This window comes from Eucalyptus grandis, chromosome 2 (assembly GCF_016545825.1).
Source record: "Eucalyptus grandis isolate ANBG69807.140 chromosome 2, ASM1654582v1, whole genome shotgun sequence".
Classification (NCBI taxonomy): domain Eukaryota; kingdom Viridiplantae; phylum Streptophyta; class Magnoliopsida; order Myrtales; family Myrtaceae; genus Eucalyptus; species Eucalyptus grandis.
The window spans coordinates 6,676,308-6,817,621 of record NC_052613.1 but is presented as its reverse complement, the minus strand read 5'-3'; the positions used below and the strand labels follow the sequence as shown (position 1 = coordinate 6,817,621).

Sequence of the window (141,314 nt, the reverse complement as noted above, 5' to 3'; positions counted from 1 at the left end):
AATATAAAAATATTTTAAAAAATAAAAGAAATAAAAAGAAAAAGAACACAAATTTACCAAACGTATTTCTGGTCATTTTTTATTCTCGGAACAAGTTTACCAAATGCTGCTTCTATTCAAAAATTATTCCCTGGAGCAGAAATAATTTTTTTCTATTTCTGTTTCTTAAAACAATTTTTAAATAGAAACGTTATCAAACGCGCCCTTAGAAAATTACAAAGAAAAACTCATGCAAAAATTCATTGATTTTCTAAGACTTGATCATAAGTAAGTATTACAAAAAAGAAACTTCAATACCGCTGCTCTAAGAATGGAAGCACTCTCAACAAGGAAACCCGAATGATCGAATTCAGTAACATGATGGAATCATCTTAATGATGTTAGTTCAACAGTTTTTTCTATCTGTTTTTCCTCCGTAGATACTACGAAATAATATATTTTCGATATTTTCGATATATTACGTAAGATGGCCAGTAATGACTAGAAGCCTCGCAAGCAATGTTGACGGCAATTGAGCGGAATGATTACTTTGAAATTTTGTGTGAAGATTTAGCATTATATTGGCAAAATTAAAAATGTTATGACATATGTACGCAGAGTCTAACCATTTTGAGCGATTATCACCGCCGCACTATAGGCAAAGTCAAGTCTGCTCGGCCAATCCCACCTAACTTGTGGATGATGGCCGTTGACTTGACCAAGAACTTCTAGAGAAGAGAAAGATGAAGACTATAAAATGAGTTGCATAAAATGATAAAAGAACAATTTTGAGCAATTCAGCAGAAAATAAGTTACATGATTTTACCCTAAGTTATGAAAGAAAAATCTCCCTTCACACAAAAAGAAAAAAAAAAAAGATGAGATAAATTACCAAGATTTTATGCTATTAATTTTTAGGACATGTTGTTTCGTCAAGAATGTTGAATAAATGAGCTATCATTTGGGTTTTTTGAAGGATAAATATGATCATTTCAATCGATTTGATGGAGCTATTGAGACAACATTAATATTATAATTAATTTGAACCATCGCAAAATCAATTAACTATCGGTATTTAAAACGATGTCAAAAATATAATTTTAAGCTTGTGCAATGCGGATTTCTTACTACTATTAAAATCTTTTTAAGAAAACTCATTCAGTTTGTTTAAGGCAGATTTGATCTTGAGCAGGGCATTCTTGTCTAGTCTACCCTTCTAACAATCTTATTGGCTATTAAATGAACTTACGGTCTTACGTGGGTCATGAGAAATTATGATATGAGCATACACACACTCACACTAAATTAAATCTCGACCATTAAAAATAAAGGACCGCATGAAAATGAAGGTTCAGATTTGATTTTGTGTGTGTGTATATATATTAATTTCATGAAATATTTGCTCATAGCTACTATTAAATGAACTTACGATTTTACGTGGATCATGAAAAATTATGATATGAGCATTTATATATATATATATATATATATATATATATAATAAGTTCATGAAATATTTGCTCATGGCCTGTGGTTTATATGGTTTTTCGCCAGAAAAGATATGAACAAACCATATGAACATTTTGTATAAGCATTTCTCTAGATTTTCAACTAGGGTCGTCTCTCTGGCTAAAGGAGATAGACAAAAGGCAGAGCCCGCAAAACACAATCGTGTTCTCTCCGGTGATTTTCCTCCCTTTTACAGTGATTCATCGGCAAAAACCAACCTTTCAAATGATTACTACTTTACATAGTAGTTTCGAGAGTTTATTGATGTGGCTCAGGCCATCTTATTAGTAGCGTACAATTCATTATCTGTTGGTGTGATCACTATGCTTATTTAAAATTATTGCCAAAAGATAGTTCTATAATTTTATTGATTTTTCTCAACCAAATCTAGCGTAAATAGAGCAGACAAATTAGTCGGGGGGGTGGAGCAAGATAGAAGGAGGGGGTGACGTCACCCGCTGCTGAGATCTCTCGTTGAGGAAATCAATTGCCACCGCCCCTTTTGATTTTCTTTCTCGTTTTCACCCTTTTTCTTTTATTATTAAATGAATTAATTATATCAAAAAGGGAAATGTTATTGGTTTGGGTCTTTGTCAATCATAAAGAAATTAGCAACATAACGTGGCGAGTGGGCAAATCGGAAATGATATGATGAGGAGTTGAACAAATAAATCAGCGGTTGGAAAATAGAAAGTATGAGAATCCTATCATCACATATAGATATAATGATGGGATAGATGTAGATATATTATACGTAGATATAGATGTATCTATTGAGAACTACTAGCTTAACGTACTGGATGCATTTGCTAAATTAGTGATTGCACATTTTATTAATCAAGAATCACCGGTTTATCGATGTATCAGTTTGGATGGTTTCAAAAATTTGGATTTAGGAACCGACCTATTTTTATTGAGTTAAAATTCAAAATCTAATATTAAAAAGCAAAAAAAGCACCACAAAAACATATATAATCCTTTGATGAAACATGATATTATTTTCTCTCTCTCTTTTCTTTTTTTTTTTTTGGAAAAATATAGGGGTAGAAGTAGAACCCAAAAGTTATATCATTAATCTCCTAATAAACACGGTGCAATTTAATCCTCTAACAAGGTGGCCAATTTAATACATTAATTATCACTCGCATTGTTGAGTTGGATAATTCAATTTGCTAGCCTGAAATTATGCAGTTCTTTTTCTTATTTTCTAATTTTGGGATAGAGTACAAAAAATAAAAGAGATAAAGACATTTCGGTCCACTTTTAAACAAGTGCCCCTCAAGTCAACTTTGCCTAGCTACAAATTGCAAACGCGTCGATGCTTTCATACGTTATTGCTTACTGAGCTAATTCTATTTTTGTTCTAATTCATCGACAAAAGATCATGATAGTGGTTGCCGTCGCCACCACCACCACGGCGCCATGATGGAAGAGAAGACCTACTCGGACAGTTGACCACGGCCTTAACGTCGAGTGGCGCACTTCTCTATTCTTCCAAGCACCCCATGCTTCCGCTCCCCATCAATACTAGCAATTCGGTGTTGACTTGACTCAAAACTTTTCTAGAAGAAAAATATGAAGATTATAAAATGAGTATTACTAGCAAATCGGCAAGAAAATAAGTTACGATAGTTTCACCCAAGTTATAAATAAAAATATAAGCCAATTCAGTCATTGTGAAATAAAACTAAACAAGTCCTTCGTGGAAATTCAATAATCGACAATGACCGCGAGGGGGTGACGTGCAGGGCGGGGGTTGGACAGGGAGCTATGTAGCACGGACACTCTCCGGAAGCCTTCGTGTCGTGTCCGACACTCCGACATGTGTCCGACACGCTCCGACACGTCCCGACACGCGGTCAACGAGTGTTGAAAAATCCGACACGTGGTGTCAACTCTTTCCGACACACTCCGACACGCGAGTCCAGAATTCCGACACGTGATTCCGACACGCACGGGGTCAATTTTAAAAATTTATAATACTTGAGGAGTCAAAATATAAATATACACAAAAGAAGTAATAAAATTGCTATAAATATACACCCACGGGGTCAATTTTTTTTTTCAGTTTTATTTTTTTAGAATTGTTTTATTTTTTTAAAAAAAGTCTTTTACTCTGAAAGAAGTAATAAAAAAATGCTATATATGATAAATAAGAAGTAATAAAAAATGCTATATATGATAAATAAATAAATTTAAAAATATCATTTCAGCATTTTTCTTTAAACAATGTTTTTTTCCTCTTAAGTTTTGTGTATTATTGTGACAAATTAAAATAATGAATGATATTATTTAATATTTTTTGTGTAAATTAATTCTAGGCTATTTTTATTATTATTTATTTATGTATTTATATATAAAAATATATATAATATATAACGTGTTGAAATTCTTTATTTTTAAGAAATGACGTGTCGACGTGTCGTGTCATGTCATATCACGTATCACGTGTCCGTGTCGGTGCTACATAGATTGAGAGCAAAGGCAGGGTTGGATGGCTCGGTAGAGATGAGGAAGCGGCCGCGTCACCCACTGCTGAGATCTCTCTTTGTTGAGGAAACCAATTGCCAGTTGCCACTACCCCTTTCAATTTTCTTTTTTTTTTTTTTTCTTTTTGCCCTTTTCTTTTATTGTTAAATGAATTAATTATATTAAAAAGAGAAATATTATTCGTTTGGTCGTTGTCAATTATAAATATTACAAAAAGAAAAGAAAAAGAAATTAGCTACATAACGTGGCGAATGGGGCAGTGGAAGATGATACGATGGAGAGTTGAACAAATGAGTCGCCGTTGGAAAATAGAAAGTTTGGGAATGCTTTCATTAATTATATATATATATAGGCACTGTTAGCTCAATCAACATACATAATCAAGCCTCAAGACCGATGCATTAGCTAAATTAGTGTTTGCACATTCTATTAGTAGGAATCATTAATTTTTGGATGCGTGGGTTTGGATGATTTCAAAATTTTGAATTTGGGAACTCACCTATTTTTATTGAGTAAAAAATCATAATCTAATAGTAAAAAGCAAAAAGGACACCATTTCACTACAAAAGCATATAATGGTCAAGTGATTATGTTATTATTAATTTTTTCTAAAACAAGCTTTAAAATTGATTCGATCGGAGAATTCGGCCCTTGGAATCGAAAACTGAATTGGCATTGAGCTAATTATAATAATTTCATGGTATTGGCAACTAAACCGTTTCTCCCCAAAACCGGACTTCAACCGCGCCCAATGCTCAACGCCACCTATTAATACATTAGAAGTACAATTTGGCTCAAAATTGGGTGTATTCTCATGTGTCTAAAATCAAGTGAGCTGCTGGTACAACCTGCAAAATGCTCTTGAAAATGCAAACCGGTTTGAAAAATGCGAGTTCCGAGTATATCATATTCATATAATGCACATGACAGGCGACAAAGTTGGTAGTGTATTACCCTTTGATCCTCATTCGATCTCTGCGTATAACCAAACTAATCAACACGACAAAGTGGATGATCGTGTCGAACTTTAACCACTTTTGCGTGAAGCTGTACAATGTCGAGAGCTTAAAAAGAAGGAAATAGAAAGATGTTAAAGCGCATCTACATTCCACATCAAGATGCTGTCCGAGACACTGCCAACAAATGTCTGCATTGTTGATTGTTGACTAAATTGCTGTTTTAGTATTATATGAGGGAGTGGTCTACAAAGCCTTGGGTCTCTGGGGAGAGATCATATACACCACCTACATCTCTTAAGAAGGAAACAGGACAACCCAAAGACAGAATTTGGGTTGTGTTGTTTACCTGACCAAACGAGGAACTACAGAAGTAGATGATGACGGCATGAGAAGTTCCTATTTAGAGCCATTTTTAACACCGACAAAACAGAAAGGAGATAAGGTTTTGGAAATTACAAAATAACTTGCAAGGGAACACGAAAGGCGCTGAGTAGCATTAAGGCTAGATCGAGAAACTTCAAACAAAGTCAAAGGGTGAGTCGAGATCATGCACTCTTGCATCTGCTCATGCCCAATAGACAAAAAAAGACAAAGCAGTGATCTTAAGGGAAAATGTCTATCTTATGTCCAGTCAAAGAACTATACAAACATTTCATTTGAATTCAATTGAATATTGCAACATTGTCCTAATATCTGATAATCAGAAAAGAATTAGTCAGATGACAGAAACAAATTCAGCAGTTAGTCTGATCTCTATGATATTTGAAGCAGACAAACCCCTGCTTATAAGTTAAACATTCATCTATCAGAGTAGATCAGTTCGAGTAAATGAACAACTTCTTTGCCACTAGCCGGATGCCAGAATTCTGTTGAAAGTCATAGTGATCCAAAGAGAAGCAAGCATCCACAGAAGTTCCAGTACTGAGCAAGGGCTTGATCTCCTCAATATTACACTGACTAAAGACAAGTTTTTCTGAACTGCCGGAAGATTCTTTTCGGTAGATCTCGGTCTCGTATCTTGGGACATCTGCATTAACAGTTGGAATGCTGTGGGCAAAGAGAAGAAATTAACTTAGTCCTCAATAAACAATTAACTGCCTTACTCATATTGCAGATGCATATGTTTCATATGTTCCAATGCATTAACAAATCTACAAGGGCGAAGGGCTTCTGACAGGTTTTGAAAGTGTATTTCTAGGAAGAGGTGGATCAATTCCAACTGAAAACTTGGAATCTACACAGTCCAGGCTGGTTCCGAGTATTTGGAGCCAGGACTCTTGATACGTCAGCTTCCTATGGCAAAATGGTTGAAGTAAGTTAAGGCTTTTTGAGCCAGGTTCAAATCTCTTTTGTTGCAACTTCTATTTACTTTTTTGAAAATAAGATTTATACTGTTTAAAAGTCAGTCTTGTGCTGGAACAAGTCTCGGCTTGGGTAGACTGGTTCCTAGGTAAAACTGGCGATTCAAAGAGTTAGGCCAGGGACTGAACTGCCCTTAGCCAGTTCTCAAGGTTTTACTCATGAACCTACCCAATTCACCTAAGACCGGCTGGTTCACCGGTTGAATCGGCACTAGTGCTCATCCCTGTTTCCAGGTATACTCACACCTATGTGAATATATGAAAGAGGAGAAAGATATCAAAGACCCCCTCTTCTCATCAACCCCCAAAGAGGAGAAAGAGATTAAAAACCCCTTTTCTCATCAACCCCCATCCCCAAAAAAAACCCAAAGCTCTCAGAAAAAGATCTGACAAACCACAAACAACCAAATGAACTCGCATGGGTTTTGCTCTTTCATCGAGGACTATGTTCTCAGCACTAACAAAGAATTAGACAGTTACTGAAGCTTGCCATGATCCAAGGAAAGAATAGCAAAGCAGAAAACTTACTGAAGTCTTATAGTTGGAGAATTGGCGAAGCCATTTTTCCTAATCACGACAGACTTCCACTCAGAGCTGCTACCAGAATCAACAGATAATTTCTGTGCAATTCCATCACATGCATCAAGCACCTGACATAAGGTTGGAGATATATCCACCACAAAACTAAATTTTGGCCGACCAGCGTTATTAAGAAACCTGTCATTAACTCCAAACCGCACCCTCAACTGATTGCAGCAAAGCTGCAAAATTGCACCTTTGTGCGAAAGCTGTATTCTTTGACTACCCCTATAGAAAGGCACGAGGGATGCACGAATAGAAGGGATGGATACTTCTTCAGGCTCTAAGAACCCAGCATAGCCACTGCAACCCTCAGATGCAGCTGCTGGAGAGGAAACGGACATGTCAGAATCCTGGTTATCAGGTTGTTCTTCCATAGCAACATCTGATAGAAGGGGCTCTGCTCTTAGATCAACACTGAGGGAATCCATGCTAAAAGCATCTGGCCGAACTGTATCAGACTTGACCACCTCATCTGCATTGGGAGTCACTAGAGAAAATATTGGATGGGCTTCTCCCTCTCCTTGACTTGCAAGAGAGAGTATCCGATCACTTTCGACCTTTTGACCAGACGTAGAGGAACTTACTGAGCTTCCTCCATTTGAAAATTTTCCATTACTACGGCTTCTTGTGGTAGCATTAGGGGAAATCCAACTGTTTGCTGTGAATATGTCTGGGAGACTCGATTCCTACAGATATTGAGATTTCAATCAGGGCCGCAACATATGTACACAAAATTTATGAACAAATACGCTTATCACTCATGCCAATCACAAGATCAAAGACAATTCTATATCTTTCAGGAGGGAGGAAAGCAATTAAGCCTTGACTGTTTAAGAGAATGACGAGTCTAGAGGGCAGGTGCCTGTGCATTGACAAAGGTGACGACGATTAAATAATATGTGCAGAAACAACGGATTACAAATCAAATCATAACCCCAAATCAGTCAACCAAGTTCTTGTCAATTTTACCTGTTTTTACATCAATTTAACCACACCAAAAAGATCAATAATAAATAGCATGGCATCATGATTTCTTTAACCTAGACTGCAGAGAAATCCTGGGAAGGATGATCCAATAACTCGTGCTCTCATAAAACAAATCAAGTCAATCATTCAAGAGGAGCAACATAGGATGCAAATTATGAATCAAGCAAATAGGAAAACAAATTTTCCACAAACGAAGGTTACGATCTACATTTTCGTTTTGACTCCTTTCTTTCAGCGCACCAAAAGATATTAAATAACCATGCAGGACTCCAGAAAACCAATAGTTTGCTTCATATGAATAGAGCCCCATGTAAATGCACTCAACAAAAGTTGCAAAAATCTTGACTGCTATGAATGCACTGATGTCATATCACGATATTGGCATGGAAAGATAGAATCACCAAAAGCTGATATTGACAGCAGGCAAATAGATGATTGTACATTTAAGTTTAATAACTCAAGAAGTTATCATCAGCGGAGATTGTAAATCAGCAGATTAAGGCCTTACCAAGAACAGAACTGTTGCACAATACTTAACAACTTCCAGATTCATCCTCACATCATCCAAACTCCTGAGAAAATGTAGCCAGAAAGATAAGCATTGCATTGAAGGTATAAAACTGCAAGGGGAAATTCCTTGAAGACAAGCAGGATTACCTATGAGTTTGCTGTCCAAGTCCAAAGTATGATGCCAATGTGGCCATCTGCAGCAAAATAATAGCAATTAAGAAATAAAAAGAAAGTTATAACAAGGATACCTTATGCAACTTCCATGCCATCTCAAGGTTTTACCAGGGACAATCTATGTGTATATTGGAAGAACGGAAAGAAAAAACTGCCAACATTCTACATATCCGTCGTTTGATTGAACTAGAAGCAATGTATTCAGCATAAGACATTTTGTCAACAAGAGAAACTGTGCATCCATCGTCAATTATTTATAGGAATAGCTAACGCACAGATGATAAACCAGCTACCCTCATGAAATTCTTTCCACATTTGGATAATTGAAGTATCTGATGAAAGATGGGTTTTTGCTCATACCATTACGACCAAAACACATCCATAAAGAATGATTAGAAAAGCAAACAAACGCGCAAAAACATGAGCATAAGAACAACCAAATTCATCTTAAAACCATTACCTTCATATCGCCAGCTCTTCTTCCGAACTTCTGAGTCAACAACGCCAACGAATCGATCGTTCCCTTCGGCTCCGGCGCCGGCCTGCCGATCTCAGCGAAGGCCTCCCTAAGCCGAGCACAATCGAACCTCAATATGTTGTGGCCCGCCCATATCCTCCCTATCAACACGAAACACACCACCACGCCAGCACAACGTTAGAATCCACCACAACACAACACCTCCAAACCCTACCTCTTCCACATTCCATCATCACGCACAACGGCAACCAAAAATGAGAGCTCGGGGCGCGCTCACCGTGGAGGATGTCGTGGACCTTGTCGGCGATGTCGGCGAAGGAGGGGGCGGAGACGACGGCGTCGTGGGTGATGCCGTTGCAGCGGACGGAGAGCGACGAGATGAGGGAGAGGTCGGAGGGGCGGACGAGGGTGGAGTAGCTCTCCAGCTCCACCAGCTTCCGCGGGCACACCAGGATGGCCCCGAACTCGAGGATCGCGAACGGCTGCCCCGCCCGCGTCGGCACGGTCGTCTCCAAGTCGAAGAACGCGATCTCCGATCGGTCGCCGTCGGCAGCGGCGGCTGCGGCGGTGGCGGTTGCGGCGGCCGGACTCATCGATTCCGAAAGATTCCGAACTGAATTTGTAGAGAGAGAAATGCAGGGGGGTTTTAGAGATTTTGGGTTTATGAAGAAAGGATAAAAGCGCGAATTCGCGGGTATTTATCGAGGAGGGAGGGGGCGGGGATCGCGTGCGGGTGGGGTGCACGGGGGTTGCTTCGGGGATTGGGCAGCGGGGATGTGGCGTGGCGTGGCGTTTTACCGGTGGGATAAGCCTCCACGTGGAGGTTATCCCTTCCCGGCGTCCGGCCGATGCCTTGTGCTGACCGGCCCGGGTCCGTTTCGACGGTTACTCGATGGAGCTGGGTCTGATCGGACGGACGAGATCGCATCGGATTCCGGTTTGACCGAGGTGTGATTTTCTTTTTTTATTTTCCGACACGGTAAAGGAGGTTACTTATGTCGCACATTTTCTTTGTCTCCTCCCCTCCCGGGGAACAGTGCAGAAACGTGACGAAATGTTGTAGGAACATTTGGAGGAACATCGTAGGGATATGCCCGATCGAGGGAGGAGTTCATCGTCATCGTTTTTTCCATTTGATGTACGTGACGATCACGGTCTGATCCGTTTAAAGCGCCGCAATTCAGAGGTAGGCGAGATAACTAACCGGGAATGGTACGGACGGACGAAAATCCTAAACTACAGACATTGGATAAGAAAAATTTGTTTGATACCACCGAAATATCCAAACTTATAGTGGCGTGATCAAAACACTTTCTGTGTACGAAAAAAAAACTCGAACTCGACACACCATGATGTCACAAAAAAAAGCATGGGGAATTAAGGTCGTGGCGAGCATAGTTCATGATTGGAAAATAATACAAATAGTCCTTAAACGTTGATATAATATATAATGTCGTTTTTAGACTTATAATTTATTCAATATGATCCATATAATCCCTTATTCAAACATTTTCATAGAAATTATATTGAACATTCATCAATAGTTCATAATCTTTTTCTCCATATGGCTCTATGTCGGATGATATTTTTCATCTACCACACCAATTCAAATTATGTTCTTTTAATCATGTGAGAAGAGAAGGTAGTGATCAAATTTAAAGACGACATTGCACATCAGCCAAAGTTTAGTGATCTCACTGCACAAATTAAAAGTTTAGAAATCAAATCACACATTAAATCAAAATCCGAGGACCATTTGTGCCGATTATCTCCATATATTCTTCGCAAGGCAACAAAAGATCCGGATTATCAACGTCATTTGCGGCATTAACTCAAATCCAAAACAAAATCTCAACTAGCACCCCAGCAGAGCTACGGACAGAGTGTGAACGCGTGTCGCGATGAGTTCCGAAACATAAAGTCATTTATCGGATCGCGAACGGACCGAGCAGAGCGAGCTACGGATCTAAGTGTTTCTTTCCAAAGGAAAAGCAATAAGAAAATAGAGGGCGGACCTTGCTTGTCGTGCGGACAGACGGGAGCTACGGGGGTGAGGGAGAATCGGAGAGAATCATTCCATTCCTTACCTCCTGGACGAACCGGTTGAAGAAGAAGAAGAATTCTCAGACGCAAGAGATGACCTGCGCTGGGGGTTTTCCGAGCGATCGTGCTGCTTTGACGATTCTTCTTGTGGTAATATTATATACTGCTTTCCCGTTGCGCACAGTGAGAGAGACAGGAGGCGCTTTTGGCTTGACTTCCTCTGCAAGTTTCTGACTTTAATGGCTAGAGAGAGAGAGCTGTTTTCCATGTTTTGAAATTCTGCTCCCCCACCGGCATTGATTGGGCCGTTCCTGAGGCCCAAGTTTTCTGACTTTAATGCGTCTTTTGGCCCACCAGGAGACAAGAAAGGAGGAGGAGTTTTTTATTCCCTTTATTCGATTTTGGCATTTCGTTGTGAATTGCCCCCCGCCTAGTACGATGCATTTTCCAGTGGCATGTTATCCATGTTTTGAAATTCTGCTCCCCCACCGTTTTCGGAATCGGATCCAGTTCCATGGACGGATTTGCCCCCCGCATTCCCACTAAAAGCTAGCATTAGATCTCATCTCCTTTCCGTGAGGCCCTTTAAGTTTTGGGCCTAATTCAAAATCGTCATTTCGATTCCTTTAGGCCCACAGCTGCTCCTTTGCGTTGTTTGCCCCCTCGTTTGGCCACCCCCACCAGGAGACAAGAAAGGAGGAGGAGTTTTTTAAACCTTTCCCTCCTTATTCGATTTTGAAAATTAAAATTGTTTTGTGAATTGGTTTGCCCCCGCCTAAAGTACGGTGGATGCATGTTCCTGTGGCATGGCCTTTACGAGCATTTACCATGTGCTAGATCAGTCCTCTCTCTCTCTCTCTCTCTCTCATTTCTTTTCCATTTTTCCATATAACAGAAATTATAAAATTGTTTTTTGTTAATTATAAATATTTATTCACATGGTAACTCTTAGAAGCAAAGTCATATATAATCATTTGGCATTTTGATGATTAAAGCTGTGAAATCACTGTGTTGTGTCAACATTTGATACTTGTATTTTGGTATTCTTATGAATTGATGTTGAGCACTGCATTACCATATTTTTCTTTACAGTGAGTGAAACTATTTTTATTTGGTTAAAAGTAGATATTTCATTCATATATCGACATCTTAAGATATACATAAGAGGTTCAAAACAAAACAAATCTCCGAGTAAAGTAGAACAATAAAGTATAAACTATGGTGATAAGCATACTTTTATCGTACAATAACAAATCTATCTCAGCATCAAAGTTGAAAAATAACAATCAATTATTGAATTTCACCTTATCATAATTGATGAGTTCATACCGTAATCTCTTTCTTCAATAGTTACGATTTGCTTAGTAAGTGGTGCATGTGTAAGTTTAGTATTTTAACACTATCACCGTACAAAGACACCAAAGATAGGTTGAAGAAGCTCCCAAATCTAAGTCTTGATTGGAATAGATTAAATGAGCATAGAAACACCTCTTAAGAATTCCTAGATCTAAATCAAAGATTGGAAGAGAAAAACTTTTGGATTTAGATTTAGATTGGGAGACAAAGCTTCAAGAATTCAAAGAAATCATATAATTGCTTCCAATGCAATACAAACTCACTATATACCTCCTTGTTCATGTCAAACTTCTTGATTGGAAGGATCTAAGGCATCAGACCAGGAAGATATGCCCAATAGTTATTTCTTAGTCAAGGGAGCTTGGAGTGGAAGAGAGAAAAGGAGCTGGAGAGAGAGGTAGGTGAGAAGGAAAAAAAAAAAACATAGTTCAAGCAAAACAAATGACTCACAAATAAACACGTTGAGATTTGTGTTATTAAACAAACCACGCTTATCGTATTTTGTCTTCTAATATAATATGTCTCACCCTATATTACAAGTTTTAAGATGCCAATTTTTGAAAATGATATGCCAAATTTGATCAATTGAATGACAATTTTGAAAGTTTGGAACCAATTTTGGAGCCCTTATTTTAAAGTTTGGTTATTGGACCAATCATTTTCAAATGGCCAGAATCGAAAATTGAGTAAAGACAAGATTGTTAAGCTTTGAATTGATTCTGAGAGAGAGAGAGAGAGAGAGAGGCGGCCTCCACAGCAAGATTGGACTTTTCTTCAATAAGGTTGAGAAATGATTTGTATATTGGTATTCAACTCCCTCCATTTGAATCTCGCACGCTCCCTCCACCGCGTATTGGGCCCTTAATGGGCCCAACAATGGGCCTTTAGGCCCACGACATGCCCATCGGCCCACCAAGGAAAAAAACCAAAAAACAAAAAAGCAAAGGTTGTTACAGTTCGGGGAAAATCACGTACTTGTCCCTCTCCTACTTTTCTCTCTCTTCTCCTCCCATGGAGATCTCCACGAAAGCCAGGCCGAGCTGTCGTCTCGATTCCATGTTTTCAAATGTTCGTTGAGCCCGCGCTTCCCGCCTACCCCAGAACCTCCAGAGCGCGGCAGCAGCACCTCTTCACCCTCCTCCGGAGCCCCGCCGCCCCGCCGCCGCCGCCGCCCAGAGGAGCCTCGCCCAGATCCACGCCCAGCTCGTCGTCAACGGCTACGCCGCCACCAACTCCCTCCTCGCCCAGCTCCTCGCCGGCTACGTCGGCGCCGGCCTCCTCGCCCACGCCGCCAGGGCCTTCGCCGGCGCCCCGGACCCGCGGAGCACCTCCATATGGAACCAGATGATCCGGGGCCACGGGCGGGGCCCGGCGCCGAGAGCGTCGGTGGAGTGCTTTGCTCGGATGGTGGCGCGCGGGGACGCCGTGCCCGATGGGTACACGTACTCCCATCTCCTGACCGCGTGCGTGCGGTCGGGCTTGTTCGGCGAAGGGCTGCAGGTGCACGGGCGGGTTGTGAGGGATGGGTATGCTGCCAATCCGTTCCTGGGGGCGAATTTGGTGAATTTGTACGCGATGGGTGGAGGGGAGCGCGGGATGGAGGATGCGCGCAGGGTGTTCGACGATATGGGCGAGAGGAATCTCGTGTGTTGGAATTCGTTGCTTGCCGGGTATGTTAGGCGCGGAGACATGGGCGGTGCGCGGAGGATGTTTGATGAGATGCGGGAGACGAATGTCGTGTCTTGGACAATAATGGTTGCCGGGTATGCTCGGAACGGAATGTGTAGACAAGCATTGAGCGTGTTTAATGAGATGCGGAGACTTCGGGTGGAGTTGGACCAGGTGGCTCTGGTGGCTGCGCTGTCGGCTTGTTCAGAGTTGGGAAATTTGAAACTTGGGCGGTGGATCCATTCGTATGTCATAGAGAAAGTATGTGCAAGAAATCAGCAATTGTCGGTCACTCTGAACAATGCCATTATCCACATGTACGCTAGCTGTGGTTCGATTGATGAAGCCTACGAGGTGTTCAGGAATATGCTGCGGAGAAGCACAGCTTCTTGGACGACCATAATCATCGGATTTGCGAAGCAGGGGCTTGCGGATGAAGCTCTTGCGACATTCCATATGATGCTTAGCATTGGAGAGCCCAAAGCACAGCCCGACGAGCTAACTTATATCGGGGTTCTTAGTGCGTGCAGCCATGCCGGGTATGTTGACGAGGGCCGCCGTGTTTTTAAAAGCATGAGTGCAAGTCAAAGAATTATACCGAGAATCGAGCATTATGGCTGTATGGTTGACCTCTTGAGTCGTGCTGGATATTTGGAGGAAGCGTGTTGGCTCATAGAAAGCATGCCCATGGAACCGAATGAAGCTGTGTGGGGTGCCCTGCTCGGTGGTTGTAGGATTCATAAAAATCCTGAGATCGCTTCTCTTGTGGCGCAGAGACTAGCGGTTGAGCTCGACCCTGACCGTGCTGCAGGCTATTTTTTGCTTTTGTTGGAAACATATAGGACATCCAACAGATGGACAGATGTGAACGATATTAGGCAGAAAATGATTGACATAGGTGCAAAGAAGCCAGCACCTGGCCGAAGTTGGGTTGAGGTCAATGGAGCCATTCATGATTTTGTGGCCGGTGATAGGAGCCACAAACGCACGTTTTTTATACACGAGATGCTTAGAAAGGTGAAAGTTCAAGCTGAGTTGGGAGGAGACCAGCCAGATGCATTGGATGAGGAATTGTGTGCTGCATCCTAGATAAAGAGGGGACTTTGTGCATCAATACTTCCTGTACATATGCTACAGCCTGCAATGTTGTCACTTGTTTGGACTCAAAAGTTCTTGGTGAATCCTGCATCAAGCAAGAAGTTTTGAGCACCATTTGATCGCATTTCAAAAGCTCTAATTAACGTCAATTGTCATCCGAGAAGAATACTTGCTCAAAGAGGACTATAGTAGCTTCCATTATTTTGTATCATCTGTTCTGGTGGGGTTCAGTGATTTGTACAGATACTTCAGAAGCGTTCTGATTCTGGATTCTTCAGAAACGGCATGATATGGTGATGTTTGGTCTATGGAATCTTTGCTACAAGCGAAACATAAAATTTTCCTCATGATCTCTCCCTCTCTAGTGATATTTGTGCATGGCGAAACACTCTCTCTCTCTCTCTCTCTCTCTCTCTCTCTCCCTCTCTATTGATCTTTCTGCATAGTGATATTTGTAAAGCATGGATGGTAGCAGTAAAAATACTTTGAGTTGAGCAACAGAACCCTGGGGCCAAGTTTTGTTTTATGCTTCTTTTGGTGCAAGTTAAGTTGAATCTGTTGGCTGAGAAAGGATTATTTTGACAGTACAAGCATAATGACAAAGTCTAGAGATAAAATGGGGAATGCAATTTTGCACATTGGGACTCAGAGGAGCCTGCGAACAGAAGTAGCAGCATTCATATGTTAAAACCAAGACTTACTGCCTTACATGAGGTTTTCCATAGGCCAGCATGGATCGGTTGAAATGGGGGCCAAAAAAGGAAATTGCTTAGATGAATTTTACTTTGAATGACAATCTTTATTATTCAACCCGTAACATATTGTACACTCCCTGTCATAATGCTATTTTTCGGGTGGATGATCTGCGAAGTCCTATAAGATTAACAGCACCCAATAGAATTGACCAGAATGCAGCAGCATCTTCAACGACATGAGTTTGCAATATTCAACGACACGAGCTTGCAATATTCTGCTGCCTTGGCAATCTTTCTGGGGATGAAAAGGAGAAATGAACAAGTTAGAAAGAGAGCTTATTCAAAAAATTAGAGAACCAATCCTGAGCACAGACAAGAAATAAACAATGAATTACCTTTACTAGCCATATTAGCGCTGAGTTAAGATATCACGTCGGTGATTCTCACTACTAATCATTTATTATGTCTTTTACAAAAAATCGTATACTCCAGACCAACTAAACTAGTTAAATACCGAAAGAAATTCCAATGGAGTGAAAAGCTGACGTACATGATGTGAAGAATTCAGTATGAAAATTAAACTGAAAGACTGAGAGCTTAGACAGCAACTGGTTGAGGCCTCTTGCTGGTTTTGATTCCTTTGATAGCTGTAAAACATTCAAAACATACCCAAGGCGTGGGTCAAACCAAATTATAGCAAATGGATTTTTCCTTCTTGAGCCTAAAAGGTTTTATGTGGCCCTACCTTCTGCATAATCTTTAGCACCGAAGACTGCAGAACCAGCAACCAAAGCATTTGCACCAGCTTCAATGACCTGCATGCATAGAAACAGCTTAAATAAAAATCATGCATGTCGTATGATCTGTCAGCTTAGCATGTATGTGTTAACAGAAATGATGTTCTGGTTCACTTTAGCTACAGAAATATTTGCAGTCGTGTTTAATACTAGGGTGCCAGCATCCTTCCCTTCATAGACCAGAATGAATAAAATCCTTCTATTTCGGGTGAAGCATTTGAACGTTGTGTTTGGCAACTACTGGTAGAATCAAGCATCAATAGGCATGCCGTCACTTTTTTCCCCCTTCCATCATTTTAAATGCTCTAGAGTACCCAAGGATAATATACATGTTGGGGACTCCGAAAAGGAAAATGAATGGACTTGGAGCATCCAGTATTTCAACAGCTGGAACAATTAGTTTGGTTCTTCTGGGATGTCTTTATGTCTTATTAAAAATTGCATACTTCCAAAATTTAAAGTCTCGTGATTTGCAGAAGTTAGCACTGGATAATACACAAAAGATCTGAAAAGAATCTAAGATGTCCCTTTGTGTCAGCCGGCAAATATTTGCTAAAATTCAATCCAAATCCTTCCCCATGATTATAGAATCATCAAGTAGTCAGTCAGATAGATCAAAACACTAGTTGGCTCATAACAATTACATAAAAGCACCTTATATGCATTGGCTGGGCCAACTCCACCATCTACTTCAATCCATGGGTTGACTCCCTGCCACAACGGAGAAGACAAACAAAGTTCCATAATAATTTTTTTTTATTACTTTCGAGAGAAAAGTCCACCAACCAAACAGAAAAGCAAGTAAAGAAGAATGACATAGGACCATGTCCTAAGAATTTACCTTCTCCACACACATCCTTCTCAAGTCTGATATTTTCTTCACTTGGCTCTCGATAAAGCTTTGCCCACCAAAGCCAGGGTTCACCGACATGATCAACACCAGATCAACCACTATTTGCATAAAGAAAGCTAGTGTCATATTTTCTCTTTCATCAGATAAATTTGCCACCTCTTGGACAAAAAAATCCTTAGGTAAAATGTTGAGAAAGTTCAAGAGAAAAATGAAAAAAATTGCGATTGAAGTGAACCAACAGTATACTCACCATCAAGAACATATTCTATAGCAGTTAGTGGGGTAGCAGGGTTCAGGACAACTCCAGCTTTGGCTCCCAGACTTTTGATCTAGACCATCATTAACCAAAATTCAGTTAAAGACGTATAACTGGTAGTAAAATACAAGTCAGGCGACGGACAGAAAATTGGGGGCAGTTATAATACCCATCCAATATTAGGAGTCTTAGGTACGAATAGATTCATCACTATATCAGATAAAGAAGCAAAAATATTTGGATTATGAATGATCAACCTCTACCCCAATTATTATAATAATCAATTCAGCTTTCCAGAAGACCAGTGCATTCCATCAGCATTGCAGATGTTGTATTACTGGATTTTAATCAAATGGCACAGTGTGCCTCTGAAGTAAATGTTTAAGATGATGAAAGGACAGCGTGCTGCATACCATTCCAATAGCATTGTCAATGGAAAAAGCCAGAGGGAACATGTGCAACAGAAGCGTGTCATTATTCTAAGTCCTACAAAGGGACAATTCATCCTCCAGTAAGGTCAAAAACTGGGTTTCCAGTACAAGACATGGCATGCACTGTCAAAGTACCAAGGATCTACATGGTTGAAGTGGTTTATGCTACTAAAAATATAATCATTAGCTGCTGCAGTTATTCTTGTAAATTATTCAACAAACTGAAATTTTCTTCATTTCATGAGGCATAATTTTTTCCCCAAAGAGTCCACGGTTGAGGACCGTCTAGAAGTGCACACTGCTTCATGTAAGAGACCCACTAAAGAACGTGCATAATCACCAAGAACAACACGTTCTGCATCTATAGAATAGAAAAAGGTTCATACTTGGTTGACCGTGCGATGCAAGTGGATGGTAGAAGTTTGTTCACAATGCACACTGACTATGTCAGCTCCAGCCTTGATGAAATCCGGTACTCGCTGTTCAGGTTCCACAATCATCTGCAGATACGATTTCTAGGTTATTAAGGATTCAGTAGACGACCTTCTCTTATTGCAGAAAATCCACCAAATGAAAAGGTTACCAGATGAACATCCAGAGGAAGATCTGTTACAGGGCGCAGGGCACCAACCACAAGGGGACCGATTGTAATATTGGGAACAAAACGGCCATCCATTACATCAACGTGGATCCAATCACATCCTGCCAACTCCACAGCTTTCACCTGGATTACTATATAAGAGTCAAATACCGAAACAATGTAGACATGACAATCATAATAAAAAAAATCTGAGAAAAAAGCCAAGCTCGTGACTTGGACTATTGTTGAAGCATACAAGCTATAACCATGCTAAAGATCCGAGTAATGGGATAGAGACAAATCAGACATTTTGTGGCTCTTTAAAAAACAAGTGATCGAATGGAACCTGATCTCCCAGCTTCGAAAAATTAGCAGATAGAATTGATGGAGATACAATGATATCACTTTTGGAGAATTTGTCAACTCGTGAAGATGCCTTCACCACCGTCTGGATCTTCCTATATAGACCCATACAAAGGGATGTAATCATATCAGAAATGGGAGATAAAGGGCTGTAGAAGAGCTTAAGAGCAATTTCTGTAAAAGCAGTCTTGGAAGTGAAGTCCCAACAATCTTAAATGTAATATTTAACAGCAACACGTTAACTTCACCCTCAAACGACAAGTGAGAACTAAACAAGGCTAGTAAGATCTATCAGACAAAGCAAGAAAATACATGCAATAGACAACTTATAAAGACAACTTTTTTCCCAATTACTCTTGAAGTGCGATCTGTCCATCAACCGATGGGGTAGCTCTTGATGGCCACAGCATCTCCATACATCACTAGTACAACCCACGAAACTACAGGAAGTAAAACTCGCAGAAAATTTCAGCCGCAAGCTACCAGCCAAATCAACAAACGGACCATTCAGTATTACAATTCAGCTCTGCATATTCACAAACACGTAGCGTCCGACAAAAATCCCTCACGCTAGGTACTGCGAAACATCTCCTTTGCGCATCAAACCACATCACACTCTCACCACACAGCCTCGGAAAAAAAGGGAAAAAAAAGGAAAGCCAACCGATTCTCTGTTTCCCGGACCATACTCGGCCGAACCGCCGCAAACCGTTCGTTACTCCCCCTGTTCCGACCGGAACGGCGACATCAAATCCGGCCGAAACGACTTCCCTCCGAAGATCACGCTCTTCCTCCGCACGGATTCAAGCAACAAGACAACACTCGAATCCCAAACCAAAACTCTCAGCTCCGCAGACAAAAAAACCAGCGACGACTTCAATACCTGGTGAAAGCGACGTTGCTCGGCCGCCGGAGGGAAGACCGCCGGAGCTCGAGGCCGCCGATCTGCGACTGGAGCGTCGAGGAGCAAACCGAGGCGGTCGACATCTCTCTCTCTCTCTCTCTCTCTCTCTCTCTCTTCTTTCTCGCTCCGGATTGTGTCCTAACGGGAGTCTTAACGGTTAGGTAGAGAGAGAAAGTTGGGTGCGGAGGGACGATTAAGGGCCTGCTCCTCCGCGGATATTTCACCAATCGTTCCAAGAGGAAGAGAGACCGGTGAAGAAGAGGGGTGACCGCAGCCTGATCCGAGCGGAGGGAGGCAGTTCCGGAGCGACACGTGGCGGCGGGCGTGTGGTGGGCGAGGGGTCTTTTGCTTATCGGTAATGGTTGGCGCGCCGGATTGCTGACCTGGAAAAGTGCTGCTTTTTATCTGTAAATTGTTTCATTGGCTATTTTCGGACCGTAGAGCGATATTAATTAGGAGGGAAACTGGGGATTGATTCGTTGCAGGAAAATTTGTCCAAAAACAACCACAAACTTATAATTTTCAGCCTCTTGATAATTTTGCCTACTCTATCATAAATATTTCGATAGTACTAATTTAGTCACACATCTTTAAAGTTTTGTTGGTTTAATCATAAATCTTTTAACAAATTATCAATATAGTAGTTTATACTAGTTTTAATTGAAAATTGCCAATGTGATGATCTAATTAACACCATATACTCTATGTGACTGCGTTAGAGTTAATGTGGATAATTTTATTATTATTTTTTTCTTTTTTTTCTTCAATGTGTTGACAAGGGTCATAAGCCCCTCGCTAAATAAGGGCAAGGGCTCATGAGTCTTCTATGTGGCTGGTGAGGTGTTGCTTGCCCTTGCTAGATTTAACCCTCGCCTATGACCAATGGGGGTTTCGCAACCTTGTCCGCCCTTGCCAACATGGTCTAAAAAGAGGAAAATAAGAAAGAAAAAAAAAATTGAAAGCTTTTTTAAAAATTAAGTAATTATTCACGTTAATGCTAATCGTAACATGTAAGATACCTAGTGCCGACTAAACTACCATATTAGTGAATTCTTGTCAAAATGAGCCAAAAGAACTACATTGGTAATTCGTTTAAAAATTTAGACTTATATTGACAAAATCTTATAATGTTCAAGACTAAATTAGCATAATTGAAATATTTAGGACTCAATTAGTAAATTGTTGAAATGCCTAAGACTAAATTAACAAATTTTCAAAATATTTAGTAGTGAGTTGATATAATTGAAAAGTTTATGAATGAGACCTATTAGACAATTTTCTGGATTCTTTGTAATTGCATTTTGTAGAAGGGATTGTTGTGTTATCATTCAATGTATCTAACGAGGTATTTTCGCAATTTAGATGGTTATGCTTTCGCAATAAAAATGTGTTCTCGGGTGATGTGGGCAACAAGATGGTCTGATTGTTACACAAAGTGTTTCCTTATTATCATCAAAGATTTGAAACTTATGCGGAACAAAATGCTAATGCTCGATATAATCTTTCAAAATTACTAGCAACCGTTTAGACTTGGGCATTTTGTATTGCAAAAACATTTGTAGTGTCACAGTGCATGTACAAACTTTATAGGATAACTTTGAATTAGCGATTGGATCCCGGGTTTCTTACAAGCCAGCGACATCTTACTTGTTCGGACATCAAACCACAAGGTCTGTTCAAATTCGAAATTTTTACTTGAATTTTCTTCTGGGACTCAACTCGAGACATATTCTCGACATTTGGCTTCATGGTCTTGTAAAGGTCTAACTTGGGTTAACCCGTAACATTTTAGCGGGCTCATTGCCAGCTTGTTTCTATGATGTGCGGTCATTTACTGTCGGCCCATGTCCTCGTGACATGCGATGGTATGGCATTTCATTAATCTCTCCCATTGGGCAATGTAGTGAGATCTCATTCACATCACATGTTGCTCATGTGGAACCACATCCTCTCTCCCTCGTTGCCAGGATTCACGCGTGAATCTCAAGACAGAATTCCCCGCAACATGTACTAAGGATGGACTGGCAATTGGAGGAACTTGTTACTCAAACATGGAAACATGTACTAAGGTCGGGGTAGCCAGGGGTGATAACCCCAACCATCAAATTATACAAATATATTGACTTACTACCCAAATCAAAAACATACAAGATATTTGGTTCGATTCGATTCGATTAGGATATAGTTGACACTGCTAGGGCTAGTGATAGGGAACAGTTGATAGGATTCCTATTTATTGAGTACCAAATAGATCAAATCCCAACTCTTTCGACTTTCTCAAGCACTCTTTAATTCTTTTGTAAATGAATAATGTCTGAAATTCTTTAAGTAACATTCTTAAGTTTCCATTATAATGTTTACGACTTATTGCATTTTTCAATGAAGATTTAGAATTTAATTGAACCAATGGAAGGGTTTAGGGCTCAAATGCAATTTTCAATAAAAGTTTAAGATTTAATTGAATTAATAAAAAAAATTTAAAATTTAATTACATTTAATACATAAGATTTAGGACTTACGAACTCTGATTTCACTCGTCATTTCACTAGCTCAAATAATGGTTTGATCTTCTGCTAATAAACTGCAAGCACAAATGGTCATCTGATATGTATAAATGAAATGATTCGAATGCATATTTAGAGATTAGAGATTAATCGAGCTGAAAAAGTTTGGATCTCTATCTTATAAAAAAGAATTACAACCAAACTAAGACGTCAAAAAAAATTCCCATAATTATTTTATTTGATATGAGCATGATAAGGACATTAGAACATTTATTGCACCGAAAAGTCTTCTTTTCCTTCTCCATTTTTTCAACTCTTCCAAGAAAGTCCGCTTCTTCATCTTCTTCCTCCAAGCTCCTCCGCACCTGCAACTTCCGCCGCCGCCGCAGCACCACCCGACGATGAACCCGACATGCAACTTCTTCTCCACTTCCAGAGCCGCGTAGGGAGAAACGGGTTGCCTCCCTTTCTCGCCCGGAGCCAAATGAGGAGGCCCGGTAGAGCCGCCGGCGACGCCGACGAGCCGTCGAAGCCGTCCGACCCGGATGCGCCGATCGTCCCGCGAGATCCGGACAGGAAACCCCGGTGGCTCGGCCCGATACGGGTCATGGGCGTGTTCGTCGCTTGCTTGATGGCCACGTCGGTCGTGTTCTCCGTGGCGGTGGTGCTCAGGGACCCGCCCACGAACGGGGTTCCTGCGGAAGGGGGAGTTCGCGAAGTTACGGCACCTAAAGGTACGGACTTGGTGGTCGTTTTGCTGAGCATTGGATCTGGGTTTTGCGTGTCGCTAGGCATGAGCATCTGGGTTTCACTCACTCGTCACTGATGTTGCTTGTGGAGATGGGTTTGGCTTGAGCCTCCCTGTGGCTGATGAAATCTTGGCGAATGATTTCCAAGAAGCGCCATTTTTTGCTGCAGTAATTGCATTTTGTTGTTCTTATGTTGCTTCTCCAGCATCCGTCATCTAGTACCTCAATTGTGCGGCGTGTAAAGATTCATTGTTGGTAGTTGCTGGAAATTTCTAGTGGGACTCTGGCATCTGATTTAGTGTAGTCAGACAATCATAGTTATGTCATGTCCATGTTGACTAGCTTTTTTTACTAGCAATGAAACTCCATACTAGATTTGACATAGTTTGCATTTGAGTGAGCACTCTGCTTGGTAAAATTTAGTGGTTGCAGATAGCTCATGTGGACTTTACTTCCAAGTGCTTCCCTCTACTTCTCTGATCATGTTATCTTATGTCACTGAGCATGTCAGATTAGTGTTTGCATAATGTTCGTGACCCATCTGGATTTTATGGATGGAAATGATTGATTAAATAAATTGTACGTCCAAAATGAGTTTTTAGCAGCCTTTCCTTTTCAACAATCTGCACTGCAATTCATAGTTGGAGATGGTCGAGTTGCCCTTCTCTGTTGTCTAACCACACTCACAGCTTTTCTCTTTCTTCCTAGAAGCCACTAGTTCCAATGAAGCTGCATCTCAGACTGTGGAGGAGAAAAAGAATGAGTTTCTCGGTGGCTTGCTTGCTGCTGGGTTTGATGAAGGATCTTGCCTCAGTCGATACCAATCAGTTTTATTCCGCAAGGAGTCAAAGCACAAACCTTCTTCTTATCTTATCTCTAGATTACGAGGCTATGAACCTCTCCATAAGCGATGTGGACCTCATTCCAAGTCCTACAAGAGAACCTTGGAAATGCTCAAATCTGGCCATCCATTGGGAACTTCAGACTGTAACTATGTTGTTTGGATTTCCTTTAGTGGATTGGGGAATAGGATATTGACTCTAGCTTCAGCATTTCTCTATGCGCTTCTCACGAACCGTGTTCTTCTTGTTGACCCTGGAGTTGATATGACTGATCTCTTCTGTGAGCCGTTTCCAGAGGTTTCATGGTTTCTTCCTTCGGATTTTCCCCTTAAAGACCAATTCAATGGCCTCAACCAAAACTCTCCACACTGTTATGGAAAGATGTTAACCAATAACTCCTTAAGTAAGTTGGAGACACCCTCTTTCACGTATCTCCATCTTGTCCACGATTACAATGATCATGATAAGCTTTTCTTCTGCGATGAAGACCAGTCTTTTCTTCAGAGCATACCCTGGTTGATCATGAGGACAGACAATTACTTTGTTCCATCTCTCTTCTTGATCCCTTCGTTTGAGCAAGAATTGGACAACCTCTTCCCAGAAAGGGAAAACGTTTTCCATTTCTTGGGGCAATATCTTTTCCACCCTACAAATTCTGTATGGGGACTCATTAGAAGATATTATCAAGCTTATTTAGCTAAAGCAGATGAAAGGATTGGGATCCAGATCCGAGTCTTTGATACTGGAGTTGGTCCATTTCAGCATGTTCTGGACCAGATCCTAGCTTGTACTGTGAGGGAAAATCTGCTACCAAGGACAATCAAGGAAGGATCTCCAGAGGTTTCATCCTTGAATCGGAAATCAAAAGCCGTGCTGGTGACATCTTTATCGCCTGGTTATTTTGAGAGGATAAGAGATATATACTGGCATTACCCGACAACCACTGGAGAGGCAGTTAGTATTGTGCAGCCGAGTCATGAGGAATATCAACAGACCGAGAAGGAAATGCACAATAGGAAGGCATGGGCAGAGATGTACTTGTTGAGTTTGACCGATGTGTTGATCACGAGCTCTTGGTCAACTTTTGGTTACGTGGCTCAAGGTCTTGGAGGTTTAAAGCCATGGATCCTCTACAAGCCTGAGAATCGAACAGCTCCTGACCCACCCTGCCGCAGAGCAATGTCAATGGAGCCTTGTTTTCACGCGCCTCCATTTTATGACTGCAAAGCTAGGCGAGGGGTCGACACCGGTGACTTGGTACCCCATGTGAGGCATTGCGAGGACATGAGCTGGGGCCTTAAGCTCGTCAATCCTCATGATAATTGATAGATGCATTTTTGCATTTTAAGTGTATTCATTTAGTAGTACTCAGCCATTATAATTGCAGATGTTCCTGGGAAGCGGCAACACTTTCATGTGGTACTAGTCCTTCGAAAATGGGCGAACATTCTGGGCAAGAGAATTTTATGAGTTTGGTAAATGAGTCTGGAACATGATCCGCAGTTGGAAGTCTTATCAAGTGCTCCAATCGCGGAAAAATTGATCTCTGGAAGACCTCTGTTTGCTAGCAAAGCAGTTCGTTAACGGCTCTTGCCGAATATCCCATGAATAAATGCTGCTCCGGTTGAGAAAGTGGCGACTGCTGCTAAAAGAGGGTTTTTACGAGGATAAGAGATGGTTCATAAAGAGTTTCAAATGAGAGGAATGCGGGCATTTATGTAGAATTCAAATACATTTTTTCGAGCAGTGTAATTTTGTATGCATATTATCCTTCTTTTATATAGCGAATTTGGTTGCTCTTACAGAGCAATTGTTTGCGAGAATCTGTACCCATGCGCACCATTGTTAAATGTCAATTGTCCCATGTCTGAATTTTGGGTAGTTTTGTCATCTCAAATCTCTTGTTCTCTTGTAAACTATGCATATGAATAATAAATTTTCCTGGGATTGGCAGTTTTGCAAATGAAACTCGTTAGCAACTCCTCTGTCGAAGATGCAATTTTTCCGCTGGATGCACGTAAATAGGCTATAACCTGTAAGTTATCCTGGATTTTCATTGGCTTCCTGCATACTATATTGTAATGCTGATAGGCAACCCATCAAGCAAGGGAAACTTTCTATCTTATGGATACAACACGGTTGCAATGATCATCTTTGTTCGTGTGTCATGAATTTCATCCTACTTGACATAACTTATGTGACTTTTAATCGGTCGGTGGCATCACCTGTCACTATCTCATGATCTACCAATCACAAAAAATACCGTCTCCTCAAACACCTGCACTAGCAATCACTCCATAGCAAGTCAACTGATTGGGGGTTAAAGCAAATATTCAAGCACTTTTTAAAAAAAAAATTCAGGATCACTTTTCACATGAGAGAGCACTTAAAATGAAAGCAACTATGTCTTAAGTTTTTAACACTTCACCAGAATTCATCCAGACTGAAGCGAATTAAAAATGGCAACTTCTGCAATAATTCCATTATTCGAGTGCACTAATATTGGATCAATAGCTTAGGGCAATTAACAAATTCGGTCCAACAAAGGGCAATGATTTAGCATCTATGCTTGTGCAAACAAAAGTTGTGGAGCAAAGAATGAACAAGGCAAGTGCAAGGAGTTCATCCATCACATGTACTTTCCTTCATAAGATAAGGTCGTTTTGATCCTCAAAAGTGAAGCTAAGACCAGCAATGATCGTCGCTTGCCTCCCCAGGTATGCTGTCTCGTGTGGTGAACAAGTTAAACTTTCTTGTATGTTCAAATCTGACCACTCCGATTGCTGAGATTAAGCATCTTGACTACTCAGAATCAGGATCCGAAAGTGGCATTTGGTAAGCATCTTTAGGTTCCACATCAGTAATTGAAGAAGGGGCATCTTTTTTTGAAGTCGTTCTCTGTCGTGCTCTGCGTCTAGTTCTAGCTTCCGCCTGCAGAGATATTGTACAAGTATGTGTAAAATGAGACTTGAGAATTTATATCTTATATCAGCCACCATGGCTGCATCCAATTATATAGCTCTGACTTGATGACCAAGTTCGTCTTCCAAGATAATGAATATATGGTGACCATAATAGTTCATAACATCTCCAAACAGAATAGAATAATACAATTCAAGATGATGGGTTGGCTTTTTTGATTGCTGAAAGAACAAATTGATTTCAGGAGCTTACCTTCGTGCTTGGCTGTTCTGATTGATCTGGTTGACTTGGCTGACTCGGCTGTTCTGATTGATCTGGTTGACTTGGCCGACTTGGTTGACTTCTACGCAGCCATATGGCACCAAAGGACAGCAATGCTCCTAAAAGCAAGTATGGACCGATCCTAGGATCTCCCAGGCGATCATAAAATCCTCTCACAAATCCATGGATCTTCTGCTTCATTCCTGTACCCTTGGATAAGATGTTCTGAGCACCTTTTAAAAACATGGGTTCTTCGTCCTCAGGAACAAGCTCAGGAGTCTTTGTTCTCTGAAGATGCATTGAGAACATTGAAAAGGTGTACATACATTGAGCCAAGGATATTCATTAGAACTTCTGATGAAATTAAATTTGGTCAGATGAGGTGGGCAATTTGCGATGTTTGCACCCCATAATCGACATGTAAATACATGGGTCTCATGCATGGTAATGAGGTAGCCTGACAAATATCATGGCAGCAGAAAAAATGAAAAAATTGATCCTGAAACCAGATGTCATGCATTAGTGTTTTTTGGTTAACAGATACAATTCCAAATGACTGAATTCTATTAGTTTCTCAGACAAAATTAAGTTATTAAACTCTCACGATAGCAAATTTGAAGGGCATGATTGCCTGGCTTTTCAAAATCAACTATCAAAGAGACTTCTTTAAAAATGAAAAATACTCAATGGGGCCAAGTAGAAGTAGATCTATATTGCATGTTCTAAAGTGAAGTTGCAGGAGCTGAGATGTACCTATTGTCAATTAGATAAAGGAGAATAATTAAAAGGTGCCTTAATGACATGATAGGACGCTAAAACAGAAAGAGATAAAAAAAAATGGTATAATTAGGCATCAAATCCCAAATCTCCAATCAACTACATCATTATAATAATGCCTATGTGTAAGAGAAGGTTGCTTACATAGAATGGGAGATCTCTGGAGTCACCATCCTTTACTATATTGGCAATCCATTTAATAATCTGCACAGGCACAGACAACATTATATTAAGCGAAAAGAAATGGAGCTCACCAAGTGACAATATGACGGACAATCCCACCACAACATAAAGATATTTGTACCTCGGGAATTTCGTTGGAGCCATTGTACCTTGCAACAAGCTGTGCTGCAGGATCCACATCCTCATTTAGCAATGCATCCCACATATTTCTGGGGTTTTTCTTAACCGCAGTGTTTTCCTCTGTTGAGTTTCTCTTGTAACGTACAATGAACAACCTAGGCACATCAGCAACGTCTTGTCTAGGTCCACATGTATCATAGCTGGTTTCTGATTGAAGATAAAATAAGCAATATTTCTGGGAAGAAAAAATAGGCGATATTAGTGGTTGACCCATCAACAATTATCACAGCTGTTGTCCACCGAGTTGTGGCGAGTGGGAATAGCATAATTTACAATCAAACAGATTCTGCCTACGTCTACATACTATCTGTAATGTTACATGTTGAGAAACATCCCCAACAAATGGGTGGTGACATGGATGCTTTCAAAGTATTCATTTTTGCTAAAGTTATGAGACCAGCTTTTCCACTTCTGACATGCCATAAGATGTAAGGTATTCAGTGTAACAACTCTATAGACTGCAGTATACTTCTGCTTATGGTTGTTCCTACATACCAGGAGCCATTTCCAACAAATTCAACCTGCCTAAATGAGTGCATCATATACGAATCCTCTGAGAACCATCCAAATTTTCCATGGCATTATGTGGATAAAAAATTGAAACTTCGTTCTGCACAAATAACTATGAGTGCCAACAACTCTGTTAGGCACATCCATTAGCTAGGTGACCATATAGAGATAAGGACAACCAAAATCTTTTGTATTCAAAATTTAAGGATTTCCGAGATGGGCATAATACATGCATTGAACATGTCAATCGTAAGTTGACCATACTCTAAACAAGAAAACATAAAAACGAAATAACAAATGACTGCAAACAAATAAAGACAAACTCACTTGCTGGGATTCCCCATTAAGCCATGTAAAAGTGAGCCGCTTTTCTTTCAATGCAACAGCTGCATGTATCGGGGATTCCTCATTGTCAGTTGAACTCAACTCACCATCACTAGATAACGTTTCTTGGATCCTGCACATAGTCTGTCAAGGTGTGAAATTTTGCAATTGCCAAATTGAAAAGATGATCAGGGAAGGAACTGCCACAGATAAAATCTTATTTAGTAATTCCAGATAAACTATTAAAAATTAAGATTTAAGCTTTTTTGCTAGAAAACAATATCAAAAGGTTGTGAAACTTTATGTGTACATGAAATTGTTTTTGGAAAATTCATTTCAGGCCTTTCAGAGACAATTAACACATTGGCTGAGATAAACTATTCAAGAATATTTAATGCCACATCACAAAATGCATGGCACCACAAAACCAGCAGCTCATCTCCTCTTCCTGCCAATGTAAGCACACTAAAATCTTGACATGTCCGCTCAAAGAGACAAAGGTTTCTCAACCAACTACATTAGTTAACCATTTCCTTTGCCTTGCCTTGGCCCTCAATATTCAGGGACTTGCCAACCATTCAGAACATGATTTACTGGTGAGGACATTGAAGCTTTATCTTTCAAGAGTTCTTTCATTCAACATGTTATGAAAATGTGAGACAGAATTATCTCAATCAGATCTTTGTCTCATAAGAACTTTGCTGCAAATCAGTAGAGCAGTACTTTGTTTAAGCCTTAGTTTTGGCCAGCAGTGGCGTCAAAGGAGAAAATATTGACCTCACTTGCTGAGCAGGGATGTCTCTGGAAGCTATGTACAAATAGCTTCTCTGAGAAAAAAAGGAAATAAAAGCAGATTCAAGTAGTGGCTGTTTTAAAACAACAAAAGGGTAACAGCCATGCAAAAAGTCAAGAGAGATTAAAGTGAACACTACTTATTTAAAGAAAACACGAATTCTTGCCACGTCTGCTGAGAAATATTCATTTTAACAGATTCAAATGAAAGCATCTGACAAATAGACAAAACAAATCATGGCAGAGGAATGATTGACTTAGAACTTGAGAAAGCTAAACTTTTTCAGGAAACTAGCTCCAAATTCGAAATGGAAAAAGTACTGGGGTTCTTTGAAAATTATCACAATTGGATTAAGGAGAAGGAATGGACCCCACTGCTTGCCCATTTATCCATGTCTTCTGCAAGAACAAGAGGGAGTCAACTCTGGTCCCTGCTGGAGGGTTATATCCACAAGGGATCTCAGAAGCACAGCTGTGCAGTCTTGCTTCAATTAAAAAAGGGTCTACAACACAGAACCTACAAGCGATCGCTAGAAGCAAGCATATAGATATTTGATGAAGAAAATATGAATGGATGAAAATGAAAGGTAAGCAGAATGTGAAACTATTTAGATCCTATCCAATTTGTGTATTTGCATCAAAACCTTATGCTTAAATCACATATGTTGATGTTGTAATTAAAGCTTAGAAGCAAAATATAAAGTATACTTAATTCATCTGAGAAACAAGGGATGCTTACTCGGCGCATTTCATTTAGCTCCCGACTGAGCCTCCCCGCAAGTATCACACAGTACCATGATTCCACATTAACTCCAGCTGGGAATAACCTCTGGCATCGCAACCCAGTTCATGCGATGTTACAGTCCTCAGTTGAGGAAGTTCTGCAAATATGGAATTGCACATTTTAAAGAGGAATTCCCCATTTTTCAAAAAAAAATAAAAAATTTTTTTTTTGGTTAATTTTGTGCTCTTTTGACTCATTCTAATCCCAACAATTCAAATTAAATGCCTTCATATCCTTAGTTTCATCATGACAAGATAGCCCATCAGCCAAATAAAAGTATACTATCAATGATCAATCTGCCCCATGCAAGTTGCAACTACCTCCTAAGATGCCCAGAGTACAGGAGGTCATTATTAAAGAATTTTGAACAACTGCTACATAAATTCTTTCTATCAACATCCTGTCAAGGTAATGAGTCTTTACATTAGAAATGGGGTTGGCAGGAAGGGCTACTTCAACATGATACCAGTTCACATAGTCAACCATTAACAGTTCCTGTTTGCAGCTTAATTGATTAATTATACCCTTGAAAATTAATTTCCAAGTAAAAAAAGACAAACTACAGAATAAAACTAATTACACTGCATAACTATTCATGTGCAACCAGATTGTATTTTAGAAAAACCAAACCAAAATAGATGCACATAATTACCAAAATCGCAAGGGATAACCGTGTCCAACTTATTGTACTCGAAATTCTAGGAACTCGGAAACATTAACCTTCATTAATCCAGCTGACAAAATATTCTATTTCACAAAAGTGGATGCAAGAAATCACAGAAAAAAAGAAGGGAAAGTTCCTAAACAAAGGAAAAATTTGTCGAACTTTTTGGTACCATTAAATAGGGTACCAATTTACTATCTCGTTTTAGCTCCAAGAGTCTCCACTCTCATGCCATACCATACCATTCAATTAACAATCGTGCAAGTCAATGTCACATACTCCTTCAGACTATACAAAGTCCAATCATATAGTACAGCAGGGAGGCAGCAACTTTCATCAGACATAATGAGAAAACCAATAATCATAGAACCCTTGCATCACCTTGATGTTTGTTCTGTTCTATCATATTGGAAAACCAAGAGTTGTTGACTGGTCCTGCAAGTTCCCACGGTGTTAATTGTCAAACAAATTCTTTTGTCTGTAGTAGAAACAGATTAAAAAAAAAGAAAAGACAACCCTGTTTCATAGAAAGGGTGTAAACTTTTCTAAATGAAAAATGCAAGCCTAACTTTGCTGTGGAATATTTATGAATGGAAAAATCTGTCTATTTGGGCCTAATCATTGCAACATGTAGAAAATTAGCAAAATCCTGGGCATACATCTGTTCTTAGAAAGTAGCAGGAGATTATTTTTTTGCCACTCAAAAGCAACATGCAGCACTTGGTTTCAGAACAAAAGCAACATGCAGCGCTTGGTTTCAGACAGCCTTCAGAAAATTTGTGATTTGGCATACAGAGGACATCTTTACAATGTGATGATAACAACCATTTTCATTGGCATTCAAAGTGGAAAATGCAAGTGCAATTCTTTTCATTCTCAATGTAAAAGTTAGCTCCTCTTTAGGGGCACCAAGGTCATTGTGATTATCTCATCTGAGAACCGCCAATATAATTTAGTGTTGTATGTATCGGGGACTACTCAAGCTCTGACAGGAATAAAAGTGTCAAAAGACTACATTTGCACAATCTTTTTTTGTCTATAAATGAAATAGAGAGCAGGGATCCCATCAGATTGGATGGGAAAGAATTGCATCTCCCACCCTGAAGAAAATGGAAAAAATTGCCATCTAATCAACCTTATCTATATTCAGCAAAATATGGAATACCATGGTGTACAACAGGCTTGACGCCAGGATCTTTCAAAATTACGATAGCAGGTGCAGATTCCACCTCAAACCTAGCATCAAAATTAGAAAAGCAAAAATTCTATCAGCAACTTATGCTACTGATGGAAGCAAACTAAAGCAACAAATTAAGGTACATCATCTAAGGGAAAACCAATCCTTTTCAACTTACGTATTCCACCAAAAGGAAGATTCCTCTTCCGTCCACAGTATAAAAGCAAACGATGCATAAGCCCAATAATTCTTAGCAGCAACTCGCACAAACGGAGTAGCACGTTCCCCCGTTTTTGAGAAGAAAATAACCTTTACCTACAAGGAAATGTGCAACGTTTTAAATTGTACAAATGTAAGTTACATAAATTAAGTTATACGAACAATTGATTTCCTTTTATAGGTAATAGGGGGAGGGGTAATGCAGGAATCTCAATCTTTGCAAGAGTACCATCAATAGGCCAATCACTTTTCATGATTGATAAAGGTTCATATGTGCCAAATAATATAGTTCTCTCTTTTTCTTTTTCTTTTTTGGCTTTCTCAAGGGATCGAGCCTTTGATCTTAAGCTACAAGTCCCGACCTCCACCCATAAATGACCACAAGGTCAATGCATGATATAGACATCTGGCCAAATGTTACATCATGGCTGAACTCGTTATGCAACTGCATGAAATAGCTGACCCCCAAAGTCAAAACAAAAAACAGTGTTTAGCTGTGTAAGAAATTTCACAGCAGATAGAATCAGAGATATTGGAGCTTTAAAAGTTGGGAGACAACGTTTAATGCAGCCATTAAAATTCAGTTGATTGCTGCTTGGATAAATTTATCTTAACAAAAGAAAAATAAGCATTCTTTCTTGATGAATAGAGGGTCTGCATTTTCTCCATATTATAATGAGAAAACGAATGTACCATCAATGGAAGAGAGAAGCATGAAGATTGTATTTGCCAAAAGTGCACACCTAATTATGCATAAAGAACAAATTGATAGGCTTGCATGACAAGCTGTCATGCTTTTTCTTTTTCGGACAGAAAAGCTGGCTGATTTTAAGGTACATGAACCACTTTCTCCAATCACTTCAAGCTTCACCGTCAAAGGTACAGTTGATCAGTTATACTAAATGGTTGCTCAAGATCACTAACTCGGTGTAAAATCAGGTGAAAAAATTAATACACATTCCCAACTTGTAGGATCAACCTAGTACCTTATGAGGGCTGGTCTTTGCGATAAAAGCTTGTCCCTGCAAGTATATTTCCCACCATTAAGTGAAGGAAGCAAGAAACAATCATAACAAGCAACTAGGTGAATGCGTGAAACACTTTAATCTTAGTTGTTAATTAAAAAGAAGAAGAAGAATAAGAAGAAGTGAATGAGAAAAGCAGAGAGATATCTGGTATCTGATGTGACATATCTTGTTAAAACATACATGGAGACTGATCAAAAAATGTTGAATCTGAACACTAGAATATTAACCTGTGGAGATGTGGAATGATCATACATACTCCTAGTTATGAAGAGTTTAAAGAGAGTTAAGGATTTTTTATGACATAAGTTGCATAATAATTTTCTCCTCCGATGAGAGTAGTAATATGAAAAACTTAGGACTGTATAAGGTCCTGACGTTCTCTCTCTTTCGCAGGAGTAGTTTATCACAAGGGTAACATACTATGTTAAAAAGCATAACTCCAACATTTAGAACAAGTACAAGATCTGCAAGAACCCAAAGAAAAGAATAAAGCACGACATTATAGTTAAGACTACCATTTCAACGAAGGCTTATACTGCCTGAAAACATGCCCATTGGCCATACCGTATCAACATTCCATCTCAAGTATAAGCCAGAACTTACACATGAAACTTAGGACATAGATGTACCACATCAAACAACAAAGCAAGGAGTAACAACCAGAATCAAAACAACAGGGAGTGACCCAAAGCTTAGAGACCATATCAAATAACCATTGTCCCCAAAAGTATAGAACTGTTGGAAGAGAGGCCCAGGCCCACCATATATATCTCGCATATTTTTTACCCCAAGAAGTGCACCTAGGATATTTTTTAACAAGAACTTTAGTGTCAAACCATCTACCTGTATCTATACCCCAACTCAACCCATCAAACCCCCCCCCCCCAATATGTAAAAAAAAAAAAAAAGATAGACAGATCAATGTATGTAACCGATTAAATGAAATTTCTGACAAAATTTCCGTTTCGATTTCTCTGTTTCTCATTCCCCGAACAAAACAGAATTAAAGAAGGAAGACAAAGGAAGAGATCAGCATGTGATCTTTCGCCTCTGCACTATTTTCTTTTTCCAACTTTAGGATGAAAGGCAATCGAATGGGTCCCAATTTTTAAAAACGACCAAAGTTCTTAAATGCTTACTTAAAAACAATGGAGCTCTTTCTTTGCAGTTGAAGAAAAGTTCAGATAGATAAAAAATCTAGAAATTTAACCTTATTTTTACGGATTCAAAATTCTTGCAGGCACAATCTTGAATTTTAACCTGATTCAAGGTTTCCATTAGGCCATTAAAAGTTCATTGAGCAACAATAAAGAAATTAGGGATAAGCACAAGAGAATTTTTATATATTCCTTTACACCATTAAAATACTTAAACTAGTTTTTGATAAAATGATAAGGTTGTATAGGGCCAGTTCATGGGGCCTGATTGATACATTGACCGAGGAGGGAAACCAATTTGAAAATAACTAATAAAATGACAAGGGATAATAATACACATGAAAAAACTTTTGTAAAAGAAGCTATTATTTTGTATTTAGGATGACTAGAGATGGACCTTCTTTCCTTAGCTACATGGATGGATGGGACTATTTAAAGCAAACAGCTGACTGTGGTTTGATATGGAAAGGTAAGTTGACTAGAGATAGAGAATAGAGAATCAAAGGGCAAAGAATGGGAACTCAAAGAGCATAGGTTGATTTTGCAATTGGATAGTGATAACTAAACTGTATATACTGCCTTTGATTGCAACAGATAATACTTATAAACTATAAGCAGATTAATAAGGAAACGATTGAAGACAACTAGTTCCATATATGTGATTGGTAATTTCTTTCTCAAATAAGTGTTTTGCTCCGCCAATCATACTTTGTTTAGTTTGCATTTTTATCAAAACATCAGTGAGGTACATGAAGTCAGCAAGCTAAGTAAAGTAAAAATAGAGATGGATCATAAGTTGTTTCTATCAAAAGAATCTGGATCTGGATCTGGCTTGCTCAACTTATTCAACAGCGCTTTGTACCACAAATGTTATAGAATAACAACCATGATAATAAATGAAGATGCAGGCAAAACATTGTCTTCTCTTCCTACAGATAGCATAATCTTTTTCTGCAAAAGTGACGACAGAAAACAGAACATGCACACTGTCAACATGAATAAGAACTGATAAGGAATCTGTAACTTACAAGTGATTCCTTAGAGTAGTATCGAATGCGAGGTAAACTGAGTATGGCCGTTGCAAACCAATCGGTCACTGCATCCGTAGTTAATTCTCCTTCAAACCTATGAAAAATTCCGAGGTAATTTCTACTCATGCCTCTCTTCCCATTTAGAAGAAATAGAAGAACTTGTAGTCATAGCCCCTCCATCGGAGAGGCATTTCCACCACCAACACAAACACTCAGAAATCAAAGCTTAACGCAAAAAATGGGCTAGATGGTGAAACTCACCTAACTAGACAGTCTACATTTCTACATTGAGGTGGAAAAGCAACAACTGAAGGAATACCTGCAGTAAATTTCTCAAATTAATCACAAAGCAAATTGAGTGCAATGTCGTCTTTATTACTCTCTTTACTGGATAGAAATACAAGTGAAAAGATAAGAAAAAAACCTTGCATAAAGAAATAAGCTTAACACATTCCTGTCTTGCTTCTTGATTGCTTAAAATTTGTGACAAATGAATATCAAAGCATATTGCATTCCTCATCTAAATAACGCATACTAGATGGATGCCAATGATGGTTTGATTCAACCCAATCCACCAATTGAAAAGATAAATACGAGACTATTTTTGGTCTTCCCATCCATAGGAAACCCATGGCATTTAGGGAAAATAAAGAGCATTTTTAGATCTTGGCCCCTATAACTATAAAACAAGGTATACCCACCCCGCTGTGAACGCGTTGGTTCGGGCATTCCCCACTCTTCCAGTTGGGGGGAGTTCGAGTCACCGTGGTCGCATTTGCGTGACTTAAGTGCGGCGCCGTGGGAGGTGGGTCCCCACGCTAGCATCACCCCGGGTCCGGGTTTACGTCGCCAGCTGCCAGCTTTTTAGACACTTTATCCATGAAGTCAACACAGGGAGAATTCTATGAGAAGCAAGCATAGGTGCATTGGTAGATGTCCTCTAATAATTTCCTAGGATCAAAGGAAAACCTAATGTCTAGTTTGTGGACACAAACAGGCTTTTGGAATGTGTTATTCCATTTAAGAATAAATATAAATCACACCAGAGGTCTCGAGTTTAATTTTTCATTCTCTCCCTTCAGTTTCCTTTATTTATATAATGGATTTAATCAATTTTTTTCATTTACACATTGTGTTTCACATGCTTAAGGCCTCCGTTGTCCTAGCAACCTTCATGTGAGGGGGGATGCTGACTCGCAATATAAAATCTAAAAGTCGCTGCTCTCCAACAATTTAAATGGTTGTGCAATCACCTTCACACAGTATGTTGCTGAAATCAACTTTTGATATAATGGCAATCACAAACCTTCCTTTTTTTTCTGTTTGATACGTAAAGAGAAAAATCAAGGGCTTCTTTATTTTGGTGACATGCTAGATATTACCTTCCACATGGTCCAAAAGATTTCTATCCAACACAACCAAATTCAAAACTAATAGAGATACATCCAAATATCTTACCATTCCTGTAAAACAACTGTCCTGTTGGTTTTCTCTCAGCAAGATATGCTGCAAGTTGAACTTCACCAAGTTCCACCGCACCGGTATTTGCAACTCCATCCAACAGAGCAGCTGAATGTAACAGGATAAAGGGAAAGCACAGAGTGAAACAAAAGTGATAATTCTTTAGTCATCATAATGATCACAAGATGTGAAGCAGCTACCATTACTGAAAATTCTGTTTGCTTCAGCATAAAATTTACTCTGAATCTCTTTAATCCTAATAATTTCAACAACTTTTGAGTGCTCATATTGCATTGTGAGAAAAAAAGTTTAGCATGACCGGAAGCATTCCCACTTTTTTTTGTACTATAGGCCAAAACTTTGAAAATTGTACATATGAATGAAGACCTAGAGAAGGAAAATAAAAAACAACAGATCTAGACTTAAATTCAAGACTTTAAGAGGTAAATTGTCAGAATTATGTGAAAGCAATTTTTTCTCTCAACATGAACATGAATTGATATCGGTTGCAAGTATTCTACTTTTTTAAATAACAACTAGCGATAAGAAGATGACTCTGCGCATGAATAGCACAAAAGCAAATGACCCAACAAGCACTTCATTGATAGGAAGAGTGATGGGCTTGCACATAATGGAAGAGTTCAGGATTTAAGAAGAAAAGTGTAGCAATTTTTTCTGAAACTGCATTTACAAGTTTACAACAGAATAATGCATCCACATTAATTAAATATCATGTATAAGTACCAAACAACTCAGCAGCCAATTATCTAGAGAAACGATAAACAAAATTTGAGAACTAGGAGACTAAGACTTAACAGTGAATTCTTATGAATTAGGAACGTACCTATTCTTTTCCAGATGCCAAAGCGATGAGCACAACACCTGCTCCCAGATGAGTATATCTAGAATGAAATGCTTTAAGTAAATTATTTGCCGGACTACATGAGATGAGAGGAAAATATAGTACAAAATGGAAAAACACGCGACAAGCATAAAAACATGCAAACATCACAAATATTGTGGTTTTGGTTTGTTTATGGTTCAATTTAAGTCCCTCAATATTAAATTTTTGTGGAACCACTCTCAACAATTCTGAAAATGCTTATACTATTAGATGAAAGAATGGTTTGATATGCAAATATTTTAACACTCCCCCTCGTACATAGGTTGGACTTTGGCTTAATACTTAAGCATGGAAATTAAATGGGAGGCAAATAAAGGAGCCTTAAGAAAATTGAATTCAGGATATCCAACCCTGATACAATGTAAAAACTCTCTGGAACTCTGCCCACTATTATAAAATTTTAAGCTCTAAGAATAAGGCATAATAATACTTACATTCTAACATAAATAATGCACAAAGGTCCCTAAAAATTACAACCCAGCTTATCAACTGGCCACTATCAATCTTCTAAAATTTTGCAACTAGAGGGACCCTCCAACTGAAATGCAAGGTTCATCAGCTTGAGATACTTTAATTGATAGGTAACTTGTAAAATAAGTGCACCTCGTATGGACAATCCAATTAAGGCATCCTTCATGCTCTTTCTGTCACTCTTGACCATAATTTAAATGCTTCACATAGGAATCCTATAATTGAGCTGTCTTTTGGGTCTTGCCTGATTTTCGCACGTGTTGGCACCAAGTGAAGCCCTATCTTCCTCCACCAAATTCATCATAGATGATTAATAGCTCTACAGGTTTACCATTTTCATCAACTACAACTCAACCAATCAACAATGTTCTCCCATTTCATTAAATGCAAGAATCTCTATGGTTTTATCATTGTTGTTATTCTATCAACAAATCAGTAGTATCTAGAATTTGAGCAAACATATCAATTAGCTAACCTGTATTATCAATTTTCTTTATCAACTCATAAAACAAACTATATCAAAGCCCTGGGCCCACGGAATAATTTTGACAACATATATAATATTATAACAACAATAGCATAGGCTGCTTCTCTTTTCTTTAATTTTGTCTAACAGAGTATATAAGGCCAGTCCTATTGATGGTTCTCAGTTACTTGGTGCAACAATTTGCAATCGATTGCTCTTCCCTCCCTCCTGCACCACAAGAACACCCCCCCCCCCCCCAAGAGAGAGAGAGAGAGAGAGAGAGAGAGAGAACTGCCTGAGCAGACGGAAGAATGCATTTAAAATGAAATTGTCCTTATTTCACAGAAACCACAAAATCTAAAACAACAATGGAAAAGAGATGCACCAAGAGAAATTGTGAGTACTATATAAAAAGAAGTCTGGATTAAAAGCCCAGATAAGATGTAGATAGCAGCAGTTGTACCATGAATAGCCATGGGCTGTCAATTTTAGACGTAAGAACATCCTTTAAGGTAATGGCATTAAAAGCTTCGTCTCCAGTGTCTGATCAGAAAAGGAAGAAATTGTCTGTAAGCTCAATCAATGCTTGGTGTAAGCATAAGTTTATAACCACTTCCGATCTAAATCCAAAAAAGGATGACCAAGAAATCACAATATATATTTTTACTCACCAGAAGCAGCAGCATCTAGTAACGGAAGTTGCACTTCAGAATAGCTTTTCCCAGCATATTGCTGTTTGGCCTTTTCAATCACATCCTGCAGACAAAAAAGTTAGATGTCGTACTCCATCTACGTGTATTCTCCAGTAGATAAATAGTGTATGAAAATTTACACACAACACATCTATCAGTATCACTAAGAAATACCACTCACATGTTGCTCTTCAATGCCAAACATGTCATAATTTCTTTTCCAAATGGGATTGGTCAGCAGCTCATAAGCATAACGAATCTGCAAAGCATGAAATGAAATGGGGTCTATATTTGTGAACTGGAAACTCAATGGCAATGGAAACAGGACCCGAATAATCCTGCAGATGAGAGAAAACAGGATGGAAAAACAAAAGAGAAGACAAGAAAATTCACATATGTAGATAGGTTAGAACTTCATGAGAGAATATTTTGCCACTAGTATTCCACCGTAACTGCTAGTTCAAGACTAATGGAGAAATTGTGGATCCATTGCATGATAAAGTCTCCAAAAAAGAGCAATACGACTCAAAGGCAAATAAATTGACAGGGCTAAAGAAAAGGGGCAATTAAAGATTAATACGATTAAGTTGACCATGAAATTGTAGTGGGAAACATGAAGCAACCACCACCTTTTTTGGCAAAGTACCAAAAAGTCAAAGTCCACAAAAAATGAAAAATTGGTGGGGAAGAGCAAACTTGTCTGAAATTTAGTCTAGAAAGATGGACACTATGTTTTGTATATGAAAATTTCAGCAACAAAAAGTGATATCCAAGAACAAACATGGTGAAGTTTTGCCACACTCCAAATTAACATTGAAAGAAATACCCCTGATTGCAGTCATTTCAGTTCAAGACATACGTTTATGCCATCAACAGAAAACTTTTGCAGAAGAGGGCATTAGTTTTGGCGATGAAAGAATTATTTCCAAAGGCAACTCAGAGTTAACAACTGTTCACAACTTTCAGAAAGAGGAAAAAGGATGTGGAGACTAGTAGGACCATAAGAAATTCCCTGTCTGTTTTGAGAGAAGCCTACACAATGAACCCTTTAAAGTTGCAGAAAGATAATTCTTTTTGTCAAAACACTTAGAAATCTATTCACTCACCACATAACATATGGATAGAAGGAGCAAGGTTGTGATCATATTTCAAAGGGATAAGGCACCACACTCTAGAGGAGACACATAATCTACGCATGTTGTTGGTGATTCTAGCATTCTAAGACACCCAAAGAGGTAAACGCATTGATAATAGAACATTCCAGAGAACTGACACACGAGTAAACATTGTTGTTGCCAACTAAGTACATCTTGCCAGTTATTCCTTGTTGTAAAGCAAAATCAGGATGAAAATCATTCTAAACCTTCTTTCTGGACAAAGAGATGGCATCATAACAAAAGATTAAAGGGAAGGATTTCAGGCCACATGCTCCCATAGTCAATCTTTCTAAAGTCTCTAATTTCGTAATCAGTGACTTAGGAAGCATGTTGGTTGTATTTGTACAAAGCAATGAAAAGCTACCGGTACCCATTGATCAACAGCATCACAGGAAGTTAGTTGATATTGAACAAAAAAGTTATAGGATGGTTTTGCCATGGCTCCAAAATTGATCGAAGAGGCACAGAGGCAATTCGAGTGAAGGCTTAAATAGTAGAAGCATATTGCATCAAATAATGAGCTGACCTTTATAAAGTCAGATGACTTTCGCGATTCCCCATCTAAATTCCTGAGATCATTATGGTGGCCAAAACGATGAAGTTGCATAGGGTTGTAAATGACCAAAATTGTTATTGATACACATTATGAACGTCCATCATAATTAAAAAAACACAGGCGCAATAAAAGAAGTAAACAATACCAGGAATTGAATCAACTTAAAGAAACTAAAACTGACCCAGATAAGACAAGCTTCTCATACGCCTCATCTACTTCCTCAATAGAACTATGTCTCTTCAAGCCCAAAACTACAATTTTCGAACCCCAGAAACAGAAGAGAAATCAGATAACCTCTGATAAAAACTCATTACTACAGCTAGATCAATTGCATGAAATCCTCAAAGCAAACACAATGAATGCTTCCCAATTCCCATATATTGGCAGATCAAGTAGCGAGCGGACATACCATCATAGTGAGATTCAGGGAACGTGTTGGGAATAATGACGAGCTGATACAGCATGGCTCCAATTAAGAGCATCAGCGGAACCGAGTACGCTTTCACCGTCGTCAACATTGAAGAGACCCTCGCCATCTGCAACCACGAACAAAGTCGCACTCACAGTCAAAACTCCTTCTAGCCCTCGGCAGGTAACTTACTTTGGCAATGATGGTCAGCACACATTAAGTCAAAAGCCCCCGCAAGGTTCCGTTTCGCCATCATCAACCCTTTTTATAAAGGAACGGAAGCCAAACCAATCTCAATCAACACTCTCCACCATGACCAACCCACATACGCATTGAAGCTAAAACACTCATTCGACATCGAATTGCAAAAACCAAATCAGCCCACATCTCATTCCGCCGCGCAGAGCATCGAAACTAGCGAAAAAACCAAACTTGAATACCGAAGTCCGCACGCTGAGCGTTCACAGTGCAATTACACCTCCAACCATGGCCAAAACGAAAGCGGGTTCGTGATGGGTTCACGGAATCGAATTGCTCGACGAAGACAGGGCAAAAACAAGGCTCGAACGCGAAGGAAGAAGACGAATTCAAGAACCAGGGACTGACCTTGGGCCACTTCGCCGTAGCAGCAGGAAGAGAATGAGAGAGACAAGGAGCGCAGGCCGGCTGGCCGTAATACGAGGAAACAGATCTCTTTCATTATTTGCTACGTAACAAAAGATGGCCACAAAAATTTTTTAAAAAAAAAAAACCTAAAAATGAGTCATTGACTATCAATATGGGCCTGTGGAAATTGGGCCTCACGGCCCATGAATGTTTTTAGCTATTAGCTTCGAAGGTTCGACACTAGACTTGATCAAAGGGCTGGCGGCATAGTGTTTGGAAACCAGGGGTATTAGGCCAATAAGTCGATTTTCAGATATTGTGCGAAGCACAGGCCGACCCACAAGAAACCCTTGCAAGTTCCACCTTATCATCCAAGGCGTGGGTGGCTACTAAACTAGACTAACAAGCGGTAGCCACTTCCAAATACTACCCACCTAAGGCTCCTCAAGTTCTTAGGTAAATCTTTTTCTTCCCTACCTAGGTGGAATTACTCTGGAGATTTTATATATAAGAGTTCAGGCGAAGTAGTTTTAGGATATACTTAGGTCCGATCTTTCATTAATTGATATGAAACAAAAAAAAAAATTGCCAAAATGAATAAATAAATAAACCTAAGATTGACTGGCAATATGGGTTGTGGGAAATGGGCTTCAAGGCCCATGAATGCTTCTACCTTCTTGCTTCGAAGAGTTTGATATTAGACCTGATCAAGGGGCAGGCCGAGCTCGCGGTCAGTACTAACTTGTTGTCCCGACATGCCCATGCTACATAGTTTTCAAGTGGGTCCAAGTTGAAAATCTGTGGCCCGAGCTTTTTTTTTTTTTTTTTTTGCATACAAATGTTTTTCTAGGTACGTCCATTTACAATCAAACTGTTATAGCTCAAGCATGATAGGTCGTGGAATTGCACACGGACAGATCATTAGTGACCGACTTAGAATTCAAACTCGAGGGTGGGTGAGCGCCCCTCCTATGTACGTCTCCCTAGATCATTCGATTATTCGATTATAAAAAGAATAAATACTTCTTTGTACCGAAAATTCATTATAATAAAAATACTTAGCATCTCATCAATAGGAAATACTAACGCGACTCGATTGGCCCATCGATTCGCGTGCTTAGTAAGATTTGTGCGAGCAACGACGTCACGTCAATTCGACTAAAGTTAGCAATAAATTGGGAAAGTACAATCGATCCAGAATTTGTTCTATTTGGAGGAAAATAAGGTGGGGAAAAATGTGCTCTAGATCCTACTTTAGGAATCGGAAAGGGTAAATTAATGTAGGGGCCGAGCCCTCTTTTTTTGCACCCTATTAGATCCCTCTTTCGAAGGCGATGATGGAACTTTATGTAAAAATGGCAAAGAAAGATAAGATTAGATTGTTTGACTTCATGGTACGTGACCTTATCATCCTTTGGGAAACGCCATTCATTGCTGGCCAACGCCTTCCCTAATGGTACGCATCAATCGCTCTCCTTCGCCCCCCCTTTTGATTGAGAGAATGATGCCGGTTTGAAATGTGGCCCCTAGGAGGACTGGCGGAGGTCGCGACATGTGGGGTTTCGAGGGTCTCGCGATTTAATCCGATCGGGTTAACTCCCGATGAAAAATTAGGTAGTGGCTGATTCGATGAGGACAGGAAGTGATCGTCGTTGATATCGAAGTGAATGACATGCATTGTTCTCGACAAAATCTCTAGACTGCTCGAGGGAGAATCAGCGGATCGAGATTCGCATCAAATAAAGAATGGACGTATGCATGCGTGGGAAAGTGGACTCGACCTTTAATTTATTAAGATAATTCGACGTGATTCGCAGCGGTAATCAAGTTCGAAGAAAATTTGACCGGTACCTTTTATTCTATCCGTATTTATTTAGAATTTGGGATATCCCTAATATTTAATTCATGAAAACACTGTAGTATTTGATAATTTGGCTTTGGTCAAATTGATTTTTCTAAATTATCCTATTGAAAAGGACACGGGATGGAATATCTTCTATTAATTGCAAGTTGCACGACATTCACGTTCCTTCTCTTTCTTCTCTTCTCTCTTTTTATTTTATTTTATAATAATAATAAAAATAATTAAATTAAAAGCATTATTGTTCGAGGGTGACAATCGATTGGATTCGATTGCGCAATTGTAATCTCATTTTTTCTAGTTTTAATTACGCAGGAATTTCCGTAAAAGCTTGTGGCCACCACCTTCCTCCAACTTTCACCAAAAGGACATTCTTGCGCGGCATCATACTTTATACATTACCAATAATTAACGAAAGGGGGTACAAAACAACTGAGCATCTTCTCCCCCACCCCCAAAAAAAAAAAAAAAAAATTGCTTTAGTCAAGTATGATTTATAATCTATGCGTTCCGTATCCTACATAGCTACTTTTTTGACTTGAATAACTGATAAGACGAGGTGACGTGGTACTGGAAGCTTTGCAACGAGGACCGACACTTGTTGATATTTAAATTAGAGGCGATTGTAGATCTGACAGCCTATTGGAGCACATTACGACCTAAACAATACCTAAAGTAAGATGTGAAATGAACGAGATTGATTATGCAATTATGCCCTCAAGGGCAACTCCTCGTCACTTTTTATTTGCCTACTTGATGGCTTTCTAATAGCCAACAAATCTAAACAAGGATTTTCAAAATCCTAATCAGTGCCGGCTCAATCATCGATAAAATTGAACTCGAAAAAACATATCGGCTGTTCATATTGTGGACCTAAGTGAGTACATTGTAAATTCAATGGATGTGATTAATTCGATAAAGAGATTTTTTTTTTTTTGTAGCTCTTATCTCTTCTTCATTAATGCGCATTAACGGGAACATTAGAGAGAGAATCTCCTTCCTTTCTTTTAAGGTCTTGAAAGTCATTCTCTCTCTTTCTCGGCTTTTTCCGGAGAGGCAGCGGTCACGCCACGGCTGTCAGGGGGGGCCCGGGGGACCGAACCGTTTCCACGTGGCGGCATGCCATAGGTGGGCGTCGCTTTCGTGGGGGTGGGTGACGCCAGCGCCTCGGGAACCGCGCGTCGCGGTAGCGCGGGAATCGCCAGGGGTGGGGCCCAACAAGCTCGCGGACGCGTCGACCGTTAGAGAGGCCGAACTCATCCTCCCCCCGTCCGAATCTGACGTCACCCAAGGCCCCAACCCGTGGGCCACGCCGCACCTGATTATGACCCGGGGGAGTGGAGACCCCCACTGACACACGCAACCTCTTTCTTTTTTCTTTTTTTAAAAAAAAAGATTTTCCTCTATGAGATATATAAAACAAATTAGGATAATCATATCGAGAGGAGAGCCCCCAAATCTATTAGGAAAATATAATTAAGTTGTTAAATTTACAAGAAATGCAATTGTTAAATTAGGTATTTCTATTAACTCCATCTAATTTGACTTACAGAAAATATAAATTTATAAAATTTATAACAGGTATTTTTAAATAAGTTTTGTTTTTTTTTTTCCCTCTACATCTTGCTTATTAAGCACTCATGATAATTTAATTGCACAATATTTTAGAATTTTCATAATATTGAAAATCATTCACCTAATGATTTGCTTTCAAACTTAAAAATGCAGGAATGAAACTCAAATTCATTGTCTCCACAATTGTTGGAGAATATCTCGATATATTTTTTTAAACTAATTTTTGTTTCGCAAATAATTTTAGATTGGCGTTCTATGATGCATGTAATTTTTGTCTCACGAAAAATTATATATTATTACTTCTAATCCAAAATTTTCTTCGGTCAAAATGCATGTATGTGAACACACATGAATTTCTCACGTCAAATCCATCATGGTCATTTGTCATGTATGCATTTGTAAGAGAATTTTGAACAAAATGCTTAAAGATAGTAGATTTGAGTCACTAATACCATTTTGGTGTTTTTTTTTTTTATGAGAAGAAAGTTAATTTAGAATAGCTATGTCGCATGGTATTAGTTCAACATTTCTTATGAGATGAAAATTAATTTGAAATAAATGTGTCATAAAATATTGATTTGAGAGTTCTAATGATACTAACCCTATTTTTATGGAAAAGCCTTAACTATATCCAATAATTGAGTCGAAAAAAAACTATATCCAATAATTCATTCAATATATATGATCAAAGTCTTTATGATAATGCCAAAACCCCCTGCTATCAGAGGTCAATTGGTTAAGATGGAGGACTACTCTACTAACTAGAAAGAGAGAGTACATAAGAAGGTGACAAAAGATCATTATAAGTATGTCATCTATCTAGCTCGCCTCTAATTAAATTCTTGGTTTGGTGGCCAATAAGAACGAAAATAGGTGTCTACATAATCTCGATTAGCAAGTATTTTAGGGTGCGATTCATTTCACGAAAAATAACTATTTTGAAAACATTTTCAAAAAAGAATTAATATTACGAAAAATGCCGAATTGGTACAAGTATGACAAATTTACCAAAAACTAATAATTTGATCAAGAATAACTCCAAATTTGTATATTTGTGACAAATTTATTCTAAACTAATTTTTTTACTACAAAAAACCCCAAATTGATATATTTGTAACAAATATATCTTCTACTAAATTAGATTAATACCATGAAAAACCATCAAACTAAACACAAGTGACAAACAAATGGTAAAACCTCAAATTGGTACATCTGCTAATTGTTATGTATCATTCAATTTAGTAATTTGATAATAAAATTTAATAGAATCCAATGGAGGTTAAATTTGTCACAGGTGTATTAGTTTGAGTTTTTTTTTTTTTATTGTCAACAAATAGTTTTTGGTAAATTTGTCATAGGTATACCATCTTTAGATTTTTCATAGTTTTGCCCTAAAAAAATGATCTCTCAGATCATTCAAAAAATAAATGAATGAGAAATATTTCCACCATCCATAAAAATGTTTAGACGTAAGTTGTTGTTGATGATGGAAATATTTTTCATTATTTAAATATCAAAAGATACAAGCGATTATTTTTAAGAAAACATCTTAAAACAAAATTGGGCCTTATTTTTATTTTTATTATGTTGGTCTTACTCTATTTTTGCTCTAACTCTTGCTCTTTTACCTTACTTCTTTGCGGGGCATGGGAGTCGAAATCCATATCCGAAGATAAATCATCCTCTCTCTAGTCCCTAAGAAGGTGAGGATTTGAATTCTCCATTTCCCTCTTCCAACGACCACTAAGGTAAGGTGCGCATGACAAAATTTTGGAATAGAAATTGATTTTTGGCTAGAAATTAATTTCTCAATTTCTATTTCAGAAATTGAGAAATTAAAAATTTTAATTTTGATTTTTATTCAAATCTATTTATGGAATAGAAAGCTATTTCAATAATAGAAAAATCAAATTGTGTTATCAAACGGATTTCTGTTCCAAACTTACTCCGGGAAATAAAGAAACAGAGAAATAGATAAGTAAAAATTTTATCATGCGCACCCTTAAGGGCCTTATTAAAAAAGAGGAATTTCTCATACTAATCTTAGTTTTCGATTCCCAACGCATCTCGCAATTGTGGCAAAGGAGAGCCTTCTCCACTTCGATTCTAGCTAAATAAGGGACCAAGTCGTGCCGGACTCAAATTGCTCGTGGCTCAATTCAGGATTGGTGCTCGTTCTACATGTGTTCGAAATCGAAAACCCCCCGTGGTGCATAACATGTAATGACGAAATTTAAAAAACGAGGTCACGTAAAATGTATGCGGCCGCAGACTGACTTTACATCATGCATTACAGCTTTTGATAACTGAACGAGAATGGAGTGTGCCAAAAGGGGGGCAGGGGAGGGGATTGCTTCGTCGGGGGAATGCGTGAATAATCTAAAGCAGGGAGACAATGTACAATGATTTGCTTAATGGGGGTTTAATCATGCTTTTTTGAGTTTTGTGATTAAGAACGATATCTTGATTTGGAAGCGTGACATGGGTCGTTGAATTTGATTGACGGCATTGGCACTTTTTGAAAATTTTATTGATGTTTCTCGATATAGTGTTTGAAGTTCCATCTTCCATGAGGTTCTTAAGGTTTTCGTTCACATTACAATCTTTCCCATCAAAATACAGACAAAGTGTCGATTAAGATTTCCTGACCAATTGATTGACATTGGCTTACATAAGTGAGAGAGAGAGAGAGATCAAAATACAGACAAAGTGTTGATTAAGAATACTTGACCAATTGATTGACATTGGATTACATAAAAAGGGCACGTGAGAGAGAGAGAGAGAGAGAACCACAAACAACCTATATCAAGCTAAAGACCTAATTGGATGATCCGTGTCAACCTTGTTCTTGACAACCAATCTCACTGACTCAACCCGTGGATAGTGACTGATGTGGCTCTTTAAAATTATTTTGAGTGTGGACATTGATTTGATATGAGATTTCTTGCATTCGAGCCGAATGCTCAAGTGCTCAATAAACTTACTTAGGATTACGTTTGCAATTACATTAAATATCATATGGCATACAATCCAGCGTCAGCTTTATCAGCAATGCATTTCAATCGAGACAATTCACATTCAAATTGTGTGTGTGTGTGTGTGAGAGAGAGAGAGAGAGAGAGGGAATGACATGTATTAAGTTTAAGACCTAATTGGATGATTTATGTCAAATAGATGACAATCACAAGCAAACCCTATTCTGGGCAGCCAATCCAGCCAACTCGATTGTGGGTAGCGACCAATGTGACTCTTTAAGATCATTTTGAGTCTCAACACTACTTTGATACAATATTTCTTGTATCCGGGTCAAATGCTCAAATACTCAATCAACTTACTTAAAATTACTTTTACTGTCGCACTAATTATCAGATGGCATACAATTCTGTCTTAACTTTATCATGAGCCACTGCTACATAAAAAAGGTGATAAGTACTTGCATATATTTCAATCAAGTTCAAATTGTGTGTGCTGGCGCACACATTATCAAGCTAGAGAGAGAGTATATTTGCTGTCACACTAATTATTAGATGGCGTACATTTCCGTCTCAACTTTATCATTAGCCACTATTGCCTATGAAGCACAGACACGTTGTCGGAGCTTCTGTATCATGTCCGACACGTGTCGACGTATTTGACACACTCAGACACGTTCGGACACACTCGGACACGTGTTCCGACATGTGGTCAACTTTTCTCAACATGTTTCGACACGCATGTCTGAGAGAGTGGAGGTGAGGCCACGATGGCAAGGGAGGGCTAGAGGAGGAGCATAGACCGAGGCGATTCAAAGAGCCGCGACTGCGACGTTGTGATGGAGGGCTGGAGGCGAGGCTGTAGTTGCGAAGGAGGAAGGGCCGGAGGCGAGGCGGCGAGCGAGGCGACTAAGAGAGAGCTAAGAGGATCGTGTGGCAAGGAGTAGGAAGAGGCCGCGATTAGGGAGGGTTTTAGCAAGAAGAGAGAGAGGGTGGTGGGGGACGACGGAAAGAAACCGCGGTGGATGGGGGTGGCATGGGGTGGGGGGGGAGAGAAAAATCAGGGAAATGACAAGTGCTTTTGGGGGTGGGGAAGAAACCGAGGGGGGGGGAGAGGTGAGGTGGGGTGAGGTGATTGACAGAACGAGGGAAGAGAGAAGAATTCAACGATCTCCTGATGTTGATCGGGCGGGATTCGTGGGACTCTCGCGTGCGATCGCATAGTGAAGAGAAGCGACGTCCCGTTAAATTCAAAGTAAATGTCAAAATCGTTGGGAAAGGGGAAGGGAGAGGAGAGCGGGGAAGAAACTGGAAGGGGTTTGGCGTGGGGGGTTGATTATCAATCACTGATTAATAGATGCTTTGATTTTTTTTTTTTTTTTGGGAGAGGGGAGACAGAGCAAGAGAAGAAAATGAGGGGAGGGGAGAGAAATGATTTTTGGGGATGAGGGTTTGGAGGGAAAAATGAGAGGAGAAAATAATTTTTGGGAGGCTTTTGAGGGGGGTGAAACGAGAAAAAGGAAATAATTTTTAAGGATAAATTTATTTTTGTTAATAAATAAATAAATAAGCTAAAAAGTGATTTCAAAAAATAAAAATATTGAATTTTAAATAATGATAAATTTTGTTCATTATTGAAGATAATAGATTATTTAAATAAGTTAATTCTATTCTTTTGTTAGTTATTAGTTTCATTCATAATTTTTGTTAAAGTCAAAAACATGTTCCCAAATATGGGTACACATTAACTATGAATATGTCTTTCAAATTTCCTATGAATAGATTTATTAATATTATTAGTGTAAATTCACTACCGCACTGAGTAGCGCTGCGACCGGGCTTTCTCCCCTCACGAAAGGGAGGAGTTCGAATTCTCAGCACATCGTAGGTGAACTTACCCGCTTCACGGGGGTAGTGGGTTCCTTCATGGGCCCTAGGTTTTGCCCACCGGCTGTCGACTTAAGGGTTTCCCAGGTCATAAAAAAAAAAAAATTATTAGTGTAAATTCATTGTAAGCTCTTTTTTATTAGTTATTTATTTGTGATTTTGAATCAAATTAATTAAAAATAAAAATATTTATTTAATATATAGCGTATCCCAACGTGTCGGAATTCTCTATTTTTGAGAAATGACATGTCGGTGTGTCGTGTTGTGTCACGTGTCCGTGCTATTTATGACACGTTTGACAACGTTTCTGTTTTAGGAAACAAGTTTTGAACAAAATTGTTTTTTCTATTTATGTTTGTAGGAACAATTTCTTAGTATAAAAACACGCTTGGGGGTGAATGATAACCATTTTGGCTAGAAATTGATTTCTAGAAGAGAAATATATTATTTTTATTTCTATTTCTAGAAAAGTTTCTAAGCAAAAATAACCGTTTGATAATGACACAAAATTTCTACTCTAAAAATAAAAATTCATTTGATAATGACATGAAATTTCTTCCTTTCGGACGGCGACGGACCGGCGGATGGCGGTGGATCGATGATTGGCGATGACCGACGGTGGCAGCCGGTCGCGTGGCAAGCGAGCATGCGACCGGTGGCGGTGGCGTTGGCGTTCGATGACTAGCAATCGGCAACCGACGTCCGATGGCGACATCCGGCGTTCAGTGTCCGGCGACCGGCGGCGGCGCAGCTGGTGGCCGACGGCGGTGACGGGCGACCAACAGACAGTGGTCTGCGACAACGAATGAAGAACCGGTTGACAAACGATGAGAATGATTTTTATTTCTCATTTCTATTCCAGAAATAGAGAAGTAGAAAATTTTTACTTCTGATTTCTATTCCAAACCTATTTTTGGAACAATAATCTATTTCAGAAATAGAAAATTAAAATTAATTTTATCAAACGGATTTCTATTCCAAAAACAAGTTTGGAATAGAAAAATTAGTTTTGGAACAGAAACATGTGATTGTTATGAACCCCTTTGGTAAATGCAAAAAAATTCTATTTCAGGATTATAAATGTGTTTGGTAAACTTGTATAATTTTGTTGTTTCTTTTAATTTTTCAATATTTTTATTATAATTTTCCTTTTTTTTTTCCTTATTTCTTACTTTGGCCGGTTGCCAACCTCGGCCATGGCCAGCAACTCCGCCGACGAGGCCGGTGACCTTGTCGGAGCGTCGCCGGCCCCGGCGAGGCGAGCTCGAGCTTACCCGGCCAAGGTGAGGCCAAGCCTTGCCGGTCGACGAAGGCTTGGCCTCGCTAGGTCAAGGCGAGGCCGACCTTGCGTTGCTTGGGCGAGGCCGGCGCGAAGGCTCGGCCTCGCCTCACCTCACCCAACCACGGCGAGGCCTGGCGAGGCTCTGTCTCATTGGGGCTGGCGATACTCTGGCGAGGTGGTCGGCTGGTCACCGGCCTTGCGACAAGTCAAAAGGAAGAAGAATGAAAGAAAAAAGAAGAAGAAATAATAGAAGAAATAAAGAAGAGAGAAAAATTGTTTCTCGAAATTATTCCCAGGGAACAAAAAATAACTTTTTTCTACTTCTTGAATCCGTTTTAAATTTGTTTCTAGGAACAAAAGTTTAACCAAACACGTTTTTTTTTTTTTTTTTGGGAACGGAACACTTTTTGCCAAACAGGGCCATAGACTACTACATAAAAAAGGGGATAAATACCTGCATACATTTCAATCAGGTTCAAACTATGTGAGCTGGCACGCGCATTACCGAGAGCGAGAGAGAGAGATGCGGGGAGGAGTTGGGGGAATTAACATATAAAAAAACTCCAAATTAGTACATATGTAACAAATTTATCAAAAACTAATAATTTAACTAGGAATAACTCCAAATTATTCTATCTGTGATAAATTTATCATAAATTAATTTTTTGACTGTCAAAAACCCAAAATCGATACATTGTGACAAATATACTCTTTACTAAATTGGATTAATGTCACAAAAAATTATTAAGCTGGAACACATGTGTTAAAATTTCAAATTAGTACACTTGCCAACTATCATGTGTCACCAACTTAGTAACTTGCCAATAAAACTTAATAAAAACTAACGAATGATAAATTTATCATAGGTGTACTAATTTGGATTTTTTATAATAAAAATTGGTTTTGAGTAAATTTGTTATAAGTGTACTATTTTTGAGTTTTTCATGGTTTTATCCTTAAAAAAAAAAAAAGATCTCTCGAATCATTTAAAAAATAAGTGAACAAAAAATATTTCCACAATTTACGAAAATATTTAGACATAAGTTGTTGATGATGATGAAAGTATTTTTTTATTAATTGATTATATCAAGAGATATAAATAATCAGTTTTAGGAAAATATCTTGAAACAAATTGAGCTTTATTTTTATTTTTATTTGGTCGGTCATATTCTATTTTTAATCTAACTCTCACTCTTTTACACTATCTCCTTGCAAGGTGTAACATTTGAAACCTAAACCTAAAATTAAATCGTTTCGTCGTGGGGATTCAAATCCCTTACTTCCATCTTCCCATGTGGGAAGAATGACCACCGGGCAAACTCCAATGATTAATGGGGCCTTATTATAAAGGAGAGATTCTCACACTAATCTCGGGTTTTGATTCCCAACGCATCTCGCAATCCTGGCAAAGGAGTGCCTTCTCCACTTCGATTCTAGCTAAATAAGGGACCAAGTCGTACCGGACTCGAATTGCTCGTGGCTCAATTGAGGATTGGTGCTTGTTCTTCATGTGTTCGAAATCGAAAACCCCACGTGGTGCATAACTTGTAATGACGAAATTTAAAAAAACGAGGGCACGTAAAATGTATGCGGCCGCAGACTAACTTTACATCATGCATTACAGCTTTTGATAACTGAACGAGAATGGAGGGTGAGAGTGCTAGTATGAACAAAATAAAGGAGTTAGGGAAGAGAATAAGAACACAAGATTTATAGTGGTTCGGCTTATTCCAAGCCTACGTCCACTCTCCCACGCTAACACCTTCTTGGCTGGATTCCACTATGCAATCAACAAGAGATTACAACTTCGAGTGCAAACACTTAGTAGTAGATCACACTATCTCACTAAGTCACTATTTTAGTATTTCTCTCACGATTACAAACGTTTAAGCTCTCAAGAGACAAGTATATGATCTAAAGTCGCTCAGACTTTGGAATTATAAATTCTACGCTCCGTCTCTTACTTGCTCATCGGTCCATGATCTCCTTAAATACTCCTCCACTTCCAAACTACCCGTTGGACGGTATCCAGGAGAATCGTCTTCCAATATACCCATTGGACAGCTACGTATCTAAGAAGATTTGGTAGCCATTGAGTGACAAAGGTAAAATCCCAAATTGATTCCGATCGCCCATACAAACGAAATCTTGGTTTCCATAAGTAAAGCTTCTTCGTGTAGAAAGTTCTTGTCTTCAAGAACTAATCGTCAATCAATTAGATTGAATCAATCAAATCAATCTTGATGTGGAATCCAAACCAAATCACTAGCCGTTGTATGATTGGGCTTGAGTTACGATTCATCGAATGGATGTAAAGTCTACGAGTCGTAGACTTTACAATATGAGTCTCTAGACTTTACAATGGTCCGAACATATCGCTTCGAAGCAGATTTAGCTTTAAGGTACGTACCCAGTTCAACTTCGGTATAGATTCTGTCTTGGTTCGGCTTGAGCATAGAGTGTCTTACGGTTCATCATTCACGTTCGATGCTGGAATTAGTCGGAGTTGACGGACTTCGATGTAGAACAGACTTTGACACTAAAGTCGCGGTCTTGACTTTGAGTCTTGAGTCGCGGTTTTCGGACTTTGAGTCTCGAGTTTGGCGTCTTGAGACTTTGACAATATCCTTTACATGTTCTATCATCTGCATGGTCTATTACTCAACCATCAAACATGTTAGTAGCCTTTGATTTATTTTGTCATCTTCAAAACATCATAAGGGATTTCCCTAACGAGAGGGGAGGGGAGGGGGGTGGGGTTGGGGCGAAATGCGTGAATAATATAAAGCAGGAGACAATGTACAATGATTTTCTTGATGGGGTTTAATCATGCTTTTTTGAGTTCTTGTGAGTAAGAATGATATCTTGATTTGGAAGCGTGACATGGGTCAATGAATTTGATTGATGGCATCGACACTTTTTGAAAATTTTATTGATGTTTCCTGATATGGTGTTTGAAGTTCCATTTTCCATGAGGTTTTTAAGGTTTTCTTTCACATTACAATCCTTCCCATCAAAATACAGACAAAGTGTCAAGTAAGATTACCTGACTAATTGATTGACATCGGATTACATAAAAAGGGCACGTGTGTGTGAGAGAGAGAGAGACATACACATACAAACAACTTGTATCCAAGCTGAAGACCTAATTGGATGATCAATGTCAAGTAGACGACAACTATAAGCGAACCCTATTCTTGATAGCCAATCTCATTGACTCGACCCATGGATAATGACCGACGTGGCTCTTTGAAATTATTTTGAGTGTTGACATTGATTTGATATGAGATTTCTTGCATGCGAGTCAAATGCTCAAGTACTCAAGAAAAACTTACTTAGGATTACGTTTGTAGTTACATTAAATATCATATGGCATATAATCCGGTGTCAACTTTATAAAGGACCTGTATCAAGTTTATGACCTAATTGGATGATTTATGTTAGATAGACCATGCTCACAAGCAAACCCTGTTATTGGCAGCCAATCTAGCCAACTCGACCCGTGGATAGTGACTGACGTGACTCTTTAAGATTATTTCAAATGTTGAGACTACTTTGATACAAGATATCTTGCATTCGGGTCAAATACTCAGGTACTCAACCAACTTACTTAGAATTATCTTCGTTGTTACACTAATTATTAGATGGCATACAATTCAGTCTCAACTTTATTAAGAGCTACTACTACATAAAAAAGGGGATTAGTACCTACATACATTTCAATCGAGACAGTTCAGGTTCAAATTGGGGGAAGGGGGAAGGCTGTCCATGATGTGTGGCATGCTGCTCACTTCTTCAGTCCCCACAAAGGACAACAACATAGAAAGAGACAAAAACCCATGTTTTTCCCCCAAACCCTATACGAGAATGAAAACTCGTTTCCTCAGTGATGTAAGAACTGGAACGACTTGGGTCGGGGCTGCACTAGAAAATCCAAATAAAAGAACGAAATATCAGTTAGCCTCAGCCACCAACTTGATCCTCCACGCACGTCACCCGTTTTGTACTCGAGCGAACCGTCCCCATGCGATGTATACGATGCTGCTAACAGAAACATCACGGTTGTAAAATATTCATCGAGGGATTTGCACTAAGAATCTCCTTACAAATGCATATAAACATCATTACAGGAACATGCTTCAGATTTCTCTCGATCACAACTCGGGATTTAAGAAAATCTATACACAGGCCCACGCTTGCCCATAAATTTTCATATGATAAATCTCCTATTGACCGATCTCAATTTGTTTCTTGCTAAGGAACGAGCACGATTTTTTTTTTTTTTCTAGCTCGGATAGTTCCAGAGGAGGTCCACGTCCGGTGGTCCTGCCGAGGTCAATGGAGCTTGTTGCCGATCCTCGAACTGCCTTTTTCCCATTTCGAAGTCCTGTACAATGGAGGAGGTGTTCACGTCGTTGGTGAGTGCCGTATGCTGGGAGACGCTGATCGCCTTCCCCTCCATCCTCGTGCTTTGCCTGGCATTCAGCCCGGTGCCCTCGAGCGGAGCCTTGAGGACCGAGTGCTCTGGCATGAAGACTAGGACTGATCAATTCTCGGTTTGATCCGGTAACCGAGAATTAGACCGGGAGGACCGGTTCCCAGATTCCGGGATCGGAAATCGAACCGACCGATTGGTCCGGTCCGATTCGGTGGAACTGGTAAATTTGTCGTTTTCGGCCAAAAATAAAATGAAAAATGGAAGAAATTAGGAGAAATTAGGGTTTGTTTCTTAAGAAATTTAAAAATATTATATATATAAACATGTCCGGTCCGGTCGGTCCGATTTCTACCTTGGAATTTGGAATCGGACCAACCGGCCACCAGTTTCAAAAGTGGGAACCGAAAATCGGACTACCCTTTTTGGGAATCATCCAAAATCAGCCGGTCTAGTCCAGTCCGGACGGTTCGTTGCACACCTCTAACGAAGACTGTGCCAATTGGCGGGTACGGTGATGGCCTAGTGAGGGTATAGTGCGCTTAAGAGCGAGATTTCGGGGACGGGATTGGTGGGGAACGAGGAGATGGAAAACAGGGGACTGTTGAAGTAACCGTTCATGTTTTCCTTGTCCTTTTCGAATTCCGTCGGGCTGGAGAAGCAGGGCACGTAAGCCGATCCGGGGTTGGATTTCATCTTCGAATCGTGAGGAGAAGAATCCATCAGCGGCAGCAAGCCGGAGCTCATTTCGTTCTCGAGAGACCCCGCCGTCGTGAGGCCCGAGATGTGGGTTTTCTTCCCACCGGAGCTCTTCTGGAAGACCCTGCAAATGACCCACTCGTTCTGCAGCGCAGAGAAACAGAAATACCACTCCCTTCTCCCCCAATTTCGCCTTCCCTATACTCAAACGAAAGCAACCACGTATGTTCATCTAATTACAGAACGAATCAGAGGCGAAGCGAGATGAGCGAAAGGGCTCGGACTTGTTCAAATCCACTTCTCCGATGGCTCTGGCGGAGAAGCCAGCGTCCACCACCTTCAGCCCACCTCTCATTTCGCCGCACAGAGCATCGAAACTAGCAGTCACAGCGCAATGGCGCCTCCAACCATGGCCAAATGAGAGCGGGTTTGGATTTCATTTGACTGTCTACGGCTCCATTGAGTGCTCGGGGCAGAAATTTTGTATAAATGTATCGCCATGCTATTAATATTAAGTATTTTGATTTAAGTTCTTTATGGGTACCGCGGAATCAAATTGCTCAACAGAGATTTATTATGGCAAAAATAAGGTCCGAACGCGAAGGAGGAAAACGAAAACATTTTTTTCTTCCTAAATTACCCTTATTATTTCCGTTATTACCCTTTTATTTAGAGACTGATCTTGGGCCAGTTCGCCGTAGCGGCAGTCGCCCGAGGTCAAGCGACCTCGGGAGAGTGGTCGCCCAACCTCGGGCGAGAGACCTCGGGCGACCGGGGTCGCCGAGAGACGGCCGCAGCGGCCCTCGCCTGGGTCTCGCGAGGAGCGCACGCCGGTCGGCTGTAATACGCCCGACCTGAAACAGATCTTTCATTAGGGTTTGCTGAATTTTCAAAAGAAAAGAAAAGAAAAGAAAAATAATACCCATCAAAACCCCTTCAAAGCATCAAAGGCATTTTCAGCGTAGATTCTGGAACCCAAAAGCGGCCTATGAGAGGCGATCTTGGGCCATTTCGTCGTAGCGGCAGGGAGAGAGAGAGAGGAAACAAGGAGCGTGACGATGAAACATATCTTTCGCTTGCAAGTTTCTGAAACCCAAAAGCGGCAGTGAATCTATAAGTTTCTAGAGGTTCTAGATTTGATGTCAGACTTGTACCAAACTTGAAACGGCTTATCCCTATTATTTGTTATGATACAAAAAAAAAAAAAAAAAAAAAAAAAAACCTTAAAATGACCGACAATATGGGACTATGTAAAATGGGCTTCACAGCCATGAATGCTTCTTCTTGCTTCGAAGACTCGAACACTAGACTTGATCAAGGGGCCAGTCATGCCAAGGCTCAAGGCCAGTAATAACTTATCGTCCCAATGTGTTCGTCACATAGCCTTTGGGTGGATCCAAGTTGAAAATTTGCAGCCTGAGCAATTTTTTGCATTCAAAGTGTTTTTCTAGGTTTCTTCATTTACAATCAAAATATTCTAGCCCGAGCATGATAGATTGTGAAACTGCACATGAATAGATCGTCGGTGGCCAACGTAGATTTTGAGCTTAGAGGGTTGGTGAGCACCCCTCCTAGATCCATCTCTACAGATCATTCAATTTGTACCAAAAATTTAGTATAATTTGAATACTTGGCCTTTCATCAATAGGAATACTGATGCGATTTGGTAAGATTTGTGTGATCAATGACATCACATCGATCCGGCTTTATTCGGCAATAAAATGGAAAGTATAATTGATCCGAACTTTATTCTATTTCGAGGAAAATAAGGTGGGGAAAAATATGCTCTAGATCCTATCTTAGGGAATTGGAAAGGGCAGAATGACATGGGGTCGAGGGCTCTTTTTTCTCCCTTTCGAATGCAGAGATGGAACTTCATGCCAAAATAGCTAAGAAAGATAAGATTGGATTTTTGGCTTCATCGTACGTGACCTTATCCATTGGAAAACGCCATTGGCTGCTGGCCAACACCTTCTCCAACGTACGCATCAATCGCTCTCTTTCGTCCTTCTTAATTGAGAATGATTCCAGTTTGAAATGGCCCCCAGGAAGAGTTTCCTAGGACACAAAGCGTCTGGTTTCGAGGATCTTGCGGATTGAATCTGATCAGCTTAACTCCCGATGAAAAATCCGGCAGCGGCTGATCCAATGAGGATGGGAAGTCGCCGTCATCGGCGTCACAGTGAATAATACGTGTTTGTTCTCGAAAAATCTCTCGATTACCTGAGGGGAAATCAACGGACCGAGATTCGCATCAAATGAAAAACGGGAATATGCGTGTGTGCCTGCGAAATGGGACTCTCAATCTTTAATTTATCAAGATAATTCAACGTGATTCGCTACAATAATTAAGTCCAAATAAGACTCGGCCAAAACCCTTTAATATATTCATATTTATTTCCTTGTAGAATTTGGGTTATCCCTAATATTTAATTCATCAAGATACTATAGTATATGATAATTTGGCTTTTCTTAGGGAAATACCCTTCTTTAAGTAACAATTGGTTTGGCATGGGGCAACTTTATTTTTTTCCCTAAATTATCCTATTGAAAAAGACACGAGATGGGAATATATCAATTTCCAGTTACATGACATTCACGTGTCTTCTCTCTCTTCTCTCTCTTCTTGTTTAAAAAATAATTAAATTAAAGCATGATTGTTCAAGGGTGACAATTCATTAGATTCGATTGCGCTGCGCAATCTGATTTTTCTTAGTTTTAATTACATAGGAATTTTCGCAAAAGCTTGTGGCTACCACTTCACCAAGGAACATTCTTGTGCGACCATACTTTTTATATTACCAATAATTAACAAAAAAGGTATAAAACAACGTAGCATCTTCCTGGAAAAAACCCACATTAGTCATGTATGATTTACAATCTACGCGTTTCGTATCCCGCATAGCTACCTTTTGACTTGAGTAATTGATAAGATGAGGTGACGTGGAGCCTGGAGATAGAAGCTTGAAACGAGAATCGACTCAAGGTCTAAATTAGAGTTGATCATAGGTCTGGCAACTTTATAGAGCATGTTAAGACCTAATTAAAACCCAAAAAAGAGGCGAAACGAACGAGATTGATTGTGCAATTATCCCCTTGAGGGCAACTCATCGGCTTGGCCCACTCAAGGCTTGTCACTTTCTATATGCAAGTTCGACCGCCTTCTAATAGTCAAAAAAATCTAGATAAAGACTTTCACTCGGTCATCAATAAAATCGAACCTGAATAAATATATTGATCGCTCTCATTCATAATGTAGTGGACCCCATTGGATGTCGAGTGCCTTGTGAATTCAATGGATGTGATTGATTCGGTAGGTAAGGTTTAAGATAGAGAATTTTTTATTTTGTTTTGAGGTTGCTTTTATATCTCCTTCATTAATGCGCATTAACGAGGGGACGTGAGAGAGAATCTGCTTCGCTTTCTTTCATGAGAATTCGGAAGATAATTATTAAACTGTTATCTCTTTTGGCTTTTTCCGGAGACGGAGCGGTCGCAACCTACAGCTGTCCGTGGGGGCCCGGGGGTGGGGGGACCCAACCGTTTCCACGTGGCGGCATGCCATAGGCCGGCGTCGCGCTCTTCGGGTTGGGTGACGCCAGCGCCACGGGAACCCGCGTGTCGCGGTAGCGCGGGAATCGCAGGGGGTGGGGCCCGACGAGCTCGCCGACGTGTCGACCGTTAGAGGTTGCCGAACTCCTCAGTCCTCTTCCGTCCGAATCTGATCTCCGTGGGCCCCGCCGCACGCGATTGCAGCTCGGACTTCGGAGGGTTGGAGCCCCTCCACCGTCACGCAGCCTTTCTTTTTTCTGTTTTCCTCTGCGAGATATAAAAACAAATTCATAAAATTTAGGATTATTTTAATAAATATCATTTTTAATCACAAAAAGCTTTAAATTAGTGCAAATATGATAAATTTGCCTTCCCACGAAAAACTATAAACTAATATAAGTATGATAAATACAAAGTATAATTCCAAACGAATATACCTATAAATTGTATCGTCTTTTCCAATTCAGCACTTTTACAGTAAAAATTTAATAAAAACTAACTGAAGGTAAATTTATTAATTTGTCATATGTGTACTGGTAGTGTATATTTTTAAAATAAGTTTTTTTGTTTTTTTTTACATCTCACTTATTGAGCACTTGAGAAATTTTACATGCACAATATTTTAGAATTTGTCGTGATACTAAAATCATGCACCTAATAAGTTTGCTTTTGAACTCAAAAATGCTCAAATCAAACTTGGTAGAGAGCAGTCATCTAAACAATTCCTTTTTTTTGAGGGCAATACCATTAGGATTTTAAATGGGTACCCTTATAATACATTTACCCCAAACTAATTTTCGTTTCACAAAGAATTTCAAATTTGTATCCTATGACACGTGTACCGTCTCACAAAAAAGAAATTCTAAATCGATACTTCTGATCCAAATTTACCCTCTATCAAATACATACGTCTTACACACGTGGATATGGCCTGTAGTCGTTTGTCACGTATGGCGAATATTAGATGGAATGCTAAAGGAGAGTAGATTTGAGTCATGGATATGCCATTGTACTTTTTTATTTATTAATGAGATGAATATTAGTTTGGGATAATTATGTCATAGGGTACTATTCGACATTTTTTAGGAGACGGAAATTAATTTGAAGTAAACATGTCATACAGTATCAATTTGGGATATCTAATGATATTAACCCTATATTTATAGAAAAGTCTTAACTATATCCAATAATTCATTTGGTTTATATAACCCATTCTGTATGAAAATTACCAAAACCCCATGCTATCATAGGTCAATGGGTTTAAGATGGAGGACTACTCTACTAACTAGAAAGAGACGGAACATAAGAAAGTGACAAAAGATCATTATATGTATGGTCACCTATCTAGCTCGCCTCTAATTAAATTCTTTGTTGGTGACCAATGAGAACGAAAATAAGCACCTACAAATTTCGATTACTGAGCATTTTAGAGTGTGTTTGTTTCACAAAAAGTAACTAATTTTGAGAACATTTTAAAAAAGGGCTAATTTCATGAAAACCCCCAATTTTGTATACATATGATAAATTTACCCAAAATTAATATTTTGACTAGAAAAACCTTAAATTAGTATACACGTGATAAATTTATTATAAACTAATTTTTTGACATTCGAAAACATCAAATTATATTGGTATACATGTAACAAATATACCCTCCGCAATAATGAATTAATACTACAAAAAACCACGAAATTGGAACACATGTGACAAAACCCCAAATTGGTACATTCATCAATTGTCACATATCATCAAACTCAATAATTTGACAGTAAAATGAAATGGAAAATAACAAAAGGTAAATTTATCACAAGTGTACCAGTTTAGGATTATTTGTGGTCAAAAGATTAGTTTAAGATAAATTTGTCATAAATATACTATTTTTGGGTTTTTCATGATTTTAACCATAAAAAAAATCTCGAATTACTTAAAGAAATTAATGAATGAAAAACATTTCCACACAGCATTGGTTTCGTCCAGGAAACTATTTAGACGTAAGTTGTTGTTGATGATAAAAATATTCTTCATTAATTAGTTACGGTAAGAGATACAAATGATTATTTTAAAGAAAATATCGTGAAACAAACGTGGCCTTAAAAAAAGGAAAATTCTCTCACTAATCTCGATTTTTCCATTCCCAACGCATCTCGCAAAGGGGGCAAAGGAGAGCCTTCTCCACTTCGATTCTAGCTACATAAGGGATCATGTCGTGCAGGACTCGAATTGCTCGTGGCTCAATTGAGGATTGGTGCTTGCTCTTCATGTGTTCTAAATCGAAAACCCCACGTGGTCCATAACATGGAACGACGGAATTTAAAAAACGAGGGCACGTAAAATGTATGCGGCCGCAAGACTTTACACGATGCATTACAGCATTGATAACTGAACGAGGATGGAGTGTGCCAAAAGGTGGGGAGGGGGAGGGGGAGGGGATTGATTCGGGAGGGAATGTGTGAATAATCTAAAGCAGGGAGACAAACTACGATGATTTGCTTAATGGGGGTTAACCATGCCTTTAAAAAAAAAGCTATTTTGTGATTAAGAGTGATATCTTGATTAGGAAGCTTAGCACGGGTCATTGAATTTGATTGATGGAATCATTGCTTTTTGAAAATTTTATTGATATTTCTTGATACGGTGTCGGAAGTTTTATCTTCGATGATGTTCCTAAGATTTTTTTTCATCGTACAATCCTTCCCATCAAAATATAGAAAAAATGTCGACTGACATTACTTGACCAATTGAAGAGAGAGAGAGATAGAAAATGTTGACTAAGATTACCTGATCAATTGATTGACATCGGATTACATATAAGGGGCACGAATGAGAGAGAGAGAGAGAGAAAAAGAATGTTGACTGAGATTACTTGATCGATTGATTGACATTTGATTACATATAAGGAGCACGAATGAGAGAGAGAGAGAGAGAGAGAGCCAAATTTGCATCAAGCTTTACGCTTAATTGGAGGATCCATGCCAAGTAGAGGACAACCATAAGTGAACCTTATTCTTGACAGCCAATCTCATTGACTCGACCTGTGGGTAGTGACCAATGTGGCTCTTTAAGATTATTTTCAATGTTGACATTGCTTTGATACAAGAATTCTTGCATTCGGATCGAATGCTCAAGTACTCAATAAACTTACTTAGGATTACATTTGTAGTTACATTAAATATCATATGGCATACGATTCCAAGTCAACTTTATCAAATTATCTGTACATATTTCAATCGAGACTGTTCACATTCAAATTGTGTGTCGGCAAGCATGCATGAGAGAGAGAGAGAGAGAGAGAGAGAGAGAGAGAGAGAGCCATAAATGGCTTATATCAAGCTTAAGACCTAATTAGACAATTCATGCTAGGTAGACAATGACCATAAGTGAACCTTGTTCTTGGCAGCCATTCTCACCAACTCGACTCATGGGTAGTGACTGAGGTGGCTCTATAAGAATATTTTGAGTGTCGACACTATTTTGATGTGAGATTTCTTGCATTCTGATCGAATGTTCAAGTACTCAACCAACTTACTTAGAATTACCTTCCTAGTCATATTAATTTATCATATGACATTCGATCCCGTATCAACTTTATCAAATTCCTGCATACATTTCAATCGAGACAGTTCACGTTCAAATTGCGTGTGCCGGTGGCCCGGTGCGAGAAAGAGAGAGAGATGAGGGGGAGGAATTGGGGGAAGGCTGTCCGTGATGTGTGCCACGCCACGCCACGCCACTCACTTCTTCAGTCGCCACGGAAGACAGCAATATAGAACGAGAGGAAAACCCCTGTTTCTCCTCCAAACCCGGTACAAGAATGAAGCCTTCCTTTCCGTCAGTGATGTAAGAACCGGGACAACTTGGGTCGGGGCTGCCCCCTAGAAAAATCCAAATAAAAGATCGAAAGATCAGTTAGCCTCAGCCACCAACTTGATCCTCCGCACATGTCACCCGCTTTGTACTCGACCGAACCGTCCCCATGCGATGCATACAATGCTGCTACAGAAACATCACGCTTCTAAAATATTCATTGAGGAACTTGCAACTAGAATCTCCTTACAAATGCATATAGACAATCATTACAGAAACCATGCTTCACTATCTCTCGATCACTACTTGGGATTTTAGAAAATCTATACAACAGGTCCACGCTCACCCATAAATTTTAACATAACAAATGACCAATCTCAATATTTATCTTGCTCAGGAACGTGCGCGGATTTTTTTTTTTCTAACTTGAATAGTTCCAGAGGAGGTCCACGTCCATTGGTCCAGCTAAGGTCGATGGAACTTGCTGCTGATCCTCGAACTGCCTCCTCCCCATTTCGAAATCCTGCATGACGGAGGAGATCTCGGTGTTCAAGTCGTTGGTCAGCGCTGTCTCTTGGGAGATGCTGATCGCCTCCCGCTCCGCCCTCGCGCTCTGCCTCGCGTTCAGCCCGGTGCCCTCGAGCAGAGCCCTGAGGACCGAGTGCTCGGGCATGAAGACGGGGCCCCCAGGTGTTGCCAATTGGCTGGGACGGGGATGGCCTGGTGAGGGTACACTGGGCTCAAGAGCGAGATTTTGGGGGTGGGGTTCGTGGGGTTCGAGGAGATGGGGAACATGGGATTGTTGAAGTAATTGTTCGTGTTTTCCTTGTTCCTTTCGAACTCTGTTGGGCTGGAGAAGCAGGGCACGTAAGCCGATCCGGGGTTGGATTCCGTCTTCGAATCGTGAGGAGAGGAATCCGTTAACGGCGGCAAGCCGGAGCTCATTTCGTTCTCGAGAGACCCCGCCGCCACGAGGCTCGAGATGTGGATTTTCTTCCCACCAGAGCTCTTCTGGAAGACCCTGCAAATGACCCACTCGTTCTGCAACGCGAAAGAACAGAGACTATAAATTCGTGCGCTTTAAATCATCAGGCGAAAAGTTCAAAAGAAAAACATGGGAAAAAAACAGAGCACCGGCCATTCATTATCACCTTCGAAGCCCTGGGGAGATAATTCAGAGAGACTTTTCCTTCCAATCTGTATTCATGCATGACCCAATTCGTCTTCTCCCCCTTTGGAGCCCTCCCTCTGTAGAAAACCAAGGTTTTCTTCATACCAACCAGAGATTTTCCCCTGTAGATCTCCTTGTCTTTCCCCGTGGCCTTCCAGTAACCGGATTCGGTGGCTCTGTTGGTCCTCAAACCAGTCGGGTATTTTCTGTCCCTCAGGCAGAAGAAATACCATTCCTTCTCCCCCATTTTCGCCTTCCCTATAATCAAAACGGAAGCAATCACGCATGTTAATCTAATTTCAGAATGAATCGGAGGCGAACAGAAATAAGCGGAAAGGAGCGATTTCGTGATTGCTTACAAGGCAAATCCCAGGGCTCGGACTTGTTCAAATCCACTTCTCCGATGGCTTTGGCGGAGAAGCCAGCGTCCCCCACCTTCTTCTGCAGATAATGGGTGATGAGCTCTTCGTCCGTCGGGTGGAACCTGAACCCCGGCGGCAACTCTATCTGATCGTCTTCCTTCCCGAGCCTAGCCATGTCCTCCATTTCTCGAAACTGCTGATCGCCCACAGATAAAAGAGAAGAAAAAAAGAGAGAGATCGAAAATTCTTCAAGAATCGAAGAGCCCGAAACCGAGCACCTCAAAAAATCGCCGAGGACGCGAAAGCTTCTGAAGGGTAGGAGCTAAAACCACTCACGAGATGCTGCTTATACATCAGACAAGCAGAGAGAGACAAAACAGGGTATGTGAGATTCAGTGAATACAGAGAGAGATATTTGGGGGGAAGCCAGTAACGAAAGCTATGGTGGAAAGTTGAGGGAGGACGAGAGAAAAAGTCGAGGTTTAGAAGAAGATAAAGGCTTGACAAAAAGAAGAGAGGCGATTCGAGCTCAAAAACTGCAATTTTCAAAGGGGGTTGTCAAAGAAAATTAAAGCATTTGGTAGGAACAGAGGCCCCTAAATACTGCTCTCTGCTGTAGAGAGAGAAAGAGAGAGAGAGAGAGAGAGACGTGGATTATAAGGCAGCTTGTATCTTGGCTTTGGTAGGTTATTTCTGCGCTCCTCTGTTGCTTTTTTGTACTAATCCTATCATCTTCTACAGTTTGACTTGAGGACAACTCACCTCCCCTGCCATGTCACGCATGTGTGCTTCGAGTTTTTCCAAATGGCAAGTGGAGAGATGATTCAGACACCCACCATCATTTGTGGTGTCGATCATCTCTCCATCCTGAATCATCAAGGTTCGTTACAGCTAATGTAAGAGTCTAGTTTGCAAACATGTTTCGATCGGGTCGATCGTCCCAAGCCGGTTGCGTGGCCGTGTGGAATGTAAGGCTGCCCGTATCTCCGCTTTGGAAGGTTATTTCCGCGCTCCCTCTGTTGCTTTTTTTTTACTAATCCTATCATCTTCTACAGTTTGACTTGAGGACAACTCACCTCCCCTGCCATGTCACGCATGTGTGCTTCGAGTTTTTCCAAATGGCAAGTGGAGAGATGATTCAGACACCCACCATCATTTGTGGTGTCGGTCATCTCTCCATCCTGAATCATCAAGGTTCGTTACAGCTAATGTAAGAGTCTAGTTTGCAAACATGTTTCGGTCGGGTCGATCATCCCAAGCCGGTTGCGTGGCCGTGTGGAATGTAAGGCTGCCCGTATCTCCGCTTTGGAAGGTTATTTCCACGGTCTCTCTGTTGCTTTTTTGTACTAATCCTATCATCTTCTACAGTTTGACTTGAGGACAACTCACCTCCCCTGCCATGTCACGCATGTGTGCTTCGAGTTTTTCCAAATGGCAAGTGGAGAGATGATTCAGACACCCACCATCATTTGTTTTCATCTGATAGCGTCGGTCATCTCTCCATCCTGAATCAGTCGGGTCGATCGTCCCAAGCCGGTTGCTTGGCTGTGTGGAATGTAAGGCTGCTCGTATCTCCGCTTTGGTAGGTTATTTCCGCGCTCCCTCTGTTGCTTTTTTGTACTGATCCTATCATCTTCTACAGTTTGAATTGAGGACAACTCACCTCCCCTGCCATGTCAAGCATCGCCGGTTCACGGTTTTTCAGAATGGCAAGTGGAGAGATGATTCAGATACCCACCATCATTTGTTTTCATCTGATAGCGTCGCGTCATCTCTCCATCCTGAATCATCAAGGTCCGTTACAGCCAATGCAAGAGTCTAGTTTGCAAACATGTTTCGGTCGGGGTCGATCGTACCGAGCCGGTTGCTTCGCTGTGTTTTCTTGTTCGCATTTTATGAAACGAGCGACGGATCCAGGGAGAAAGAAGGTATTCGCAAAGACAACTTTCCTTATCTTGGTAACTCTTCGAAGCTGCGTGTGAATGCAATAGTAGACTTCAAACATGAGTTCGTGCACATACGTGTCGAAATTACAGAGGGAGCCCCTACTATTTTGACTTTGGTAAAGTTGATGCGCAGAAAATGAATAATAAAACAGAAAATCAGAGGTGAAAATTGGAATTGGAGTTGGGATTGGGAATGGGTTTGGCTTCGAAACCGACAAAAGGCATGGAAGCTATCAGGCCGTCGCCGTTGAAAAGAAGTGTGAGTGACAGATGAAGGCAATGGCAAGTAGTAGGTTCAGCTTGACGCTTTCTTCAGCAGAAAAAAAGATTTGAGAGGTCCACAAATCCCGTGATTAAGCCATTTTTTAATTTGTAATGCGATTCTTAAATTTTAAATTTATTCAATGAAGTTTCTAAACTATAGCCTAATGTACAATATGGATTTATGATTTGTTCAATGTGGTCCATAAATTTTTATTACATGTTCAATCTAGTTTTTGGAATGTTTAAAAATGTTCAATGTTGTATTTTCATTACTGGATATTTTCTTAAAATACGGGCACTAAATTGAATATGCATTAAAAGTCAAGAGACCACATTGGACATGACACATTGAGCTAACGTTTATGGACCTTATTGAATAAATTTAAAATTCACGGACCACATTACACGTTGAATCAAAATTAAGGGACGATTTGTATCATTTAGCCATTAAAATATTTAACTAGCAAGGCTGATATCCATTTCTTAGCCAATTTGTCCTTCTCTTTCTCATGTATTTATGATTAAATCATTTAATTGCGCTGTATTAAGTTTGAAGCTAATTTATGTGGATGTTATAAGTATTGCAGTTACATGTACATGCATGTTCTATTTCGTCGTAGCCCTAATGACAACAATAACTATGAGATGAGCACGACATGTTGGTAAAATAATGTTCACCACAATTATTTCCCCTCTTGGAAAATGCTCTATTTAATAACGTTCATGCATGGTCCTAACTGGTTGTAGGCTCATTTAAGTCATGCTGGTAAAATTATGTTCTCCACAGTTATTCCCCTCTTGGAAAATGCTCTATTTGATAACATTCATGCACAGTCCTAGCTGGTTGTGGGCACATTTAACTCATGTTGGTAAAATAATGTTCACCCCAATTATTTCCTCTCTTGGAAAATGCTCTATATGATAATGTTCATGCATGGTCCTAGCTGGCTTTGTGTTCATTTAACTCATGTTGGTAAAATCATGTTCACCACAGTCACTTCCCTTCTTGGAAAATGCTCTATATGATAATGTTCATGCACGGTCCTAGCTGGCTTTGTGCTCATTTAACTCATGTTGCTAAAATAATGTTCACCACTGTCATTTCCCCTCTTGGAAAATGCTCTATGTGATAAGGTTCATGCACGGTCCTAGCTAATTTTGGGCTCATTTAGCTTTTGTTGTTAACGACGGCTAGGATTTCACTCCGCTAATTACAGTTGACAGTAACATGGTAACTTTTGAAAGTTAGTTAAAATTCGAAGTGGAATTATAAGCCACAAAATGGTGCATTTTGACATTCCTTCCATCCAAAGGAACAAACGATTAAAAAAAAAAAAAAAAAAGGAAGAAGGGGTCGATAGGTGCAATGAACCCATGGATGCAGCCTAAATCTCACTTGGACTGATTAAAGAGTGGTGCCCCGTGTGCCTACCTCAGCCAAACCTTATCAAGATCATTTAGGACTTTTTAAAGTGATTAGATTACAGTTGGATTCAGTAATAAATGGAAATTGCAGGACTCTTTTACTAGGTTTCCATCTCTAGCATCCATGATAAGAAAAAGTCAACTAATTTAAGATACGTTTATTTTGTAGAAAATGAATAATTTGTAAAATATTTAGATATAAATTTTTATCGATATGAAAATATTTTTATCGATTAATAATTTTAAACGATACAAGTTATCATTTTTTGAAAAATATTTTTCACATATCAATGGGTAAAAAGAAGCAAGAATTAGGTGTACGATTTGCAGACCCTTTCCTAGATTAGCGCGGGAGGGTGCAGATATTTAAGGCATAGTGTCAAGATCAAGCATCAAGAAAAAAAGCCCTAAGTCTTGCTATTAGACAAGCGCCAAGTAGCATCTCCAAGAAGGTTCATGTGATTGGCAGTCATGCGTACCTACGCGTCAAGGAAAAAGAGGGAGGTGGGTATTCCACTTGGCGTTTAAATTAAAGAGATGTCAGTTGTCATGCAATTCAGGGCCCTTCTCCAGCTGAGGCCTTTTGATACTAAAATTTCATATATTATATATATTATATATAATATTATATAATATTTATCTTGAATATTCATAACTAAGAAATTATTAGGTATTAAATTGTACTTCAATTGATTTTCCATCTCCTGATGCCCATCAGTAATACGTTTCCAGCAAATGTAGGGAAAGCTAGAGAACGCTATTTAACATTTGACATCAACTCCAGGCCGAGTTGATTTGCGACATTACCTGAAGCATGCAAGATCCCTTTTACACACGAGCTTACTATATACACTACAGATTTTCACTTAAGAAATCACGATTGAATGATGGGAAAAATTCAGCACGACTATTTTAACGTGATGTAATATCTCATCAGGTGATATAAGTGTCAAATAAAATTATTTAGTACCATTTATCTTTTGGCTAAAAAAGAAATTTGAATTAGAACCATGAATGTCCTAAAAACGTTAATATTAGCAAAAAATGAGGGTTACCTCAAACGTACGGCAAGGAAAAAAAAAGAAGAAGCAAGAGAGTCCAATGAAATCCGGCTTTCCTAATCTTAGACATCTCTATCTGTTATCCGCTAGCTATTATAGTAAATACCATATAAGCATCGCTTACCATTTTTTAATAATTGAATGAAGAAGATGGCCTTTCCCTTTCGGGGAGTCCCTCCAATAACGGCCGCACACGTGTCGCCCTCCGCCCCATCCAAGGAATTTCAGCCGTCTTGGTAAATTCCACCCCCCGGGTCCGGGAGGCGAGCCACGCCCCCCGGCTCCAACGTCGGCATCCGCCACGTCAATGCTCGAAAATTGACAACATTGCCCCACATCGCATCGGATCATGGCTCAATCCGGCAGAGGGCCACATAATGTCAATCTGGGTCGATTGATCATAACAATTTATGACCCTAAGAGGGAGTTGATTTGATTTTAAACCTGTGGGCTCGAGGGGGCTCGCCCCCGCTCGGCCCCCTGCTTCATCTAAAGCGACATGTAGGGCGCGCACTGGGACAGCCATGTGGCAGGTGCCGATTGGCCGGAGTGTCAACTCCCCTTCGAATCCCGAGGAAAAAAGTGAAGAGAGGGAGGGGGTCATGTCTTTCCGATTTCTCTCTTTTCAATTTGATCTAACCTCTCAATGATTCGATTATTTTCGTGGACTTGCCTAACTTTGAGAATAGGCAACAGCTAAAGTGGAAAGCTTTAATTTAATTTGAATATATTTCTATATTTTTTAGAAAAATTATCGGTGTACGTGGCCTCTTTTGATTATGCTCTCAGTCCTTTTTTTCTTCTGCGGTTGACAAATTGCCACCTTTTTTTTTTTTGGAGGGTTGAGTTGACTTGGGGAATTGGGGGATTGAGAAGGTTCCTGGCCAGTGCTTTGTTTTTGCAATAGACAATTAGAGGATGAGCAGATTTGGGTTCTTGAAGGTTTGATCTGATGATGATGAGGATGAGGATAATATGATAATGGGGACAATGGCATGTTTGTGGGTTCCAGAACTTGCAATTAGTTTAATTGCTTGATTAGGGTTTCACATCATCACTACTTTGCCAACTTAGCTTGGAATTGGGAGACAAGGAATGGAGCTCTAAGATGGTTCTTGGCATTTTCTTTTTATTGATTTCGGTGGGGGTTCCGGTGCATTGATGAACCTACTGATCGTGAATATGATTTACTAGGGTTCAATCTGGATGAGCTAGATGCGATGTGGGAAAAGAGCGAATGCACGAGGTGAAGGTTGGCAAGTCAAAAGCAAAGTACTTTCATATTAATCAAACGACAGTATGTGTGTATGTATTTGGTTTCATTTTGCTATCCCAATCACAGTGCTTAGGATCCTTCTTAACCTGAGGATGGGGGCATGCCACCCGATATGTTGGTCGAGGACTTAAGCCAATTTCGATTCATAGTCAATTTAGTTCTAAAATAGGATTATCAATTTAGCATTTCCAACCAATTTTAACTGAAATTTTTGATAGGGATGTCAATTATCTTATGTGATATGGTCGGTATTGACATGAATAATATTATTTATTTATTTATTTATTTTTGACCAATTACTAAGCGTCGGTAATGGCCAGCAAGACTCGACCTCACTAGATTTTAACAAGGTGATTTGGTACGCTTGCTTGGCAAGGTCAAACAAGTCTAGAAAAAAAAATGGTATGGGAATTGTCATATAAATTGGCCCACCACTATGTTTTTTTTTTTTTCCAAAATATGCATATCTAATATTGACAAGTAAAAAATTAGATCTTTCAACCACACACCCCTAAAGTTGTTCTTGTAAAGATGATAACTAGGGTTTGCACAGGCCTCCACAATAGTTTAGAAAACATCTGTTGGAAATAGTTGCAACCAACTAGTTGGGGTTGGAGGATCTTTCTCCAACTAATTATGTACACCAAACCCATGAACTCTTTTGATTTTACTGCTACCTCTAATGTGCATTAGCTAATGAATTAACTCAATTACATCCTTACTAGAGAACCCTGCATTGTTTAATCTTTTTCCTTCTCAGTCAATCTTATCAAAGACTAGGCTTTTAAAAAAATAAAAAATGTATCACATCGTGTACCTCTCAGGATCACTTTTTCCCCCTATATTGATGGCTTTGTACCCGTTTCTTGCCCTTTGAGGCCCATTCGATATAGCTTATCTCGGTATCAAAGGGGAAAAATACATTATAAACGGCGAATTTATATTCATTTCATGGTGGGGGCAACAATAATTCAAGATCACCTTTTGGACCACTCAATGGACCCGGCCATCTCGTTGAGAGCCAAATTTAAAATAAAGATAAACCTGATTAGGGTCAGATCCAACAACTAAACCGAACTCATCTATTCGCCATCTTTCACACCTTGGACCCTCCTTCAACTTCAGCAGATAAAACCAGGCATAATCCTTTAGCCGCCATTATAAAACCGCCTCTCCCTCTCCCTTTTAAACCTACCTAAACACTTCAATTTTCTCAAAGGGTCTGCAGGAATTGGTCAGAAATTTACTTATTTTTATGAGCATTGGCCAGTCCATTGGTCCACCAGTTCATCACCGAGAATTAGAACTGTTCTGTCCGCTGCCACAGCATTATTTCATTATTCTACGTGCCCTCTTCTCTTCCGTTCACACCGTGCCCTCCTGTAAAGGCTCGTTCGCAAGACCGTTTCAGCTCACCTAATATCACTCTCATCGCATTGATGTCACTGCTTGCAAATTTGTCAGGCCCTTCCTCCAATCCCGGTCAATCTTAGTGGCCTGATAAAACCCTTTGCATGATTGCTGATAAAAGAATACCAAGATGCTTGACCTAATATCCTTAGGGCTTACGTTCGAGCGGATGGGACATATATTCCCTTCCCCCCTCCTCCCACCGGTTTCTAGAGAAAACGATAGTGCATGAGTAACTGGTTTTTCATTAGGCGGATGGTATCATATGCCCTGAAGACCTTATGAGCCAAGGAATAATCTCTTCCATACCTAATCTTTCGCTAACTAATATAAATTTTTCAGTCAAATCCGCGAAACCCCTTTTGAATTTTGACCTTTCTTTAATTCGTTTTTGGGCGGGGGCATTAGGAGGAGTCGTGTCGGCATCTGCCCTTTGAGGGCAACATTGATTAGAGACGTAGGAGGTGGTGTACATGTCTTAGTGGCTGGCGACTGAAGCGGGGCCAATGGCGGGGGGAGGGGGGGAGTTGTGTCACTATGCCTTGTTTTATATCTATTTGACTAGTTCAATTTAAGGATTACCAACATAATGATGCTTTTCATCTTTCTTTAGCAATTCCATTCCTTTCTCTAACATGCATTTTTAAATTCGGGGTCCCTTTGTTTCGGTTCCACGTTAGGCACTTGTTAGGGATGTTGAAAGAATTCTAACAGGCTAAGTCATATAGAACATGGGAAAATTGGTCAAAGAGTCATAAACCTATTATTTGGAAGCCAATTTAGTTCTAGATTTTCAATTATATCAATTTAATCCTACATCTTTTAACGATTTACCAATTTAGAACTAATTTTTTTCAATTGTGCCAATTTTAGGGGTGAGCATCATTTAGGGTTGACCCTAGATTGACTCTAGATCGGCCCAACCTAACTGGTTTTAGTTCGGTTCCCAAAGCCATTGGGTCAATCCTTGATCCTAAAATCCTTAGAGCCTACATTCTTGCGGATTAGTCTTTGGTCTTGGGAGTTTAGGGTTGGTCCAAGTTAGACCAATCATGTACATATTATATAGTAGGTAATATATAGTAGATATATTATGTATAAGATATTTAATATATTATATATTATATGCTTTTGTCTACTCTAAACCCTAACACCTCTTCCTTGGTTCTCTTCGTAGTTCAGTGGCCATGTAAATTAGAAAGTTCAACAAAACCCCACCCTAATTCAAGCAAAAAAAAAAAAAAAAAAAAAAGAAAAAAAGAAGAAGCCTTCTTCACTTGCCTTCACTCACCTTGCTCACTTGCTTGCCTTGTGGCTAGCCTCTCTTGCTCGCCTCACTACTCGTCTCTATTGCCTTGCCTTGCATCTTTGTTTTTATGGTCTATTACTTTTAGCAAGTGTAAATTTCTATTTTACCTTATTTTATATTTATGCTTGATATGTATTGTGTTTATTATTTCATTGCTTAATGTGGTATTATTGATGGATATGTAATTTGAAATGGTATGTTTGTTCTTTTAAGAAAATAAAATGAAATAGAAAAATAATCGGTTAATTCTAAGTTGACCATGGAATTAAACCAAACCCATAGGGTTGATCCAATCCTTGATCTTAGGCTCAACAAAGTCGGTCCTTAGTACCAAAAGTTGATAACTAACACTATGCGGGTTGATCCCTAAGTTAGGTGCTGGATTGGCCCAATTCGGACCGTGCTCACCCCTAACCAATTTAGTCTAAACCTTTTAATGATTTGCCAAATTAGTTCTAAATATTTTGACGATTTGCCAATTTAATTTTCTGACCAAATATCAAATTAATTTAATAGGTTTAGGATTAAATTGGCATATCTTCAAAAGGTGTATGAGTTAATTGACACAATTTAAAAGTTTAAGGCTAAATTGACATATTGTTAAAAAGTTTAGGACTAAATTGACATAATTAAAAGATTTATGACTAAATTAGCTTAGTCATACAATAGGTTTATAATTTATTGAACAATTATCTCTATAGAACATACAAATGGTTCATTTATAATGTCCCAAGTTAATTCCATAATTTTTTAAGTTACATGCAATTAGTGTATTTTTCTCATATTTGGAACTAACTTTTAGGATGCATGTGTGTGTGATTGTGTTAGAAATCTAAAATTAGAGAATTAGTATGATGTTGAGCAATTAATAAAATTTTTGAGTGAATGTGAGTTCAACTGAATATGTTGACGGACTCGGATGCAGACTCCTTGTTGGCATTCTTTTTAGGTGAAGATATCGCTATGTGCTCTCAACACTAACAACGTTATTCTTAGGCCCCGTTTGGTTGGGCTTTCCCAAGGGCTTTCGGCCCGAAAGCCCCTTGGGGAAAATATTTGGTGTTTGGCAACCATTTTCGAAAGCTACTTGGCCAAATGTCGGCATTCCCAATCTTTGAAAGCCCAATCTTTGGGAGGACCGGCTTTGAGCATTGGGCATTTGGAAATGCCCATTCACTGTTCATCGACATTATCTTGTTCATCTTCTTCCTCCTCCTTCCTTATTCGTCGACTCTTGTTCTTCGTCTTCCTCGCCGGTCGAGAGTTCGGCTTCCTCGGCGGCCGCCATCGCCGCGTGGGGTCCCGCGTCCCGGTGACCACCGCCGTGGGTGGCGGGACCCGTGACCCGGCGACGCCGCCCGAGGTCGCGCGGCGTGCGACCAAGCGGCGTCGCACAGGTTCGCCGCGCGACCTCGGGCGACGCCTCGCTCGGGTCGCGCGGACCCGGATATGGCCGCCGACGAGGCCCGGGCGGTGCCGCCCGAGGTCGCGCGACCTCATGTAGCCTGGCCGGCGGCCAGATCTAGGTTCCCTAGACCTTGGCCAGCCTTGCCGGCGGCCAGATCTGGTTGCCGGTGGTTGGCCCGCCGTTGATCGGAGTTTCGATGGAATAAAAGCCCCTTGAAAATGTTGGGATTACCAAACGGTATTTACCCCAAAGTCACTTTCCAATGCCCAATTTGCCAAACGTCCAAGCATTCCCGAAAACTCCTTTACCCTAAAGATATTTGCATTTGGCCAAGGGCATTCCCCCAAAGCCGAACCAAACGGGGTCGATGAATTTGTACTCGATGTGGCCACTGGTCGCCTCAGCCCCACCTGAAATTGAATATTGCATGGCGTTTATTAGCCCGACCTTGCGACCTTGTTAACTACATAGGCCATGCCAGCCCCCAGTATACATATTTCTATGTTTTTTGCAGAATAAGACATGAGAAACCAAAGTTAATTTAAAAAAGAAAAAAAACGAAGCATAGGTAGGTTGCACACAAAAATCTCAGAAAACATACATAACATGAATAAAATGCCAAATTACGCTTCACGAAGTAAATGTCTTGAAAATTGCCTTTGAAAAGAAAATTTTCTTTTTATTTAAATAAAATGGGCGAGTCAAAATGTCCGCACTAGACCGAAAGTTCAAGCCTCTCTTTTGAGCAAGTGGGATTGGACGGGCGAGTTTGATCTATGGTCCAGTCTAATTGTACTTAGAGTTCCCTGGCTTCTATTGTTTCACAGATAAAAGGTAATAATTGAAAAGGAAAAAAAAATTCCAAAAAATCTTAAACTTAATACACTTTTACTAATTCAATTTTAAACCATTTAATTGTACTAATTGAATTCTAAACCTTTTTTCCGTATTGCTAATTCAATCCATCGGCTACTTTTGATCGGAATAATTGATGTGGACATTGAACGTTTTATGTAATACGATCAACCTAAATACTTTTTAATATTTTTCAATTATTTATTTATTATTTCCTTTTTCTTTTGTTTTTACTTTTAGTTCTCTCTCTCTTCCCTTCATTTCTTCCTTTAGATGGTCACTCGGCAACCTGCCAAAGGTGAGAGCTAGTGAGCCTGCCAACCTTTGGCAAGGCTCATCCCCCCACCACTGGCAAGGGTGATCCTTAGCCACTCTTAGCGAGGCTTGACCTTGCCTTGCCACTAGTGTGATCGACCTCACCTTGCGACGATGAGGTTGAGCCTCATTAGGGGAGGGCAAGGCTTGCCATCACCAAGTTGCCAAGGTTAACCTCGCCAAATTTGGTGAATTCAGGCCTCGCTTAGCTATGGCGAGGTTTGAATCTGGTTGATCATTGGCCATTGTTGAGGCTTAACAGTCAACTGGAGGAAAAATGGGAAGAAAAAAAATAAAATAATTCAAAAAAGTATTATTAAAATTTATTCACATTAGCTTTATTGTGATACATAGAATGATTAATATTTACATCAGCGATTTTCGGTAAAAAATGACCCGATAGACTTAATTGGTAAAATATAAAAATATTTAAGATTTAATGGTATAATTAAAAAGTTTATAACTAAATTGATAAAATCGTAATAGGTTTAAAGCTTTTTGGACAATTTTTCTGATTAAAAAGATTTACGAGAAAAAGAAGGAAAAGGAAAAGCTACAACTAGTAGATGAACGGGTTATTTTGAGCCGTGGCCAAGCTTGATTCATGAAGTCCTAAGCTAATGGGGCAATCAAGATGATCACTTTTCATACAAAAATCATCCCGAAGCAACGCAGATGCTCCAGTACATCACGTCCCTCTTCAAGAAATGCTCGACCCTCGCGAACGTCAAGCAGATCCACGCGCGCGTCATCCGGGCCGGCTCGACCGAGAGCAAGAACCTCAACCTCTTCGTCCTCGGCAAGATCATCAACTTCTGCGCCGTGTCCGAGCACGGGGACATGGGCTACGCGGCCAAGGTCTTCGAAAGCGCGAGGAAGCCAGATGGGTTCCTCTGGAACGCGATGATCCGGGGGTTCGGCAACTCGGGTCGGCACGAGAGGGCCTTCGAGTACTACCGGAGGATGCGGGGCGCCGGGGTGGCGGCCGACAACTTCACGTTCTGTTTCTTGCTCAAGGCCAGTTGGCATCTGGGGTCGGTTCCCCTCAGCAGGCAGCTGCACTGCAGCACCGTCAAGTGTGGCCTGGACGAGCACGGGTTCGTGAGGAACGGCCTCGTCCACATGTACGGGATGATCGAGGACATCGAGGCTGCGGTGCGGCTGTTCGACGAAATGCCTGAACGGAACGTGGTGGCGTGGAACACCATGCTCGATTGCCTCGTGTCCTGTGGCCGGGGCGGAGAAGCCCTCGACGTGTTTGCGGATATGATGCGAGGCGGCGGCATAGGACCCGATGAGGCCACCTTTGTTGTGATGCTCTCGGCTTGTTCCCAAGTGGGTGCCTTGGACTATGGGAGGTGGCTCCATGACTTCATCAATCATGCTGGCCTTAGTGCTGTTGTTGCAGTGTCTAATGCACTCATTGATATGTATGCAAAGTGTGGTGCGGTTGGAGAGGCATATATGGTTTTCGCAGACATGAGCCGCAAAAATAGGATAACATGGAATACCATGATTCTAGGACTCGCGATGCACGGCCATTCGGAAGATGCTCTCAAACTCTTTTCGCGGATGTTGAAGGATGGATCCCAAGAGCCGGATCATGTTACTTTCTTGGGTGTTCTGTGCGCTTGTAGTCACGGCGGGATGGTGAACGAGGGAAAAATGTACTTTGAATCCATGAGAAAGGATTACCATATCAAACCAACGATTAGGCACTATGGTTGCATGGTCGATATGCTGGGAAGAGCAGGTTTTCTGGAGGAGGCGTATGAATTAATAAGGAGCATGCCCATTAGATGCAATGCCATAGTGTGGAGATCGCTGTTGTGTGCTTGCCGTACGCACGGCAATATCGAACTTGGGGAAATGGTGAGGAAGAAACTCTTGCACCTGGAACCGGATCATAGCAGCGACTATGTCCAGCTTTCAGGCATACACGCGAGTGTTGGTCAGTGGAATTTAGTGCTGAACGAGAGAAGAATGATGAAGGACAGGGGAGTTGAGAAACCTGAGCCAGGTTACAGTTTTGTCGGGGTTGACGATATTAACGATGGAGTCGTTTGCAGCGTATAGAAACCCAGGTTACGAAATGTCAAAATATTCAGATGGCTCTCCAACTTTTGCCAACTTCCCTCGTATACTCTACAAGAAGATTGGTTGGGCAGACCTTTAAGAAGCAAACATGTATAGATAGCATACAGCTCTGAAAATTTGTGATTTCAGATGGTTTTTGACACTTTCAGGAGCAATTCCTTTTGACGTTCTGAGAAAATAAATCTCGGATAACTATAGGCACTTATTAGAGGAGCTTTGAAAGTATTAAGCGGTATGCATGGTAGCATCGACTCATAATTAAAGTAATAGTTGTGAAATAAGGTCAAGAGTCTTGATTATTTATACTTTACAATAGATTCAATCGGTAATTTCACAATCCTGGAGAAGTCCAACGCTCAACTTGCTTACAGTATTTGACACGAGTGATGACATTTGAACATGACCGTCGCCAATTAGGACATCTTCTTCTGTTTCTTTTCCTTCCAATCTGCAATTTCGGCATCAATCCTCTTTGTCACACTGGCATGAAACCCTGGGTATGGCTCATATCCGAAGACAATTTGAAGAACCTGGATACAATAGTCGAATGATAAATACTCAAGCCACTCTCAAAAGAAAAAGTTTCAAACTGAGCAATGTTCAACGACTTGCCTCAAACAAAACAAAGAAAGGAGCCATTAGTAAGGCTTGAACAAGATTGTCCAAGAGAGCTGGTGCTCGTTTCTGAAACAAAGTGATCCAATTGAGATAAGCTTTTTCTTCGGCCAAAGGCGACACATAAAGGGTCATAATTAGTAAACAAAGCAGAACGAATTTGCAAACTTGCATGATATTTTCACCTCAAATATGCCATGTCCGAGGAATTGCCCTGTCCAGCAAAATAATTGAGCCGCGAGGACAACCTGAAGAGGGATAAACCTTGTGAATGAATATGACAGAACGAGGAAGAGATGGGATCGCATTATGATATAATCTCACTTTTAAATGACAAATTTATTCCCCTTTCATAGTCAACTTATTAACCACCATAATCCATGTAAATTTGCTGCAGCATATATAGGTGTAAGAGGCAGGTTCCCAAGCTCAACCTTCTGAATTTACTCTCAATTCCATCTCCCGATGGACAGAGAGAAGAATAAGCACAAGTCATTATCACGCTGGTTGATGCGATTTACTGATATATACAATATGACAACAGCAAGGAAAAGTTTAATCACACAGACTGAGGCTTCTAAATAATATAGGCGTACCTCGTGGAGTACAATCTTACAAACGGATAAGTTATACATCTACTTCTCCACCAACTGAGGTCTTGTAAGGTGTAAGCAAGAAGTCAGGCTATGTATTTAGTATTATGCTGTTTTGACGGTGTTAAACAAGCAGTTTTATGGAGCATGATTAGAGCAACATCTTAGGCTCTCCAAAATGTAAACCAGAGCTATTTTTTTTTTTTTTTGGTAAGAAAACCAGAGCTATTTTGATCTTGTTTTGATTTAAAAAAACTCTTTTAAAAGAGCATCTGCAGAGTTTTGCTGCTTTTAGTGATGAGTCCGCATAACAAATGGAGGTGCAACATCCTTGATCCTGGAGATCGACAAATTTTAGGAACTTCTTCTTCTTCTTTTTCATAGCTTTCTGTTTCTTTGAGTTAATTGGTAATTTGGTATCTCTGCACAAGTTTGCACGCATAATCCAAATCAAGCTCCTATTTTTAAGAGTGTTGGTAATTTGGTATCTGTGCACAAGTTTGCACACATAATCCGAATCAAGCTCCTATTTTTAAGAGAGAGAGAGAGAGAGAGAGAGTGTGTGTGTGTGTGTGTGTGTGTGTGTGTTTTGTTATGGTTTCTTAATATGTCCAAATGGCTTCTGCTTAGGAATCCTTTCTGCATCAATCTCTTTTTGGGCCCGACAAATCCGGTTTTCTCCTCAAAATAAGGTCAAATAAGTAGCTTACCAACCCAACCACCAAAACCATGCTATAATCCATATTGTAGTTACTAAATTTACATAGGTGTGGTTTAACGAAAATATCAGACTGTTAAAAATTGGCTTTAACGATGACAACATCTCATATTTAAGGAATGAAGCCATCAGACAAAATGACTAGGATCCACCAACTGCCAGATGCTGCAGAAGCTCTATTCTCTTAGATATGGAGAAAAGAAGATGAGTAGTTTAGGAAACATGGTCGCTGTGCACCATAAGTCCTGCTGTGCATCTTCTCAAACTACACATCTGACACTTAGCGTTGTCAGAAAACCCTACTTGATGAGGCTCACAAGACTATTTGGAGAGGCTATCCACGTAAATAAGCTCACGTAGGTTGGGCTCAACAGAAAGATGCTGGCATTTGAGATACCTATCTACAACTCTATGCTAACTTGGCAAGTCAAAAATCTTAAAGTAATTGCACAAATGTGGCGTTTGAGATACCTATGCACCAGTCGTTGTGACCAGAGCAAGTCATAGTATACCCACATATTGAGATTAGTCAGTATCTTCAACCCATTCCATGGCTCAGCCAGATATTGACTTTGGAGTTTTATTTCTATAGTTTAGAGTCCATTTTCTTTTTTTTGCTTTTACTGTTTAGATTTCAAATATAAACAAAGACTGATGATCTAACAGCTTCTTTCCCAAATGATTCTCTCAACCTTTGCCTATTATGCAAATTCAGAATCTCAAGGCGCCCAGGGCCAAAAAACACAATTTTTTCAATGCTTCTTTTCTTCCATGACCTACTCCACTTCATATGGAGCACCTAACTAAACAGTAAGACATTAGCCAGAAAATAGGTGGGTGGCCAAACATGAGATTGTTTGTACTATACTGGGGTTAGAAATCAAATTCACGTCAACCGTCTTATCCAAAAAACTGAACTACAAAATCCACATTTCAGAAGATATTCTCCTAAATTGATTTTTATTCTCTGGAACAGCCTATGATTGAATTGATGGGCTGGCTTCGAAGTCCGATTAGTCAGAACTCCAGACCACTAGGACCACCAATCCTCCTCCTCAATCCCAGAATCATGAAACAACAACTTATCAAGAATACCATCACCAAACAAACAATTCGAGCTGACACAAAACCACCTGCTTATAACCGAAGAATCAAACCAAACCAAACGCAAGTCCCGCCCACTAAACAGTCATCGATCATGTCGGATAGATTCAAGTACTAAACTTATCAGATATCCCAATGCATCAATAAAAGACAGAGAAAAGCGACAGAAGAAATGACGATACCTTCCAAGCGAGGGAGAAACCTAGATGCCTAGCGAGCAAACTGGACCCGACCCAGCACGCCATACACAGCGCAGCAGCCAAAGAACCCGCCTTTCTGTCCATGCACACATAGAACACGGCGTACAGGAGCGCGAAGAAGAAGCCCAGATTCAAGAACAGCCCATGCCTCGCCAAGTAACACTGGGGCTGGAGGCTGAACAGCTCGCAGATCGTGGGGGTGAAGTACAGGAGGACGAGGGAAGTGAAGAAGATGGGCCAGACGAAGACGGTGTGGATCAGGATGTTGACCGGGTTGCTGTGGTACGCCCCGTAGAAGGCGAAGTGCTTCTCAAGATCGAACAGCCCTTTCATCCCCATGGAAGCTTTCTTTTTCTCGAGAAAGTGAGTGGTTTTTCCCGTAAAGTCAGCGATGAAGATGTGAAATTTTCTTGGCCTGATATAAGAGAGAGGAAGGCAATGGATTTCGTGGAAACCGAGGGCAGACTAGACCCACCGGATTGAGCAAAATCTGGAGGCATGCTAAGCCGCGGCCGGCGTGGAAGTCTTCGACTTTTCTCAGAAGGCGTCGCTAAAGTGCGCCGGCTCGTGTCGGGGGCTTATCCTGCGCACCGGTTTGATTTTGCACGAGAAGAGGTTGAATCTGTCTACGGTGCCCTCATCGGGTCCGTAGTTGTCGGTCTTTAAATGCAAAACTCCCATAAAAATGAAAATTGTTCTTAGGTTGTCGATCTTAGGGATGGTCTTAGGGATGAGCATAGTCCAGGTTGGGCCGATTCATCCTTAATCTTAAGATCAACCGCGCTTGATCTTTGATCCCAATTTTGGGGCCGAGGTTGGGCCGATCTAATAAGTTCGGTCCGACTTCAAGATCAACTTGGGATCAATCCATAATTTTTTATTTCATTTATAATAATCATTGAAAAAGCGATTGAGAACCGAATTGACCTCAACTCGGGACCAATCACTAATTTTTTATTTAATTTTTTATACTCTTTAAAAGGACAACCGAAAATTGGACCGATCTAATGAGTTCGATGATGAGTGAGGTTAGCAAGAAAGTCAAGTGGTGAGGATCGAGTATGGTGAGCGTCGAAAGTGAGCATAAAGTGTCGGCGGGAGTAAGCTAAGCGCAACTGGCACAAGTTACCCAAAGCGAGCAAGACGAGTGTTAAATGGTAAGTGGAAAAGTTGTTTCTCTCAATTTTGGAAAAGTTGTAGACTAAAAAGACAAATAAGACAGAATAAAATGAGTACTAGAGGAAGATGCCGTAATAGTGGAAAATGTTGTAAGGAGCTGTTTATATCATTTTGGACGCCGTGAGGACTCCTTACAAAAATATTTTCCTTTTTCGTAAATTATGACTGTTGACACCGTAAAATACATTAAAAATCCAAATTATTAAAGAATAATGTAAAATTACTTGAACTACTCACTAAAGTTGTTTAATATTATTGACACCGTTTATCTTAAGATTTTCTTTATATAAAAAAAATTATAAATAAAAATTATATATAATATATATATATATAGTTAGGAATGGCTTGGGTTGGATCGATCTTGAATTCCCAGAACCGAGAATCAACCCGCACAATGCTGGTTCAGGAATCTTAGGACCGAGGATCAACTTAGTTTCCCTAGGAAACGGACCAGGACCGACAAGGTTGGGCCGGTCCAAGGTTGACTTTGGACCAATGCTCACCCCTAATTGATCTTTTAAATGCAAATTGAAATAAGGAAAAACTATTTTAGCCAAAAATAGATTGAATACGAAAGAGGATTGATTCAATTGAAAAAAATTATTTTGTTCATACAAATCTTTAGATGAGTGGCGGAGACTTTTGAACATTACGATTTACTTTTATAGTAAATTTATTATTAAAAACTGATTCCATTCGATTGTAGAATTATGATGTTTAACTTTTTGTATCTTACAACAAAATTCTTCAGGGTTTCATTGTTCTTTAAAACTACACGTAGAATAATACAAATAATATTAAGAAAAAAACATAAGGGATGAGTACACCATAAAATCTAAACTTAGATGTAAAATTGTAATCGAGTCTTAAAATTTAGAAAATTTGTCTTAACATTTATCAAGTTAGTGTAATCAAGTTCCTTCGTCGGCTCCATCCAATTATTATTATTTTGCAAATATCCGGTTGATTGAGCATCCTTTCCAGTAAAGTTGACATCTGCAACCAGCGGCTGGCGTAAAATTCAACTTTGCAGAAATCACTGAACATACTCCAGTCGTGACACGTATGTTGTCAAATCTAATCAGTTCACATAAGCCAATAGATATGTTGCAACCCTTTTGTCTTCTTGTTTTCATAACATCTCTCTTTCACTCTGAATCAATACCGGAAATTAGAAACATTTTGGTAGAAAGTCATTACAGAAACTAGAAGTAGTGCCGGTGAATCTCAGTGCCGTTTCTGTTCCTAAAGGTGAAATGGACCGGTCGAGATAGGCACTAATACTGGAGCGTCACATGAAAGAGAAGGTAATTCCTAGTATTCCCGTGTTGCCTCCAGGACAAGAGTACAGGAGTCAGAAACAGGGTGTCAGCAAAGTCCTAAACCATGCAAATGGAGTCAAATCCAGATGGTAGAAAACTGAGGGCTTCCCTGGAATTTTATTTCAAGGTTCCAGTAAAAGAATAAAAAGACCTCAATCAATACTCAAGTAACTGTTGCCAAAGAAAATATCTCAAGTCATTGAACTTTAGAAAAGATCATTTCCCACTCGGCAATAGAATAGCTGTCCAAAACGATATCCAAGCACGGATTGTTGCATCTCAAAATTTTTGAACTTACAGAACTTATCCGCATGTACATAATGCAGCAGCTGTGTACACTCTAGGGACCATATGATGCACCCAGCAGCATCGCTTTACAACCGTGGTCAATCAAGAATCGAGATACAAAATACTGGATTTACAACGGTGAACTTCCAAAGGCAACCCAAGGTGACTGGGTGGGGCACCAGGACAAGCTCCCTGTGCTGCTTCCAAATTGCAATCTGCTAAACCTGCAAAAATAGTAAAGTCCGCGCATGACAAACATGATAGCAGGCAGAAGCATGATCAACAGTCGTTGTCAACCTTCTAAAGACACCCGATGGATCTGTTAGACATTTTTCTGGAGAAATGCCGATGAAAGAAATGATTTACAATAGTAATAGGGCAACACCATCAAGCAAAAGCAAAATTGCAGGATATAGTTCAAATAGACGATAAGGTAGCATCATTGGATTCAAATGCTAACGAAAGGACTGCTCATAGGCATGAAAACTAAGAAATATTCCAGCTCAATTTACCAATGTCAGAATGGTAAAAATACAGGAGGCAAACAAACAGGACATCTAAACCAAGATCGTGCTCCATGCATTGACCTAGTTTCATTCTTACTCGAAGCTGCACCAAATAAGGACACTTAGACGAAGAACAGGAGGACTCAATGAAGAAGAAGCGGACTCCATGGCCAAGGACACTTGGACAAAGAGCAGGAGGAATCTACGAACAGTATGCAGAAGTGAAGACAACTTAAGAAGAAAATTATATTTCAATTAGGGCGGTGTGGACTTCTTTCTTTAAGCTCTATGCCATGTAGGAGAGAAATGAATAAAAAAAAATCATGTCGGCATTTTTAATCTACCAAATTGGACGAAGCTAATGGAGGGACTTGATTGCACCAACTTAATGAATTGTGAGATTCAATTGCACTTTTTGTAATTTTAGGACTTCCGGTGCACTTATCCTTAAAGACAGAAAAGAAAGCAAAGAAACAACAACATTCCATAGCAATGGACCATATTAAATCTTTTGTGTGCCTAGGGGAGTGCTCATTCATCAGCAAGTCTACCCTCCTGTGACTTTATCCACAAAAATGTCGTCGATGCCTTCATCAGCCATTAGAACTAAGTTTGTTGACATTGACCATTGTCAACTGTTTGAACTAGAGCTTGTCATTGCCGACCGCCAAATTAGGACAATAAATTGCCTTGATTTTGCCCACACGAGGGCAGAGAGGCCCCATGTTCCACCATGAAAAGGAATGCTGGTTTGGTTTCTTTCATTTTCCTGCCAAATTTAGCAAGGAAAAAAAAATTGAACAAATGGAATACTTGAAGGGTCATCTTCAAAAGGAGAATCTTGAGATGAAACGAAAATCTCACGCAATGCTTTTTAAATTGAAATCAATTCACAAAATTGATATTGCTAAGGGTATGGCTCCATCTTCTGTTTCTTTTCCTTCCAATCCGCAATTTGAGCATCAATTTTCTTTTTATACTAGCATGAAACCCTGGGTATGGCTCATATCCAAAGACAGTTTTCAGAACCTGCATACATTAATTAAATAATAACTCCTCAAGCCATTCTCCAAAGAAAACAAAAAAAGCTCAAAACTGAGCAGGATTGCTTGCCTCAAACAAAACAAAGAAAGGAGCCATGAGAAAGGTTTGTACAAGATTGTCCAAGAGAGCTGGCGCTCGTTTCTGAAACAAAGTGATCCAATTGAGATATAGCTTTTTCTATGGCCAAATGAGACTACATAATCGGTTATAATTAGTGAGCAAAGCAGAAGACATTTCCAAACTTGAAGGAGATTTTCACCTCAAATAAGCCATGTCCGAGGAAATGCCCTGTCCAGCATAATAATTGAGCTGCAAGAACAACCTGAAGAGAGATGAACCATGTGAATAAGTACGAAAAAGATCGAGGAGGAGATGCAATCGCATTGATGTAACTTCGCTTTTTCATGACAAATTTTCCCCCTTCACAGCCAACTAACTAACTACCATACCTCAGGCAAATTTGCTGCAGCATATAAACTAATAAGAAGAATGTTCCAACGTCAACCTTCCAAATTTACCCTAAGGTCCATCTCTTGATGATAGAGAGAAGAATAAGCGCATTCACCCTGGTTGATGTGAGTTACTTAAATGAGCAATATGACTAGAGCAAGGCAAAGTTTAGAATTCACCATGGAGTACATTTTTGTCATAGCTTTGATCAGAAAAAGTAAGAAATAAAACTTGCACATCATTTTTTTTCCCACCAGCTAAGGTCTTGTCAGGTGTAAGCCAGAAATTTGGCTATATTCTGTCTGAAGTATTATTCTATTTTGATGATGACAAACAAGAAGTTTTATGGAGCTTGATTAGAGCAACTTCTTAGGCTCTCCAAAAAGTAAATCAGAGCTATCTCTTTCTTGCTTTGATTTAAGAAAACTCTTGCAGGAGAGTATCTGCAGAACTTTGCTGCTTTTAGTGATGAGTCTGTGTAACAGATGGAGGCACAGCATATATCTCAGAGATCAAGAAATCTTTAGGAACTTCATGTTTTTTCTTTTTCATAGCTTTTTGTTTCTTTGAGTTAATTTTCAATTTGGTATCTCTGCACAAGTTAGCACACATAATCCAAATTCAAGTTCTCATTCTTAAGCATATCTTCTTTTTCGTTACTTCTTCTCAAGTATATCCAAATGCCTTCTGCTTAATAATCCTTTCCCCACTCAATCTCTTACTGGGCCCCAGAACCCTGGCTGTCTCCTCAAAACAGTGTCAAACAGGTAGCTCAACAGCCCAACCAACCAAACATTGTTATAATCCAAATTCTAGTTACTAAATGTTATGTAGGAGAACCAAAACACCAGACTGCTAAAGTGGCCTCAATCAAGACAAAAATGTCATATGTAAGGAACAAAGCCATCAGACAAATACTAGGATCCACGAACTGCCAGATGCTGCAAAAGCTCTATTCCCTTAAACACCAGGATAGAAGATAAGTAATTTCAACAAATTTTGACAAGGACATTCAGGAAACATGGTCACTGTACGCCAGACTTGTTGTCCATGTGCCAAAACTGCCGCATCCAATACTTTGGGTTGGTCACAAAACCAACTGATGAGGCTCACACAACTGCAATTGGTGGGGGTATTCAAGCAAATGAGTTCATGTAGGTTGGGCTCAACAACAAAATCCTGGCACTCGAGATACCTATGTACAAGTATATGCTACCTGAGCAAGTCGGGAAATCTCAATGTAATTGACCAGATGTGGCGTTTAAGATACTTAGGCACCAGTCGTAGTGACCAGAGCAAGTCATAATATACCCACATATTGAGATTATGTAGCATCTTCAATCATCCCGCGATTAGCCAGGTATTCACTTCAGAGTTCTAATTCCATGGTTTAAAGTCAGAATTGTTTTTTACTGTTTTAAATTCAAATACTAGAAGGAAAATAACTGCAATACCTAGTAAAAGCTTGTAATGCTAACATAAGAAGAAAATGAGGTTTCTGGTTCCGCAACGATCATCATCAGTTGATTCACCATTTGTTCAATGCTTCTCTTCCATGACATGGAACTCCACTTTGAAAGAAAAATCTCACTAAGAAGTAAGATGGGAGCCGAAAAATAGGAGGGTGGGCAAACATGAGATTGTTTGTACTTTAGTGGTGTTGAGAATCGAATTTACGTCATCTGTCTAATCCACACACCGAAACTGCTTTCGGACCACTCCATGTACTGAGAAACTAACCGTACAGAAGTTATTCTCCTTAGTCAAAACTAAGGACCACTAGGACCACCAATCCTCCTCCTAACAATTTTTTCAATTATAGCATCACCAAACAAACACTTCAAGCTGACATAAAACGATCTGTTTCCAATCAAAGGATCAGACCAAACGTAATGCAAGTCCCTCCCACTAAACAGTAATTGTTGATGTCGGATTGACTCAAGTACTAATTATATCAGATATCAGATATATCAAAAAAAGAAAAGGAAAAGACAGAGCGAGAGAAGAAATGCGATACCTTCCAAGCCAGGGAGAAATCCAGATGCCTAGCGAGCAAACTGGCCCCAACCCAGCACGCCATACACAGCAGAGCAGCCAAAGAACCCGCCTTTCTGTCCATGCACACGTAGAACACAGCGTACAGGAGAGCGAAGAAGAAGCCCAAATTCAAGAACAGGCCGTGCCTCGCCAGGTAACACTGGGGCTGAAGGCCGAAGAGCTCACAGATGGAGGGAGTGAAGTAGAAGAGGACGAGGGAAGTGAAGAAGATGGGCCAAACGAACACGGTGTGGAGCAGGATGTTGACCGGGTTGCTGTGGTACGCTCCATAGGAGGCGAAATGCTTCTCGAGGTCGAACAGCCTTTTCCTTCCCATGGAAATCTTCCTCGAGAAGAGAGTGGTTTTTCTTGGAAAGTGAGCGATGATGATGAGAACTTTTCAAGGTGGGTATCCATAATATAGCGAGAGGAGGCCATGGATTTCTTTGAAACCGGGAGCAGAAGAGATCCACCGGATTGGCAATCTGGAGGCTTGCCAAAGCTTCGGCCATTATGTCACGTTAAAGTGCGCCGGTTTGTGTCAAGAACTTATCCTGCGCAAAGTTTGATTTTGTACCAGAAGAGGTTAAGATTTACTGTGTTCTCGCTAGGTCTTAGGTTGTTGATCTTTATATGCAGAACTCGAATAAAAATTAAAATCCTAAAAAGGTCTATCAATCTTTATCCGTCATTACAATTAAGTTCATCAATATTCATCGCTATTAACTATTTGAATTAAAACTTGTTGACATCAATCGTCAAATTACAACATGATAAATTTGCCTTGATTTTGCTTGCATTAGGGTAGGGAGGCCCCATTTTCCACCCTAACATGCTCATTTGGTTTTCTTTCATTTTGCTTGCCAAATTTAGCAAGGAAAGAAAATTTGAATAAATGAAATAAGTCGAGTTTAAAAGGCAAATATTGAAATAGAAAGAAAATCTAAATTGATGTTACTAAGAAATGAGTTGTTCGCATTGTTTAGTAAATCAATTTTAGAACTACTCAAAAAAGGTTTCAATTGCTCTTTTGGTTTCCTTTCATTTTCCTGCCAAATTTAGCAAGGGGAGAAAATTTGAATAAGTGAGAAATAAGTTGAGTTTAAAAAGCGAATATTGAAATAGAAAGAAATTCTAAATTGATGTTACTAAGAAATGAGTTGTTCGCATTGTTTAGTAAATCAATTTTAAAACTACTCAAAAAAGGTTTCAATTGCTCTTTTGGTTTCCTTTCATTTTCCTAAATTTAGCAAGGAGAAAAAAATTGAATAAATGAAATAAGTCGAGTTTAAAAGGCGAATATTAAAATAGAAAGAAATTCTAAATTGATGTTACTATAAAATGAGTTGTTTGCATTGTTTATTAAATCAATTTTAGAACTACTCAAAAAAGGATGGCCCATGCAGGTCTCGAACCTGCGACCTTCGCGTTATTAGCACGACGCTCTAACCAACTGAGCTAATAGGCCTTTTTGATGCTACTGTTGAGATCAACACTTATCAACGTTAAAAATTCACACTAGCTATAAAAGCCATATCGAGAGGCCTCACATCAATTTTCACGAAAAGGATTTTTTTTTTTGGTCGAAAACACAAAAAGGATGTGCGAGGTCATTTTGTTGCAAAATCTCAACGCTACTTGTACAGGTAAACGAGGGAAAAGAACCATTGGGCCATGGTGTTGAAGTCCTGTACAAGTAAATGAGGAAGGCATTGAATTCTTGTACTAATTTCGCTCGAGCTATATAGATCGTCACCGAAAAAAAAAAAAAATGAAAGGAACCACCTTAAAATAGAGCCAGAACTAGGGACAATTCACAAGATCAACATGAAATGGAGGAATAAGACAGAGCTCTAACGAAAGTCGAGTTTTATTGACCGAACTGTCATCCGTTGTACATTTAGCAATCACCAAAATCGATCATTTAGTATACAAATATCAGCATAAACATTACAATTCAAGAAAGGAACTTCTCTAGATCGAATCAAGTCCCTCCCAAATCACTTTCTTGTTCGTATGCATGGTTGATTTCTTCTTGCACCGTCGGCTGGAACATCAGGGACTACCATTCCGAACCCTTCGGGAGGATGGGAGGATGTTTTGACAAATTAAGCTACAGTGCAATGTGGTTCTGCATTGAGAAATATTGCATCCCAAAAACATCTATGCTCACAGCATCATCAGAGATGACAGAGTAAACAAGAAGACATCTCAAGCCTTCATTTTTATACCACTGGAATAGCTCATTTCATGAGGTGGCCTTTCGGAGCCCAGCCAGCCTGAGGACTAGGCTTCAACGAATACGCCTCCTTTCAAATTTCCGTTCTTATGGAAGCAATCATCAGGCTTAGAAAATTGTTGCATGAAATCTGGAAAAAACCAAGGAATGTTTGCCGTTACAAGAATTGTGCTAACTGAAGCAGCTCAATTTCTCAGCAATAGCATAACACCCATTTCCCCTCGCTGTCCGACTCTCTAAATGCCTAGTTCAAACTAACTCACAGAAGCAAATAATCAAATCAAACGCTAGGATGAACTCTAATAGAGACTCCACAGAAGAAATCATTGGCCTCTGAACAATGCATTTCTCAGAAAATGTTGTGAGAATTCAAAGCGATCAGTGGTTGCCTCAGAGGTAGTGACAATTTTGCATATCATCACGCTGTAATCTGATAATACATGCATCAAAATGCATCATCGGCAACAGATGTCGCGATTAATAGACAAAAACAAATAAATAAATGAAGAGCAGGGCATCAAAGAGATTCCCAAAGACAAATCATCATACTCGAAGTGAGCTCTGATGTCCCTGTCTGTTTTTCTCATCACTTGCGCAACACATATAAGTCACTACTAGATCAAGTGTAGTATCGTTCTTATCAGTTAGCCATTAAAGCATTCAAGAAAAGACGGAGGCCTCAGAGTAAGAACAAAAGTCCTAATCACAGAAAGATTCATCAATTCTAGAGCATATACACGGAGAGGATAGCTCATCTCAGGTCCCCATGTAAGCTAATCATGACACGAAATCTACCAGCATTGTCATCGCACAGGCGGTTCCAACAAACAAGAATGAACACCACTAAGCCAAAGTCTACAACAATCCCAGCACACACAGTTCACGAGTGGAATGATGGGAACCCAACAAAACATAGAAAGCCCTCGAATTTGATACATCAAGAACCGCACATCTTCACAACAGCCAAGTTAGAAAGTCCGCACGCATCATGGGAAACCACAAAAACAGCTCAGGGACCCGTGACAGAGCATGAAACGAAGAACGTGGTTAAAAGCAAGAAACGCTGAGGAACGCATCAGAGAGATTCCCATCTAGACGAAGTCACCATCCTCCATAGGAGTGCTGATGTCCCTGTCTGTTTTGTCGTCATTTGCACAGGTCTCCACGTTTCTTGCATCGCAACGCAGCATTTGAAAAACGGGAATGCGAAACCTACGAACGAAAAAGAGTTTTTCACTGGAACGCCTCAGATTCGGTTTCTTTTTCAAAGAGAAGGAACTCCCTCAAAGTATATTTAGAACCATCACCGGCACAGACCCAGCTAAGAATTCTCGACGCTCGACGCTCGACGCTCGGAAACCGATTCACTCGCACAAGAACAGCCAGAATCAAACACCCAACGGGGCTAAAAATCCGAACTTTCGAAAATCAAACGCCCAACTAGACTAAAAATCCAAACTTTCCAAAGATCAAATGCCCAACGAGACTAAAAATCCAAACTTTCGAAAACCAAACGCCCAACAAGACTAAAAATCCAAACTTTTCGAAAATCAAACGGCCAACTTTCTTCTCAAATTGACAAACTGATCAGACAATAAGGCATCAAGCATGCACAATCTCAACCCCAATGCGGCGGCAACGAAGAACAGTCGGCGTTGCCGCACAGAGAGAGAAAGAGCGAGCAGCTCGGATTCGGATGGAATCGAGAGAGGTAAGGGGCGTTGAATATATAACGGCGAAAGGGGAGGAAAAATTAGGGTTTCGAGTTCGTTCTGGTGAAGTCCAGCTTCGCCGACAAAGGCCGATCCGGACCTCCACCATCATCACCACCACATTCTCACGGCCCACAAACAACGGGCCCAGTTTGATCCAGGGCTGAGCATGGGCCGGGCCGGTGCTGTCGGGGCGGGCTTTTGCTACTTTAGGCCCGCATAGAAGTTTTCTCATGCCAGTTTTAATTGTTGGCCCAGCCCGGGCCCATCAGAGCCCGAAAAGATTTGGGCTGGTCTGGGTTTTCAGGCCACCGGGCGTTTTGCTCGGCCCTCAGCACTTTAATAGAACACGGATAGAGGCCCAAGATCTTTGGGCCGGTTGGCCCACTTGATATCTGATGTGCTGCTCGAGTTCAGTGATCTCGCTGAGTTGACCCAGTATTGGATTTATAAGGAGAAGACAAATGTGACAAATTGTTAGAAAATTAATGACACAAACAATCTTCAAATTTTGATTTAATGTGCGATGTGATCTCTAAATTTTTTATTTTTTCAATGTGGTCCTTATACATTTGGTATATGTTCAATCTAGTACATTGACTTAATGTTGTCCTTGAATTTAAATTGAACATTTCATATAATTCATGGATTAGATCGAGCATGTATAAAAAGTTCAAAGATTATATCGGACAAATTGAAAAGTTTAAGAATGGCATTACATATTAAGTTAAAGTTAAGAGATCACATTATATATATTAAAATTTCAAAAATTATATTACACATTGAGTTAAAATTAAAAGACTAATTGAGTCTTTTTTCCTTAATAAGAAAAGAAAATTTTGAATGGAAATAGAATATGACCCTCAAGTGGCCTGAGATCATTGCCCTTTTCAAATTACACACTACGGATGGACCAGGCCAGGCAGAGTAAGGTTCGGGCCATCTCCCATGGGGTAAAAATGGGCTCTCGGTCGGGCCTAGAAATTCCCGCTCAAGCCCACCATGGATAATCGCATGATATTAAAAAGATGTAGCTTATCAAGTACCCGCATGATAGATACTTGGTAGTCCATGAAAAATCACATCCTTAAATTCGAGGGTTGTGGCATGTCCTATTTTTCCACCTATTATCAAGGGTGAGCTTCGCGGTGTTCAATCATGGCATTCATACTATTTCAAACACCGTGAATATAATACTGTAATCAAATACATTCTAGAAGTGATCGGTTTCAAGGTGGGTAGATTTCACACCTGAAAATTATAACTTATCTTGTTAGAATTGGTTCATAGTTTTTAAAACCTCGAACCTATCATGTTTGCCCTAGAACCAATTCTGGAACCTAACTTGTTTTATTAGTTAAGTTCTAAGGTCTACTTGAGCACCTATTTTACCTTTGTTCATTTTTCAACGCAAAATGATACGAGCAATAAAACAATTTAAAGTGAAAGATGAACAATAAAAATCCATATTTGCCAAAAGCAACAATCTATAATATGAACAAGTAATTGCGTACAATCATAAACATTAAAAAAATCAAACACCTAACATAAAACATAAATTATAAAACTTCATCCCTCATTTGTCCTTAAACAGATTGCTCCAAATTTTAATTACCTAAAAACAAAACAAACAACATAATTAAATTTGCAATAAATTTATATAAAACCTCATCCTAGAGATTAGAATGAGAGAAATTAGGGTTTTTACTTAAAAAAAAATATATTTTTATTATTTTATTATTTTTATTATTTCTAATTTTTTAATTTTTTAATTTTTTTTTAAAATTTTTTTTATGATAGTTCAAAAATTTTGATCGGTCTAGAACCCGTGTGGGTCTTGACTCAGGATTGAGAATCGGACCGATCCTCATTAGTTTCACTAGGAACTGAAAATCGGACTTATTTTGAGGGTGGTCTAATTTGGTTTCTTAGTAGAACTAGTTTGATTGTATTACAATAGTTGATGACGAGGTATGACACATAAGTTTCGTACATCAACTCTTAACTCTTAACTATTGCGTAGCCAGACTTAAGGCAGCAATCACATAACCACCATTTCTGTTCTCCAAACACAAAAGGGTTACATGGAACCAAGGAGATGATCCCGGGATTCGATCAACCTGTTAAGGGATGTATCACGTCGTCACGGAACAACGACGAGCTAATACAAAGAACATGACAGAGTGTATTAACAGGACAGCCGAATCGAATGTCGTTGTCTCTGGCAAGTCATGGACAGGGCCTGGGTTTTGTCCAGAAGGGGGCGAGAGATCATACGCGACGAAGGCGGCATTGGCGCTGTCGTATCGTCACATAACCATCGCCGAATCCATCACCGATCACCGCCAAGGGCTGCAAGAAACGACAGAGCGTGTGCGGTTGTCTTGCAGTCGCAATGCATGGTAAGATGACACAAAGCCGGAACAGGTGTGCGGTAGGAATCGCTAAGGCTGAACTGGAACCGAGCGGTTGTCCTCCGCGTCTTCTTCCGTCTCGCGTCCGAAAGCCGAGCATTTCACGGACGGTCGTGGTTCTCTTGCAGTATCAGTATCTTTTATATAGTAAAGATTGAAATTGTTAACCCCAATCCTGCCCACGGGGATGTAGCTCAGATGGTAGAGCGCTCGCTTAGCATGCGAGAGGTACGGGGATCGATACCCCGCATCTCCATTTTTCACCTTTTTTTTTTACTGCTTTTTTAGTCTTGACGCGGAGGAGACGGTCCGATGGATGTCCTGTTTTTCAGTTTTTGTTCTTGTGGTTTGACAGGGATATTGAAATCCAGTTCTTGTATTAGTTGCCTCATAACCGAGCCTTGAATTGACAATTCATGCCCAGGAGTTGTCTTCTTGGATTACCATTTCGTCGAAGCGAATCGATCCTCGACACAACAGCTCGGTGCTGTCTTCATGACGTGTTGTGTTTTCATGAAAAGCAACGGCTGTCTTTGAAATCAAGGATGGCTTTGGAAAAGGACCAGACCCATATGAAAAATTATAGTCTCTTGGCCCTATTTACCTTCAATGGCAGGTGGAGAAAGGGTTTTTTTTTTTTTTTTTTTTTGTCTCCAGGACTTTGACTTATCTTCCTAATCCCGTCTGTAGAACATTAGTAGGGGAAGAGGGAAATAATCTTAAAAGACAGCCAAAAGTAGAAAAGACAAAATGAAATAACCTAACATATTATATTAATTGATAATTTAAGCATGTCATGACGTTATGATCTCGTATAAGCTTTTTTAAAGAAATGAGACATAATAAAAGGAGAAAAAAAAAACGCGGATGCAAGAGAGAGATGTAACATAGCTAGATTAAAAGATAACTGTGTACATTTCATGATGAATGACATGCCATATGTCCCACCATTCGAGTTCAATCTTATTGAACAAGCTGATCAATATTCATCCCGTTCTTTTGGGGTTTTGCATGTGCTGTCATAGCATTGAATCGCATGATCCAGTTATACTATAATAAATCCTCGCTAGATCGATCATACTATCGAGTATTTCTTTTTACGTATTTCTAATATCTATCCCCTGCAGCGTGGTAAGCGATAAAGAACAGCGTTATCATCGTTGTGAGTGCGCTCTGCAACTTATTCAGCTACCATTCTGGACATTTGAAGCAGATAAGGTCGTTATTCCGTTGGTCCAATTCAAAACCCTAAGATCAAGAAGATGTCTTGGGGGTTACCTAATCTTGAAATAAAATAATGGCGTTCACGGACATTGGAATACGCAGAAGGCTGAAATCCATGCAGAGAAGCAACAAAAAACTAGGGAAAGCAAAAGTGCTGGTATTAGCCTGAAAAGGCAACCCAAGAAGATTCACTTCACATGGCTTCGTCTGGATGCATGCATGTTGAGGCCTTTTTTGCAGACCCTCTCTCTCTCTCTCTCTGCTCTGCTGGTTGCCCATGGATTTGGAACTTTCAACTTTCTCTTTATTTTCTTTATCTCTTGGCTTCAACTTGACATATGAATGTCTGTGATATCCATTCCCATCATATCCAAAGAATTAACATTAATATTTCTGCACGATTATAGATTTTTTTTTAGCAAAAAATGATATTAGCCAAGTAGGGATGGACGTTGCCCTATTGTCTAGTCACTTGGTGTGAGGTGCCAGGTGCAATTTTTATGAATTGCACACCGCATATGTGTATGAAATCTGAAATCCCTATTAGAATTTCTTAATGCCGTCCTCCTTCGCCAAGAATTATTAAAATAAAAAAGATATACGCGGACTGCTTGAAAATCAAAGCTTTCTTCTTTCTTTTAGTGGTTTTTTACAGGAGTGAAGATGAGGAATGGCACTAAAATGAGGATGATGCAATGAATGAGGGCTACTGTTTTGTTGCTTCAATGCAGCAACATGCAGATATAGACATGCATCAGCCACGTGCTCGCTCGCTCTTCTTCTCCTCTTCCTCCTCCTTCTTCAACCTCGCAGCTGCTGTGTAACAGACAACATTTAATGAATTAGGGCTTTTGGGTATTTTCCCAACCCATACCTCTCTCCCCATTTCGTGCAGACAGGTAATAAATGCGGGTCAAGATTTTCACGCTCGCAGAATCGAAGAAGAAGAAGAAGTTTTCTTCTTCATTTCACATCAGACCGCAGTGTGTCATCACCTGGCCGACGTTGGGTCGGCTAGGGTTTTGAGGTGGGTGGGTGGGTCGGTCGGAAGGACTGTCCTTATTGTTGGACTAGATTTCGTAGGCTCATTTATATATGTAATGACGTGCTTTAAACGTGTCTTTTTTATTTTGACTTGTTTAATTTGGTTCCGTGGTATTGCAAGCAATAACGAAAATTGTCCAAAAAGTCCATAATTTATTATACAATAATCAATTTAGACATATATATTTTAATTGTATCAATTTAATAATTTTTTTTGATAATTTGCTAATTAAATCCTAAACATTTAAATGATTTGTCGATTTAGTTATTGTTAATTTTAATCAAAATTCGTTAACATAGACATTGGTTGGCTATAGGCCAACTTACGTCGTATGGCAGCCATTGACGTGGATAATTTTTACATTTTCTTATTCTTTTTCTTTTTCTTTCCTTTTGCCTATGGCCGGTACTATATCATGGCCAACGATCATCCATCAGGTGAGGATGTTATGGCCCTCACCAAGGTCACAAGGGTGCAGTGAGGGTGTCGTGGCCCTTGTTGAATTCCACAACAAGACCTTTGCCCAAGTTGTGAGGTGAAAGGAAAAGAAAGGAAAAAAAAAAATTAAAAAGGCAAAAAATGTCCACATTAGCACTAATCACACCACTCTTTATGGGCAACCATTGGATGGCATATACATTAGTGATTATTAGCTAAATTAATAAATTTTCAAAAAGTTTAGAATTAAATTAACAAATCATCAAAAGTTTTTGTCCTATATATTTTGATAATTTGCCAATTTTTCCAATACAATCGAAATGTTTAGGGTTGAATAAGTTGCCATACGATTGGTTAAGGACTTTTTGAAACATTCTCCCGTATGCAATGAGATTGCACTTTGCTCATTTAAATTATCACAAGAAAAGTGAATAATGTAACCAATCATGTTATTTCCTTATGTCACTTTGTCATTGGTTGGAAGTTTCTTGATCGTGGGGAAATCATTCATTAATAGGAATCTGTGTTATCAAAAGATGTTTTGTGATAATTTCTAGTACAAAAAAGAAATATGTTTTACCCATGATGGAGATAAACAAGTACACTTAATATGAAACCCTAATTAGTAAAATCCTCGAAAAATGATTATATAGTCCTTGATGGATCTTTTAATTAGAGTTTCATTTATTTCACGAAAAATGAATAATTTGAAAAATATTTTCCTAAAAACTATCACTTATAAAAATGAAAAAAAGAAAATATTCCATTGTCCACTAAAGTATTTAGACATAAATTGTTATCGATAATAAAAACATCTTCTATTGATTGCTTATTTTAAGTGAAACAAATAATCATTTTCAAGAAAATATTTTCAAATCATTTATTTTTTTTACAAAATAAACAAAGCCAAAGTATTTGTGTATTTTATGTGTATACGCTATAGTTAATGTCTCCCTCTATGTATATAAATGTATGTTGTTCATGATTTTCTGGAATAGTTAGCTTCCTCACAAAAAGTTGGAACTCGAAATGCATTGGAAAAGGTTGAAGTATCTGTGCTTAGGGCATGGGAAATGTAAGTCTGCGGTCCATCGGCTATAACTGTCTCTGGGGAACATAAGGGTTGGTTCTCTGCCGACACCTCTTCTCATGGCGGCGAGGTAAAAACTCTTGGCATGATGAAGTTTGAGCAGCTATGATATCGAAGAGATCATGTTGTGTGAAGACACAGAAAGCTGTCTTATGCATCAAATAATGCTTTTGTAATGACCGGGCTGACGAAGATGGGGAATAGTCACCAGGGCTAGAGGATCCAGGACAAAGAGTGGCTCTTAATATGCTTCTAAGATAGCGAATGTGGTCAGATTGAATTGAACTTTGGCCCGATTGAACCGAACTTTACACCAAACATAGAGAAAAATGATTATGGAATATATATGTGAAAACTGGAAGTAATACACGGAGGCGTCTTTTGACCGATGGCAATGCTTAGTTTTTGAATTCTAAAGTTAAATCTTCTTAGGTGGGAGCACTCCTAAAATGGGTAATCTCCCGGGAAAGTGCCCTACTTATTTGTTAAAACTACAAGGCTCAGTATAAGACGGACTAAACCCGGTATGAGACGATAACCCGGTTTGAGATGGGCCAAAACAAACGATATTTAGGTGTTAAAATCCCACAGCATTGGAATCACCTCTTGAAGTCAAGATGCTGTAAAAGTGGGACTCTTTTTCATGAGATTGCTTTGGAACGAGAAGTGGACTTTTTTCACAGCTTTTACCTCTGAGGAAGGAACTGCACAAGAAGGGGAGCAAAACCAAGAAAAAACCAACCAAACCCCGCAGAACAGTCCTTTTCTGACCAATTTATGAATGGGATCACATGAATGCAAATCATCAACATGTAATCATCCGAGAGACCACCGTAACCACGTGGTCAGAAAAGACGTAGCTCTCGTTTTGGCACGGACAAGAACACCCATCGCATTTGGCGGTTTAAGGTCCCCACCTCAACGGGAACAGGATTAAAAAAAAATAATAAAAAAAGGGAAAAGGAAAAGAGAGGAAAAGAGACAGTTGCCTTGGGAAGCGCTTTCTGCAACTCCAGCAGCACTTCTATATATTCCCCTTCTCAACCCTCCTGTTTTGCTTCACAGCACACCAACTGCTCCTCCTCCCTCCTTAGTCCATCAGAATTCAGCAGCCTCTCTAGGGTTTGTCCCTTCCCTCAAGACACCTTAATTTGCTTAGTTTTACGTGAATGCTATCTAACCATCCTTTTCTGCATGCACAAACAGGCAGGGATAAGGAAAAAGAATGGCTTTTCTTGGGGTGCTCTTGGTGGGATTGCTCTGTTTGGGCTCATCTGTTCATGGATATGGTGATGGCTGGATCGATGCGCATGCGACCTTCTACGGCGGCGGCGACGCTTCTGGCACAATGGGTACTTAACTAGTTCTTTTGAATATGTTCAATTTTGGCGAAATAATCGGTTATGTAGCCGAATGTAACGGGACATAACTCTTTACACGATGAGTTTTAGTCATTCTGCTAATGGTCGCACAGGAAGATTTTATTCGCGCTTGTCGATCCATAAAATCAGCCCTGTGGGCTTAAGTCATACACGCATTGCATTGCATTAGTTTAATGAGAGCCATTTGACAAAATTGAAACGATATACTGAGGCAATAAATTCAATTTGACAATGCTTTCTGTTGTGGCAAGGCGGGGCTTGTGGCTACGGGAACTTGTACAGCCAGGGCTACGGCACGAACACAGCAGCCCTGAGCACTGCCCTGTTCAACAGCGGGCTGAGCTGCGGGGCCTGCTTCGAGATCAAGTGCGTCAACGACCCACGGTGGTGCAACCCGGCCTCGATTGTGGTCACCGCCACCAACTTCTGCCCGCCGAACAATGCGCTCCCCAACAATGCCGGCGGCTGGTGCAACCCACCTCTCCATCACTTCGATCTCTCCCAGCCAGTGTTCCAGCAGATTGCCCAGTACAGCTCTGGGATTGTCCCTGTGGCTTATAGGAGGTTGCCAATTTATCACGCTCTGTATTAATTCAATTTAATTCTGTGTGAAAAGTTATGGGAGCTTTGATTTTAAATTTGAATTCATGATGTTACACATAATTGCATAGATATACTAAACAATTGAAGAATTTATTGGCACAGCTAATCTTTTCAATGTTTCATGTGGTAGGGTACCATGTCAAAAGAAGGGAGGCATCAGATTCACCATCAATGGTCACTCCTATTTCAACTTGGTCCTGATCACCAACGTTGGAGGTGCAGGGGACGTCCGCTCTGTTTCGATCAAGGGCTCGCGGACCGGCTGGCAACCCATGTCCCGGAACTGGGGCCAGAACTGGCAGAGCAATTCGAACCTCGACGGACAGAGCCTCTCCTTTTCGGTCACCACCAGTGATGGCCGGACTGTGGTCTCCAACAACGTGGCACCCCCCAATTGGTCCTTTGGCCAGACCTTCGCCGGCCGGCAGTTCGTGTGAATTTGAGCACGATGTCTAGTCCCTCCAGGCTTCGCTAGTAGTTTAGGGTTCAATCAGGACAAGAATTGTGTAGTTAGTACTAGAAGCCCATAGGGGGCAGTCATGCAAATTAAGACATGATGACAGGTTTATTTTAGAATGGCCTTTATCATGTGACAACTAAGGCCTTGTCTATTCAGTTCTGGTCTACTTTAAAGAACAGAACAGAACAGTAAAGATGGCTGTGGTGGGGGTGCTGAGTAATGTTGCCACCCTTCATGAGTCAACAGTCTTTTCATTATCTGGTTGTGTTGTATTGTGTGTCATCCACTGGTGAAGTTACCATGGATGGAGTATTGTAATGAGCCTATTGTTTTGCCTTTTCAAATGTCGAGTCATGGTTTGTTGAGCACTGAACTGTAAAAGCCAGCTCTTGGTTTCTGGCTGGTCAGTTTGGAATATAAAGTATGGTGTCTCTCTGTCTCTCTCTACAATCAGCCCAATCTTGAATTTGGGGTTCTCTCTCTCTCTCTCTCTCTCTCTCTCTCTCGCAATAATATGGCATATCAAGGCCTCCAAAAGAAGCATACATTAGCCCAGCAAACAGTTCTGCTACAACAATGAGCCCAATCTTGAATTTGGGGTTCTCTCAGCCCAGCATTTCCAAATTATCAAGAAAAGTCAAGCCATCAAATTTGGACTTATGGACTTTTCTTGGAGCGTGGGCTTTAGTTTAGTGCAAATATTGTTAATTTTCATGATATCTTGGAATCAAGAAATCTAAATCATGTGTGCCACAGAAGCGGCCCCACGGAATCTTTCACATCCAACAGAAGCAAAGAAACAGATCAATGGAGATATTGCAATCAGATAAAAGGATAAGAACCAAGCCCTGCCATTGGTCGATCCCCCACCCGCAGCCCATCTCAGCCGTTGGGTCCCCAACGCCACCAAAAACCAACCGTCCACTTTCGACGTTGCACGAGAGCCACATGAATTGCGATGAAATCAAATTACAAAGGGCATGCAAAAACAGGCATCTTCCTCTCAAGCTCCTAAAAACTCCAACTCTCATTTTTAGCTCAATACACACAGCCCTTGGGTTGGAGAAGAAGATGGCCACAGTCACCACACAGGCCTCAGCCGCCGTGTTCCGGCCTTGCTCGTCGAAGACCCGGTTCTTGACCGGCTCGTCGGGTAAATTGAACAGAGAGGTCAGCATCAAGGCCTTGCCATCCACTTCATCCCCTGCTTCTCTCAAGGTTGAGGCCAAGAAAGGTGAATGGTTGCCTGGTCTAGCCTCACCAGGTTACCTCAATGGAAGGTACTGATTCGACTATATAAGCTTCCATAATCTTTCATTCCTTGTAAGATGTCCCAGAACTACATTATATTTAAGTGCTAGATCATTATCATATTGTAATCTACGAGGACAGTCTGGTCTTCAGTTCAGACACGGGTCCAATGATTTTTTTTTTCAATGTTACATGACAAATTATTAAACATATGATGCATTGGCCATGTGACACTTAGTTAAGTGAAAAAAAAAAAAATAGCAGCAATTCAACCTTTCGAGTTTTGCATGGGAGAGACATGCCATAGAAAATCAAATTATACAGATTAAAAGGCAAGATGTCTATAGTATAGTTATAAAGAACTTTGTTCGGCTTGAGAAAGTTGCTGTCCCTTAATTCAGATTGAAAATAGTTCCTGGAATTAGAGATCCAACTATCAGGGATTCAAAACTCATAGATGTCTATGTTCAGTCTTCCAGGCGACAATGGGTTCGACCCGCTCGGTCTTGCTGAGGACCCGGAGAACCTGAGATGGTTTGTCCAAGCGGAGCTCGTCAATGGCCGGTGGGCAATGCTTGGTGTTGCAGGGATGCTGCTCCCGGAAGTCTTCACCAAGATCGGCATCATCAACGTGCCCGCCTGGTACGACGCTGGGAAGGCTGAGTACTTTGCATCCTCCTCAACCCTGTTTGTGATCGAGTTCATCCTGTTCCACTACGTCGAGATCCGGAGATGGCAGGACATAAAGAACCCGGGGAGCGTCAACCAGGACCCGATCTTCAAGCAGTACAGCTTGCCCCCTAATGAAGTGGGCTACCCCGGTGGCATCTTCAACCCCCTCAACTTCGCTCCCACTCTTGAAGCTAAGGAGAAGGAGCTCGCCAATGGTGAGAGTTTTTAAAAACAGCATCAGTGCTCGCAGGGTTACGACACATGAATTTTCACTTGAATTCTAACAAACTTGTCTCTTGATTGGGTTTGCAGGGAGATTGGCAATGTTGGCATTTTTGGGGTTTGTGGTGCAACACAACGTGACAGGGAAGGGACCATTTGAAAACCTAGTGCAGCACCTTTCAGACCCATGGCACAACACCATAGTCCAAACACTCAGGGGCTACTAAGTACATTTCTAGGCCAGAGAGAGAGAGAAAGAGAGAGAGAGAGAGAGAGAGACCAGTTTGCTTTTCCTGGTTTGTTTAGCATGATGATCAGATGGTGTTTATGAGTGATATATATTGGACATCTGTGTAAAAAGAATTCCTCTGTACAAGGTGACTGATCTAGCAATCAATCTTTTCATGCAAGGTTATTTTCAATACCCAATCTAAGGCCACCGGCCGAGTCATCAAATGAAAAAAGAGTGTTACAATCAGAACAAGAAACAGGGATGATGAATTTATGCATCCTTACATTCATTCTTTCTGGCAAAGTTTCATTTACAGTGAAAAAGAGAAATTTCTTTGGGATTGGTATACAACGGAGAAATAGGGATGAATTGGAAAAACCATCCCACCTACAAAGTGTATGAACCTGTGCTCCTATATTGTGTCTTACATTATGTACAAATCCTGCAGCTGAAATTACAAAAAGGACTGCCGCCACGTGATATCTTGGGTTTCTCTTCATGAAACAAGTTTCCATCTCATACCCGTGCACTTCAATCCAGCATCAGAGTACTTATTTGGAGAAAAACTTGAACTCTGATGCAAATCGATATGCCTTCAGCCACCAGTCTCAGTATAGGAGAAACAAGGCAGACTTGTGAACATCGTCAATCGGATTGCTGCAAGGTAGTAAAGAGAAGAGTTATAGCCGAGGTTCACGATAGCCAAATAATAAATGCAAGTATTTTAATAGAGAGAAATGATGGACAAAGAGAGGTCATCTCTATTGAACACAATGATGCAATGTAGAGTTGCTTGACTTATCCCAAGTGACAAGACACTAGCAAAAGGACACAATTCTGATTGCTAATGACACATGACCTGACTGCGTGTATATGCGAACATATATGCACACACAACTTGAGAAAAATTGAGATTGATGGGCACACGAACTTGCATTTTCAAGCAAATGAAGAGTATATACAAGATGAGTTATTTGAATGAGACCAAAAATACAGAAGAAACAGATGTATAGATGGAGCCCAAATGTTGCTAGTGTGGATGGAAACTTTAAAATCTATTTCAGCAAATTGCAAGAAAATCTAGATCAATACAAAGGAAGCGCATTATGTAACGATTCATCTGACTAGCAACTATAAGAGTTGAACTTGAATAGAACAAAATGGTCAAATGACTCACCTGATTGAAGGTGTTTCCGTTATACATAGCAATTCCACAGGGGGCAGGAGCTGAACACCAAGGATGATGCCCATTGTCATATATTGGCCTCTGGAGTTCAATATTGCTTGTAACTGGATAATCTATGGGATGTCCTTGTAAGCTCATTTCTATCTCTTGTTCCATCTTATTGCTTGCGACTTGATAATCTACATGGTGTCCTTGGAAGTTCATTCCCATCTCTTGTTTCATTTTCCTATCCTCTGGTAAAGTTAGGTTGCCATATGGAGCATATGGATATTGTTCACCAACTTGGAGACTCAAGCATCCATTCCTGTTCAACTCATTCAAAATACAGCCTTCTTGTACCATATTTTGAACTTGCCCTAAATTTCCTATATCAGGGTGCCTATCCACTCCAAAGTAAGCAGAGCACCCTGGGAGGGAGACATCTGTGGAGCCGTCAATGGGTCTGCGGAAATGTCACATCAAGTCCTTGGGTAATGGATTTTAACTAACTCATACCAGATAACTTCATCAAATCAATCAGCAAATACAAATCTAGATCCTGAATTTCAACAGTAGCATCAGAGATGATACCTCGTTGGTGAAGTTCATAAATCATGCACATTCACAAGACAAAAAATATTGTTGGCTAGGCTTCTAAATTTACTTGTAAAGAAGAGACTCACCCTTCAGGAAGATAGTGAGGGTCGTTTTGGAATAGCAAGTGTTGGTTCTCATTCATTGGAAGCCAGGATAAAGGCTGTGCTTCTGGCATCCCACCCATAATGAAAGGTAAAGGCATAGCATTTTCAAACTGCGACAGAAATTACTTTGTGTAAGATCACAATGAAACCAACATATCTCTGACAAGTCAGCAGTGCAAGGATGTAAAGAGTGCATCCCTCATTCAAAAGTATAAGACTTCAATACACCCGCATGCACTCACAGGTGTGCACTCGCACAGAAATTCCATTGCATCACAAACTTGTTACCTGATTTGTCCGCTCCAATGACATAGTTTGATGCTTTCCAACATTTTCCTGGTGAGAAGATACAAGTATTTTGTATAAAACCACCGCTTGTTAAAACATAATTGGCCAAAGGTCATTCTAGTTTAGAGTCTCAAAATTCTGTTTTCTCCAGATAGCTTTAGTTTTGGAAAGTTCGAATTTTTTCTTTCCTTTTTGCCAAAAAAACGACACTGCATAATATGGAAAATAAGCATTTTAATTGCAAGGTGAGTGACTGTAGCCTAGAAAATGATTCAGACTTTGTAATCTAAGTAATATACCTTATGTTGTCGGATGTGGTTTATAGAGGCTCTAAGCGAATCTTCCATCTGCCTGAGTTGTTCTATATCATCAATCTTCTCCGGATTCCTCCAGCAGCTGAAACAATGGCGCAGAGGAGTGGACTTAGCAAAATGAAAATACACAGATTTCTTTCATGATCTTTCATGGTGTTGCAACTTATTGTGATCCATACCCAAATATTAACTAAAGTACCCAACCAGGTAGAAAGATCAAGCTCACCACATTTGCCATCTGGATGTTAACATCTCATCTAGATACAAACACAAACATCCTACATCTGAGGGATGTGAGTAGGTTTCCACATCACTCACCCACTTTTTTATATACATGGTAAATTCATTCAACTACGATTTCATTGAAAGATTCGATACACTACTTATGACTATGATTTAACAGGTCAAACAATGACTGAAGCAATACACAAAATTAATATTATGATAGACTAAAGGAAGACGATAGCAGCAACAGGATCCAACATGTGGGCGTCACACAATAAATATCAACTTGGATAAAAGTGGAACAGATACTTTAAAACAAAAAGCTCCAAATTTTGCACCTCAATCTCTTTTGCGTTTCAGCTAGCTGACTCTGCAGCAGCCTTACTTGATTAGTCATTTCCTGTACACAGCATTTACAATCAAGTAAGTTTATTTATGCAGTAGGCCTTGCAGAGAAAATTCCAGCACCTCACGAATACCACTAATGCTAGCAATGACTTGATACCTCAACTGTTTGATTGCTGCAAAGAGAATGAAACAACAGAATCATTACTACTCTCTTAAGTATTATGCAGAAGATATTCCGCACACTTCTCAAAAGTAATTACGAACCTTGTACCAAGGAAGTCTTGTATATTGACATCATGATCCAACTTCTTAAAGGTTTTCTTCAGAACCTACATATATACAAGATAAATTGGAGGATGAACAAATTTGACCCACAAAAGACAGCACTTTTTATCTTCTAGGGAAGTTGATTGTGAAAAGTCTTACTTCAAGGCTCTCCAACTTCCTGTCCAGTTGGGGGAAAAATCATGATAAACTAGTTAGATTAACATAGCTAGGTAAGACGAAAATCCAATAAGAAGAAAAACAGTGCATGAATGCCACCTTTTTGCCCTTTCCTGAGGAGTTAACTGAGCAAACTTCGCAATGACCTCATCGATGTTGCTGAAACCAAAGGCATGCAGCAAGTTTTTTCAGCAGATAATGAAAAGTGGTCATGATGCCACGTACTTAACACTTCAATCACATCATTATTTTCCAAAAGGAAGGTACACTTGCAATCCATAAAATATTGCTTCATAAATCACACATAGCCTTCACTCTCCATTATGCTCAAATTTCAGAGACTTGCCTCACAGCAGAATACCATGTCATTATGAAATAAACATGAAAATGAAACAGCCAATAAGGATCCTGACAATAAATATGTCAAAGAACCAAGCCATAGTGTAAAATTTAAAGACAACAACTTTATAAAGAAAAATGCATTTTCTCCGTAAAGTATCAGGCTATGAATGAGAACAATTTATCACAACCAGATTCATAGGGTCAAACATTATCGCAGCTACAATTAAGTTCAAATGAAAATCTTGTATGAGATGTAGGCTTTGAGCAGCCTTTAAACATAGATAATAGTTACTTACCCAATGTGAAATGAAGAGAGAAATTGTATCAAAATGCATACAGGATGGACATTTTCCAATGTGCAACCACCCATTTCTACTCTAACTACATAGCATCCCTTTTGGCTCAATTTTCACAAGTTATATAGACCCATTAGATGGATGCATCCGTGTGAAGTGCTTAATATCCAACATAATCTTGACAAGGTCATACTAATAGAACACATAATTGAAGCATCATGCTGATGCCCATTAATCTGAAGGATGACCAATCATCTAGAAAGACTACAATTGCTTTTAAGATTACGTTGTCCACTTTTGACAAATGTTAGCATACACCAAAAACTAAAAGACTAACAAGGAAAAAACGTGTGAACATCATATGACCCCTAGTTTAACACAACATAATGGGTTAATATTACCAATGATCCATGTACTTTTGCCTGAAAATCATAATCGCCCCCCGACTGTTTTTTTTTTTTTTTCACTACCATCCCTCTATATTTTTAAAGGTGCACCGGTCATTGTAAATCAGGCCAATGACAGAAATTTGACTATTGGCGATAACGCCGTTAGAAATTTGCTGTGTGGATATTTTTCCCTTGACAATCTCTCTCTCAGCACTTAACTTCTTCTTCTTCAACTTAAAACCCATCAAATCCAAACCAAAACCCACATAATCCAACCCCTCCAAGAATGAAAAACCTCTCACTAGTAAATACTCACTCATGATCACAATTCACTACCATGACCGCAAGCACAAAGCTCAAGCAGCCATGGCTCTCAAGCTCAACAAAGCATGAGCGGCCATGGCCGCGAGCGCAAAGATCTGGCACCCTCGGCCAGGAGCTCATAGAAGCTTGAGCACCCTGGCCCTGAGCTCGATGAAGCTCAACCGGCCATAACTGCGTTTAATTTTTATGTTGCTGATGTGGCACCTGTTGCGCCAACTAAAAGAAGCTTTGCAAATTATGATAGGATAAGTATACTCAAATGTCAAAAATCAGCAATCTGCTTGACCATGTCAGTAAAAAATGATTGGCAATAGAAAAGGTATAACGATGGACTAATGTGAAGCATTTCAAGTAGTAGAGGGATGGTTTTGAACCGGAAAAGAGTAGATGGACCATTTTGACTTTCAGGCAAAAGTACAGTGATGCCTGGTGATATTAACCTCAATATGACCGATGAAGGTGGGACATCCTATTTATCCAGATAAAGGAGATAAAATGTTCCAAGATCCAAGATGCAAACCACCAGGTTCTAAACATAAAATATGGTAGGAGATCTAACTATGCAACTGAATCTGCTATTGATGAGAGAAACTACCAATGATATTGGTCCCTAGATTACCTGCGTTCTCCATGAAACAATGTGGGCTTATCTGTTGGAGAGAACATCAAGAGGACAATGTCGATGTCGCACAATATAGATAATTCCTTCGCTTTCTTCAAGATGCCAGTTCTTCTCTTTGAGTAAGTCACGTGCCTGTTGCTACTGTTCTCAAGTCTCTTTATCTTTAGCTTAACTCTACCCATCTGCAAATTAACCAACAGGACCTCAAAAAATTCTTCCTTTCCATTATATGCTTGTAAACTTCAAGGAACCCTTTAATTCAATAATACCCCAGATTCCTATTATCTATCCTGAAGAAATAAAATTATCCCACAAACGCATCATTCATTGCTCAGATTAATATAGGTTAAGCTAGCTCCTAACATCTAAAAGCTCCAGTATAACCTTACGCGTGAACGACAAATTTGAAAAGAAGCCAATAAGTATTAACGCTCACGGTCTTGAAAGAAATCTCCCTTTTCCCTTTTCCGATGCAATACTTTACCTTGACTACGAAAACCAACAACTTGTGATCATAGAAAGAAAGAGCCCGTCGACACGAATCTCTAGAACGCGGAAGATAGCATCCGGACAACTATGAATTTCCCCTTCTTCTTCCTTCTTCTTGCGATCCCCACTCGAGAGGAAATTAATTGCCCGAAAAGATTCGAACCCTGTTTTCCTCTGTCGCGGAACTCTCGAAAGATCACGAGCAACAGCGAACCCAGAACAAGAAAAGCACACAAAGGGATGGATACGTGGGTCTGTCGATCAAGAAGAGGGAAAGAAGAGCACCAAGAAAGCTTCAGCAAAAGATAAGGACACAGGCACAGACACACGCACAGGCACAGGCACGGGATTAATCCAAATTCCCAAACGAAATGCACCCCAAAGAAAGAAAACAGAATGGGAAGGAGAAGATGGAAGAAGAAGGAGAGGAAGAAGGAAATGGGTGTTGCAGCTTACAAGATTTGCAGTTGAAGGGACAAGCTGGGATTTCGGTCGTGGGAACGAGCCGAGCCAACCAAGTTTGTTTCGCAGAGCGCGAGTGCTCGCGTGCGTGCGTCGGTATATAAAGAGAGAGAGAGAAGAGAGAGAAAGGAGAGAGAGAGAGAGAGAGACAGGAGAGATGGAGGTTTTACTGTCCGAGCGGGCGGATGAAGAGAACGGGATCTCCGCTGGAACGAATTCTGACGGTGACAGTAAACCCCCCTCCCCTGTTTACATGCGACCGTTAATGGCATCTTCTCGAAAAATGAGGGGCAAAAAAATCCTACCTTGGACTATAAAAAGAAATCCTTAATCTCCTGTATCTTGCATTGTCTGGATGGAGGATCAGAGGTTTTTACTGACGGTTGAAAATTATGGAGGGAAGGGTGCGACTATCTATCCCACCTTCTACTTCTACTAGGAGGTGATCGGTTCCGAGCGAGTTCAGTTTTTGATTCAGAATTAAATCTCAACCTTACAACAGTTGGTTCCAAAGAGTTAGAACCGGCCTGAATTTTGTCTTGTCCAAAAAGATCAAGTTTTTATGATGAGGTATTACTGTTGCACTATATATTGGTAAAGGGGTTGTATTGTTATTTCTTCACGTTCAAGACCGTGTTTGATTTTTCATATGTGCAAAAGTGTTTGTTTTAATCATAAAATGTTATACATATTCACCACAAATAAAATCCTTCAATTTACCATGAAAAAGAGTTTTTTTAGCATAATCCAACACACATTTACTATATTATTACTCTTTTCTATTGTATTCATCATGTGTTATACATGCATTTTAATTGTGTGCGATGCATGTTTAGATTGGCGAACAATGGGACACCACTTCCTAAGTAGGTTTCAGCCTTGGAATCTTGACCAGTCGATGCTCACCTCTACATTCTACTCTGTGGGCAAGATTTCTAGGTTTCATTCAATTGTGCAACCCGTACCTTATTCTTGCTAAAATCACATAACATTGTGCATTCCATGCGTGAAATTAGTGGATGTCATGTGTTTTGTGTTGCTAAATGATGCATTGTGTATGTAAAGGTTTTTATCTGAAGAACAAAGAATGAAAGAACCTCCTCTTTCAGGACAAAGATAGTCAACAGAAAAGCCATGACAAACATATAGGACTATCTAAGGTATATCGAGATTAATTTGCAGCCTAGTGATCATGGTAGCGCTCTGAGTCTGAATGTGAATTCGCCTGATCCTCGGCAATCGCCAAGGCAGAAAAGATGAACTAGGAAACAAGTATTGCTTGATCCATGATTCTGCAAACATGAAGCATTTCTTGATTCTATTGACATCAACAAATACGAGTTCAGTTCACTCCTCTTCAAAGTTGATCAAGGATTGGAAAGCTGTGAGAACATGTTTCAGACTCAGATATGTTCTAAGAGCATAAAAAGATTTGATAGGCGACAACGAACAGCAACCCACAGAAGACTCACGAGCATTGCAGTATCAATGACCACCCCGAAAACAAACTTGCAAGACCACATCCAAAAGCTCTCTCCACACTCCAGCATCAGAGTGACAAGCCAAATTGAAAAAAGGTAAATGCTTTTCAGTTTATTTTACCGGTTTCGAATTCAGAAAGTCTAATGACCGAGTTCAATTTACAATGACAGCTGCAAATCTCAGTACACGGAAAAGAATCATACAATTGGAACTCGCGCATTAGGAAAATCAATAAATAGTTTGGTAGAAGAAACAGCATCAGTAAATTGTCATGGAGATGAGGAACAAGCAACAGACTTCCGAGACTCTAATTCGCATAATGCTGATTCTATTTCTTGTGCCGTCAGTAGCCTGGACGAGGGGGAAAACTTTGTACTCCGCCCAGATTGAATTGCTTCCATCTCCTCAGATTCCACAGAAAAATGGGTTCCAAGTGCCCTTATTGTTCCGTCGATGAAATCTGACCTTGATATGTAGTCCTTCATGCGACATATAAATTCCAAATGGTCCCTTGCCTAAAGAGGAAGCATGCAGCTCAATTTAGTAATCCAATTGCTTCTATTTAGAATCGTACCCTCATAGAACAAGCCAGCGTAAGTGAAATTATATTGGAAAAAGTAAGACAATCATTTACAGAGTCTGCCTAGGAATGGGGGGAAATAATGGCAAATGTTTCAAAAATTGACTTGTTGCAGTTTCGACTTATTTTCTTTGATGTGGCTAAAAGTGTTTGGCAACCAAGAATAAATTTGAATTGTTCTTTGGTCCAGCCTGGATGTTCTGGTTATTGGGCTGACAGGAGAGCAGATTGAGAAACAAGAAATTGAGTGAATACTTAGCATACCGATCGATATTCAGGAGCACGTGAAGGAAGCTTCAGATAAGCCATGTTTCTGATCTCGTAGTCCCACAAGAAAGATGTGTGATGGATCCACCGGCCTTTGGTGATGGATTGTGCATTCCCTCCAAATTTGCGATTGCCAAAAACGTAATCTAGAATCAGTAGAGGCATGCACTATTAGAGTTTAATAAGTTCTTCAAATAAAACTTGCAACCATGTAGATATTTAGCTAGTCATTTAACCACCCCAAAAGGGAGGAAAGGAAAAAAAAACCAAAAACCTCATCAAAGAGAAAAGAATATAACTTCTAACTGCACCAGTAAGTATTAACAAACTTTGCATTGTAATTGATGTGCTGAAAAATAATCACTCCATGATATCAAAAGTATCCATGACATTAGTGTTGAATATGACTCATCGCAAGGACATTCTGGAGAGGTTGAAGAACATTTAAAAGCTAATACATCATCAGAAAGGTTATCTCAAAGGAGACTCTTGCTATATCATGGACACTATTAAAGCCTCGAAGCATATGAAGTTTAGGTGACTAACGGCTTGTTTGGTAACCATCTTGTTTTTCTATTCTTTTTTTGTTCTTTAGTTCCACAGAACAGAAAAAAAAAAAATTAGTTCCCTGAATAGAAAAATGGTCAGGGATTAGATTTAGAACAGAAAAAAAGAGGAAAAAAAAATCTACTTCTTTGTTCTCAGGAATGGAAATGGATAAAACTATTTCTGAGGAGCAAAAATGTTACAAACACACCCTAATTATTCATATATGCTTACACATCTTTGAGTTTGGTCCTCTTATCACATCAGACTTCTGTAATCAAAGTGCACTGAACTTTGAGCCAAGGCTCAAATTTCTTGAGAGACTTACAAGAGCAAGAACTTTGAGCCAAGGCTCAATCTAACTAGGGATAAACAAGAGCAAGAAATTCATTTTGTCATTCAAAAAGAATATAAAGGAAAACAAAGTAAACAAAAGATAGAGACCAGATTATAATAGTAACTATTCCAGTCAAATGTTTGTCATCATGACAACCCTCGGCAACAAGATCATATTAGAACCCTCCAAGTCAGGCCAATGAGTAAGATGAGACGTTTGCAGTCAAGGAAAGAAGCAATATCGGAACACAGCCTATTTTGAATAGTCCATGATAAAAAAAGAAAAAAGAAAAAGTAGTACTATGTAAAAAAACCAAATTGTCCATAAATTGAAAAGGCAAACACAACACAATTCCATTTGACAAGCAATACAGGAGAAATTGGGCATATTGGATGTTTTGAGAGTGAATACCATTCTCACGGAGGTGGAAATCGCCAGCTCCATGGAACACTTCATTGTAGATTAGGCTGCTCCAAGACATGATGGGTCGAGGATACGGCTGCAAATCAGGGACAGCATCCTTGTTGCATATGAAAGTAACAAAAATTGTCCCACCATCCACTATGACAGTGCCTCCCCCAGTGAACCTTTTGATGACAGGTACCTGATTGTGTAACACTGGTTTAATTTCAAGCAGTTCGGCAGGTTTCCTATGCAAAATATGCATGTACTTTATTAAATTATATTATATCCAAGCAGAAGACATCTCATCATCGTATAAAGCATGTATAAATCACAACATTGTGCAAATGTGCACATAGTTTCATAGTCACAGTTGTCTTAACTTTATTTGCACAGCATGGGCGAATTAGCGTCAGAAGGCAGAGTGGGTACCACCTATCTAACTTATGAATCAATGCCAATATCTGATTAATGGTGGCATCCTTGTTAACATAAGATTTTTGCTAAGTAACCCATCTGTCTCAGAGACATGGGAAGGAATTTTCCTCTCCTCTTGGCTCCATTTCTTTCACTCCACACGATGGAAGGCTCTACATTAGAACAACCCAAGGAGTTCTTGCTTTCAGAAGGCCATGTTGTTTTTGATAGAAATGAACAAGAATTACGTGTTCTGTCTCTTCTATATTTCTAACGCTCACTGCTCAGAGACTGAATCTCGAAACAAAAATGCTGCCAAACTCACCCATAAGTGATATCAGAACGTTATCAATACAAATCTAAACATGCAGACAGATTAACAGGCCATACAACATGAATGAGCACCCTGTAACCTATCAACACTTCAAACGCTTCGAGAAAGATAAAGTACAACCATACGCCAAGCCTTAACTGAGTAACAAAGAAGGTCAGGCACGAGCTTGTTCACATTCATGATTAAAATTCATACTAATTTGGAAACATCTTGTAACTATGTCGAAGTGTTAGAGATTCACCAGGTCCAACAGGACGTTCCATGGTGATAGATCAATGTTAGGGTGAAAACAGGATCTAAGTTCATTATACTCCTAAAAACGCTGCCACAGGTGGCTAGATAAATCATAGAACAATTTAACATATTTTAACACCAAACTTGAGCACGCCAAGTATAAGCAAGAAAACTCTCAGTTTAAAATGTCACAATCCACACATATCAAGTTAATAAAGAAAATGAAATATGAATCATCTTCACAACCAATAGTCCAATAAATACAGAACACCTAAAAGATATTAGGTGAAAACATTCCAAAAGTGACCACAGTAACTTACCCAGAAACACCCATGACAATGGTAGGTTCCCTGTGCCATCATTTATAATACACCAATTTTCCGATGAGGTCCGAAGTAACTGCTCCTCAATATGCAGTTGCTGCAGAATAGGCCATCCTCTCAATCTGATAAGGTTCATCAATGGACGTCCAATTTTTTGGCTTTGAGGTATAGTCATTTTGATCTTTGATCACACCTCTCAAGTCTACACTTGATAGGCAGGATATTTCATCACAAGAAATCCCATACCATTGATAGAGCGAGACATGCTCAAAAACAGGCTCATAATGGTCCTTCCAGTCTCCAAAAAGTTGCCCTGCTTTGCAAGTTTTCTTCTACATCAAAAAGCAGGCTTTCAGCAATAAATTTATCTTTGTTTGGTAGAAGAACTTTCAGCAGTAATGTTTCAAGAAGATGACAACTTGAAAATACAAATAGTCATCTGCAGGTAGATGGACACTAGAGCAACTAAATACATCTAGTGAGACAATAGATGAACATCAGGGACAACGAAAGTAAATGGATGAGGAGAATACATGCCATCGCCATGCACATTTTATGCCTTGTCCCCCATTTATATATTGTCTTTCTTAAGATCTGAATCAATTAATCTATCAGTGTTTTCAGCTAAACACTTCGTACCTAATTACATTGAATCTTCACACCATACACACATTTCAAACCTCAGATTCTCATGACCTAAGAGACCAAATTTCTAACACAGTCACTAAGCGAGAACTTCGTTTCGCTAATGCTCCATCACTCCCCATGCTTTCAAGAGGAGCATTCAGGAACCGGTAGAACCAGGCGATCGAGAGCATATCGCAACGCAAAAGATCACGCATTATCCCAAGTTGCGAAGAGCAACCATCTTTAAAGAACATAAAATTCGCCAACAACGCTCAATTGGGTCCTGTTCTCCTCGCATTAACATGACGATTGCAGGCAAAAAAAGATAACTTCCTATCGACAACTTCATTGCTCTACTTGATGACCATGTTTCCCATCCGAGATTCAGCTCGAAATTAAATGGGCACAAATGAAAAACGCCAAAGACGTTCATCAAAAGTTCAAAACCTCACCTTTTACGTGCCCGCGGCTTTGAAGTCCGAATCGCCAAGAACTGGTCTGATTGCACCGAGAGAGAGATGGCCCAAAAAGGGAAATCAAGAAGAAGATCAAAACAGACAAATGCAACAGGTGCCGGAGACTTCCAAGGAAGAGGAATAATTTGAGGAAGAGAAAACAGACCGATTCAAGGCGTGCGGCGGCTAACGTCCCGGGCACAAGGCAAGATGTCTTTAAGCGACCAGATCTGGCCGGTGACCGCCGAAGATGAAGACGAGCAGATGCCGACGCCGGGAAGAAGACGAAGCCGAAGACGAATTGAGGAAGACGACGAGAAGGGTGACTCGGTTTGGATGTGCAGTTGGCCTGGACACGGCGTTGACGCCGGCGACGGCGACGGCGACGGTGGGCCGTGTGGAGGTCAAAGCTCAAGAGTTGAGGTGGTGTGGACGGAGGAGGAAGAGAGAGAAAGCGGTGGAATGTGAGAATTTCTTTTTTTATTTATTTAATTCCATATCAATAAATATGTGTCAATCTGTAATTCGATGGAAGAAAAAAAATGCTTGCCACGGCGGCTGTTGACGTGGTGGGAGCAAACCACTGAATATTTTCATACCACGAGACTCAATATTTTATCGTTCTCTCCTAAGGGAACAAGAAACGTTTGTCACGGGCGAGTCGACCCGAGAGGTTCCAATCGATCGGCCCGTGACAAAAGCAGGCAATCCGTTATTTCATAGCATCGAAAAAAGAGCAACACAAAAGCAAAAGCAAACTCAAAAGGCGATTGGAAACTGGGGCTCAATCGATTAACAGCAAGCAAAACTCTGATTCAGGAATCAAGTCGGTGCCAGAACTAATTCACGAGCTCCCAAAAAATTAAAACTTGGAAACCACCGGGTTGAAGCCAGTCCGAAATCGACTAAATTTCAGCCGATTGAGACGAGGGAGCTCGCGATTCTAGATCCGCGAGAGACAGATCAAAGCAGCCGAGCATAAGGGGAAGACAAACCCTGTGGCTGTGCGCGGCGCTTGAGTTTCGCGGAGGCCACCCCGCCGAATCAACTCTCCGCAAGCCCTAGCTCCAACTGGACGCACCGTCTCTCCGTCTCCGCAGCAATTCAGGGAGTCAATTAGGTCAGAACTTATTTACATTTTGAACCTTCAAATATTGAAAATTTTTAAAATTGAACCCATGCATGTCAAAATCGCGTGTCGAAATTTCGAACTTGCGTGTCGGGAAAAATTGACCATATGTTGGATTTTCCGACACTCATTAACTACGTGTCGAAGTGTGTCGGAGCATGTTAGAACATGTTGAACACGTGTTGAAGTGTTGGATATGATACAAAAGCTCTCGGAAAGTGTTGATCCTTCTTACCAGCACCCATAGAAAATGGGGTCAAGAAATTCAGGTTTATGAACTAGATTAACTCTCGATGCTTAAGTCGATAAGTGGTGAAGACGAGTTAACTTGGTAGTTAGGGCAATGGTTTATGCACATTGCAAAAGATTTATGATTAAAATGGTACAATTATAAAATGTTTAGGATTTTCTTTTGTAATTCTCCTGTAACTCCAATAAAATGAGCTTTGCTAGCATAAGGGCTCCAATCGAGTTGGGTGCGGCTGAGGTCACTCGTTGAATCCTTGTCAAGAACGCCTTTGTTTCTCTAGGAATCGAGATTTGAGCCAAATATTGAAAAATATTTCATCAAAGGTCGATCTTTGATTGTTAAAGGGGTGCAATGACTATTCAAATAGAAATTTCGATTTGTGTAGTAGGGATGAACAATCATAAATTTAAAAATAAAAGACTATAAAATGCCAGAGTTCTAGTGAGTGGATCATTCTACTCAAGAATCAAATCAGACCACCTTAAAAATCGATCCCCTTCTAGATTCCCGTTGGAATTGGTCCAATTCCCAATTCGGAGTAAAGAACCACTAGGGAACAGAACTAATTGGACTAAATTTGGAACCATTTTCTTAAAACCTAAAAATCCAACCTCACCAAGACAATTTACTACTTTCTGTCTCGTTGGCGACTTACCCTTTTCCTTGCTCACTTGTGGCTTGTTTGAGTCTTGCAACCCTCACTTGTTCTCGACTTGCTCTCGCTCGCGGCTCCTATTATATTGTTGTAAAAAATGAAACCAATATAATAATTAAAGAAAAATAAGTTCTAGAGTAGACCTAGAACCAAACAACAACAAAAAAGGGGTAGGTGCCAAGGTCAATTTCCGTACAAATATGTCAAAAACTGAGAATTGATTTTAATAAGGCAAGTTCCGGGTTTGGGACCAATCATCCTTAATCTAAGGACCACAGTAGCTTGAAATTTGAATGCGCTCAAAGTATATCGTTTCAAATCTTTGCGCGTCAATAATATCGGCTTGAGTATACACGGTACTCATCCTGCCCGATCTTGTCCGAATTGAAGGTGCTAAATTTGGAAAAAGAAATTTGGTCATTAATCAACGTTTCTTCTGTCGTTTTTTTATTAACTCATTCGCATTGTTTCTTAAAAGGAAAATATGAAAATGAACTACATTTCCGATGTTTCGAGGGTGCTTCGCATCGTTAGGAGGGCCAGGGCAGCATCAACAGATGGAAAGGAAGACATAATTTATTCAATCCAACAACATCAACCAACATCTAAAGGACGATCTATCTACACACGCGTCCATCTTGATACGAAATCTCAACATTGCTCGTCTGGTTCGACCCGGCCGGAACACGGGCCGATGCAGGTGGTCTGCATCAGGACCTTTGTCGAGCTTCCAAAAAACCACATGCAACTGTGTCGAGGTCCGATGCATGTAACACAGACGGCTGGCTCCGCCCCGCCCCGAGGCTTCTACTGCCGGAAGCTCCTCTGCACAAGCTTGGTGAATTCCCTGAAATCAATCAGCCCGTCCCCGTTCTCGTCGAAGGCTCTGATCAGATCTCTGCACTGGGGCTCGGACAAATCTGCAAAGCCTAGGGCCCGAAGCACGTCCCTTAGCTCTCTGGCGTCCACGAAACTGTCGCAGTTCCTGTCAAACACGTAGAATGCCTCCTTCACCTCCTCCAGGCTCACCTCTTCCTCGTCGAACACCCGAGCGATCTCGGTCGCCCCGATCCGCTCCGGCAGCTGCTCGCCGTCCGGGTCCTCGGCGACGCCGAAGATCCCCAGTCTCTCCATCACCATCTTCACCTCGCCCCTGGAGAGGGCCGCGCCCTCATCCTGGAGGACTCTCTGGCTGCAGCGGGCCGGAGCTGGGGCCACCGGCGGGGATGGCTCCCTGATTCTCGGCTCATGGACAGGCCGGCATCGGTCGCCTGGGCCGTTGGGGCCGCTTCTGCATTGCGTGCGCAACAACCGCGTCTCGTCACGACCAAGAGCCAGGGGAGGTGAACGAGGCAGCGGAGGGAGGAATAGTAGTCTTGCAGAAAGATTACCGAATTGAGCAGCACCAGGAAGGCGACTATGCCCAAAAGCGGGACTGGGTCGATGAGGGGGTCCAGATCGTGTTCCATCGCCTGGTCTTTTTGTTCAGTCTGTGGATGATGTTGCAGCTGTAGGCTCGAACGCCCATAAGCTTTGGCCTTCTGCAGTGTTCAATGGAATGCCCCAGAGATGCAGACAGAGGGAAACACAAGACAAGGGAGGAAGAAGGCGGGAGTGGGTTTGGATCACCGACTCGAGCTGTTAGGAAGGATTCGATTTTGATCGGAGCGACATGGGGCGTGGATATATAAGCGCCGAAGGAGCTGGAAAAAGTCTTCTTCTCCGTGTAAATAGCGGGGAAACTACACTGTGGCGTGCGTAGAAACGCTTGGGGGCGGCAACTGGCAGGTGGGGGTGGAGGCCTTCTTCTTGCTTCTTTAATGCAATAAGGTCGCTTTGTTTACACTATCCTGGGTCGTCAACGGAGCTTCCAGGAAGTTGCTGGGTGATGTTGACGAAGGAGGAGAGCTTGGCGGTTCGGAATATGCTACGTGTGTGTTAGTTTTTATATGTTGCGCCGGCCTAGGAGTGGGAACAGCGTTTTTGTCCTTGTCCGGACCAGGCATCGGAATCGAGAAAAGCCATTGGAAATAGACGTGGAAATTTACTTGGGTTTCCTTGATGGAGGGGTTAGAAGAGACTCGAACGTTGACCGATCGATTTCAGGTGCAAGTCAATTGTTTCCGTTCATCAAAGGCCGATTTGGTCGATGAAAGGACCATTGTCGAGAAATTGTCGTTCGGACTTTTCAGCGTTTGGATAATCGGAAACTATCTGATCAATGGAAGACAATTCCATGGACCGAAACAAGGTTGGTTTGGTAAAAACCATTTCCTCTTCGGATGAGAAGGAATTCATTTTCCTTTTTTGTTCTTATCTTCTCTGCTCTATCTCTTCTTTGTAATTCCTGTGATTATGATAGATTACAGAATAAACAAAGAAGACGTCGATTCCAGCTTCTTAGTTATCAAATGTCAATTCTAACAATACAAGCTACTTTTGGTGTTTTAACCTTTTATTAAATACCATGAAACCAAGCTTTTCATCTTCTTTTCAACATAAACAAATGCCATGAAATGGTTTACTTTATTTGAAATTGAATTTCTGGAAAATATTTTCTAGCAACAAGAAGTTTTTAGTGAACAAACATACCTTAAAACTAATTGACAATAAATCATTAGGATAAGTGAGACTGAGAGTGCCATATATTCAATGAAACTCATGGCTATTTAATGGTGAATTGGGTGGTTGCAACGAGAATGGTGGAGTTTCAATGCGGATGAAGAATTCTTGGTAAAATTCCACCTCTCTCTTAATTACTTCATCAATGTGTTCATTGGCATATAGTCATTTTGCATTTTATGTCTGTTGTGTAGCTAGGGTTGGAAAGAAGCGGGCCTAAGACTCATTGATAATAAGAGACTAGGAGAAGTGATAGTGCCATTCTTTCAATGGGACTCATAGCGGTTTAATGGTGAATCGAGTGGTTGCAATGAGAATGGTGGAGTTTCAATGCAGATGAATAATTCTCAATGAAGTTCCACCTCTCCTTTTAAATTACATCACCAATGTGTTCATCGGCATATATTCATGCTCACATTTTATGTTCGTGTTGTGTAGCCAAAGCAGGAAAGATGCGGGCCCTAAGACTCATTGACAATGATAGACCGGGATAAGTGAGAGTGCCATTCTTTCGACGAGACTCATGGCAGTTTAATAGTGAATTGAGTGGTTGTGTGGAGTTTCAATGCAAATGAAGAATTCTTGATAAAACTCCACCTCTCATTTTGAATTACGTCATCAATGTGTTCATCGGCATATATTCATGTTCATATTTTATGTGCATGTTGTGTAGCTAGGGCCGCAAGAAATAGGCCCTAAGACTCATTAACAGTTAATGACTAGGATAAGTGAGAGTATCATTCATTTAAAGAGACTCGCCGTGGTTGAATCGAGTGGTTGCAATGCGGATGGTGGAGTTTCAATGCAGATGAAGAATTCTCGATAAAATTCCACATCTCCATTTGAATTATAACACCATTGTGTTCATTGGCATATTTATGTTCACATTTGTGCGCTTGTTGTATCGTGTTGTGTTGTAAGGGTTTGTCATAGGATTGTGCTGGCCAACATGCTAGGTCTGGGCGCAATTGGCCTAGGCCACTATTTCACCTTAAGTAGTTACAAAATATTTAAAAATGTGAATTTATAAATTATGATATTCAATAAAAGTTGCAAGAAATGCAAATGGTACCATTCATTTAAAAAGACTTGCTGTGGTTGAATCGAGTGGTTGCAACGCCAATGGTGGAGTTTCAATGCAGATGAAGAATTCTCGATAAAATTCCACATCTCCATTTGAATTATATCACCATTGTGTTCATTGACATATTTATGTTCACATTTTGTGCGCTTGTTGTGTCGTGTTGTGTTGTAAGGGTTCATCATAGGATTGTGCTGGCCAACATGCCGGGTCTGGGCACAATTGGCTTGGGCCACCATTTCACCTTAAGTAGTCAAAAAAATGTTTAAAAATGTGAATTTATAAATTATGATATTCAATAAAGTTGCAAGAAATGCAAATGGTTACCATATTTTAGGAAAAAATAAAACAGTACATGATTTATGAAAAACAATCATTCAAATAAACACTCAATGTTGATCGCCCCCGCCCCCGCCCCCAAAAAAAAAAAAACAAACACAAAAAAACCCAAGAAAAGGAAAAGAAAAAGAAAGAAAACACTCAATATTGCCCCTCATACACTAAACTCACACCACTTTGTCACTAAATCGCACATTAATTTACAATTTATGAACTTTTTTTTATGTAAATATCCAAACATTTCGATTTGACTAATATTGATATAAACTAAAATATTTTGCAAGTCAGATGTCTCTTGCCACCCCTTCCATCTCGATCCTCCACCTCCCATCCTGTCGATGCGACATCAAACTCGGTGTGACAATACGTGGCATTGGGGGAGGGGAAGGAGGAGGAAATCTCAATGTGCTTAGTCTCCAATTTGAATCTAATGTGTTAGCATAATGGTACTAACTGTGATCAAAACATCGCAGTTCATTGAAGCCACGGTCCTGCTCACCCTCGTCTTACGATTCCCCGGCAACCTCACCTTGACCGATGAAGCATCGATGCTTCGGCGGTCACTTGCAAGTCCCATCCCCTCATAATGTCCACCCTCATCTACTCTTCCAGCCAAGTCCTATCCATCTTGTACACATATTTGATCTTCATCTCTTCCTCGGAGACTAGGTGCTACAATGTCATCCCTAGCTCGCCCCAGGATGAGGCATAGTCAGGTGAGGAGATGGAAAGGGACGCCACACGCTCATTGTTGTGACCCTTATGAGGCGAACCCCAAGGAAGGTTTGATGGATTGCCAAGCAAGGGTGAATGTAAGGTGGCGGTTGTGCTTAGTTGGACTCTCTCAAATCCTACCAATCGCAACTTGATTTCCTTGATTAATTGTGAAAATTATTTTTACTTTAACAGCTGCCACTAACCTAATAGAGGCCACATAGGAGCTCGAGTAACATGCTAGGGTACGCCTTACTCCCACAAATCTAAGATTCTAAATATAATACTTGGCTATGCCAAATTAATGTAACGCTCTTTCAATACCTTATCTCTCTATGAAAACGTTTATAGTGTGATCTCCATCAATCTTATTACCGAAACCTTCTAACATGTGGAAGCAAGATGACCTTGCATAGCACTCAAGCAATAAAAATAAACAACCAAGCAATAACAAATAAAAGCAGATAAACTGCATATATGTCAAGAATGACAAATTACTCGAGCCATACTGGGCAAGATTAATCAGGGTTTTGTTATTACGCCCAGGAACATGACCTTGTGAGCGGTTCATAAAAACAAATGCGTACTAAATTAATAAATGTAAATTTGTTGATCTACATAGTGAATGACAAATTCTAATACGACGATAATGAAACTAGTCATGGAACACCTAAATGCAATCTAATGTTTTATTTTTTAATCTTTCTTATTACATATCTTTTTTTATATATAGTTTTTTATGTCAAGTACTTTCTCATCTTTATTTATCATCTACCTTCTACTTTTCCTCCTCTCTTTTCTCCTTTGTTCGTCCTTTCTGCTCGCCTCCAGTAGCTCACTCAATCAGCAGAAATTTCAAGTAACCAAATCATTTAAAGCCAAAATCTCCAACACTCCAGTGGCTGCTCACACCAGAAAATCCTCATTCGAGACTTTAACCGAACGTACCGCACGATTAAAACAGTAGATCAGCCAATACCTCGCCGGCCCATGTTCTCCGGAATTGCGATGAAGGTCGGCGTCACGTGTAAACACGGACGGAGATCCGCTCGGCGGTGAACGGCGGCGCGCTATACCAAGCACGACTATGAAACGAAGCAGAGCGGAAATCAATAGGCAAATCTAGAATGAATCAAGACCCATTTTTACAGTTTATCGGCAAGAAACGACCGACCTGGCAGACGTGGCGCGGGGCGAGGTTCTCCGAGGAAGACTTTGCAGCTCACTGAAGAACCTCGTATAAAACGGATGCTTCGCCTGTCTCTGTTTCTACTCACCCACCGTAAGCTCCAAGGCTGCGAGTCTGGAGGATGAGGGAGCTTCGATGGCCAGTTGCTTGCCGCACGATCCGATCGAATCTCGTTGAAAGCTGACACCATCTAATTCGACGAAATCCATGACGATTTGAGACATTCGACGACGACGACGAGCGACCTCTGCCCCACCCGACTGGACTGAGTTGAGCGAAACCCAGCAAGCAGTGATGGCCGATTGGTCCACTCGCCGATCGCCGACTGGTTCGCCACCAGCGTCCGCGGCGAACGTCGGTCTCTGTTCCGCTCCGTGTTTGACGAAGACGGTTCTGCGCAGGGCGACGGGCCGCGACAACAACTTGAGTACGGTGGTGCGACGACCGCTGAACGAGAGCCGTCTCATTGACTCCGGGGTGCGGAATTCATCGGAAGAAACTCCATGGGTTTGGGCGTGTAGAACAGAAGAAGACCGAGAAAGACGACAGAAGAGCTAGAAGTCTTGTTCTTCGCGAAACTGGGGAAGAAACTACGCAGCGGCGTGCGTGGACGTTCACGCTTCTGGGGAAACTTCCAGGAACTTGCACGGTGACGTTGAGGGGAGAAAGTTCGGGGGTTTGGATTCCTGAGCAGGCCTCGAATTAGGAAATCTTTATTGTCCCTGTCAGAACCGCATCGGAATCACGAAAGCCATTAATGGAAATAGACGGGGAAATTTCCTGGTTTCTTGACAGAGAGAGGTTGGAAAGTGACACGAAAACGTTGACCAGGGAAGGTTGTGGAAAAAGGAAATGTGAATCAGTGCGGAGCTAGGGTTGGCCACCGTTTTGAAAGTTATAAAAAAATTTATAAAAAATTGCTTAGACTAAAACCGTACAAAATTAATATGAAAAGCACATGTTCAAATCAACACTTAATTATGCCTCTTATACACTAAACTCACGGGTCACGAAATGAATACATTAATCCACTGCTAATAAACTTTGTTTTATATGGATATTCAAATATCTCGATTCGACTAACATTATAAGCCACCGTCTCCATCCTTGTCCTCCCTTTCTGTTGTGGCGTGACATGTGGTGGCATTGCGGACAAAATACTATTCCTCAATTATTTTTCAAAATCTTAATGTGAGTAGTTTTGAACCTAAATTTAATGTCCTTGTGCCACTTCCAAGGGGAGTCCCACTTGGGCACTTTGACTGTGATCATGCTACCTCGGTTCACCAAAGCCATGGTCTTGGTCATCCTCGCCTTATAAGTCCTCGACAACCTTACCTTGGCAATCAGAGCATCCCTTCCCACAATCACTTGCAAGGCCTGTCCCGACCAAATCTTCACCCTCACCTCCTCCACTGGCCATGGCCTGCCAACCTTGTATGCGTGGTCCATTGCCATCCCTTCCTTGGAGATCAGGTGGTACGACATCTGTCTTGTCAATGAGTTACTAACGAAGAACCTTTAAAAATATGGATGGATCTATAAGTGAAACAATAAAGGTTGTGAAGGGTTCTTTGTTGATTTTGAACAAGAAAGTAAATGATAAGAGAATTGGTACAGACAATGGGAAAAATCATGTCCGGCTGTGTAAATTGAAAGATAAAGATAAATTTGTAAAGAACATTGAGTTTTATGATTGATTAGGTGTCTATGACAATGAGTATGATGTTGCTATTTATAATCCACAATCAATGGTTACAAACGGTTGTTGAATTTAAAAAGATAACTTACTTATCCTATCTTCAAGACAAATATCTTTATAATTCCATTTGCGATTACAAGAAGTTACATTATTTATAATTTCATAGTATCATCTAAATAAAGTTATATATATATATATATGTATGTATGTATGTATATGTATGTATGTATTAGAAAATACTACTACTCAACAGTTACATGTTGATATTCATGACTTCATCCCACTGAAGATTCTCATCGATAACAAGAAAGTTGTCCAAAAAGTCCTAAACTTATTGTATGGCGTCCAATTCAGTCATAAATCTTTCAATTGTATTTAATTCTAAACCTTGTAATAAATTGTCAGTTCAGTCATAAATCTTTCAATTATATTTAATTCTAAACCTTCTAATAAATTGCCAATTCAGTTATAAAGTTTTAAATTGTGTCAATTTAGTCCTAAACATTTAGTTGATTTGTTAATTTAGTCTTGAACATTTTAATAATTTGTTAGTTTAGTTCAAAACTTTATCAATGATTTGTTAATTTAGTTATTCTGGTCAATTTTAGTTAGAAATCGTTAACGGGATAGTCTAGTAAGAATCAACCATCCTACGTCACACAAGCCACTACTAACGTGGACAATTTTGCAATTTTTTCTAAAATTTTTTCTTTTATTTTCCTTTCCTTTCCTTTTTCCCTCTACTGGCCATCGTTGGACCCATCGATGGCCAATGGAGGTCGCTGGCATCGAGTGAGTGACGTTCATGCTTGAGGTTGGCAACCCAGCCATCAACAAGGGTCAACGATGGCCGGCACGAAAAAAGGGAAGAAGAAATAAAGAAAAAAAAAGAAAAGAATAAAAAATGTAAAAAATTGTAAAAATGATCAACATCAACAATTTCCGATTAAAATTGATTGGAAAAACTAAATCGACAAATTATTAAAGGTTTAGGACTAACTTGATAAATTATCAAAATTGTTAGGACTAAATTGACATATTTGAAAGGTTTATGACTAAATCAGCACAATTAAAAATTTTAGGATTAAATTAACTGCCGTACAATAGGTTTAAAATTTTTTGGACAATTTTCCCCATTGGTAACTCATGTTTGCTTACTGTTGATACATTTCTTAACGAGTCGTCATGCTTTTCAAATTATTGATTGTTTTTTTTTTATCGATGACTTCGTTGTTTACCAAACTCTACTATTATTGACAAATAATGTCACTTGTCAATTATTTAATCAAAAGTTGGTTATTTTTTGGTGTTCATAGCATTGTCCCCAACTCGCTTCACAATAAGGCATTGTTGAGTGAGGAGACCAACGGAAACCCGGTGTCTCGCCGTGAAGTGGCGATCGGGAACTCAATTCTTTTCCCCCCTCTCTCAAGATGGTTGATGAGCTACTCGATCGCCCTTTGGATTTGTGATTCTCCGACGAAATGCCCGAAATGCTTCCCTCTTTTAAAATCGATCGGGACGCCGGCGGAGAGGTTTTTTCCTCTCCTCGAAAGGCGGGTGGTCGATACTCATTGAGTCTGAGTTGATGAGTTGACTTAGTTTGACAAGCAGTTGTGGGCTTCTTACACAAATGAACTGAGCACAATGAAGGCCCACTGCTATGCGGCCTTACTGGTGAAGGGATTAGAGGATGGGGCCGGAAAGTACTAGGTTCGGAGTTCGATTTCGCATCGCACACACATATACATAGAAAAGATGAGTGGGACGAAAAAAAATGAGTACATTGAAGTCCCAATTTGCAAACTATCTTAGACCGATTTGGACCCATTTTCATGTATTGCGACTCATATCGACGTATATTTCCACACAAACCAGTTACGGTAAGACCTATGGAAACACGTATGGGTTCGGGTAAAGGATCACACTTTCATATTTTACTCAATATAGGAAAATGCATATCTAAATTAAGGTGAGAGTGTAGAGTGAGAGGGCATTAAATTGAGAGATAATGAAGACAGAGTTATAGAGATGGGTTGATTCTATATATATTGTAAACTCATTACACCCATATAATGTTTAGCTTTATCATTTTAAACGCATTTACTGAATATAACTAATTCATATAACAACTCAGCATATTATATATAAGTTGAGAAATTAGCGTATGAATCATTTTGACAGATCATTTGTGGGATCTTCTCTGGAAAGTATCCCATTGGGTGGATGCTTTTTGCTGCTTCTCAGTATTTCAGCATGCACATGCATATGAGTGTGTCTACACTCACATATTTGTATATTTTAACTAGGATTCATTTGATGTAGACATAGGCGTTGGACATTCAAGTCATGGACATTTCCACATATTATATCCATTGACAAAATTCTACGAGTCGTGAATGTTTCTAATTGATGTAAAATCGTGAATTATGACTCATTTGTGAAAACCACTTAAAAATAAGATAAATCACTTATAGAAAACAAAGTCATATTGACCAGTCTTTATAAACGCCAACATTGTTAAAAAAAGAACACAAGTCATTATAAATGAAAGGAGCATGTCGAGACCATTCTAAAGAGTAAAGGCCGGATTTGCAGTGCTATGACACTGCCAAAACCAATTTAGCTAGAAACCGCAACATGGACCGTTTTGAACCATGCGAACACCAAATCTTTGTACTCGTACCACTTCCAAGGCTGGTCTCTCTTGGGAATCGTGATGGTGAGCACGCTGTCGGCATTCATGGAAGCCGTGGCCTCGCTCACCCTCATCTTATTTAAACTCGGCAGCTCCACCTTGATGGGCTCGTCTCCTTGGCCGATCACCCAGAGGGCACGGCCCCGCCGGATCTCCACCCTCACCTCGTCTGGCCTCAGCCACGGCCTGTCCATCTTGTACACGTAGGCTGCCCCTGTCTCTTCCTCGGTGACTAGGTCGTATGATGCGGCGCTCCATGCGGCCTGGCTTTCATGAGGATTGACGAAAGACAGACTGAGTGGTCGCTGCACAGGACGAGGGAAACGCATGATGGTGTCATGAAATTTTGATCTACTGATGCAATGCCGGCATTGCTTGCTCTTCTTATGAATATGGAAATTCCGGAATTGCTAGTCGTTATTCCTTTTCAGCTCAGCAAACATGCTGTCTTTGGGCATTTTCTCATGAGAGATATCCTAGCTCTGAACTAAAGAAGGGATATCCGAAACTATGAAATATCCAATTAACCTTACAGACTATGTAAGTTCCAACTCACATTAAATCCTCCATCAAATTGCAGACATTGTAATTAACCTTATGGGCTATGTAAGTTCCAACTCACATTAAATCCTATATCTAATTGCAGACATTGGATATCACAATGGCAAGGCACGAACTGCCATAAAAGCAATTCAAGGCCTCAGAAACAAAAAAAAAAAGCAAGGAGGCAAGCGACTTCTGATAGAGGCCCAAAAAGGAGCTCATGGTACCCGTCTAGCTCTCCTAGTGGAGACCGACTGTATAAGTCACACATTTGATGTTAGAGGGAAAAACCATTTACCCGGACCCAGATGATCATTCAACATATTAGTATAATCATAGAAGCTTCACGGCCTAATTAATAAAACGGAGCAAAGAAATTAAGAGGTTACCTCCTCGTAAAGACCCAAATCCTCCTTGGTGTCAACAATCTGCAACGTTCCAAGAACATATTATTTGCAGCAAGATCAACTCTCATCAGCATATTAAGAGAAAAAACCAACTCGTCGTGGATCTCAGTGGTAACATCTTTATGTTGAGCATCACTGAACCAATGGAAGAAGTTGATCTCGTAATGAAGAAGTGGGTGGGGAATCGCAATGCATGAATAGAAAGTCTAATGAATATAAAGTAGAGGTGTCAAACGGGTGGGTCCGGTCGGGTTGGGTTTGGGTCGGGTCATTAATGGGTCGGCCAAATCGACTCATTAACCCATTTATGACCCATTGAAGCTTAATGTAAATTTTTCGACCCATACCCGACCCGACCCATATTAATAAAATAATTTCATATTTAACTAAATTTAGGAAAACTTTATTCTTAAGTTTTTTTTATAATTAAAAAATTATATTACTAAAAAACTTCCAATCTTATTTCTTATATATATATATATATATATATATATATATATATATATTAAAATGGTATTGCTAAGATAGTTTTATACAACACAAATTTAATGGACAATTTTTATAATTTTTAAAATAATTATTTTAAAAAATCGAATTTTAATTATTTTTATTTTAAAAATATAATTTTCTTTTTTTCTTTTTGGTTCTTCTTCTTCTTTGGCCAGCCGCCGCCACGAAGACGGCTGGTGGCCTATCGACAAGCTCGAGGCTCACCAAATCCTCACCCAACGCCGGCGAGCTCGAGCCTCGAGCCTTGTCGAACGTCGGCCAGCCTCCGCCTCGCCGGATTTGGCGAGCTTGAGGCTCGCTAGTGTCGGGCGAGCTCGAGCTTGCACCTCGCCGGATCTCGGCAAGGCTTGAGCCTTGCTCGACCCGGCGAGTTCAAGTCTCATCATATCGGTGAGGTTCGAGCCTTGTCAAGGCGAGCTCGAGCTTGCCCGACGCCGGCAAGCTCGAGGCTCGCCTTGCCGGTCGCCGGCCATTGTCGTGCCCGCGACCCGCAGAGGAAGAAGAAAGAAAAAAAAAGGAAGAAAGAAAAGAAAAGAACAAGAAAGAAAAAGAAAAAGAAAAGAAAATTAAAATAAAAACTAATTATAATTTTGGTATTTATAAAAAAATATTTCTGTAAAGTTAAAGAGAGAAGAGAGTCTCTCTCTTAAGACCCACTTAAAACCAAACCCATTTAAAACTCACTTAAGATCCACTTAAGACCCACTTAAAACTCACTTATCAAAATAAACCTATTTAACTACTTTTTATCAAGGACAAGTGACCCATATATGACCCATGGGTCTAAGACCCATTTTGACACTTCTAATATAAAGACAGCCACAATGATACACAAACCAAAACCAGACAGATTAACTAGTATGGTACCGGCTTGCGTGTCTTGTTATTTTTGGTCCATCTCCAAAAATTTATCACTGGCCTCCTCATTGATCAATCAATACACAAACCAAAACCAGACAGATTAACTAACACGATCATAAGAGATACACTGTCGTAATTAACCTAACAGATTCCAGCGCTCTAATGACGATGCAGATGCACAGAAGGGTCACTAAGTTGTTCATCATTACAATCGGCGGCATCATGGCAATTAAAATCTGCTGCCGAAATTTCCAAGAGCTGGTACTTATTCTTCATTGACATTGGAGTGGGTTTCTATCAAGAAGGCAGCAAAATGCTAATTTGCTTCCATGATTATCAAGTGCCGAGGGTACAAAATGAAACTAAGACAGGGAAATCAAAAACAACTCTTTACACCAAGACATTCTTGAAAAAGAAGAGGAATTCAAGAACTCAACTCACAAACAGGGCCAAAAGAACTGGGGTAGTTCCCAAAATTCTCGTTGACCTTTAGAAACTCACATGCAATTAAAACGAAAAAACAAAAGAGAAAGACGCGAGAACTTCACGTGATTGGTGAAATGGTTACACAGCGCGAAGCATGATTATGTACCTTTTGAACCATATCATGGATTTCTTGGGGCTTCTCAGAGGAGGGAACGAGCTCCTCGTCCATTTGCTCCGAATTTTCATCGTCCCCTTTTCCCTTCTTTCCTCCGTCTCCGACCATCATTCACGACACGATCTCTTCCTGGCGTGACCCTGTACAAATCAAAATCTAAACTGAGCTATCACTTTGGAAAGAGAGAGAGAGAGAACAAAAGACTTCGGTTTCGGGGGTTTATTAAGAGTGCAGGCGCGCTTGAATTGGGGAGCATTTTCTTACGAGAGTGAAGGTCACCGCCTCTCTCTCTCTCTCTCTCTCGTTTTCCGAATTCTCTCTCTCAGCCACAACTTTTGTACCTTCAGTCAATTTCCTTTCGAGTAATGATTACAAAGAGAAATTTTTGTATTGGAAGCGAGTGATATGCAAATTGTACCGGTTGGCTCCGATTTTCGAAAGCGTGGCCCGATTTCTAACTTTTAAAAATTAAATCGATATTTGGATAATCCGATTCGTAATTATATAAACTTTTTTTTCAATAACTATTTTTTTTTAATTTCTTCATAACATGCAACATCAAGTAAAGGAAAATAGTTTGTAATAATATTTATAAAGGAGTGTTTATTTTACTTGTACAACCGCCTGCGTCTCTACTAAGAGCAACCGGCTTGAAACATCCAAGTCACACAATCTAAGCGAGTCGGAATTGACTCAGTTGTCGATGACCATGTTTCTCTGCTTTTCCAGTGCATTATGTAGTCGGCTGTTTACACTTTCGGTGGGCATCGATGAAATTTCCTGGATGCTGTGTGGCGATGTTAACGAAAGAAGAAAGTTCGGTGGTTCTGGTTCCAGATCACAGCTGATGCTGAGCAGGCCTTGAATTTTGGAAAGTGCATTGTCCCTGTCAAGATCAGATCAAGACTCAAGAATCTTCCTGGAAATAGAGACGGGGAAATTCATTGGTTTCTTGACAAATGGGGTTATAGGGAGTCTCGAAGGTTGACCAAAAGATTGTCAAAAAAGAAATCGATGACGCTTGTCCTAATCCATTGGACATTAACTTTAAAACCCTCGAAAAGATTGTAGTGTAGCTAGGGCTGGTGAACGGGCCGTGCTAGCCCATGGTTGGTTGAGGCCCCTTTTTAATTTTTCAATTGAATTCGGCTGAAGAAAACTTCGACAGCATTCAATAAAAATTGCAAGAAGTGCAAGCATTATAATGTTTTAGGAATTAGTGCATAATTACTGAAACACATTCATTCAATTAAAGAAGAATCAAATACGAGTGTATCTTCGGGTTTGCAAGAGAAAAATTAAATGTATGACTGCCCAAATAATGATTACATAGAAATTACACCCAAGGGGAATGCCTAATTAATTCGGCATCTTTGGTGCCATGTCCCTCACCATGATTCAGATTATAAAAGCGTTGTCATTGAAAAATGTTTTATGCTGGTCACGTTTAGTTGGAGTCAATTTGTTGCAATGACCAATTGTGCCTACATATAGTCATTTTTACATTTTTTTTTTTTTGCAATCGAGCTGCATCTACTTGTTCCATAATCCATTGCTTAATACCGGATATGGATCTTGATGGTACCATAGATGCCTATGAGATTAGTAAGTCTCGAGCCATGTTATAAATAAGTGAAAAATGCGAAACTCTACTAGTCCATCACTTCATGACATAGAAGCTATCTGTTAATATGTTTGGAGTTGTTCATTGTCAAGTATGCCTCAAACTCATTGCTAGTAGAAGATTGCGGGCCGTTCTTCCTGTTAGGAAGCAAATACCATACAAATTTCTAAGCAATGGCTCTCGAGGGCATCATTGCCATCTGTTTGGTGGGATCCAATCATTGCCATTTGTTGGGTGGAGTCCATCTTATTGAATCAAGTGGTGTGTGCATCATACACATTGTGGATCCAATTCTTCACTATTGTGAATATCTTAACGACCTAGACATCCTCACCTAGCCCCAGACTTTCTTAATAAGGAACAAGGAGAGTTTCAAGCTCTTCCAATTTGAAACTTGATTCCACAATAGTGGATATAGAAAAAAATGTTGGAATGTCGCCATAATATTTGAGAAAATTTACCTCCTTAGCCACTACTACTTCATTGAAGAAGAAATCACCCTCCTTACTTGCTATTTCAGCCGACATCGAGTATAGAAATGGAATGGCACAATTGCTTGACGAATCAGCGCTAGATGACAAAGAATCCGTTGCAGCACCTGCAAGAAGTTTCTAAAGACTTCAGCAACTCTCCAAATTTGTTGTGTCAATAGCGAGAGAGCTACAGTTCCATTATGAGTGGTGGAGTACAGCACCGATGCACGCATCTCTTGGCATGCATTCCTTAACATCTTGTGCATTAAATACAACCCCATTCTCACGTGTAGAGGGAATTTTTCAATTTGCCTTCCTTGTAGCACGTAGGAGACCTCCAACTCTTTATTCCTCAGTGGGGTGGGTCTAATCTATTTGACCCACCCACGTAAGCTAGCCATAGAGATTGTAAAACCGGCAAAGATCATCTTGCACGCAAAAATTAATGTGGTGGTTGAATTCGACTACTTGTGTCTTACACACACAAGCTAAAATTGGTGTTCACCTTTGTGATTCCTCCTAATCATTGAGTCATCGTGTTTCGTCGTTGTCGAATTCGGTTTGCTATTGGGGTGGAGTTGGTATGTAAACATTGCTGTTGCAAAACTCATTAAACAATTTGAATGTGATTTGTTAGTGAAATCGGGATTGAACTGGGACAATTATAAATGTTTATCATTGTCCTTGTTCCCCATTGCAGTACTTAGAGTGTAATTAAATCGTTGTAAAGAAAAAAGGAAAGATTGAAATTGACAGAAAGATTATAAAGAGCAAGAGCGTGAGGTAGTGACATCTGAGCGAGAATCGAGTAATGACGACAAATGAGAGGGGCCGTCTATAGAGGGAAATCTATTTTCCCTGTAGTCACTGTTATCTGGGGCCAGCCATTGGGCCCTCAATAGTCGCTTGTAAGTGATCATTTCATTCTTGAGGCCAGGCCTGAAATAATTGAACTGAGGCCCAAACATTGAATTCGGGCTCAAGGACCGAATCGCAAAAGAGAAAAGAAAATATCGGGGAATAATCGATCATCAATCAGACTAACCCATTAAGTATATCCTCTTTTTTCGCTTGGAAGATAGCTTAGTATATAAAAACGTCAATATAATATTTCACGTGAGTTGATCTTGTCATCTTGGAAGACTATAGTTTAGATATGCATGTAAGTGCATGAAAAATTACAAATTCGTTTACATGGATATCCAAATATTTCAATCCGACTAACACTAATATAATGTAAAGATATTTGCGATTGTAACACCTCACTTCCCGTCAATGCAATGCCAAACTCAGCAGCATGGAAATAGGTGGCACCATAGGGGGAGTGGGGATCTATCTTCAATTATCTTTCGAGATATCAATGCGAATGGTCTTAAACCTGAATCCAATGTTTCAGTACCACTTTCGAGATGGATCGCACTTGGGAACTCTGACCGTGATCACGCTGTCGCGGTTCACCGAAGCCATGACCCTGCTCACCATTGCCTTATCATTCTTCGGCAACCTCGCCTCGGCCGTCGGAGCATCCCTTTGGCCGATCACTCGCGAGGCCAGTCCCCACCTGAGCTCCACCCCTCACCTCCTCCTTTAGCCACAGCCTGTCCACCTTGTACACGTAGTCCATCGCCGTCTCCTCCTCCGAGGCTAGGCGGTACGGCATCGTCCCCAACTCGCTCCGGGATAAGGCCTGGTCGAGCGGGGAGACATATTTTAATGACGTCCTGATATGCCCAGACGCATCCCCATCAAATGGCGACGGATAACTCATTTTCCCGACCTCTCAAAACCGCTGATGACATACTTGATCCCGTTGCGAATTTGTGATTCACCGACGAAATGTCTGAAATGCTTCCCTTCTTTTGAAATGAACGAACACGTGGACGAGCGGCTATTTCCCGTCTCAAAAGGCAGCTGAACAGGACCCATCTCGTCGCCTCTGAGGTACGGATATATCGAGAAAACCGCATGGGCATGGATATATAGAAGAGAAGAAGATGGAGAAAGTTGACGAGCCAAACTGCACGGATGGCGTGTATGGAAATGGTCAGCGGCAGGGAGTGAGTGGGAGATTTCTCTGCTTCTTAGATGCATTGCGGAGTGGTTGCTTACAGTTCGGGTCGTCGCCGATGGAGTTTCTCGGACGTGGTGGGTTCGGCTTGACAGTGACAGAGAGAGGTTAGACTGACGCTCGAACGTTGACCTTGGCCGAAGATTGTGGGGAACAAAAATAAAAAAGAAAAGAACGCGATCACGCTCGTCCTAAGTCGATCGGATTTGTTTGGTGAGCTGTTCCTGAAAATGCGATATATCTAGTTTCAATTGAAATATTTTCAAAAGATTGAAAACAACTTCGCGTGAGATGACGGGAAGGAAAGCTTCTACTTTGTTTACTCATCCTAGTCATCGGATTTTTATCCAATGTACAATAAAGTCCTTAAGCTTTAAATTTATTTAATATGGTCCATAGACTTTTGATGTATTTTCAAGTTAGTCCCTAAACTATATTAAAAACTTTGATGTTATCATTCAATTAATTCAAGTTCAAGAATAAAACTGAACATTTTCAAATGGTTCAAAGACTAAATTGAATATATATCAAAAGTTTAGTGATCACATTAAATAAATTAAAAGTTGATAGATGACATTGCATGTTGGTCTAAAGTTTTGGAACCATATTGAAAAAATTGAAAGTTCATGGACGATATCGCACATTAGGCTAAAGTTTAAAACCATATTGAACAATTTAAAAATTTAAAGATCATATTGCAAATTGGGTCCGTTCGTTTCGCGGAAAATTGGCCATTTCCGGAAAATATTTTCCCATAAGTCATTTTAGGGAAAATGACAATATTTTCTGGTATTCGGCTAAAACCGAAAATGTTTTGAAAAATATTTTCCACTCCCTAAATTGGCGAGCGTGAGTGTCAAGGTCAAGGATCGCTAGATCGACAAGCGGGAGCTTGAGATCGACGAGCTTGAAGTTTACCCAGTGACAACCGATGACTAGCCAAGAAAGAAGAAGATGAGAAACAAAGAAAAGAAAAAGAAAATAAGAAAAGGAAATTAAAAATAATTTGAATAAAAAAAGAAAAATACAATTTAAAAATAATTCGAATAAAAAAGAAAAGAACAAGAAGAAAAGGGATGAGGAAGTGATGATTTGTAGAGGTGTGAAATAAGAGAGATCAAGTGAGGAAAATATTTTTCACTTTTCAAAAGTGGAAAACATTTTCCCCAAATAATTCATTTTCATGAAATGAATTTGGAAAATCCGTAAAACGTTTCTTGGAAAACATTTTCCGTGAAACGAACGGAGCGAATCTTATTGACCAGTCTTTATAAACTTCAACATTGTTAAAAAGAGAACACGAATCATTATAAATGAAAGCATCATGTGAAGTCCACTCTAGAGAATGAAGGCCGGACTCGCAGTGCTGTGACACTGTCGAAACCAATTTAGCTAGAAACCGCAACATGGACCGTTTTGAACCATGCGAACACCAAATCTTTGTACTGGTACCACTTCCAAGGCCGGTGACCCTTGGGAATCGTGATGGTGAGCACGCGCTCGGCATTCATGGAAGCCGTGGCCTCGCTCACCCTCATCTTATTTAAACTCGGCAGCTTTACCTTGACGGGCTCGTCTCCTTGGCCGATCACCCAGAGGGCACGGCCCCGCCGGATCTCCACCCTCACCATGTCTGGCGTCAGCCACGGCCTGTCCATCTTGTACACGTAGGCTGCCACTGTCTCTTCCTCTGTGACTAGGTTGTATGAAGCGGCGCTCCATGCGGCTTGGCCTTTGAGAGGATGGACGAAACAAAACCCGCTTGGTCTCTGCACAGGACGAGGGAAACGCATGATGGTGTTATGAAATTTTGATCCACTGATGCAATGCCGGCATTGCTTGCTCTTCTTATGAATATGGAAATTCCGGAATTGCTAGTCGTTATTCCTTTTCGGCTTAGCAAACATGCTGTCTTTGGGCATTTTCTCATGAGAGATACCCTAGCTCTGAACTAAAGAAGGGATATCCAAAACTATGAAATATCCAATTAACCTTATAGGCTATGTAAGTTCCAACTTACATTAAATCCTCCATCAAATTGCAGACATTGCAATTAACCTTACGGGCTATGTAAGTTCCAACTCACATTAAATCCTCCATCTAATTGCAGACATTGGATATCACAATGGCAAGGCATGAACTGCCATAAAAGCAATTCAAGGCGTCAAAAAAAAAAAAAAAGGAAAAAAGAAAGCAAGGAAGCGATGATAGAGGCCCAAAAAGGAGCTCATGTGTACCCGCCTAGCTCTCCTAGTAGAGATCGACTGTATGAGTCACTCATTTGATGTTAGAGGGAAAAACATTTACCCTGAGCCAAGATTATCATTCAACATATTAGTATAATCATAGAAGCTTCACGGCCCAATTAATAAAATGGAGCAAAGAAATTAAGAGGTTACCCCCCGATCGTAAGACATCGCCCCCAAATCCACCTTGGTGTCTGCAATCTGCAACGTTCCAAGAACATATTATTCGCAGCAAGATCGACTCTCATCAGCATATTAAGAGAAAAAACCAACTCGTCGTGGATCTCAGTGGTAACATCTTTATCCTGAGCATCACTGAACCAATGGAAGAAGCAGATCTCGTAATGAAGAAGTGGGTGGACAGTCACAATGCATGAATAGAAAATCTAATGAATATAAAGACAGCCTCAACGATACACAAACCAAAATTAGACAGATTAACTAGCATGGTACCGGCTTGCGTGTCTTGTAATGTTTTTGGTCTATCTCCAAAAATTTATCACTGGCCTCCTCATTGATTAATCAATAAACAAACCAAAACTAGACAGATTAACCAACACGATCATAAGAGATATGCCGTTGTAATTAACCTAACAAATTCCAGCGCTCCAATGACGATGCAGATGCACAGAAGGGTCACTAAGTTGTTCATCATTACAATCGGCGGCATCATGGCAATTAAAATCTGCTGCCGAAATTTCCAAAAGCTGGTTATTCATCATTGACATTGCAGTGAGTTTCAATCAAGAAGGCGGCCAAATGCTAATTTGCTTCCATGATTATCAAGTACCGAGGGTACAAAATGAAACTAAGACAAGGAAATCAAAATCAACTCTTTACACCAAGACATTCTAGAAAAGAAGAGAAATTCAAGAACTCAACTCACAAACAGGGCCAAAAGAACTGGGGTAGTTCCCATACTTTTTGTTGACCTTTAGAAACTCACATGCAATTAAACCGGGGAAAAACAATAGAGAAAGACGCGAGAACTTCACGTGATTGATGAAATGGGTACACAGCGCGAAGCCTGATTATGTACCTTTTGGGGCTTCTCAGAGGAGGGAACGAGCTCCCCTTCGATTTGCTCCGAATTTTCGTTGTCCCCTTTCCCCTTCTTTCCCCCGTCTCCGGCCATCATCCACGGCTTGCCCTATCTTCTCCGGCGTGCCTCTGTACAAATCAAAGCCTAAACTGAGCCCTCGCTTTGGGAAGAGAGAGAGAGAGAGAGAGAGAGAGAGATTGTCGATGTTTCTCTACTTATCTAATGATTATGGAGTCGGCTGTTTACACTTAAGGTGGTCAGTCAAGGGAGTTTCAAGGAAGTTGCATGGCAATACCAACGAAAGAAAGTTCGGTGGTTCTGGTTTCAGTTCATAGTTTATGCAGAGCAGGGCTTGAATTTAGGAAAATGCGTTGTCAATATCAACGAAAGAAAGCACGGTGGTTCTGGTTTAAGTTCACAGTTTATGTCGAGCAGGCCTTGAATTTAGGAAAATGCGTCGTCACTGTCGAGATCAGATCAGGACCCAAGAAACTTCCTGGAAATATAGACGTGGAAACTAATTGGTTTCTTGGCAGAGGGGCTTATAGAGAGGCTCGAACGCTGACCAAAAAATTGTGGGAAAAGAAATAGATGAACGCTCGTCCTAACTCATTGGACGTTAACTTTGAAACCCTCGAAAAGATTGTGGTGTAGCTAGGGCTGGCGAATGGGCCGTGCCAGCCCACGGTTGGCCGAGGCCCCTTTTTAAATTTTCAATTAAATTCGACAGAAGAAAAATTCGACAATATTCAATAAAAATTGAAAGAAATGCAAGCATTATAATGTTTTAGGAATTAGTGCATAATTACTGAAAAACATTCATTCAATTAAAGAAGAATCAAATACAAGTATATTTTCAAGTTTGCAAGAGAAAAATTACATGTATAAGTGCCCTGATAACGATTACACATAAATTATACATAAGGGGAATGCCTAATTAATTTTGAATTTTTGGTTCCATGCCCCTCACCATGATTCGGATTATAAAGTGTTGTCATTGTCATTTTGTTCATGTTGCTCACGTTCAATTGGAGTCAATGCTTGCAATGACCAATTATGCCCGCATATAGTCATTTTCACATTTTTTTTTTTTTGGCAATCAAGCTGCATCTACTTGTTCCATAATCAGTTGGGTTATACTGGACATGGATCTTGATAGTACCATAGATGCTCGTGGGATTGGTAAGTCATAAGCCATGTTTGAAAGAATTGAAAAACGTAAAACTCTGCCGATCCACCACC

The 141,314-nt window shown here is 40.1% G+C and overlaps 14 protein-coding genes, 1 long non-coding RNA gene and 6 other non-coding genes across 27 annotated transcripts; 6 read left to right on the top strand and 15 right to left on the bottom strand.

The window, feature by feature from the left end:
* Positions 1–5,539: 5,539 nt before the first annotated feature.
* LOC104419991 (protein NEN1) lies at positions 5,540–11,225 on the bottom strand. The gene is made up of 7 exons (XM_010031856.3): positions 11,117–11,225; positions 9,307–9,642; positions 9,012–9,169; positions 8,525–8,571; positions 8,376–8,439; positions 6,827–7,566; positions 5,540–5,984 (listed from the first exon to the last, which is right to left on the bottom strand). The coding sequence occupies exons 2-7, from the start codon at positions 9,620–9,622 to the stop codon at positions 5,753–5,755; spliced, it is 1,557 nt and encodes a 518-aa protein (XP_010030158.2). The 5' UTR covers positions 9,623–9,642; positions 11,117–11,225; the 3' UTR covers positions 5,540–5,752.
* Positions 11,226–13,772: 2,547 nt separating this feature from the next.
* On the top strand, positions 13,773–15,185 carry LOC104419997 (pentatricopeptide repeat-containing protein At5g56310). The gene has a single exon (XM_010031867.3). It carries the CDS (start codon positions 13,773–13,775, stop codon positions 15,183–15,185), a length of 1,413 nt encoding a protein of 470 aa, XP_010030169.3.
* A 660-nt stretch (positions 15,186–15,845) lies between these two features.
* LOC104420003 (ribulose-phosphate 3-epimerase, chloroplastic) lies at positions 15,846–20,313 on the bottom strand. Its single transcript, XM_010031879.3, has 10 exons — positions 20,053–20,313; positions 19,153–19,264; positions 18,810–18,950; positions 18,613–18,726; positions 17,790–17,868; positions 17,528–17,637; positions 17,341–17,397; positions 16,635–16,704; positions 16,440–16,536; positions 15,846–16,184 (listed from the first exon to the last, which is right to left on the bottom strand). Exons 1-9 carry the CDS (start codon positions 20,154–20,156, stop codon positions 16,487–16,489), a joined length of 837 nt encoding a protein of 278 aa, XP_010030181.2. The 5' UTR covers positions 20,157–20,313; the 3' UTR covers positions 15,846–16,184; positions 16,440–16,486.
* Positions 20,314–22,857: 2,544 nt separating this feature from the next.
* On the top strand, positions 22,858–26,115 carry LOC104419982 (galactoside 2-alpha-L-fucosyltransferase). 2 transcript variants are annotated; one of them, XM_010031833.3, is made up of 2 exons: positions 22,858–23,311; positions 24,035–26,115. In XM_010031833.3, exons 1-2 carry the CDS (start codon positions 22,990–22,992, stop codon positions 25,492–25,494), a joined length of 1,782 nt encoding a protein of 593 aa, XP_010030135.2. In that variant the 5' UTR covers positions 22,858–22,989; the 3' UTR covers positions 25,495–26,115. The 2 variants fall into 2 exon arrangements, with proteins under 2 accessions (XP_010030135.2, XP_010030144.2); XM_010031842.3 differs by having other exon boundaries at positions 22,859–23,311; positions 24,038–26,115.
* A 428-nt stretch (positions 26,116–26,543) lies between these two features.
* LOC104419972 (dnaJ homolog subfamily C member 16) lies at positions 26,544–42,998 on the bottom strand. Its single transcript, XM_010031821.3, is given in 22 exon segments — positions 26,544–27,099; positions 27,343–27,639; positions 28,273–28,332; positions 28,433–28,666; positions 29,329–29,469; positions 30,857–30,936; positions 30,939–30,998; positions 31,947–32,000; positions 32,731–32,801; positions 32,921–33,057; positions 33,948–33,983; positions 36,175–36,271; positions 36,439–36,496; positions 37,636–37,746; positions 38,483–38,540; positions 39,943–40,022; positions 40,151–40,235; positions 40,353–40,430; positions 41,855–41,897; positions 42,066–42,135; positions 42,294–42,420; positions 42,900–42,998. Coding segments are annotated over 21 exon segments (2,106 nt in total). The 5' UTR covers positions 42,900–42,998; the 3' UTR covers positions 26,544–26,970.
* A 22,158-nt stretch (positions 42,999–65,156) lies between these two features.
* LOC104419958 (NAC domain-containing protein 100) lies at positions 65,157–67,158 on the bottom strand. The gene is given in 4 exon segments (XM_039307881.1): positions 65,157–65,657; positions 65,660–66,007; positions 66,118–66,395; positions 66,497–67,158. Coding segments are annotated over 4 exon segments (1,083 nt in total). The 5' UTR covers positions 66,684–67,158; the 3' UTR covers positions 65,157–65,387.
* Positions 67,159–78,364: 11,206 nt separating this feature from the next.
* Positions 78,365–80,397, top strand: LOC104419938 (pentatricopeptide repeat-containing protein At4g21065). Its single transcript, XM_010031778.3, has one exon. The coding sequence runs from the start codon at positions 78,444–78,446 to the stop codon at positions 79,842–79,844; it is 1,401 nt and encodes a 466-aa protein (XP_010030080.2). The 5' UTR covers positions 78,365–78,443; the 3' UTR covers positions 79,845–80,397.
* Positions 80,091–90,490, bottom strand: LOC104419947 (2-hydroxy-palmitic acid dioxygenase MPO1). 4 transcript variants are annotated; one of them, XM_010031789.3, is made up of 4 exons: positions 83,078–83,608; positions 80,666–80,728; positions 80,478–80,549; positions 80,091–80,395 (listed from the first exon to the last, which is right to left on the bottom strand). In XM_010031789.3, the coding sequence occupies exons 1-4, from the start codon at positions 83,432–83,434 to the stop codon at positions 80,279–80,281; spliced, it is 609 nt and encodes a 202-aa protein (XP_010030091.2). In that variant the 5' UTR covers positions 83,435–83,608; the 3' UTR covers positions 80,091–80,278. The 4 variants fall into 4 exon arrangements, 3 of the variants coding, with proteins under 3 accessions (XP_010030091.2, XP_039163324.1, XP_039163325.1); XM_039307390.1 differs by lacking the exon at positions 83,078–83,608 and adding an exon at positions 89,902–90,391 and having other exon boundaries at positions 80,124–80,395; XR_005548538.1 differs by lacking the exons at positions 80,091–80,395; positions 80,478–80,549; positions 80,666–80,728; positions 83,078–83,608 and adding exons at positions 86,873–87,159; positions 87,255–87,575; positions 87,694–87,756; positions 89,902–90,490.
* Positions 90,491–91,315: 825 nt separating this feature from the next.
* On the bottom strand, positions 91,316–91,389 carry TRNAI-AAU. The gene has a single exon. It is a non-coding gene; the product is annotated as a tRNA-Ile (tRNA).
* A 1,157-nt stretch (positions 91,390–92,546) lies between these two features.
* On the bottom strand, positions 92,547–92,624 carry LOC120291002. Its single transcript, XR_005548812.1, has one exon. It is a non-coding gene; the product is annotated as a small nucleolar RNA snoR122 (small nucleolar RNA).
* A 47-nt stretch (positions 92,625–92,671) lies between these two features.
* On the bottom strand, positions 92,672–92,757 carry LOC120290984. The gene has a single exon (XR_005548794.1). It is a non-coding gene; the product is annotated as a small nucleolar RNA R44/J54/Z268 family (small nucleolar RNA).
* A 472-nt stretch (positions 92,758–93,229) lies between these two features.
* On the bottom strand, positions 93,230–93,317 carry LOC120290983. Its single transcript, XR_005548793.1, has one exon. It is a non-coding gene; the product is annotated as a small nucleolar RNA R44/J54/Z268 family (small nucleolar RNA).
* Positions 93,318–93,398: 81 nt separating this feature from the next.
* LOC120290981 lies at positions 93,399–93,476 on the bottom strand. The gene has a single exon (XR_005548791.1). It is a non-coding gene; the product is annotated as a small nucleolar RNA Z267 (small nucleolar RNA).
* Positions 93,477–96,469: 2,993 nt separating this feature from the next.
* On the top strand, positions 96,470–96,542 carry TRNAA-AGC. Its single transcript has one exon. It is a non-coding gene; the product is annotated as a tRNA-Ala (tRNA).
* Positions 96,543–101,150: 4,608 nt separating this feature from the next.
* On the top strand, positions 101,151–102,891 carry LOC104419919 (expansin-A15). The gene is made up of 4 exons (XM_010031755.3): positions 101,151–101,205; positions 101,290–101,435; positions 101,717–102,029; positions 102,199–102,891. The coding sequence occupies exons 2-4, from the start codon at positions 101,309–101,311 to the stop codon at positions 102,503–102,505; spliced, it is 747 nt and encodes a 248-aa protein (XP_010030057.1). The 5' UTR covers positions 101,151–101,205; positions 101,290–101,308; the 3' UTR covers positions 102,506–102,891.
* Positions 102,892–103,514: 623 nt separating this feature from the next.
* Positions 103,515–105,095, top strand: LOC104419910 (chlorophyll a-b binding protein 4, chloroplastic). Its single transcript, XM_010031744.3, has 3 exons — positions 103,515–103,808; positions 104,251–104,666; positions 104,764–105,095. Exons 1-3 carry the CDS (start codon positions 103,600–103,602, stop codon positions 104,898–104,900), a joined length of 762 nt encoding a protein of 253 aa, XP_010030046.2. The 5' UTR covers positions 103,515–103,599; the 3' UTR covers positions 104,901–105,095.
* Positions 105,096–105,167: 72 nt separating this feature from the next.
* On the bottom strand, positions 105,168–111,498 carry LOC104419901 (agamous-like MADS-box protein AGL65). Of its 3 annotated transcripts, XM_039307287.1 has the most exons (14): positions 111,309–111,498; positions 110,867–111,106; positions 110,800–110,824; positions 110,361–110,545; positions 108,490–108,549; positions 108,373–108,391; positions 108,211–108,275; positions 108,104–108,119; positions 107,937–107,998; positions 107,359–107,455; positions 107,060–107,107; positions 106,754–106,881; positions 106,083–106,533; positions 105,168–105,562 (listed from the first exon to the last, which is right to left on the bottom strand). In XM_039307287.1, exons 4-14 carry the CDS (start codon positions 110,543–110,545, stop codon positions 105,551–105,553), a joined length of 1,143 nt encoding a protein of 380 aa, XP_039163221.1. In that variant the 5' UTR covers positions 110,800–110,824; positions 110,867–111,106; positions 111,309–111,498; the 3' UTR covers positions 105,168–105,550. The 3 variants fall into 3 exon arrangements, with proteins under 3 accessions (XP_039163221.1, XP_039163220.1, XP_010030035.2); XM_039307286.1 differs by lacking the exon at positions 110,800–110,824 and having other exon boundaries at positions 110,848–111,106; positions 111,309–111,497; XM_010031733.3 differs by lacking the exons at positions 110,800–110,824; positions 110,867–111,106.
* Positions 111,499–112,881: 1,383 nt separating this feature from the next.
* LOC104419857 (putative lipoate-protein ligase A) lies at positions 112,882–117,841 on the bottom strand. Its single transcript, XM_010031706.3, is given in 7 exon segments — positions 112,882–113,311; positions 113,641–113,789; positions 114,938–115,176; positions 116,234–116,261; positions 116,264–116,568; positions 117,316–117,356; positions 117,485–117,841. Coding segments are annotated over 5 exon segments (810 nt in total). The 5' UTR covers positions 116,412–116,568; positions 117,316–117,356; positions 117,485–117,841; the 3' UTR covers positions 112,882–113,065.
* Positions 117,842–120,159: 2,318 nt separating this feature from the next.
* On the bottom strand, positions 120,160–120,492 carry LOC104419848 (probable calcium-binding protein CML45). The gene has a single exon (XM_010031645.3). It carries the CDS (start codon positions 120,490–120,492, stop codon positions 120,160–120,162), a length of 333 nt encoding a protein of 110 aa, XP_010029947.2.
* A 3,059-nt stretch (positions 120,493–123,551) lies between these two features.
* Positions 123,552–126,130, bottom strand: LOC108957210. The gene is made up of 2 exons (XR_001983703.2): positions 125,283–126,130; positions 123,552–125,193 (listed from the first exon to the last, which is right to left on the bottom strand). It is a non-coding gene; the product is annotated as an uncharacterized LOC108957210 (long non-coding RNA).
* Positions 126,131–129,621: 3,491 nt separating this feature from the next.
* On the bottom strand, positions 129,622–130,026 carry LOC120290446. The gene has a single exon (XM_039306715.1). The coding sequence runs from the start codon at positions 130,024–130,026 to the stop codon at positions 129,622–129,624; it is 405 nt and encodes a 134-aa protein (XP_039162649.1).
* Positions 130,027–141,314: the final 11,288 nt, after the last annotated feature.

Coding starts and splice junctions, on each gene's coding strand:
- LOC104419991 (XM_010031856.3), bottom strand. CDS start 9,622: ATGAGTCCGGCCGCCGCAACCGCCACCGCCGCAGCCGCCGCTGCCGAC. Junction 8,440..8,524: donor CTTGGACAGCAAACTCATAG/GTAATCCTGCTT, acceptor ACATTTTCTCAG/GAGTTTGGATGATGTGAGGA. Junction 5,985..6,826: donor TCTCCAACTATAAGACTTCA/GTAAGTTTTCTG, acceptor CTTTGCCCACAG/CATTCCAACTGTTAATGCAG.
- LOC104419997 (XM_010031867.3), top strand. CDS start 13,773: ATGATCCGGGGCCACGGGCGGGGCCCGGCGCCGAGAGCGTCGGTGGAG.
- LOC104420003 (XM_010031879.3), bottom strand. CDS start 20,156: ATGTCGACCGCCTCGGTTTGCTCCTCGACGCTCCAGTCGCAGATCGGC. Junction 17,398..17,527: donor GAAGGATGTGTGTGGAGAAG/GTAAATTCTTAG, acceptor CCGTTGTGGCAG/GGAGTCAACCCATGGATTGA. Junction 16,537..16,634: donor TGCTAAAGATTATGCAGAAG/GTAGGGCCACAT, acceptor AATGTTTTACAG/CTATCAAAGGAATCAAAACC.
- LOC104419982 (XM_010031833.3), top strand. CDS start 22,990: ATGCAACTTCTTCTCCACTTCCAGAGCCGCGTAGGGAGAAACGGGTTG. Junction 23,312..24,034: donor CGAAGTTACGGCACCTAAAG/GTACGGACTTGG, acceptor CTTTCTTCCTAG/AAGCCACTAGTTCCAATGAA.
- LOC104419938 (XM_010031778.3), top strand. CDS start 78,444: ATGCTCCAGTACATCACGTCCCTCTTCAAGAAATGCTCGACCCTCGCG.
- LOC104419947 (XM_039307390.1), bottom strand. CDS start 90,258: ATGGGAAGGAAAAGGCTGTTCGACCTCGAGAAGCATTTCGCCTCCTAT. Junction 80,729..89,901: donor ATTTCTCCCTGGCTTGGAAG/GTATCGCATTTC, acceptor ATCCCTCTTCAG/GTTGTCCTCGCGGCTCAATT. Junction 80,396..80,477: donor CTTTCTTTGTTTTGTTTGAG/GCAAGTCGTTGA, acceptor TATTGTATCCAG/GTTCTTCAAATTGTCTTCGG.
- LOC104419919 (XM_010031755.3), top strand. CDS start 101,309: ATGGCTTTTCTTGGGGTGCTCTTGGTGGGATTGCTCTGTTTGGGCTCA. Junction 101,436..101,716: donor CGACGCTTCTGGCACAATGG/GTACTTAACTAG, acceptor TGTTGTGGCAAG/GCGGGGCTTGTGGCTACGGG. Junction 102,030..102,198: donor GTCCCTGTGGCTTATAGGAG/GTTGCCAATTTA, acceptor TTCATGTGGTAG/GGTACCATGTCAAAAGAAGG.
- LOC104419910 (XM_010031744.3), top strand. CDS start 103,600: ATGGCCACAGTCACCACACAGGCCTCAGCCGCCGTGTTCCGGCCTTGC. Junction 103,809..104,250: donor CCAGGTTACCTCAATGGAAG/GTACTGATTCGA, acceptor GTCTATGTTCAG/TCTTCCAGGCGACAATGGGT. Junction 104,667..104,763: donor GGAGAAGGAGCTCGCCAATG/GTGAGAGTTTTT, acceptor TTGGGTTTGCAG/GGAGATTGGCAATGTTGGCA.
- LOC104419901 (XM_039307287.1), bottom strand. CDS start 110,545: ATGGGTAGAGTTAAGCTAAAGATAAAGAGACTTGAGAACAGTAGCAAC. Junction 108,550..110,360: donor TTGTTTCATGGAGAACGCAG/GTAATCTAGGGA, acceptor CTTTGGTTTCAG/CAACATCGATGAGGTCATTG. Junction 107,108..107,358: donor ACCACATCCGACAACATAAG/GTATATTACTTA, acceptor TCTTCTCACCAG/GAAAATGTTGGAAAGCATCA.
- LOC104419848 (XM_010031645.3), bottom strand. CDS start 120,492: ATGGTGATGGAGAGACTGGGGATCTTCGGCGTCGCCGAGGACCCGGAC.
- LOC120290446 (XM_039306715.1), bottom strand. CDS start 130,026: ATGCGTTTCCCTCGTCCTGTGCAGCGACCACTCAGTCTGTCTTTCGTC.